Here is a 144,179-nt window from a genome sequence, read left to right as displayed (position 1 = left end):
CTTGGGTTCAGGCTGATGGGACTTGTGCTTGTACGAGCTGAAATAGCATTTCCTACATGATCTTTATGCTCCGTATCAGTTCTTGGATGTAAGAAATTAGCATGGATCTTACGAATGCGGCTATGGAGGAGAGTCCTACGCATTTCAAAGGTTGAGAAGGGGAGAGCTATTTCACTATTAGCCATGGCTGTTCTGGATTTGGTACAAATTGGGCTACGGTGGAAGGTTGAGATATTTGCTCAGGGTACACCTCACTTGAATGAGTGCAATGGTTTCGCAAATTTAGGGACGTTTTTTTTTTCAGAGCTATCCTCTTGGGTTGGGTTGGGCTTCCACCTCAGCCAAGAATCTATGAAGTCTTCGGAGAAGAGGACCCCACGCCAACATCTCTCTCACTCACCCTATCTGTCAATGGCCCCCATGGAATGGCAGCTGCAATGCTGCATTTGTAGACAAAGACTGACAGTAGTTCCATTTTCAGATTTGGACATCTACAAGGGTTCATATAAAAATCTTGGTCAGGTAAAAAGCATGTTAGGTGGTCATTAACTTGAGGTGGGCTAACGGTCCACTTGGCACCATTTTGTTCGACAAAATAAGTTCCATGATACTTTAGAGAGTGAAAAATGAAACTAGGGATGATGACATCACTTACAGTTTTAATTTTTTCGGTTAGGTCTGCTGGTTGCTTCTGGGATTTACAATGTTTCACATGTCAAATAAAGATAACTTTTATTGAAATAAATTACAAACAGGGATTCTTGAAGAGTTTGGATGATCAGTAAGGATTTGATTGATTAAGTTTTGGATCTACCGATTATGTCCATTGGTTGTTCTACTGACACATGAAAGGTCCTGTCTATTTGAGTTTATAATGGTCTTTGAATTGTCTAAGGATGATTTCATTGAAGCTCAGTTAAAGTATGAAAATCAATTTAATCTCATTTTGAGTGGATTGTCTACAAAGCCTCACCTAGCTTCTAACGGCAGGAATTTCCTGGGGTCAGGTGAGATCCAGGTAAGCCACTGACTTGGACGGGGATTTGTAAACTCAGATGAAGTATTATCCGTACTTGTATTCAACCCATGGCAAGCATGATGCAGAAGAATTTAACTGGATGACAAGCTGCTATCCATGGAATTTAACGGGACCACACCACAGGAAACAAAAGTGGTGATTGAATGCCCACCATTAAAGACTTCTTGAGACCCAATGGAATGTTTATTGGCTATCTAACCTGTTGATAAAGTCCCAAATACCGGGATGAAGGGATCAAACAAATATCATCTTGATCTAGAACCTTAGTGGGCCACATGAACTTTTCAATGGTCAATCGCCACTGTTTCCTGCGGATCTGATTCATTTTTGGGATCATGCCATAGAATAAGCTGTCAAAACAAATGAACGGTGTGGATGGTGGGGCCCCCAGTCAGGTATACATGACCTCTTTGGTGGCAAGGGGCGGCGATTAGGTGAGGCAGGGAGCTGTTAACCTGAGTAACATCGTATTGGAAGTGGCCCACCTTGATGAATGTACTGTATATCCACCACTAACATCTGTTTTTTCCAACTCATTTTAGGACGTCGTACTAAAATCTAAGCAGATCCAAATCCCTGGTGGACCACACAACTGGAAAAGTGGCGAATGACCATTTAAAACTTTTTATAGGCAACAAAAGTTTTGGATAAATCTGATGTTCGTATGTTCCCTTCATCCAGGTCAGGTTGACCTTATCAAAAGGTTGGATGGCAAATAAACATGATAGATCTGCTTCCGATGGGCCTCAGGAAGTTTTAAACGGTGGGCGATCAATAACCACTATTTCCTGTGGTGTGTGTGATCCACATGAGATTTAGATATTCTTAATTTTTACAATCACCTCCTAAAAAGGGATGAAAAACGGATGTATGGAGTAGATATATAACATATTATCAAGGTGGCCCCATGGTAACGGTAGCACCTTAGTAACACCTAATCCGCTCCCGATTGCGTACTGACAGCGTCGGTAGAGAGGTGGCCAGGGACAGTGCTATGTGAGCCCCGAATGTTGTATGTATGTTCTATCCAAGCCGTCTATCTATTTTTTCAGATTATTATAGAGCATTATCCAAAAAATGAGGGATATATGGAACCATACTACAAAAAAATAAATAATGAAGATTGAATGCCCACCCTTAAAATCTCCCTAGGGTTCACTATAATGTTTATTTATCATCTAACCTGTTGATTAGATCACAAAAACTTGGATGAAGAGAAAACACAAATATAAGCTTAATCTAAAACTTTTGTGGCCCTTAATAAGTTTTTAACGGTGAGTGTTCAATCACCACTCTTTCCTGTGGTGTGGTCCATATGAGATTTCGATCTGACTCATTTTTTAGGTCATATAATAAAATAGTCTCAAAAAAAAAAGATGGATGGCGTGGATAGGACACATACATCATGATGTGTCCCAGTGAGCACTGTCTGTAGCCACCTCGCTACTGCCGCTGTCATTACGCAATCGGCGTCGGGTAAGACACAGGTGGATGTATGTGTTGTATATCCATGCCATTTATCGGTTTTGATAGCTCATTTTAAGTTTTTGGATACACATTATTTTCAGTGGAATGTCCTAAAATAAGCTCTCAAAACAGTTGAACTGAATTTCTCACAAAGATTTCGGTCCTTATCAGCAACGGATTGGCTACTCCCCTTGCCATTGCCGGTGGTCAGTGCTCTGTGAGCGCTAATGTATGTGTTTCTTACATTCCATTCATTCATTTTTAAAGATGAGTTTATGACTTAATACAAGCCCAAAAATGAGAGGGATATAAATCTCAGGTGGACCACACCACACGAAAATAATAGTGATTGGATATCCACCATTAAAATTCTCCTAAGGCTCCCTGTACTGTTTATTTGACATCCAATATGTTGATTAGGTAATAAAAACCCAGATGAAGGTTAAAAACAAATATCAACTTGATCCAAAACTTTTATGGCCCCAAAAAGTTTTTAACGATCATTCAATACTGTTTTCTTTAATGTGGTCCAATTGAGATTGGGATATACTTCATTTTTGGTCTTATATCATAAAATGATCTATAAAAATAGATGGACGGCATGGATGAAACATGTACATCATGGTGGGGCCCACATAGCACCGACCACCAGCCATTGGCTGGTGGCAGGGGGAGTAGCCAATCCGTTTCTCTTAGCAATGTGAATTTGTTTGTTGATTTTGGACCGTTGGAGAATTTTAATCCAACCGTCAGTTTACTGACGTCAATTCGGACTGTTAAATGATTCTTTCGGTGATTTTTTGAGCTGTGACGCATCAACTCTCAGCCGCCCCATTCGAACGGTTTGATTACGAAAAGCATATGCAAATATCAACATCTGCATTCACATGGCTTCACTCTACATTTTTTTTTTTTTGGAAGTTTCATCTTCACATTCCGTTTAATCCCAATCATTTTAAGGCAACGCTTCCTCAACGCCTGGCCCATCTGATGAGGCCCCTATGAATGGCTCAGATCCTGCTTTCATCTGCCACATTGACTTGCTTACATATTCGTATTATATTCCTTACTAATCATGCTAGTTTCTTTCTTCGTTCTCATCAGTTTCGTCGCATAGACGATGGTGCACGTCATTTGTTCGATGTTTGGCCTCCACGAGATGTAGCACTCTGCAGTGTTAAGTTGAAGCAGCAGTGGAAAAGGTACGCCAAAACTTGTGACTTCGATGAAAAGAGTAGATGAAGAGTGAAGACTGGGAGCGCATGACAAGTGCTTGGTCAAATGTCTAGAAGAAGAAGAAAAAGGAAAAAAAAGGGAGACTAGGCTGGTAATATCCAATTTCTCTAGCTTGCATACAAAATAACTTGGAAACCTCATTTTTCCCCTCCTCATCCTGTTTCTCACTTTGGCCAACCATAGTGACAGATCTTTATCTCAGCAATTTCTCGCGAGATTTTCAAAATTTGAGGTTTTTCGCAGATATTATCTGGAAAATCTCGCCAAAAAAAATGAAAATATTTATTGTAAATTAATGAATGAATTTATAATTTAAATTTATATATTTACTTAACAAATTCCTTTAAATGTTTTACTGTTTCTTTCTGTTAATATTAGGATGTTGTCAGGATAAAACACGATATTTTAAAATCTGCTGATATTTTTGAAAGTCCTGGGGCAATATTATTTTAGTGTATTTCCTGAGCTATGCAAAATCTTGGTGACACTTGTCTGACCGCTGCCAATGGGTTTTCAGTTCAGGCAAGTAGGGCCCATGGTTAAGCCATCCATGCCATTGGTCTTTTATATCCGATCGTGGATCGATCATGCCCCTGATTATCTCCCATGATGGAAGATCCTAGCTGCCAAGCTTGGGCCTTCTTTCATTTGAATGTGGACCATTGTCTTTTCAATCTTCATTTTGTAGGCCACAATGTAGAAAGGTTAGGATTGTCCTATCTAGGAGATTTTCCTACCCAGCAGAGCAATGATTTGGGTGTTAAACCATCGGCCGGCCACAAAATTTTTGGATCAAACTGATATTTTTGTTTTCCCTTCATCCAGGTCAGTCCGTATGACTATAATAAACAGGTTGGATGGAAAATAAAATTTACCACCAGAGTTGGGAAGTTTTTAATATTGGGCGTCCAATCACCTCTTATTTCCTGTGGTGTGGTCCACCTGATATTTGGATCTGACTCATTTTGGGCTCATGCCCTAAAATAATGATCCAAAATGGATGAACTGCGTGGATAAAATAATTCGTTATAATGGGCCCACAGAGCACCGCCACTTAAAACCTGACCAGTCTACCATACCCCATCAACTCTCCCAAGCATCCCTTATCCTGACCCACGTTGGAACTTTTACACTTATAAATCGAGTTACATTCTCCCGCTGGAATACAGAGAAGGAAACTAACACATTTTCCATGGATTGGGTATTGCTTTTGTGGTTGCGGGCTTTGGTTTTTGTTCAGTACTATAGTCATGGGTGTCTTGGGTGCTTGGACACAGAGACGATTTCTCTCTGAGAGCCAGCTTAAAGCTTCCATCAATTACTCTAATGGGTCTTATCTTCCTAAATAGGAGAATGAGACTGGCTGCTGTAGCTGGGAAAGAATCACGTGCAACAACAATGCGACTAGACTGAGTGACTAAAATTTCTCTCAAATCCCTTAGGGAATCCGAGTTGGTCATGAAGGTATCTCCAGATCTTACTATTTTTACATTCCTCCTTGATGATTGAAAACAGGGCTGCTTTCAGATGGTGCAGTAAATTGAATTGCAAACGCAGCTTGGCATGAAGGTATCTCTATTTCATACTATTTGATTTATGCTTTGATGGGCTGAAATGAAGGATGATATCAGAAAGCCAAGTTAATTGAGTTGCAAAAAGTGTCATTTTTTTACTGACAATGAAGAGGTAATGATTGAACTTGCAGCTAAGTAGCATCAACACGAATGCTTACAGTGCATCCAAACACACTCGAGAGGGATTTCTGACTTCTAAATTCTACTCTGTCATATTCAAGTAGTACTTGAGTAAACAACTCAATTCACTCAAGCATAGCTATATGTTTCAAGGATTTTTTGCTCTTAGGTCCTAACATCAAGGATAACCTGATTGATAGAGTAGAGGTTCCATATAAAGCTTGGAAAGCTCCACGTGAATGCAGATTGCCCTCCTAATTCGAAGTGATGTGAATACCCTATTTCCTACTTCCTATGACACCGCCCATGTGCAACAAAACTGTGGACCCACTGCGGCATCTCAATAACATCCACTCCGCCATTCTGGAGTAAGGGTAGAAATGCCCACCATTGATCAAATGTTACACTATGTATCATTATGGGCTCAGTTGGACAATTAAATGATAAAGATCATTGGATTCGATCATCTAATTCATATGAGGCCATGTGCACGGTGAGACTCACATCCATGATCAGATAGTAAGTAGAGATCAATGGACTGGATCATTAAACCATAGACCCTAGGCGTGTACAGTCGGCCATATATACATGCACTATCAGCCCATGCGTTTGTAAATTAGGATGATTGAAATAAAATCGCATGGAATGCGTATGCAGTGCCTCGAATTCACAGATGGATCTCTATTTCTGTGTTTAAAAAAAAAAAAAAAAAAACACTATTTAGATGATCCTAGCGTATCCATGGTACAAATGAGCCATCTCTTTCTTCGGTTTGGTCATGGGTTACTTATGGTTTTAAAGCATCAACTTCATCCTTGGGTGGGGAATTGGATTGAATCATCTAATTGGTGCAATTTTTTTTACATGGTCTACCAGAAAACTGGATAAAGGCTACGGATAAAAGCCGCAGCTGAATTCATATGGCTACGGTTATAGTCCGTAGCATGACCGTAGCTATTGGTGCTGTAGCCATAGGTCTTAAAGTTACCATAGAATTAACAGCTACGGATTAAATTCGTAGCCATAGTTTCCGTAGCTCTTAAGTATATACAGATACGGATTATATCTGTAGCTGAAAGTGGAGCAAGAATTGTAACAATAGGCTGAAATTAGCAACAGCTACGATTTTCGGATAAAGGGCTACGGTTAATAGCCGTAGCTAATGCCTATTTTTTTAAAATATTAAAAATATATAATAATGGCATCTCTTACCATTGTAGTACATGCCCTGATAGATCGACTCATTTTACTTCATAGCCAAATCATTCAATCATTCATTCATCCATTCAATCATTCATTCATTTATTCAATCAAATACAACATTCATTTTAATCCATTCACAAAAGTACAATGATAACATAATAGATATATGTCTATATAAAGTTCTCATTGACAGTAAGATCTAATGCCTTCTCGCAGCCAAATAGTTTGTCAACAATCACAAGCGAGAACTCCATGGATGTGCCTCTACTGGTTATCAATTTGCTATCAACTAACACCCAATTCTCAACTTTGTTTTAATCCAAAAGCTTACTGCACATGGCTGAAAATCAATTTCATCATACAAAAAATGTAGTCATATGAAAAGTTATGCTCCGAAATTGAAGAACTAAATTATAAAGAAAGACGACGAGGAGATGACATAAAGAAAAAAAAAGAAAAAAGACAATACTCGGGAGCATATGCTGATCTTCTCATTTCTGAACAAGTAAAATCTGCAATAGCCAAAGACAAAATAAACATTCAGCTATTCAAAATACCAACTAATATAGGTATAGCAATACTAACTAAATTTGTGAAAACAGAATAGATCAACCATTTCAGCTAAATTAAGATTTCACTCAACCTATGATTTGTCAGTTCACTTGATGGATAAAAGTTCAACAGAATATATAAAGAAGACAGTCCCCAAGGAAACTTTGTAAAGAGTGTGAGAGAGCAGCAAAAGTATTAGGGAGATGGGTAAAATAAAATTAAAATAATCAAGTATTTTTGATATTTGAAAAATCTATTTGCTGTTTTTGAATATAAAATTAAAATAATCAAGTATTTTTTATATTTGAAAATCTATTTGCTATTTTTGAATTGCAGTAGATCTTTTCATATTGACAGTCCATTTTATGATGAGGTCTAGTCCATCGAAATTTTGGAATGAACCCTCATAAAAATGGTCCACCAATCAACATATCTTACAAAGAATATCTTACAAAGAAAAGCCAGGGAACATTTGAGAACACTTGAGAACATTTGTGCCACAGTCTTTATTTAAAATGCAGTTTGACTCCCATCCTACCAAGCAAGGCTAAATAAATTTGACAGTAGTATACCTTAATTGATATCACAAAATGACCTCCATTTTTCAAAAAATATGAGGCATTCAAAGCTAAGATCCTCACCTGTAATTGCAAACTGTCATCTAACCACCTCACGGACCATGCATTGCTTTCATGCTGCAAAACCAAACTTCATCAACATACAGCAAGTGTGCAACAGTTGTGCTAAAATGAAAAATGCAAAATGTCAAAGGCAATTCATATGTCAGCAATATATACCTTCAGGTTGCTCAGCATTTTCACAGTAGTAGGATTAAAATATAGCTGCATAGAAGGAAATTTAGGTAATTAGATAGCAGGCAAAAAAGAAAAAGAAATATGTAAGGAAGCAGGACTAGGAGCCAAAGTCCAATGCACAGTATACTCAGGTAGGTAGCGATGTTTTTCTTTCACTCTGACTGGGAATTAGAGGGCCAGGTGGTTCTAAATTTACTTGATTGGGAACTAGAGAGCCAGGTTGGTAAGTTTGTTAGCTGCATGATGACGAACATTAACTCTAGCCAAATCTTCATCTATAAATATTCTCTCATTTCCAATAGTTCCTCCAAACACGATACCCACTGGCTTTGGATATGCTTCATATCTCCCCATAGGATGCAAGCGGCTATATACAAAATTCTTGTCCTTCCCTGTACAGTGACAGAATAGATGCTCAATTGAGCTACAGAATGCCAGTACAGGTAGAAAGAATTTTTTCTATGTACCAGAAGGTGGAAATACGTAGAAAATCAGAGCTTCCATAGTAACCTTCAATGTTAGACCAGAATTTGTTTAATCCCTTCCCATGAAGAGAAGACCTGAAAAAAAATTCAGTCAAGTATACGTTAAAAAATAGAACTCAGTCAAGCATGATAATCACAGAATGGTTATAGATTCAATAGAGAACTAATGATTAATTATTAATCTAATATGCCAGCAAAGACTAAACAATCGTTATGGCTAAATCCATTAAACTAATTTTATTTAACCATCTATCTTCGACCTCTTATTCAATGGCAAGGATTTTCAAATCGACCTGATTTTTTTATACAGACACCTCCATGGTGGGCCCATGTGATGAGTAGCTAGCATCTTGCACAAATAAGGGGAGAGGAGATCAAAACCACCGGAACCCTCTTCAGTAAGGATTTATTTGGGAGATGGCAAAGGACTAAAATGCAATTCAGGGCAAGCCTGCAAGTACCACACCCAAACTCCATATTTACAAAAACCTTGTGTTCCTCAACAACTCAACTGAGAAACTAAAATTTGAATTCAACATTTTTTCTTTCTTTTTTTCTCAATATTCATGTAGATTAGATATGGAAACAGCTGAGCTGAGAAGGTTCAAGATGGTTCAAGATGATCTATCATAACTTATACAAAGTAGGATCTATCAAATAGATGGTTCAAGATGATAATTGGACTTATTTTGTTTATCTGCTCAATCTTGACTGTCCATTTTCCATGTTACTGATCAGTTGCTTGGGATCATTCCTATTGCATGATTTTTTCACATGGTTAGTTGTATGAAAGAATGGTCGGTTCAAATTGATGATTGGTCCTCCCATGTGTCCATTAAAAGCTTTGGGGGCATTGTTCACATCCCCATTAAGGATTAGTGTGCACTTTATCGGGAAAGAAAAAGAGTGCTATCTTTTCACGGGATGATACCAACATGCTATTTACCCTTTCAATAAGCTATCTTTTTCGGTCCAAGTAAAATGCATCTAGGACCCTTTATTGTCTCTAAACACCCTTCTTCTCTGGAATGCCTCAAGTGAATCATAAAATTTCATGAATAAGCTATAGATACCCAACCTGGGGTTCTTTCCTTGTCAATATAAATAATATGCAAACTATATTTAAAGCAACAAAACCATGATGCTCCGATGGTCGAGAACACAAACTACACAATAATGCTATAGTTTTCATGCCAGAATTTTCAGATTATCTGCCACTGGCTCCCATCATTTTTGGTCCACTTGAAGAGTGAAGCATTTTTATTTTATTTTTTTGTAGGAATATCAAAATTCATTAAATTAGATTTCATAATAGCACTTGCATGTTCAAGAAAATGCAGATAATTCAAACTAACACATTTCTTTCAAACACAACTGATCAACCTGGAGGTTTAACAATGAAACTCAGGACCCGATTAACAAAATTGCCCAAGTTACTCAGCAACTCACTGTTTAGTTTAGCCTGCAAGTCTGCCCATGTAAACAATGTGTCTAAAACCTGATTCACACATAAGCAATAAGCATTTTCCATCATTCTAGCACAAACAACAATGTCAACAAACAAGTAAAAGGCAAACCAAACTGTATAGTTCAGTGATAGAACTTTCAGAAATCCAATTGAATGGTGGAGTGACACTGCTGGATAGGTTAGATGCCATTTATTCCTAACAGTGGACGCCACTGCCACACATCTCAAACAGAGTCAAATGATCAAAATTTGAAATAATTCCTCGTTAGGGAAGTTAGATTGTCCATTCCATCAGGTAACACACCTTGTTCAAATTTTCATGTAATAATTCCTCGTTAGGGAAGTTAGATTGTCTACCAATGATGGTATTAACCAGTCCTTCCAAGTTAGGTTGAAATATTTATTACCTTGTAAACAGGGCCAAATCAACCTTGTCCAAGCTTATTTGCCTCCGAAAAGTTATTGGTGGCAAGTTGTATGGTTGCCAAATCAATCCACGGCAATTCATGACTGTCTACTTGACTTTCTCCATCCATCTGTGCAAGTGTGCTATTTGGAGGGCCCATATCATCCAACAAAGCTCCTTGCCAATGTCCCTGCATTGCTGGAAACAACAACAACTATCATTGCAAGGTTGATTATGAAAAGATTGTTCTTCTATTATAAGAACTAGGAAATGTGATCCTTTGGTACCAGTATTCCTAGTATTCCTATAATTAAATCTTTTTAGTAAAAAGAAAAAAAAAAAATCTTTTTAATAATCTTCGATACCATCAGGGATGAGAAATCACAATGGTACTTTACATGTATGTGAAATCAATGGCTATTCATTTTTAGCAATGAGATTCAAACTGAGCCATCCATTTGGTCCATTATAGATTGAGATCTGCAAACAAAAATAACCATTGATGCCTTTTTAAGCCCCCATTAAATTAAAGCTTGTTATGCATGTTTTTTTTCGCAATTTTTTTTTAAAAAAAATATACAATATATGAATTTTAACACCTCTTGAAGTTTTACTAAAAAAATCCCAACATTTTTCCTTCTCTAATGTTTTTCTTTTTAATATCAACGATATTGATACATGTAAAGATACTAATACTATGAAAACTAGCAAGTTGCAATATTTAAGTGCCCAACATTTGCCACATGCATAAATATGTGCATGTGTTATAAATGCTACATATGCCACCATTCACATTAAGCTCCACACATGCACTACAGTTTATCTTTACTCATGCTAGAGGGGATTGGTGCTTAACATAGTGAACATAATAGTCAGTTCAGGAGAGCATGACTTGGGTAGCCTGTCCAAGACATGCAAACACAACTTTGCTTGCATCCAAACAGCCCCAAGAGTATTTCTGACTTTAGGGCCCACTTGAGGAGTGTGCTACTCTGGTTTTGGACTCAGGGCATTTATAGCAAGGTCCATTTGATGGACAAGCTCAAATGTTCCATGTATGCCATCCATATCATTTCTTTTGTGTGGGTGAGATGGGTTTCATGGCTAGAATGGACTAGTATCCATTCCACCATTTGTTTGGAGCAGCCTAGAAGAAGCCTCCACAATTTTATTTTATTTTTTATTATTTTATTTTTGTTTTTGAGGAAGGTAAGTAAATTTATACAAATTAGAGGGAAATGGCATTTCCAAAATACAAGAAAGGTTGTGAAGACCTACCAACCACCAAGGCAATGATGACATGGTCAAAATGGAAAAAACCACATGGGTCAAAGATCATCACCAAGGTGCGTGAAAAACTTCTTTTCTGGACAATAGTTTCTAGGTCATTTCATATGGATGATAAGATCTGATAGGTTAGATCATTTCCTCATGATCTTTCTATTGTGGGTGCTTCTAGATGATTGGTCGGTCAGGAAGGGCAAACTCTAGGTTTGAGTATCTCATGGTACTTAATTGAGATTTTAAACAGAAGCAGAAACCAATCTCTTAAGGATTAGTAAAATCCGAGATACTAATGTTGAGGATACCATCCCATACAAAGTCGTGAACACAAAATCTAGAGATTCTGTACATTTCAACTCCAAAACTCATTCGAATTACTCACATAAGCCCAAAAACATCATCTTTTAATGCTGTAAACATTCGTGTAATTTCAACATTTTCAGTAAGAATGTAAAGGATTCCAACAGAAAATGGAAATGAATATTTTCTAAGAAAGGAATTATGGGTATTCCTGAAATCATTAATTGGAAAGAAGGGATTGCTAAATAGCCACAGGCACATTGAGAGCCACTTGGGTGGAATTTCCATTAGATCCACCATCCATCACGTAAGTTGCTCATGTACACCTTGGAACCCAAAAATCAAGACCATCCAGAACTCAAGTCGGCCACACCCTAGGAAAAATTAGGGATGAGGGATGCCCACCATTAGTTTTTGGGTAGGGCCCACCATCATGTTTGTGCCATCCAATTCATTCATCTATGTGTCTCACAGGGATGAAATAATTACCCAAAAATCATTGTGTTCCAAAACTCAGGTGGACCATACTGCATGATTTTAGAGGATTTAATTGTGGAGTGGCCCACCTGAATGTTGAATCAGCCTGATTTTTAGGATCAAGGCCAAACAAGGGGTAATGCACCTGATGAACAAGGTGCATTTTTCGCAAGTCTATTTCCCTGTAGGTACCTAGGTAGGCAAGAGTTTTCTCTTGCTAAGAGAGTGGAGCTTCAGATCTATATGCTCTCTTAAACTCTGCTAATCCACACCTATAAATCAAAAATGAATTCAACTATATTTCCAAGGGAGGGAAAATCTTAAGCTTTCATGAGCTCTGTGCATTTTCCACTCGAATCAGACACCCTAATTCAATTTTTTATTGGAAAAAGGTCAAAATTTCACCCCAATTTTCTAAAAATAATCTATCAAAATTCCCCCAAATTAAAATATTTACAATCAATGCCTAATTCTCAGTCATAATCAAAGCCCCTACAACGAAGTTCATCACTTCTGCCACCAGCATTTCCAAAGGGGAGTTCATATCAGAGAAAAGGGTGTGTAAATATCAGTTTTATCATATAATCCTTTCAAACAAGCAGAATTTCTTTACATAAAGAAAGTTCAAATCTTTCAACTTTCAGCAAATAAAAAACAATAGAGAAGAATCGCATACCAGGACTTGAAATCTTCCAATTCATGATCGGACTCGCGGCCGTTGATGACACGGAGCATGCCTCCTCTGCATCCCTCCCATCCATAGACTTCTGCTGCTGCTGCCGCTGATCATCCAAGAACCTTTGGCTCATCGAGTAGTAGAGCTAGAGCGCCAGCAAGGTATTGTAAAGCTCCGAGATCTCTTCATAGTTGAAAACAAACCCTAGATCCAAACACCCCTTCAGTTCGTCAAGATCTCCATCAGTCAGGCTCTTCATCCTCAACATCATCCCCTGCTGTTGCTGCTGATGTTGACGAATCGGATCGTTCTTCTCGTCCGTCGCTACGTACCCTTCCAGAAGGACCTGGTTCTTCTTCTTCTTCTTCTTCAACCATGTATCATCGTGTAGGATTTGGGGCTGTTTTCAGAGGGAAATTCTAGTGTTTGGTAGGTATTTAATCAGTCTTCCATACCTTAAATGGACGCAGATTATGGCGTGAGAGAGGGAAGTCTTCGTGAGATCGAGAGAGAGGGGATGGTTGGGGAGAGAAGAGGGGTTCGTGAGAGGGGAGATCGAGAGAGAGAAAAGGGGCGCATGAGATCAAGAGAGAGAGAGAGAGGGATGCAGAATGGGGTTTTATTCCCAGGAGTGGAGGGAGATGAAAAGTTTCACGAGAGGAGGGAAAAGAAAAAGGGCAGCGCGGGATGAGTTTCTGCAATTTTACCTGCTACGATTTAGCTACGGTCTTAAACCATAGCTAAAATCCATCTGGACCGTAGCCATTGTCCCGTCCTTCACACCATGTCCACTTCCGCACGAGTTTGACGGTTCTGGACGAATTGTCCTCTAAAGGGCTTTGTGGGATTCATCGTGATACATTTCATATATCCACTCCGTCCATTAATTTTGTATTATAGGGAATGACCCCAAAATCTAGGCAAATTAAAGGTCTAGTTGAACCACACCATCGACCAATGGTAGGTATTTAATCTCTACTGTTTCCTACCGTGTGGTCCACTTGAGCCTTCGATCTACTTACTTTTTTGGGCTCTTACCAAAAAATGCTATTTCAAAATGGATAGACGTATTAGATGGAGCACACACATTTTAATGGGCCTCGTAGAGTCCCTTATAGAGTTGTCCCAGGTTGTAAGTACGTGTGGTGGTGTTAGCTTTCAGCTACGGTGTGATCATTTTTAGCTACGGTTTTAAACCGTAGCTATTTAGCTACGGTTTATGTCCGTAGCTAAAAACAGCATAGTCCGTAGCCTTTGCTCATTTTTTTGGTAGTGGAAGGTCTATTTACAAATTGATTGAATCATCTAATTGGTGCAATTTTTTTGCATGGTCATCCATGAAAGATGTGATTGATGTACTGGATGGCTTAGATTGATTAATTGCACTTACCAGGTGTCTCGATGCAGCTAAGAGCCATAATTCATACTACACGAGCTTTGTAACTCTGACACAGGGATGAACGTGATGAGGATAACTACTTCGAATCCACGGAGCTTCTCTGGACTCCTCACAGAGACTTCTCGAATCCACGAGGAAAGAAAGCCGAAAATAGAAATAAATTCTAATAAATTCGAAATTGATTAATTGCTCAATAAAAATGAGTTCACAACCCTTTAAATAGGGGTACCAAGCAATGGGAAAGAAATCAGAATCAAACTACAACTCAAACTCCTAGAATCCGCGACTTACTATAAATAGTAAACTTACTATTTATAGACGGTCATGATGTCTACTAGTGTGCGAGGTTTTCGGCCAAAAATAGTAAGTGTCCTATTTGGCTTCACCAAACCGTTCTCCTAATTATTCTAAGCTCTTTTCATGTTGGGCGCAACTCCTAAAGCCCGACGGATGAAGAGTTATAATCAAACTAAAACTTACTATTTATAGTAAAAATGAAATTAAAATAAGGAAACGACCGTCGATCCAGGGGTTTTTCACAATTTCGGGCTGCATAACCTTGCGTAGCGGGGTTGGTTGGCTTCAGTAGCTCGTTCTACCCCAAAATCATATATTTTACGTCAAGTAACTCATTCCGGATTGCAAAATACTCTCGATTTAAGGTTCGATGGTCTGGATCACTTCTGTCGTCGACCGGGCCTTTTCTGATCCATCTTGGCCATGTAACTGTCTGCGACCCGCTCTACATCAGTCTCCTCCACTTCAAAAGAACTCGTCCTCGAGTTCTCGTCATGTTCTGGTTCATGATACTTGGTTAGGTCCGCGACATTAAAAGTCTGTGAGATTGCCATATCATCTGGAAGATCAACAACATAAACGTTGTCATTGATCTTTCAGATGATTGGTACCGGTCCAATCTTCTTATTTTTCAACTTGTTGTACGTCCCGATCAGAAATCTCTCTTTGCGCAGATGGACCATAACGCGGTCACCCACCTCGAACACTTTTTGTCGCCAATGCTTGTTCCTTGTACTTCTCGTTTGAGGCATGTAGCTTGGTCTGTACTTCTGCATGGATGCCCATGATCTTGTCTGACATGTTCTGCTGCAATGCTCGTACCTGGGTGCTTGGGCAAAGGGACCAAGTCAAGTGTGTGGCGAGACACTCGTCCGTAGATAATTTGGAACGGTGATCTCCCTGTCGAGCAGTTCACCATGTTGTTGAATGCAAACTCTGCTTGAGATAAGGTCAAATTCCACTGCTTCGGTTTTTCTCCTGAAATACAGTGAAGGAGGTTTCCCAATGTGCGATTCACAACTTTGGTCTGCCCATCAGTCTGTGGGTGGTAAGCACTGCTGAATTGAAGTCGTGTATCGAATCGATTCCATAAAGTCTCCCAAAAGTGGCTAATGAACTTCGTGTCACGATCGGAAGTAATGGTCTTGGGGACCCCGTGTAGCCGTACGACTTCCCTGAAAAATAAATTCGCCACGTGTGTTGCATCGAGGGTCTTCTTGCATGGGATAAAGTGCACCATCTTGGAGAAACGATCTACCACCACGAACACCGAATTCATGCCATGTTGTGTTCGTGGGAGACCAAGCACGAAGTCCATTGATAAATTCTCCAAAGGACCATCAGGAATAGGTAACGGGGTGTAAAGGCCCGTATTCTGAGATTGCCCCTTGGAGGTCTGACAAACATGACAACCTTGTACGGCTTTTCCCACATCACGTACTAACTACGGCCAGTGATACCGCTCTTCCACAAGAGCTCGCATCTTATCTCGCCCCAGGTGTTTACCAAGGCCACCTCCATGTAGCTCCTGAATAATCTGCTCCCTCAGAGAACTTTGGGGGATGCACAATCGATTCCCTTTAAAGAGAAAATCGTCCTGTATATGAAGGTCACTGGGGTGACCTTCTTGACACTTCATCCAAGAATCTTTGAAGTCCTCATCCTTGGCATGCAGCTCCTTGAGACAGTCGAAGCCGACTACCTCGTTGCTCATTGTAACTAATAGTGATGCACGACGGCTAAGTGCATCAGCCACCTTGTTCTGCTGCCCTGACTTGTGCTTCAGAATGAACGTGAATTCCTGTAAAAACGCAACCCATCTAGCATGCACACGATTCACGTTAGTCTGACTATTAATAAACTTTAATGCTTGATGGTCAGTGTACAAAACAAACTCTCTTTGAATCAAATAATGACGCTAATGTCGCAGTGCCTGAACAACTGTGTACAACTCAAGCTCATAAGTCGACCACTTCTTTCGGGCTTCGCTGAGCTTCTCGCTGTAAAAGGCTACCGGCCTGCCTTCCTATGATAATACTCCTCCAATTCCGATGTATGAAGCGTCACACTCAACCTCAAACAATTTGTCGAAATTAGGAAGCACCAATACCGGTGTTGTAGACGAACGATGCTTGATCTCATGAAAGCTCTTATCAGCTTTATCGGTCCACTGAAACGGTCCTTTTTTCATGCAATCTGTTATAGGCGCGACTATGGTGCTAAAATCTCGCACAAATCGATGATAGAAAGTCGCTAACCCATGAAAACTCCTCACCTCATGATTGTTTGTCGGGATCGGCCATTCCCTAATAATTCGCACCTTTTCATCGTCCACACGAATGCCTGTGGACGTTACAACAAGGCTGTCAGTTAAAAAACTACACTTCTTCAAGTTGAGATATAACTTGTTAATTTGTAGGACCTATAGCACTTGCCTGAGATGTTTCCTGTGCTCCACCTCATCCTGGCTATATATCAATATGTTATCAAAATATACTACCACAAATCGGCCAGTGAATGGTTTTAGAACTTGATTCATCAAACACATAAAAGTACTTGGTGCGTTCGATAGGCCGAAGGGCATGACCAACCACTCATGCAACCCTTCCTTGGTCTTGAATGCCGTCTTCCACTCATCACCGGATAGTATATGAATCTGATGGTACCCGCTCCTTAGATCTAGTTTAGAAAACACCTTGGCCCCTTCTAACATATCGAGCATGTCGTCCAACCGTGGTATTGGGAACCGATATTTGATGGTAATTTTGTTAATTGCTCGGCTGTCGACACACATGCGCCAGCTTCCATCTTTTTTTGGCGTTAATAATGCTGGTACGGCACATGGGCTCATGCTCTCTCTCAAGAGACCCGTACGGATCAATTCCTCCACTTGTCCCTGAAGTATCTCACACTCCTTCGGACTCATCCGATAATGAAGGCGATTGGACAGGCTAGCCCCAGGGTCGAGGTCTATGTGATGTTGGATGTCCCTCATGGGGGACAATCCATCAGGTAAATCCTCAGGCCAGACTTCTTTGAATTCGTTTAGGAACAATCTTAAACTTGGAGGGATGTTTGAGGGTTCCTCTTCCTCGCCCTTCACTACTACGACGTATACCTCGCCGGTTTCCTTGGATTCCTCCAAAAAATCCTGAATGGTCAAGAGAGAACTCCCCTCCACTTTAGAGGCTTCAGGGTGGTTCTCTAGTGCCATAGGGGCAAGGATTATTTTTCGACTATCCTTGACGAATACGTAAACATTATCTCGTCCCCTATGGGTCACATCACGGTCCGACTGCCAGGGTTGACCGAGTAACATATGACAAGCTTCCATATCGACCACGTCATAAAGTATTTGATCCTTATAATTTTTACCAATTGAAAACGAGATAGTGCATTGTTCAGTTACCTTGGTCTCATTCACCTTTTTTTCCAGCCGATTGAGTACGGGGAATGATGTTTCATTGTTGGTAGCCGCAACTTGTCCACCATCACTCTCGAGACGATATTCTCGCTACTACCACTGTCTATGCTCACGTCACAGACCTTTCGGTTGACGGTGCACCGAGTACGAAATATATTGTGTCGTTGTGGATGTAATTCCTTTCGTGGGGCATACAGTAATCGCCTCACAACTAGAAATTCGCCATGATCTTCGCCCGTCATTTCATCGCCACCTGCTATTTCTTCAGTGATTTGTTCATGTTCATCAAAGCGATAATCTTCTTCTACGGACTCATCTTCAGTGCCCCCTTCGTTTATAATCAAGTGTGCTGCGGGACTTTAAGGACAAGTGTTTGATAAGTTGCCTGGTTGGCCACAGCGGTAACAATTGTTCGACCTTGGCCGGGCATAAGGATTTGGAATCCTACTCGGACCCACTGTTGTGGGTGCTGCACGTTGAGGTCTGGATGAGCCGCTCCCCGTATCACGGTTTGCTGTTGTAGGAAGTTGAGGTACTGGGTCTTTTCCTCGTGGCAGCACTGGATCTTGCGTGGGACCCGTCATGGGGGGTCGAGTTGAAGGATATGGACGAGCAGGAGCTCTTGCAAGTTGTGTTTCTGCCCTGCCTGCCAATTGAATTGCTTCATCCACAGTCCCGACTGGGTACATCTGAACTCGGTCCTGAATTATCGGTTGCAACCTACCTATAAATCGTGCCACCTTCTGTGACTCAGATTCAGACAGATCGTTTCGTGTAGCCAGCCATTGAAATTCTTCAGTGTAATCTGTGACTGTTCGATTTCCTTGTTTGCAATTTTGATATTGCTGGAATAATATCTGCTCATAATCACTGGGGAAAAATCAAGATTGAAGAAGACGTCTCATCCATCGCCATGATGAGATGGGCGCCTTGTTCTGGCAGGCTCGTGAGAGTTGTAATTGTTCCCACCATGCAGAAGCACCAGATTTTAATTTAAATGCTACCAATTTTACCTTTTTATGATCTGGTACATCCATGTAATCAAAATATCTCTCTACTTCGGCTAGCCAATCGAGAAAATCTTCTATACGTAATAAACCATTAAAACTAGGAAGTTCAGCCTTACCTCGATAGTCTCTTTCAGCACGATCTAGATGATCACCTCCATGGATTGGTCGTCGAGCAAAACCCTCATTAAGGTCCTTGGTGCTAGAACTTGAATCATCTGGTATAGCCCTACGGTTTGTCATTGGTAGTGCTCTACGAAAATCGAGGTTGTGTCGTACAGCCACCATGGGTGGTGGAGTACCGCCTAGGGCTCGGGGCGGAAGTAGCGCATCCGCAAGACAGTCGAGAGTTGCCTGCAGCCCTTGCATGGTTAACTGACTCTCCCGGTGGAAAGCTTCCATTCTTTTCGAAAGATAACGAATCCTTGGATCACTGTCCACAGGATTTTGATTCATACCTTCATTGTTTGCCATCGGCCCAAGGGGAATCCTCGCTCTGATACCAATTGATGAAGGGATGAACGCAATGAGGATAACTACTCCGAATCCACGGAGCTTCTCTGGACTCCTCACAGAGACTTCTCGAATCCACGAGGAAAGAAAGCCGAAAATAGAAATAAATTCTAATAAATTCGAAATTGATTAATTGCTCAATAAAAATGAGTTCACAACCCTTTAAATAAGGGTACCAAGCAATGGGAAAGAAATCAAAATCAAACTACAACTCAAACTCCTAGAATCCGTGACTTACTATAAATAGTAAACTTACTATTTATAGACGGTCATGATGTCTACTAGTGCGCGAGGTTTTCGGCCAAAAATAGTAAGTGTCCTATTTGGCTTCACCAAACCATTCTCCTAATTATTCTAAGCTCTTTTCACATTGGGCGCAACTCCTAAAGCCCGACGGATGAAGAGTTATAATCAAACTAAAACTTACTATTTATAGTAAAAATGAAATTAAAACAGGGAAACGACCATCGATCCAGGGGTTTTTTGCAATTTCGGGCTATGTAACCCGGCGTAGCGAGGTTGGTTGGCTTCAGTAGCTCGTTCTACCCCAAAATCATATATTTTACGTCAGGTAACTCATTCCGGATTGCAAGATACGCCCGATTTAAGGTTCGATGGTCTGGATCACTTCTGTCGTCGACTGGGCCTTTTCTGATCTATCTTGGCCATGTAACTTTCCGCGACCCGCTTTACATCAAACTCTTCGTACATTGAAAGCACAGTATCATTTTTCTGTACTCAACGATTTTTATTTTTATTATTTTATTATTTTATTTCTTTTTGAAAGGTGGGAGCACACCACCTGAATTTTGTAGTGATAGGATTAATTACATTGTTCATTTCTGCAGCTTGGTGCAACCTTGAGAATCTTGAATAACTAGATCTTCAAGTCATGGAAAACTAAATCCACACCTTGGGTTCCTAAATTCCATTGAAAGTCCTCTTTTTATCAAGCTGCAACATCAACAAGCTCAGTGGAACCATTCCTAGCTTCCTTTCCACCCGATATGACTTGATAGCATTGGACCTTTCCCACAACAACATGAAAGGAAAATTCCCATCTTGGTTGTTAGAGAAAAATGAAAGACTAAAAACACTACCTAAGAAGCAATTCCTTAGTCGGCCCATTCCATCTGCCACCTCACCCTAAAATCCTGGTTGTATCTTTGTTCAATGTCTCCGACAACCACATCTATGGACAACTTCCTGAAAATATCAGTTTCCTCCTTCCACATTTAGAATACCTAAACATGTCCTCAAACGCTCTTCATGGGACTATTCCTCCCTCGATGGGCAACATAAGACAATTGGTTTTACTTTTTTTTCTTTTAGATTTGTTGAGAATCAATTTTTCAGGAGAAATACAAGAGCCATTGGCCATGGGTTGCGTCTCATTGACTGGTTTGAAGCTATCAAATAATAGATTACAATGCCCAGAGTTTCAAGCTCATTCGAGCTTGGCATGGTTACAGTATATGTATTTTGATGGCAATAGATTCACATGGAAGATCTCAGCTGGCATATTCAAAAGCCCATATCTACGGATTTTGGTTATTGGTAAAAACAACATATTCAATCTTAAACAAATTGAGAGCTCGGACCTTTCTTACTATAGATTGAGCGGGCCAAATTCCTCCTCAGCTAATTGAGCTCTACACCTTATCTACTTTCGTGGTGGCACACAATAACTTAACCGGTGGGACACCAGACATGAAGGGGCCGGCAATTTGGCACATTTGGAGAAACCAGCTACAAAGGCAATCCTCTACAATAGACATGAAGGGGCAAATGAGCTCATCTCGTTATGTATTAGGTCCCTGACGTACAGAGGGATGTGATGACTCAATCACCATCTTCCACAGGGAATATCTACTCCAACTCCACGGAGCTCTCTAGACTCCTCACAGAGTTTCCTCGAATCTAGTGGATAAAAGTAGAAATAATTTCTAATAAATTTGAAATAAATTTATTGATGATAGAAAATGAAATTAGAATCCTTTAAATAATGGGCTCAAACATAGGATTGAGTTTTTGACTCAAACACCCTAAATACATGATGTCATGACCAAGATTTCAGATAATTATCGTATACTTTGGACTCGAAATCCATGTCATGACTTGTACACTAAGTATACTTAAACTATTAGATATACTTATAAAAATTTGCCTAGATAGTAGTTATACCATAGATCTAAATTCCACTCATACTTAATTACATCTTATTAATACAAAATCAACCATTTATTCCAATCATCAGTTGTGAACATAGTTAAGGACCCTCTGATTTGGGGTCTTATGCAATTAAATAAGTTTTGTCCAACAACTTCAAAGAAATAATTAATAATCCAAGAACATCAAATAAAATTAAAGTGATAACCATAGTTGGTCCAGGGCAATAACTTCTTCCTTTATTAAGTATGATTACGTGTCCCTTAGATTCTTTTCTGGTTTGACTGCGTACTCTTGTTTTTGAGCCACCAGCTCACCCTCAAACATATCTGTACGGTTTTACATCAATACAGGTTAAGCTGGCTATGCCTAATGCGAAGTTACGACATGATTCTTTACATCAAATTAGAATAGAAAAACAACAATCATATGTAATATAAATTCAGAAAGAAAATGCAAAATATTATGCAATGCATGAATGCATCAAGTTGGAATTCATCCACTTGCTTGAGTTGGAAATGAACCCAAATCCATCCCTTGGCAGGCTTCTACCATTTAGTAGGCATAGGCAAGGCCCACATCTACTCCATGAGTAGACTTCCACAGATATAGTAGGCTTCTGGTAACGATTCTACTATGTATACCATCCAAGGAGGTCTCTTAGGAATTCAGCACATGTTGTGCATGTAAATAAAAAATCCACAAGCATATTAAGTAGTCGTGAATCATGCATTGTATAGTTCATTCCAATTTTTATATTTGCATCAACATAGTTCAATACTATCCAATAATATCAGTATATCATTCAATTCATGTCCAAATATTACTAATTCAGTATATAAGTTGCATCAATACAGTAACTTATATAATTGAGTATAGTAACACATTAATCAAACCATATCATTATTACTATATTAAAACAAAAATCATACGTTCTTCCAAATCAAATAAGAGTACATGGCAACTATATCATGGTAAGTATACAACATATTAAAAAAATTAATCTATTTTAACTTAATGGAGGAGAAATACATCGACATCACTCACCTTGATGCGGTAGAGATGATTCTGTAAACCAATGGCTAATTTGAATCAGAATTTTCTAAAATCACATAAATGAAAATTATTTTTAATCTTATTAGTTCACATAGTGGGGCCTATTTGTAATTCATCTAATTCCATTTAAGATGGCTCATTTAAATGAATTCTTAAATTAGCAAATAATATTTCAAACATTAAGGTGTTATTAGAATTAGCCCCCTGAAATTTCTACAAATTAGGGTTGTTTTCAGTAATTGTCCTGAAAGTTGATTTTTTCCGAAAGTTCATACGACATTCTGTAATATTCTGAAATATTATACCACAACCCCCTGACTTTGTGAAAAATCTATTTTAACCCTAACATTTCAAATTTTTATGCAGTTTGTGATGATTTACATGAATTTTGTGGGATTTATTTACTTTGGTAATTTCATATTCGAATTACCTTTGGTAGAAGAATCAATGCCAACCATCAATTGTTACTTGATCAATTTCAAGCAACAACCGGTGAACATCTTGCTCCGACCATCCATATCTTAATTAATTATATTTCTTAATGATCGTATTGATTAGTCAATGCGGCTTACTAGATGGTTAGATCGATCATCAAATCTAGATGTCATCATCATTTAATACCTGGATTTTGATAGTCGGTGCAAATCGAGTTAAATCTCAACAAACCAATAGTTTCACAAAAGAAATCAACGTATGATTTATTGCCTACTATTTCCTCATATCGATGTGACTCATCCAATTGTTCGATTGGTTTGAAATTTTGGATTTTAATTTATTTTATTCTTAAGAATATGATGAACGGTGAGGATTTAATCAAACGGTTCAAATTATGTCATATAATTTCCTTTGCCAAGTTGTAGCTTGCGTAGAGAATTATTCTTTTAGAATTAATTCAATTTCCTTAGATTAAGGAAGAACATTTATAAATTTATGATCGGTATGGTCCATTGAGGTGTCCAATAGGTCTGATTCTAAAAATTATTATATAATTAAGACTCAGAAAACCCATGAAATATACAAATCATATTGATTGTGTCCATCATGGAAAAATTTCACATTCTGCACATCAACCCTAAAGTCATGAGCATCAGTGTACCTTTCCACATTGATGAATTAGATGTACATAATGGATATTTGATTGATTAAATCCATCCAATGTGTAAATCAATATTGAATTAAACTATTGCAAAAGAAAAAAAAAAAAGAAAAAAAAAAAGAAAAATCATTATACTAACCTGAATAGACGAATTTGAAAAACCTTTCTCCTACTTTCTCTTTCATTTTTTTCTATGAGTTTCTTTATTTGATTCTTTGAGTGTTGTTAGTACTCTCGCTCTCACATGCTCCATTTTTAAGAGAGATGGTTTATTGGGAGATTACGAGATGTGATGAAGAGTTTGGATAAAGAAAGATAAGAGGAGGGATAAGATGAGATCGACGTATCTCTTCCACTTAAAATTATATTCAAAATTTTTAAACTTAAATTTTATTTTTAAAAAGTAAAAGCATTACACGTGACTTACTATTTATAAATGGTCTTCATTCCTACTAGACTTCATAGGTTTCATCCACAACTAGTAAGTGTCCAATTTGCCCAACCTGCATTATTCTCCTAACTTTTCTTACTCCTTTTCATGTTGGGCACGACTCCTACAACTCAAAGGATCAAAAGCTATACTCGAACTAAAACTTACTATTTATACTAAAAACGAAATTAAATGGGATTTTTGACAGTTGATCTAGTGGAAACTCGCAAATCCGACATGGCAATGCAGCACAGTTAGGTTAGTTAGATGAAATAGCTTCTCCTACCCCAAAATCATATATGATATGTCAAAAAACTCATCCTAGTTAGCAAGATACGATTGTTTTAAGGTATGACGGTCTAGATCATTTCCGCCTCCGAACGGGCCTTCTTTAGTGCATCTTTGCCACGAAAGTGTCCACAACACACTCTACATCAGTCCGGCTCCATGGCTCAGTGGTAGATATACTCTATTTCAACACCGAGACGAGGGATTGGGTGATCATGCATGTGGTGTAGGTGGGTGTGTCAGTGTGTGGGGGTGTGGGTGGGTGTGTTTTAAAAAAAAAAAAAAAAAAACAAAGATCTTAATTTTTCTTGCATAATTACTATTATTTAAAATGAAATCAACTTATTTTTAAGGCTTAAGACTTTCATCTTTATCTGTAAAAAGGCACGTCCTATCCATTTTAGCGTGAAGACTACACCGGTCGGAAATTTTGGTAATGTGGTTCAGGCGATTCGGAGGACTTGAAGCACAATGTCCCATACACAGAGGTGTGGCTTTATTTGAAGATAGCACCTGGCCGAAGAGTTTGTGAAACTACTACGTCTTTTCAGTTTGTATATATGTGCAAACCCATGTCCGGTGATCCTTACCATTGATATAATGGCCCCAAGGTGGTAAAAGGGCACGTCCAATGTACCTAACACGAGAGAATGTCCTACAACATGACACCTTGTCATACGTGACTACATGAAAGGTGCACGTGCACGGCCATGTCAGATAATCGTCATCATTGATATAATGGGCCCCAAGGTGCTAAGAAGGCACGTCCAACGTACCTAACATCAAAGGTGCACGTGGAAAAGGCAAAGGAAACAATGGTCATTGAATGCCCACCATTACAAGCTTCCTAGGGTCCATGATTTTATTTTATTTTTAACAGCTTGATCCAAAGAGTGTGACCCACAAAAGCTTTTTAATGGAAAACAAATTTTGGCTTGATCCAAAACAGTATGGCCCACTTTTTAATGGTTAACAACCACTGTTTCGTCTGACGTGGTAAATCATTTACCAGTACTAAATGATTTACAAGTAAATTAGAGCCTCTAAATACAAATATTAAATGATTTGCTATTAAATCTTTACTATTTCACGTGCATCTGTTCGTTTACCTCGCCTTATGGAATGGCTGACCTGTGAAATATCCATTCCATCCTCCTCACGAGGCATGCTGTCAAAATGATATGTTCCAATTATCAGTACTTTTCACTCATCAGGTGGGCCACAAATGCATGAGTAAAATAGCTGGTCTGGAGAAAATAAGGATAGTGATTTTTAAAAGCACAGAGATTTTGTGGACACGAGTTGCCCATGCGCCCACCCCACTGAACCCAACCCACAATAAGTTCCTGTTGTTGGAAGCTTATGTGGGGGCTTACAGAGATTCTCGTCCACCCTTCAACTTCTAGATATATCCCAGCATGGTAGGAATCCAAAAATTATGCAGATCCAAAACATACGCGTGCTGCATGAAATGAAATAGTGGGAATGAAAACGTCAACTACTGTTGAAACTTTCCTTCACCCAACCGTGATGTTTATATTCTATCCAAACCATTCATTAGGTTACCAATAGATAAACTATATGCATAAATATCATCCTGACCCAAAACTTCTGTGGGCTTTAGAAAGTTTCCAATGGTGGGCGTTGAATCCCCAATCTTTTCTGTGGCATGGCTCACCTGCGTTTTGGATCTATCTGATTTTTGGACTTCTATTCTACTGTAAGCTTTATAAACTGATTGAGGGAGTGGATTGCTCACTGGAGTCTTTGTTGGCCCACATAACTTCCAACCAAGAGAGTTTTTTGTAGGCGGGGCACAGGCAAATAGCGTCCAGGCTTGCTAATCCAACACCGGTTTAGATTAGAGCTGTCAATGGGCTGAGATTGAGGTAGGTCTCTGCCGGAATTTTGAATTGTTTTGGGCCGGGCTGTCAGGCCAGCCTTCTCAAAATTCTAATTTTTAAAGCACGACCCGGCCTATTGACACCCTAGTTTAGATGCCTTCCACCCCACATGCCAAGCAATGGGTTAGGTTAGGGCGGGGACAAGCTTTGTCCAAATTCGGCCTGCTTTTTTTGAACCAAAGTCGAAATTCAGCACCGGCCAGTGACGGGCCAAAACAGTTCAACCCAAGCCTGGCCTACACCCAACCCAAGCCCAAGCTCAAAATTAAACCTCATAAAAAAAAAAAAAAAAAAAAAAAAAAATCTCAAACATGGACATAGGTGATAGCAGTTTGTTTGAGGGTGTGGTGGATTTTTTCCTTGGTAGAGGAGGTTAATAACGATGTCTCTCTTAGCTAGAAAGAGTGCGAAGAAAGTGCCTTTAGTGGAAAAAGCTTAATGGTGCCCATAGAGGGAGGAGAGAAAGAGTGACAAAGAAAGCACCTTCAATGGACCGTACCATGTTGGTTATGTAAAATCCACCTTGACCACTAGGTACATCACCGCATGGTAGAACCAAACCAAGGCCCAAAAATAAGTCTCATCCATGATTCTGGGAGACCATATAATTAGAAATAGCATACGGGGTAATGTTCACCCTCTAAACTGTTTCCTTTGACGTGGCTCTCCTGTTTTACATGTGGGGTTCTTGTTTTGGATCACAGACTTACTTTTTTTTATGGCATATAATGGTTGGAGTGTATATCATATAATCATCATGATGAACCATGAAAAAATATCTCTCAACTATTTCCGTTGTTGTGGCCCACTTTAATCACAAGAGAGCCTGAGTTTTTGGTCCTAGTCCTAACTTGTGATTAGGCATCTAATGGTAGGAGCAAATTTCACATTCATATCATGGTGAGACACCTAAAAAATTGAGAGTGAAGTATTAATGATAAAAAAAAAATTATAGGAATCCTATCCTTGATTTTTTATGGGGCCCACCATGATGTGTAAGTGAGATGCACTGTGGGCATTAGATGTGTTATCTCAGAATAGGCGTTGGGCAAATAAAATCAGGCTGACTTGTAATTAAGGTGGGGTACACCAACTGACACATTTAAGAGATAGACGTACATCCTTGATTTTTACAAGGCTTACCATGATGTTTATATAAAATCCACTCCATCCAATATTTGATGCCAACACAGCATAGAACCTACACCCAAAACCCAAAAAATCACACCGATATGTGATTCATATATGCCATACCAAGGGAAATAGTTTGTAAGGTGAAAGTTGTCCTCTATATTGTTTCTAATTGTGTGGTCTACCTAAATAACAGATATGTTTGATTTTTGGATCCTGAGCCTAATATATGGTGAAACGCCTGGTGATTGAGGAGGAAGAACATACCCATAGTTTCTTTTATAACGAAACTGCCATTGCAAGTAAGTAATAGTCCAGCCGGACAGATTCCAGCTGGGCTGTAGAGCCTGAATTTTAAGCTTACGCCCAGCCTCGAGGCCTGGTACCCATCACAAGTCCAGCCTGAGGCGCTCCAGGCCCAAAAGCCGGATGGACCAGCCTGTCCCATTGACAGTTCTACTTCTCCTACATTTAGCCAAAAATAATAATAATAATAAAGAATAAAAGGATACGTGCTGTCTCATTTTTTAATGAAGAAGAGCATTTACTAGGTTTATAAAAAAGAAAGCACACCGCCTAAAATTGCTCAACGAAGAAAAGCTTTTCCTAAATCTACCAAACAGAATATGCAATCCTTTTTCAAAGTTATTTAATCAAATTATCAAGTTAGTGAAAAAAAATGAAAGAATGTAGGCATCAATCTTTTATTTAGTGTCCATAATTTGCAGGCAGCTGAACAGATGGCTAGGATTTCTCAATCGGAAACGGATGGGCTACTCCCACTGGCTGGTGGTCGGTGCTCTGTGAGCCCCGCAATGATGTATGTGTTTCATCCATTCCATTCATACATTTTTACATATCATTCTAGGGTTTGATCTCAAAAATGAGAGGGGATATATCTCTCAGGTGAATCACACCACAGGAAAACAATAGTGATTGGATATCCACCATTAAAATCCTCCCAAGGCCCACTGTGCTGTTTTTTTGACATCAAATCCGTTGTTTAGGTCATACAGACCCAGATGAAGGGAAAAACAAAGATCAGCTTGATCCAAAACATTTATGGCCCCAAAAAAGTTATTAATAGTCAACTTTCATTCAACACTGTTTCCTGTAATGTGGTCCACTTGAGATTGGGATATATCTAATTTTTGGTCTCATACCATAAAATGATCTAGAAAAATAGATGGACAGCATGGATGAAAGACATACTTCATGATGGGGCCCACAGAGCACCGACCGTCAGCCATTGCCTGGTGGCAGGGGGAGTAGCCAATCCGTTTCCATCTCAATGATCAGCATCTACCGTATTTTCTTGAAAAAAAAAAAGAAAAAACAATCATCGTGGCTTTCAAGTTAGGAAACCTCCAGTCTTGGTCAATGGAGTTACTATAGGACAACCCTTCAATCTGTAGTTTGATCTAGACTGTTGATCAAATGATCCTCGCCATGAATGGCACATACAACATCCCTTTGTACCAAACCTTCAGCTTGTGAACCGAAACAATCATCCCATGTCCCAAAGCGGTGCACATGTGAGGGATACATGCCAAAGTCCAGAAACGTAGAGAAAACGGATTGCCTACTGGTCGCAAGAGATACCCCTCCTGATCACCCAACTCTGTAAAAGAGTTGAACATATGAGAAGGAGCAGCCTCCACTAATTTAAAACTATTTTTAAAATATTGTATTAATTACAGAATTTCCACCTTTTATAAATATTACTAACATTTTCAATTAAATGACACAACTACGGTTTCCACAATTCAGCTGAACCTCCACCATGTATCTGTTTTTCTCTGTAATAAGTCGTCCAACTAGGGTGACAACTCTATGTGATAAATACTATACACTACACAAGTTGGTCACTTGAAAAAATATATATATATATTTTTTCATATTAATTGCTTTTATTTATACATTGAAAGGCGCAAATAATATCCTGCTATGGAAAAATCATAGCCAGGGTATTGTAGCTGCCCATCCATTGGGGCTTCTTTAGAATTTGCCAGTGTAGAGAAAACAAGTCGTTGGCATAACTGCAGCCATCCAACTTGTAGAATTTCATCAAAGTCCATTGAGCATAAGGTCAGCGTCATCCAATGAAGCCCTTATTTACCTAAGGGCTTTCATGGATGGGGCCGCCAAATTGACTGCATTAATTCACCAAGCCGTGTGTAAGGTGGTGAAAGGAATGGATAACGCCTGCATGAAAACAAGTAATGGCCATCTCTTTCAAGAAATAAATGCTTGAGCATCTTCCATCGAATAAGCTTCTACCAAAGTCCATTGACGATAAGGGTGGAATCATTCACTGGTAAGGGATATTCATGGGTCAACCATATTAATTGCATCGATCAACCAAGTCATGTCTTAGATGGCTCATGGCATCTAGACAACCAGCAACCATCTCTTTCATGAGATAATAAAGAAAGAAACTTTGATTCTCTGGCAGAGCCTGAAGCATCTTCAGGATATGCAGGCACTTGTAAATTGCTTAGAAATTGCATGGCTAACATATAAGTCATACAAATTAAGCCTCTAAATTGTATGTTCTAGTTTAGATGTAACATGAACCTAAATAACATATTTATTTGATTATCTAACTATAAGAGTTCAAAATGAAATATTAAATGATCATATTTTGGTAATTAATCTTTTAATTACAATTACTTTAAGTAATGATGCAACTTTCTGTTATCTGAAATACAGAAAATTTTATCTTTAATTTCTCTATTTTCTCACCACTAGCCCATCTTTGAGTCACTGCAGTGGACCAAGAGTGCAATTAGTGCCAATTATAACATTTATGGCATGATTGTGGGCTGCATCCATTGCAAACCACAGCACCAGGATTTGATAAATAGGTGGGGCTAAACATGTCCTAGGCCTCTATGATCTTGTTTGTGTTCCTGGCCTTAAAAAAACATGTTCTCGTCTCATCTCAACAGGGAAGTATCATCTAAAAACAGGTATTCTCTACAATTTATTTTTTGAAGCTTTAAAACATTTGCCATCTAGCAATACATTAATCTGCTCCTATCTTTCTCAGCATAGAGAGAGAGAGAGAGAGAGAGAGAGAGAGAGAGAGAGAGAGAGAGAGAGAGAGAGAATGTTGTGTAGTTTCGCTGATAGATCAGACTGATCCAAAACTTTTATGGGTCTCAAAAAGTTTTTAATGGTCTACCTTCATTCAACACTGTTTCCTATAATGTGGTCCACTTAAGATTGGGATATTCCTCATTTTTCTTCTCATACTATAAAATGATCTAGAAAAATAGATGGACAGCATGGATGAAACACATACATTATGGTAGGGCCCACGGAGCACCGACCATCAGCCATTGGCTGGTGGGAGGGGAGTAGCCTATCCGTTTCCTTCTCAATCGGCATCACCGTATTTTCTGTGTATGTGTGTGTGTGTGTGTGTATGTATGTATGTTTTATATATATATATATATATATATATATATATATATATATATATATATATATATATATATATATATATATATATATATAAAATAATAATAAATAAATCATCGTGGCTTTCAAGTTAGGAACCTCCAGTCTAGCTACAAAGTCCTGGTCAATGGAGTTACTATTTGACAACCCTTCAATCTGTAGCTTGTTGATATAGACTGTTGATCAAATAATCCTCACCATGAATGTTATATTCAAACATCCCTTTGTACCAAAGATTCAAACCGAAACAATCTTCCCATTTGCTAATGCAGTGCACATGTGAGGGATACATGCCACGTAGTCACAGAGTTCAGAAACGTAGAGAACACGGCCGGATTGCCTGCCGGTCGCAAGAGATACCCCCCGTGACCCAACTCTGTGGGGCCCACCGTGATGAATGTGTTTTAGCAAGGCCATCAATCAGTCTGCCAAATCACTTTCGGGCATGAGCCAAAAACTGAGCAGATCCAAAGCTCAAGTGGACCACACTCCAGGAAATAGATGGTGCGGTGACCTGTTTGCCACTGACGCAGGGGAGGACGTGAGGTCGAGCACCATCTTCCTCAAGAGGATAACTATTCCGAATCCACGGAACTTCTCTGGACTCCTCACAGAGACTTTTCGAATCCACGAGAAAAGAAAGCAGAAAATAGAAATAAATTCTAATAAATTCGAAATTGATTAATGACTGAATAAAAACAAGTTCACAACCCTTTAAATAGGGGTACCAAGCAATGGGAAAGAAATCAGAATCAAACTACAACTAAAACTCTTAGAATCCGCGACTTACTATAAATAGTAAACTTACTATTTATAGACGGTTGTGATGTCTACTAGTGACAAGGTTTTCGGCCAAAAAATAGTAAGTGTCCTATTTGGCTTCACCAAACCGTTTTCCTAATTATTCTAAGCTCTTTTCACGTTGGGCGCAACTTCTAAAGCCCGATGGATGAAGAGTTATAATCAAACTAAAACTTACTATTTATAGTAAAAATGAAATTAAAATAGGGAAACGATCGTCGATCCAGGGGTTTTTCACAATTCCGGGCTACATAACCTGGCGTAGCCATGTTGGCTGGCTAAAGTAGCTCGTTCTACCCCAAAATCATATATTTTAGGTCAGGTAACTCATTGCGGATTGCGAGATACGCCCGATCTAAGGTCCGACGGTCCGGATCACTTTTGTCGTCAACCGGGCCTTTTCTGATCCATCTTGGCCATGAAACTGTTCGCGACCCGCTCTACATCAGCCACCTATCAAGGTGACCTTTTTTATTATTATTATTTTTTATTTTTTAATCACTAACGTGCGTTAGATAATTTCCACTTTCAATATGAATCACATCTTAAGTTACAGCCTTTCCTTTAATTAAAAATAAATAATAAAAAATGAGGTATATCCAAAAGCTTAAATGGACCACACCACAGGAAACAACAGTGACCCATTTTACCACCAGTCAACCCTGACTGAACTATGTTGGGACCATTGTGACATGTGTTTTATCCATGCCGTCCATCCATTTTGCCAACTCATTCTAGGGCCATCAGCCTAAGTTAAGTGATCATGATAGCTGTAAAAGAGTTGAACATATGAGAAGTACCAGCCTCTACTAATTTATAACTATTTTTAAATTACTGTATTAATACAAAATTTCCACCTCTTATAAATATAACTAACATTTTCAATTAAATGACACAGCTACAGTTTCCACGATGTCAAGGATCAAATTATGATTCTCAATCGATACATAGCATGGAATTGAGTTACTTTTCCGGTTTTGGAACTACGAATCTGTTATTATTCTCAATCTATGTCTTCATAGAATTGAGTTGCGTTTCCGGTTTCGGAGCTATGAATCTGTTATTTTCTCTGTAATAAGTCATCCAACTAGGGTGACAACTCTATGTCATAAATACCATATACTGCACAAGTTGGGCACTTGAAAAAATATATTTTTTTTTCATATTAATAGCTTTTATTTATACATTGAAAGGCACAATTAATATCCTGCTATGGAAAAATCATATAGCCAAGGTACTGTAGCCGCCCGTCCATTGGGCTTCTTCAGAACTTGCCAGTTTAGAGAAAACAAGTCGTTGGCATTATTGCAGTCATCCAACCTGTAGAATTTCATCAAAGTCTTGAGCATAAGGTCAGCATCATCCAATGAAGCCCCTATGTACCTAAGGGCTTTCATGGATGGGGCCACCAAATTGACTGCATTAATTCACCAAGCCGTGTGTAAGGTGGTGAAAGGAATGGATAACGCCTGCATGAAAACAAGTAATGGCCTTCTCTTTCAAGAAATAAATGCTTGAGTATCTTCCATTGAATAAGCTTCCACCAAAGTCCATTGATGATGGAATCATTCACTGGTAAGGGATATTTTCCACCATATTAACAGCATCGATCAACCAAGTCATGTCTTTAGATGGCTCATGGCATCTAGACAACCAGCAACCATCGCTTTCATGAGATAATAAAGAAAGAAACTTTGATACTCTGGCAGAGCGCGAAGCATCTTCACGATTTGCAGACACTTCTAAATTACTTAGAAATTGCATGGCTAACATATAAGTCATCCAAATTAAGCCTCTAAATTGTATATTATAGTTTAGATGTAACATGAACCTAAATAACATATTTATTTGATTATCTAACTATAAGAGTTCAAAATGAAATATTAAATGATCATATTTTGGTAATTAATCTTTTAATTACAATTACTTTAAGTAATGATGCAACTTTCTGTTATCTGAAATGCAGAAAATTTTATCTTTTCTCTATTTTCTCACCACTAGCCCATCTTTCAGTCACTGCATTGGACCTAGAGAGCAATTAGTGCCAATTATCACATTTATAGCATGATTGTGGGCCACATCCATTGCAAACCACAGCACCAGGATTTGATAAATAGGTGGGACTAAACATGTCCTAGGCCTCTATGATCTTGTTTGTGTTCCTGGCCTACAAAAAACATGTTATCGCCTCATCTCAACAGGGAATTATTATCTAAACACAGGTATTCTCTACTATTCATTTTTTGTAGCTTCAAAACATTTGCCATCTAGCAATACATTAATCTGCTCCTACCTTTCTCAGCACAGAGAGAGAGAGAGAGAGAGAGAGAGAGAGAGAGAGAGAGAGAGAGAGAGAGAGAGAGAGAAAGAGAGTATGTTGTGTAGTTTCGCTGCTAGATTCACATGATTGCTGGTCCTGCCATCCTACAATTCGTAATCGAACACAATTTATAATTATAAAACATTAACCTTTTAAAGGCAATTTGCATAAGAGAGACTACAGAGTCTAGTGAAAGGATGTGAGAGATAAAGGTCCATCTTTGCATGGGTCCCACTATGAACAGTTTTGGTCCAGGCCACACCATGTGAACGTAGTGGTTCTGAGAACAATTTTACATTGTTCATATGGTTGTGGACCATCATATGATTTTTTAATCAGGCTTATTTTCCATATTACCTGATGAAATGGAGTTGATTTCACATATACAAAATGGTAGGCCTCACAGAGCTTGAGTGTTTCACACCCTGCCTAAAAGAGGGCTAATAGACGACTCTAGACTATTGTTTGGTCACAATATTGCCCACCAACTCTTCTGCTGTGTCTCATCATTCGTGACCCTCTACCAAATTAGGCTAGTGACTTGCGCTTTGAACAAATTGGTACATGGATGGGTAACCAGAATGAATTTGATGTGGCATAGAAGGGATAACGGACACCATATATAAAGCCAGCTGGGTCTTAGGTTTTCAAGTACTCCACAATGAAACCCCGGCCCCTTCTTTATACTTTAGATTTATGAGCTTTCTAATTAAGAAAGCCTTGTTCCTAAAGTTTTTTCTTTCATACAAAGCTAATTTTTACCATAGGGCATTAGCAGAAGATTCATTCGACACATAGTAAAAAATGTTATCGTCCAATCATTGCCGAATATGGCCAATTGTTTTCCTATATAACTTATTCTATTACATAGATGTGCCAGAACATAAAAATATGAAAATATTAGCATTTGAATTAAAATTCGGTGTTTTTGCATGGTGGGATCAATTACAACTCTCATGTGTCCGACAGAATGAGACGTTAATTCGATCATGGTCACAGATGAGATGCCTTCTTCGATCACGATTCCTTCTTACTGATTATGAGTAGGTATTGTTTCAGCAATACCCAAATTGCCGATAGGGGAGTCAAACTGTCATGGATTACACCAAAGTATTTCAACGGTTGGCAACGGAGAATGACCTGTTGAGGACCCAATTGCAAAAGGTTGTTAGTGTATAGGTGGGTTACAATCGATAATTCAGGATTGAGTTCAGATGCACCCAGTCAATAACGTGGATAAAGTGGTTCAGTTTGCAGGTAGGGCGGAAACATAGCTTATAAGAGTCCCTACTCACCCCTATCATTCAACTCGGCTCCCCATGATGAGTCCAACGCAGGATTCAACACTGGCATGAGGAAATGAACCAATAGGAGGGTGTCATCAACCTTCTACAACCACAAACCGTGACACAAGGAGCAGTCCATCTAGGCCTCAATGTGCGACACCCACAACAGTGGGTCAGAGTAAGATTCCAAATTCTTATGGTCAACCAAGGCCTAACACTTGATATTGTTGTGGCCAATCGAGCCACTTATCGAACACATGTCCTTAATGCCCCTTAGCCCACTTAACAATTAATGAATAAGGTACTAAAGGTGATACAGTAGAACAAGGCCTTGAATTTAATGGAGATTAACAAGCCACTGAGGAAGGAGCTGGTGATAAAGAATGGTTGGGCGATGATCACGACGAATTCTTGGTTGTGAGGTAATTATTCTACACTCCATAGAAGGAGTTACACCCACATTAGGATAATATGTTTGGTACTGGTGTATCGTTAACGAGAAGCTTTACGTGTAATCATATCCAGCGGCAGTAGTGAAAATATCATCTCAAGAGTGATGGTGGATAAGTTACAGCTACCTACGATAAAGCATCATTTCCCTTACTCGATTGGCTGGATAAAAAAAGGTGAACAAGACCAAAGTAACCAAACAATGCAGTCTCATTTTCAATTGGTAAAAATTATAAGGATCATGTAATTTGTGAAGTGGTCCATGTGGATGCATGTCATATGTTACTCGGTCGACCATGGCAATCAGACCGTGATGCGACCCACAGAGGACGAGACAATGTATACATTTTCATCAATGATGGTCGAATGATGATGTAAGGCCCATATCCTAGTCCGTACAGTTCCATAGACTCTCGCGATCCTCCCCGTCAAATTTCGGCAACTTGCGATCTGTAGACAGCATTTGCGTGCAATCCTAAGTCACATTCTGTAAATCTGAGTCGGCTTGATTCGAAACTTGTACCCTTCCAACCGCAGTTCCAATGTCGTGTCTCACGCGCCGATACGATATCCAGGCCAGGAGTTGTGGGCTTACGTATATTGCGAAGAAACACCACGCGTTGCGAATTCTAAAAAATCCCTATAACCCATCACATCAATCAATCAATCATTAGTTAAGTACACATCTCATCACTCCACCCATCATGCCCATCCTCTTACACAAGCCATCCCCAAAGTCAACCCTTTCTTACAACACCCATCTCTCTCATCCCATCTTTCTTACAACACCATCCCTCTCTCCCATACATCACTCCATCCCATCCCATTCTCCACCAAATCCCAAGCAACCATGAGAGAAAAATTCTAAGGAGAGAAAGAAGCCAAGAGAGGCCCACCTCCCTACCACCCAATCTCATCATCCAACCCTCTAAAATCAATCCCAACCGTTGAATCTCATCTCTTGGAGCTCTAAAACTTATTGACGGAAGAAGAAGTCCAAGATCTAAGGTGGGTGCTTGTCTAGGATTAGATTTATATTTTTATTGCATGGATTTGATGATTTGAGGGCCCACATTCTGTGGGACCCAAGTGATGTAAGCATGTGTTGTATTGCCCATAGTGGCGGGCCCCTCCCATAACCTCTCTCTCTCTCTCTCTCTCTCTCTCTCTCTCTCTCTCTCCCTTCCCTATTTCATGGCCCACCTTAATGTATGCATTTTATTCATGCCATCCACCCACATGGACCCTACTTGGCGTACGTCCCTCATCCAGGCCGTCTGTCCGTTCGCTGGACATCCAGTGTCCCTGGATGGAGTGAAAACACAAATATCAGCTTGATCCATAACGTGGGGCCCACCTTAAAGATGTGTTGTATCCAGCACGTGAGACCCACTACTATAGAAAGTCGGTAAGTTATGTGGGTTACATCCAAACCGTCCATTCACAGTCCACCTTGATGGATTGGTTGGAGTACCTCGCACCAGCAGCTGAAGTTGCTTTAAACATCAGCAAGCTCTGGTGGGCCACCATGTGGACCCACCTTGATTTAAGTATTTTAATCTCCACTATCCATTTGGACGGTGGGACCCACTCCTGAGATATGTGATATATCCCTAACTGTCCATCTGCATGGACTCCACCACATTGCATTTGTTAATCCAAGTCGTCCAATTGCTGGACCGGCCCAGCTAATAGCTGAGGCATTGACGTCAGCAAGTTCTATGTGGGCCCTGATCATGGGGGTATGTGTTAGATCTCAACCGTCCATGGGACGATGGGACCCACATGACGTCAGCATGTGGGTCTGACCATGAGGTATGTTAATATCCAACCGTCCATCTAAGCTAACGTGGATCCCACCCAATGTATGTTAATCCAGACCGTCCTTTGGATGGACGTCTAACCATTTGGAAGTTGGACGATTTTTTTATATATATATATATATATATATATATATATATATATATATATATATATATATATATATATATATATATATATATACATACATACATACATACATACATATATATATATATATATATATATATATATATATATATATATATATATATATATATATATATATGTATGTATGTATGTGGTGGGCCCCATGTGGGACCCACCTATCTGGGATGCGGATTGGCCGGAGTACCCACACCAGCTAAATAGCTGATGTGGTGACGTCAGCAAGTTCCATGGGACCCACCTTGATTATATTTTATATCTGCACCGTCCGTCTGGACGGTGCTGTGCGGCATACACCATGATGAATGTGTACGTGGGACCCACCGCTGATGTATATGTTATATCCACACCGTCTATTATGTGGGCCATGCTGCAAACCACTGGAGAGTTGAACATCCACCATTGAAATCCTTTTGGAAGCACAGAAGTTCCGGATCTACATGATATTCATTTTTCCTCTTAATCCAGGTCTTTGTGACCGTATGAACAGATTGGATGGAAAATAAACGTTATGGTGGCCCTGTGAGGATTAAACAATGGAAATCATTATCTCCACTACTATTTGTGATATGGTCCAGATGATCTTTCGATATGATTCATTTTCTTTTGAGTAACGCTCTAAATTGATCTCTAAAATAGATGAATGGTGTAGATGGTGCAGCCCACTTGATGTACATGAGGCTCATTGGTGTGGCCCATGTGATGTAGCCCGACTTGATATATATGAGTCCTAGATATGAGGTCCATTGTGATATGTTGGAGGCCCATTGTTGCGGCCCATGTGTTGCACCACATTTGATGTATATGAGGCCCATGTATTGCGGCCCATTTCATGTATATGAGGCCCATATATACTACGGCTTGTTTGATGTAGATGAGGTCCATGTATTGAGAGGCCAATTGTGATGTATTTGAGGCCCAGATATCAGGCTCAATGTGATGTATATATGGCCCATATGATGAGGTCCATTATGATGTATATGAGGCCTTCGTGTGTGAGGCCCAATGGGATGTGTATTAGGTCCTTATGTGAGGCCATGGACCCACTATATGTTAGGCTCCATGTGGGCCACTCATTGGGAGTAATGTTGGTTAAATGTCTACATTGATGGGCAATGATAGTCAAATGTTCACATTGTGACCTTCCCTAAGGCAATTATTAGGCCTATTCTCATCATTCTCTAAGTGGGTTGACCCTAATCATTGGCCCTCATTGATGTTAGCATGATCCACCTATTCATATGGGGTTAACCCATAACGTTAGGCCACCATTGGTTGCTCGTAGGATTATTTCCTTTTAATATTGAAGTCCATTTAAGACTTATTTGGGCCCCTTAGGGCATCTTGCAGGCCATATGATAGTATGTCAAAAAAAGCCCGTTCCGAATCCCGTGGAATATATGTAGGCCACCTAGGCCTAACCTTGATATGAGGAGAGTACAACATCACCGTAGACGGAGGGATCCGTGCTATCCGATTTGGTATATTCACTGTCGAGGATCGATCCTCATATTATAGATTAGATCTACTGTCATTTTATGGACCCCACCATATATATAGGCCGATCATCGATTATGACTATGTTGGTATACGCACTAAGTATGTGTTAGCATAACATTGTGATTTTATGAGGCCCATTGTGATTGTATGAGGCCCATCATGACCATGTGAGGCCTATTGCGATTGTATGAGGCCCATCGTGACTATGTAAGGCCCATTGTGATGGTATGAGGCCTATTGTGAATGTATGATGCCTATTACGATGTGTGAGGACCATTGTGTTGTGATGGTATGAGGCCCATTGTGATTGAGAGGCCCATTGTGATATATATGCGGCCTGTATTTGAGGCCCATTATGATGTATATATGGCCCATGTAATGAGGCCCAACATGATGTATTCGAGGCCCATGGGATGTGGCCCAATGCGATGTATATGAGGCCCAATGTGATCTATATGAGGTCCATGACTGTGGCCTAATGTGATGTATATGAGGCCCAAGTATGAGGCTCAATGTGATCTATATGAGGCCCATGACTGTGGCCCAATGCGATGTATATGAGGTCCTTGTATGAGACCCATTATGACTGGACGAGGCCCATTGCGATGTGAGAGGCCCATTGTGATTGTGTAAGATCATTATTATGTTCGATAATTATGTATAGCATCATGTTACATGCCCATACGCATCATCTACATATTTGATATGAGATACGGTTGACCATTGCATATGTCATTGGGCAGGTTGTTTATGAGACTCCCTGATAGGCGAAATTACCTCACATGAGCGTGTGGTGCACGTAGGTTTGATGCATGACTGGATGGTATGACTCATACATCTCGTATTTTGTGATATGACCACCATACGCCCTAGCGACATTAGGATCGTAGCCTCCACGGACATATCGTGGATGACCAGATGGGACACCAAAAATCTTTTTCTACATAAGGTGCCATAGATATCCCTGTGTGAAAGTCCATAAACCCTCTTGGTACCAGAGGACGCCCCAACGTCTACACCGAGTTGATATATAGAGCATATGAGGGTCGTATACAAGTACGCCGCATCTCCCACTATGTCGTGGTCGGTTGGGAGGGGATGTGGCCTTACCCACCCGAGGGAGTAGGCAATGCTAGGCTAAGTCTGATTAGCTCAGAAATGGGTCCGCTATCGACGAGCTGGGTCGATATTGGTAGGCGGATAGTGAGGTCTCTTTCACTTACCCAGTTGTGCACTTAATGGAGTGACATGTGGCGTCGAGTGTACTAGAACCTGGTGATGATCCTAGAGATGTACGGTACTGATATGTAGACTTATTGAGCAGGAGTTGCATACTCAGCATTATACTCATTCATTCATTCATTCACTATCCACTTGGGCTAGTGATGTGCAACTGATTGTGGTGTACCTTCGCAATGGCTAGGATTTCGGTTGGGGCACGCGACTAACCTTAGATCAGGAGTTTACCACATTGAGTCTATCTATCCAAATTTAGGTATGAGACTAGTTTGGATAGAAGTCCCTTGTGATGGACCCCATAGCTTGTAATACTACGTATTATCATCCATCCCAACTCCACACTCCAGCTTGGTTATTTCATTCGCACCACAAATTGCATTACATCCGTGGCATATGGCATTTTAGGTTGCATATTTCTGCATTTATATGGCCTAGATGTGGTTGACGGTACTCGTGGACTCGTCAGGATTTGCATATTACATTGCTTCCTCAGTATATGATATTGACTTATTATGTTTTTGCATCACATAGCCTGGATAAGGCTGATGGTATTTATGGACAGCATGTTTCCGCATTACTCTGATATTGTATACTCCGATATTGTATGACTCTTGGACTTGCTAGTATTTTCGACATTTTATGATTTATGGATTTGTATTGTATACTTGGCTCTTACCTTACGCACACACTTACACCACCCTTTAAGCTTTCTATAAGCTTATATACGATAGATGCGTGCAGGTGGCGTTAGGTCACAACAGCGTTGAGCTTGGAGCATGCAGCTGTTCTTCTGGAGCTTTGATTTTTGATATAATTATTTTCCATTTCAGCACTGTATTCAACTGTTTATATTAGTGGATATATGATGATGATGTTGCCTTTGTGATTTGGGTAAACTTGTGGTTATGCTTCTTACGAGATAAATGCACATTGAAAAATCCTCCTTGTAGGATCCCAGGATTGGAATCTGGCGTATGGGCGCTGGAAGCTGAGAATGGGGTACTACGAATGCTGTCGGCATCGGATTCGGTGATCGAGAATTTTATGAGTCTTGTTTCCGAGTTTGGGGCATGAAAGATGATCCTTGCCCTTATGGCACCCAACACTACGTGAAAAATGAAAAAAAAAAGGACGGATTTCGAGACGGTTCTAGACCGTCTCTAAAATTGCTTAGTTTAAAGACGCTTTAGAAACGGCCGTAAACCGTCTCTAAAATTTTAGACGGCCCCTGACCGTCCTTAATATTGTCTTAAAAATTTGAACATTTAAGACGGTCGTTGACCGTCTTATATGCGGTCATCTGAGACGATCATTAGCCATCTACATTAGAGACGGTCATTGACCGTCTTTTACTTGTAATCTGAGACTGTCAAAGTCCGTCTCTATTAGAGACGGTCCTTAGCCGTCTTATAGCGCTGCCAAAGACCGTCACTATTAGAAACGGTCCTAAACCGTCTTATAGCCATGTCAAAGAACCACCCTGAAGTTTTTAACGTAGAAGGGATCTTTATCCTGACCATTCCGAATTTCTTAGAGGAATCTAAGAAAATCGGCGAGGTGTATGCTATAGTGGTAAAGGGCGAGGAATCAGAGCCCTAAAACAATTTCTCAAGTTTAAGGCCATTATTGAACGAATTCAAGAAAACCTGGCGTGAAAAGTTACCTAATGGATTGCCTTCCATGTGGGATATCCAACATCACATAAACCTCGTCCCTGGGGCTAGCTTGCCCAAACCCTCCTTACTATCGAATGAGTCCAAAAGAGTGTGAGATACTTCAGGGGCAGATTGATGATTGATCTGTAAGGGTCCTTTAAGAGAATATAAGCCCATGTGCCGTGCTAGCATTGTTAACGTCTAAGAAAGATGGGAGCTGGCATATGTGTGTTGACAGCCAAACAATTAACAAAATTACCATCAAATATCGGTTCTTAATACTGTAATTGGGCTCGATATGCTAAAAAGAGCCAACATGTTCTCTAAGTTAGATCTAAGGAGTGGATACCATTAGATTCATATATGGCTCAGTAATTAGTGGAAAACGACGTTCAAGACCAAGGGTTTATATATATATATATATATATATATATATATATATATATATATATATACATACAGAAACGCTCACCTGCGAACCAGTTCGTACGTATTACGAACGAACTTTTTCGAGAACCCATCATACGTGATGTGGATCCAAAATCTGAACCGTTCATGTGAAGCAGCACCTCGTGAAACCCACCATACCCAAGTTCTACTTTGATCTAAAACTTTGATGGACCATGGAAAATGAAAATAGTTTCCTCCCTTGATTTGCATTTCTCTTTGCTATGGCCCACCATAGTTTTAGATCGGGGTGAAAATTTGTCACATACGGTTTCATGGGATTCCGCATCACATGGACAGTTCAGATTAGTCACCCATGGCACGTGTGCAAAGGTGCGCACGTGCGTAGGTGCGCAGGGGAGCATGACTATATATATATATATATATATATATATATATATATATATATATATATATATATATATATATATATATATATATATATAAACCTCTGCATAAGTAAAAGGAGTTGTATGAGTGGCTAGTCATACCCTTTGGTTTACCGAACACACCAAGCACTTTATGCATTTGATAAATCAAGTGTTGAAGTCGTTCAGTGGTCGGTTTGTGGTAGCATGTTTTGCTGACATCTTGATATATAGCCAGGATGAGACGGAGCACATAAACCATCTTAGGCAAATGCTACAAGTCTCATAAATTAATAAGTTGTACCTCAACTTGAAGAAGTGCAGTTTTTAACAGACAACTTGTTATTCTTAGTATTTGTTGTTACGTCCGTGATTATGGCCTTGCCAATCTTCTCCCAAGTGACAAAGTAATACCAACCCAGATGGAAAGGGTTGGACTTCACTTGGTACAGATGAAGAAACCCATTCACGGTCAGCTCAGAATGGTCAAGCTCAAACTAGAGAATGAATGTTCCCACCAGCGCTCTCCAAATGTTAGGGATTAGTTGCCCAAGAGCCAACCACAATACGTGAGAACTCTCCTCACTATCGTCTGCAGAGGGAGCTTCAACCCACATTGGAGGGTGATCTGGTAGATGGCCACCTCGCCCTCCTGAGGTTCATTTGAGAGCTCGCCTGGTGTGGGAGCTAGGAGTATCATGGAGTCAAGAACATGATACCTCGACTTGATCCGCACCAAGTTGGCCTCCGTCAGCGAGGACTCTACTGACCCTTTCTCCTCTTCCTCTGATGAAGACCCACTGATATCTTCACTTACTAGGGCAACCCCCACTACATCTTCTGACCACTTGGCCGAGGACCGGTCTGCCATCCACGACTCATGGGATGCCCGAAAATCTCTGTCGCTCATCACCACCAACGGTGATGGTGGGTTCGACATAGGGCGAAGTTCATCTGTCCTACCATCACGCCGAGACGCCCCTCCCCACTGGTCAACCGATCCAGACATACTCTTTAGGCAGGGAAACCATCGGAAACTGAAATCACAGAGAAAAAGAAAGAAATAAAGGAGGGGAGGGGGGAAGAAGAATGAGCGCAAGGCTCACCGAGGAAAGTTTGAATCCTTGCAAGAAATCGTCTACGCTGGAGAAGGAAGACGAGTGCAGCAAAAAAGGGGCAAAAGAAGCAGAAGGAAAAATAGCCCTGAACGATGCTATCCATTTTAATAGCAGGCCCACCCATACAAGTGTTTAACGCTCGCATTCAATGTAAAGCTGAAAAATGGCCCCTCGATATTCCCGCTCAAACACGTGGAACGCAACCGCTCACTTCATAGTTCCATGATTGAGGACAAGCCACATGTTGATACCCCATACGTCGAGCATTGAAAAGGCGTTCTGGCAACGCACGTGACCTCGGGCCACAACACGCCATCTCAAACGCAACATATCATGATTACGGATATGCCTCGATCGCTGAGCACGCTGCCTTACTCGACATTAATAACAAGCTGACTCAACGTCATAGGCACGTGACGGTCCGACTTGACCGTGACTAACCTACTTATGAAGCCCACTACGTGACCTCGAAAGTAGGGAGGCTTACTGTTGTGAGGAAAATTGACCGACCAAAAGGATAAGGTCAGGTCTGGACTCTGTGTACCCCGCCAGGTCCGATAATGACAGGTACGACTAAAAATTCAACCTCTGGCCCTAGACTGAATAGGAAATGAGGCCGAACTCAACCTCTCGTCAGTAGGTCGGATGACTAGAGATGAAATCGAGCCCGGTCTCTCGACAGCAAGTCAGAAGACCCACTGATTAGCCCCTTGTCAAAGGAGTCAAGTCGGCACAACCCCAAGTTAGTGTGACACTTCTTCTGTTTGTTCCGACCATACTCCAACAACATCTACTCCATATCCCAGCCGAAGATCTAGGAAATCGACAAATATACGGTCCGCTTAAGATCCTAGCTGAGAATATCAAGATATCCCCATGACATGTGCGGGATCTGAATCCTACTACAACACACCCCTGCTAAACAGAGAGATCTCCCTCTGTGCTACCACCTCTCCTTACCTATAAATATGAGCCCCTCTAATGATGAAATGTATGCACAATCTCTAGCCTAAAACCTATTACTCGAATAAACCCAGATTTCATACCTGACTCAGGCATCGTTTACCCAGGTATCCTTTATTTGTCCCTTGTACAGGTAGGGGAAGTTGCAAGAAAGTCTAACCATATCTATGCATCAATGAGAATGTCACGTAGTTCTGTTGCAAGATTCATATAATTGTTGATTCGGCCATTTTACAATCCATGATTGAACGCAATTTATAATTATAAATCATTAACCTTTTAAAAAGTTCTGACAAGACTCTCGAGTGAAATGAGAGGATATGAAACATAAAATGAATCCACCATGAACATGGTTTGGTCTAAAAAATAGGTTGCTGGGGCTTAACACGTGGATCACACTTGTAAAGGTAAAATGAAAGGTGAGTTGGCCGATTAACCTAACAAAAAGCATCCAGCGGGACGGAAGCGGATTGGCACATCAGTGATCTTGCTGGTGTGTTGATGTCAGCATGTTCGGTGGGTCTCATCACAAGGCATGTGTTATGTCCAAACTGCCGATACATTTGGTGAGCTCCTCGCAAGGCTAGCCTAAAAATAACACTGACCTAAAAATTAACTGGACCACACTGCAAAGTGGGGGATTAAACGTCTATCATTGAAACCCTTTTGGGGGTCACAGAAGTTTTGGATCAATATCATATCTGTTTTTCCTCCTCATCCTGGTCTTTTTGATCTTATGAACAGATTGGATGGAAAATAAATGTTATGATAGGCCCTACAAATGTTTTAATGGTGAAAATCATTATCCCCGCTGCTATTTGTGTTGTGGTCCGGTTGAGATTTTGATATGATTTATTTTTTTGGCTCATGCTCTAAAATGATCTCGAAAAATGGATGAACAATGGGGATATAATAAATACACCGTTTTTGGGCCCATGTAACTTTGATCTCCTCTGAACCGTACCATGTCAGCAAGCTGGATGGAAACTAAACAATAAGGAGGATGCTAAAAAGGTTTCAAGGGTGGATATCGTTAGCACGGTTTATTCCTGATCCGATTGAGACCTGGACACACCGTATTTTTGGTTAGTAGTCTCAAATTAAATTATATGGAAAAATGGATGGACGGTGTGGATTAAAATGGGAGTAGTACCTAATCCGCACACTTCTAAAAGGCTGGTGGGGCATCCCGTCATTGACGTTGACTTCAGTTGCCATGCCAAGTAGTACCCCATTTTATATAGGAGCGGATTAGCCGTTACCCGGGCAATACTAAAGTAGGTGTTATCCTAACCGTGTGGGCCCAACTTGATGTATTTATTGTATATCTACGGCATGCATCTAATGTTTCATCTCATTTTAAGATGTCATCCCAAACTTAAAAAGATGCAAATCTCAGGTGGACCATACCACTAGAAACCGTGATGAATGACGATTGAAAACTTTTTGGGGCTATAAAAAGTTTTGGATCAAGTTAATCTTTGTAAAAGTTTTGGATTAAGTTAATTTTTGTATTTTCCCTTCATTTAGATTTTCTTGACATCATCAACAGGTTATATCGCAAATTAACATTTGGAAAACTTTATGATAGGCACTTTGATATTTTTAATAGTGGAGAACTAAATCGCCACTGATTCCTGCTGTGTGGTCCACCTGATATTCCTATGTGCATAATTTTTTGGACGGCCCCACAGTAAGGGTGTTACCCGGGTAACACCTAATCTGCTGCCGTGCATAAAACCGTAACGGATTGGCTACTCACCCTGCCACTGGCCAATGGCTACCGGTCGGTACTCCATCAGCTTTAACATGATGGATGGGTCCGTCCATCCATTTTTTAAGATAATTCTATGGCATGAACCAAAAACTGAGCTAGATCAAAATCTCAAGTGGGCCACACTGTTTTTAAATTTTATTTTATTTTATTTTTTATTTTTTAAAGGAAAAGGAAGGGCGAGGCCACCAAATATATTCAAAGGAGAAAATTGTACATCCATTCAGGGCGGCCGGACAAAAATAAACGGGCCACACAGTGTTGATTGAACTGTTACCATTAAAAATTTCTTGGAGCTACGAAAGTTTTGGATAAAGCTAATATTTGTTTTTTTTTTGCCTCATCCAGGCTTGTATGACCTCATCGATAGGTTGGATGTCAAATAAACATTCTAGTGGGCCCTAGGATGTTTTTAATGGTAGACATTCAATCGCTACTGTTTTCCCATGGTGTGGTCCACCTGAGATTTTGATCTCCCTGATTTATTAGATAGAATATTAAAATGATGTGTAAAAATGGATGGTTGGTGTGGATTAAACACATAGATCATAATGGGCCCATAGTGCACTGACCACCAGCCAAACCGCATACAGTCCTTGATGTTGACTCCATATGTCGTGGGGGACTGCCTAAAACACCCAAGTCTGCGGGGCCCATTAGGTTGAATTTGTGAAATCCTCTGTCTATCACGTTCTATCCCCAGTTAAACCCCAGGCCAAAATTATTTATTAGATCCACTACTCGGCTGGGTCATATATACCATGGAACAATGGGAATGCCATGCCATGCCAGCCATAGGGTTGTGTGTGGGCCACCCTGGTGTGTATTTTTCACCAAACCTGTTAATCAGGTGTGATTTACCATGATGAATAGAAGATACAAAACTCATCAGGCCAGTACACCATGTTAACTTATTGGTCTGAGTTTTTAATCAGGCTTATTTTAATTATACCTGGTTGATGGAATGGATTTCACATATACAAAGTGGTCGGTCCTCCTGTGGTTGGTTCACTTCAAATATCTCCCACGTGGAAATACTTCAGTATTTGAAATCATTGAGCAATTTTCCTTTTAACATGTGAGAACACATCAACTGCATTTGATTGATTAAAAAAATGGAGCATCTCCTGACCATATACGTTGAACAATTGATTGAAAGTATAGCGCCTTGTAATTTTTAAGATTTTGGGTGACGCCTTGTCGTCAAGTCATGGCTCGACTCGCCAAACTATGGCCCACGTATAAGAAATCATCTACACCATGAAATTCTTTGCGAACGACAAGGGATGGCCGTCATCTTTGAAATTGAAGGAACTTTTTTCATGGACAAATGCCTGCAATTGGTGACAGGTGACTCTCTCCCGACCGATTCCCCATCTCATACCAGCATGTCCTCCAGCGCAACTTGGCTGTGACCCGTGACCAGCCATGTTGGAGAGACCCTGACTGTTGGGGCCCACCTTGATTTATGCACGGTATGTCCACACCGCTCATCTGTTTTTCCAGCTCATTTTAGGTCATGTTCCATTTTCACCCCTAACAGAACTCACATTAAAAAAAAAATAAAAAAAAAATAAAAAGTAGGCCCTCAGTAGATTCCCTTTTTTAGACCTGCAGAACGTGAAAGATACCCAGCAACTCGGGCTTTTTTTCGTGATTTTTCCATATGGCGGCCTTCATTTTTGGCTATGGACCGAAAACCTGAAACCTCCTGCTTTAAAATTATTTCCCACAACCCACAAAAAAAGTCTCTCTTACCCCTGTTGAACAGATATTACAGTCCGATTCTTTTCATGCTTGTACCTTTGCCAAATGACAGCACTACCCTCACTTTCTTCCCAATTCCAGCAGGTTTAATTCCATAAATATCTCTGCCTACAAACGCATGAGGATATTAGGTTCGACAATACTGTGGCTTATCCATGCCGTCCATCCCTTTTATTATATCATTTTTGGGCTCATGCCCTAAAAATTGAAGCATATCTAGGTCACGCCAAAGGAAACAGTAGGCATGATGATACCCACAGTTGAAATCTTCACGGAGCCCCCATGCATATCTTCCCGTTCCTTACTAGAGACAGGCATGGCGGGACGCAATCCGCTTCCATCGTATAGGCGAGGCAACCAATGCCTGGCAATAGCCACAGTAAAGAATGAAGGGAGTGGAGTTAGGTGCTCGGTGGAGTGTACTTAGTCTACACATGCACTTATCAAGCTGTATACATATAATGGTTGTTGGATAATCCAACCCGTCCAAATCCTTGATTTAATCATGGATGGACAATAATAGAAAATTTCACTCACAATGACTTCTGTCTCTTGTTTCTAGATTTTCGCTAGTGGGAGCCAAAGGTCATGCATGCCATCTTTATACACATTTTGTACAATTCGATCTATACTAATGATATCGTGGTTGCTGAGATCCGCTGTTGATGGAAAATAATGAGGCAAATCCAAGGCTCAACTGTGCCACATGACAGGAAACAGTGGGGATTGAACATCCACGGTTGAAAATTTCATGGGGCATTAGATGCTTGTGAGAAATTCACCTGGTCCATAGGTTTTGATAGCTCAATTTATGCCATGGGCAAAAAATGAGGCCAACATGAAGGACAACACACAAGGGAACGGTGAGATTAAACACTCATCGTTAAAACATTTTGGGCCATCATAGGGCTCATTTTGAGCGTTGGATCTCTTTCATTTTTTGGCCCATCAAGCTAGCAAAACAAATGGACGGTGGATTTCTCACAACCTCAAGGTAGGCCCCGCACAATCAAGGTCAGGTCGCCAGGTCAACCAAGCGTCAGGAAAGTTTTCGAGAGGTGTTTTGGAGCATTTTAAGTCCAGATAGAGAGGGTTACTCGGCATTAGGTGGGGCCACTGTGATATTTGTGAAAAATTCACTCCATCCATTGGATCTTCGATAACATTCAGGACATGCACCCAAAAATGAGGCCGATGCAAAGCTCAAGTGGCCAAACGAACAGAAATAGTGAGAATTGAATTCCTACTGTTGAAACATTTGTGGGGTCACAGATTGTTTGCGACAAATCTACCCTGTCCATTTGTATTTCCAGATTGTTTTAAGACATTGGCAGAAAATGGCGCAGATCCAAAGCTTAAGTGGCCCATATGATAGGAAACATGGGATTGAATACCAACTGTTGAAACATATTGGGCCATTAAGGGGTCACTTTGAACTATGGATGTGGCTCATTTTTTTTGTGCTAGAAAAGCATATGGACGGGGTTGATTTCTAACCAACATCAAGGTGGGCCCCATGTATGGTCGAGGTTAGATTAACATGACAATCCGCGTCGATCAATCTTGTGTCGAGGAAATTCAAGTCAAGAGTGAGATTTGGTTGACCGTGAGGCCCAAAAGTATGTTTCTAATAAATCCATTCCGTTCACCAGATTTTTAGTCTCATTTTAGGGCATGGGCCCAAAAAATAAGGCTTATTCAATGGTCAAGTGAGACAACCAATCTGAAAGAGTTGGGATTGAAGGGACTATTGAAACATTTATGAGGTCATGGAATGTTTATGAAAAATCCACCCTGTCCATCTGTTTTTTTCAGCTCATTTTATAGCATAGGCTCAACAAAGAAACCAATACCAATATCCAGTGGGCCACGCAATAGGATAGAGTGGGATTAAACTCTTACCATTGAAAGATATTAGGTCTATCTTAGAGCACACGTTGAGCTATGGATCTGTCTTATTTTTGGGCACATGTCATAAAATGATATGGAGAAACAGATGAACGGGGTGGATTTGTCACGAACATCAAGAGGGGATTCACGTGTGGTTAGAGTTAGGTTGGCACGAGATCGTGCATTTACGAGGGGAGATTGCCGAGTGCGGCAATGGGGAAAGCGGATTGCGTCCTACCCCCGCCAGGACGGTAATCCGTCCCGACAGGGCTATGTGGAGTCCACCATGCTGTAATTGTTTTATCCATGCCGTTAATCGTTTTTCTCATATCATTTTAAGTAATCAACCAAAAAATGATTCAGGTACAGGGATTTAAATGGACCACAAAGTGGGGATTTAACTTCTACCATTAAAAACTTCTTGGGAGCTGGAGAAGTTTCGGATCAAGCTGATATTTGTTTTTTCACTTCATCCATGTCTACATGACCTTATTAATAGGTTGGATGGTAAAAATAATTAAATATGTTTTTTTGTTTTTTTTTTTTGGGTTCATGTCACATCTAAATTATCATACAAAATTTAGACAGATTAATTTGTATTAGTTATGTTAACCGTGGAATTTCTAATCAATCTCTAAGTGCCTGCTAAACATGCTTCACATTCTGCAAGAGTATTGAAGTTTTTCCCTTCATTATCTTATGAAAGAGATGATTGAGGTTTGTCTTGGCCACCTAATACACGTCTTGGTTGGCCGACTCAGTCAATCTGGTGGACCCATGAAGACCCTTATTTACAAAACGCCTGCCACTGGATGATGCTAACCTTATCGTCAATGGACTTTAGTGGAAGGCCAGTTGATGGAAGATGCTCAAGCTTTTATTTCATAAAAGGGATAGACGCTTTTATACGTTCCATTAGCCACCTTGCACACGGCTAACTAAATTGATGCAGTCAAATCGATGCGCCCATCCAAGAAAGCCCTTAGCTGCATGAGGGATGCCATTGCTTGATGCTGACTTTATGTTTAATGGACTTTGATGAAGTTAGACATGTTGGATTGCTATAAATATACCAATGATTATATGGGCCAGCCAAAACTTAAGTGGGCCACACCACATGGAATAGCAGGACGGGATGCATACAATTGAAATTTTCTTGAAACCCACCAAAGGCTCGTATAAAGCAGATATTTAGTTTTTCCCTCCATCATTCATGTAATCACCTTACAAATAGTGAACCCACCATTTGATAACTTCCTAGGCTCATTATTATCTTAATTTCCATCCAACCTGTTGATAAGTTCGCATAGACCTGGATGAAAGGAAACCACAAATATCAGCTTGATCCAAATTTTTTGTGGCCCATGAAAGGTTTTAATAGTTATTCACCATTGTTTCCTGTAGAGTGTTTTATCTTAGATTTTTATCTTTAATTTTTGGGCTCATGCTATAGATGAGTTGGCAAAATGGATAGACAGTAGATATACAATAAATACATCCAGGTGGGCACCACATTGCTGGTTCGGATCCAGCCAAGCCAAGCCGTGCCCTTACAGGTTTAACTTCACCCGGATTGAGGTTATCTTTGTCTGAAATTCTTAAATTTGTTGCTTGCAATTGCACGCGGGAATGACGCTAGAATGGTTTGATCTGTAGATTTGTTAGTGCTTACTGGTACTATGCTTTATACATTTGGAATAGATATTTAAATCTAAACCACTGAACTTATTATTCAGACAGGACTGAACTAATTATTATTCATACTGACGTTGCTCATGATTTCGAAGTTGAGTTTGCTTGAATTTTTTTATTTTTATTTTTATTTTTGTACTACACGATATGATGGAAGATCTTGATATGGTTATGGTTCAAAGTGGTCTTTTGGGATCCAATGACGACATTAGAGGGGCACTTCACCGATGGATTCGATACCTGGTACACATCACTTTGGACACACAGGGGCTGATGTTGTATGGTAATGTCAAAATAAACAATTTCAATTGAAGAAGTATTTAATGGTCAATCACCACTGTTTCCTGTGGTTGGTCCCCATGAGATTTAGATCTACTTAGTTTTAAGGATAATACCCTAAAATGAGTTGTCAAAATAGATGGATGGCATGGATGTATGCCACTTATATCAAAGTAGGCCCGACAGTCAGGTCAGTAGATCCTCGTTTTGTAGACCTGGAGAGCGTGGAAGATACTCAGCAACTCTGGGCATTTTTTTAAACCGCGGGTGTTAGTTGATACTCCGGCTGCATAGGAGGCTTGATACGCAGGCACTTCCAAATGGTATATGTGCAATACATTTACTCAACTTAAGCCGTCCAAACTGTGTAATCCATTATTCTTTCCTACTTATAATCTAACAGCTGGATTGGTTGCACAAATTTATCCTCTGATTCGTCTACACTTGAACTGAAATATGATCAGTCAAGTAAATTATCCACTAATCTGATAGTTAGATAATTAGATAAGTATGTTTTGTTATTTATGTATTTTTATTTTTATTTTCTGTGGCTCATATTGCATCTAAATTATAATACAAAATTTAGACAGATTAATTTGTATTAGTTATATGTTAACAGTGGAATTTCTTAGTAATTTATAAGTGCCTGCTAATCATGCTTCACATTCGCAAAGAGTATTGAAGTTATTCCCTTCATTATCTTATGAAAGAGATGATTGAAGTTTGTCATGGCCACCTAATACAGATCTTGGATAGTCGACGCAGTCAATCTGGTGGACACATGAAGACCCTTAGTTACAAAAGGCCAACCACTACATGATGCTAACCTTATAGTCAATGTACTATAGTGGAAGCCCAGTGGAAGGGAGATGCTCAAGCTTTTATTTCATGAACGAGATAACCACTATTATCCGAGCCCTTCCACTCCCCACCTTACATGAAACCCTTTATGTCCAATGGACTTTGACGAAGTCTGAAATGTTCGATTGCTATAAATACACCAATGATTCGTTTTCCAAAATCTAGAGAAACCCAGTGGACCGATGGCTGCAGGTTTTTTACAATGATCTCTCTGTAGTTGGAAAGAAATTGTGTTCTTGCAATATATAAATGAAAGCAATTAGTAAAGAATACATATATATATATATATATATATGTATGGGAAAAGGTCCTATGCGCTCGACCTCACTATAAGGTACCGTGAGGTAGAGCTGTGTGGGCCCCACCGTGATGCGTGTCGACCATTAACACCATGCATTTGATGGTTCCCCTCTAAATTATGGGATATCCCAAAAATCAGCCATATACGAAACTCAGGTGGGCCATACCATCTAAAATCATGTGAAGACACCGTTAAAACATATAAAAGCACTTGGTGGGGCCCACTTGAGTTTTTTATGCTGCTGAAACTTGGTCTGAACCCTCATACAAGTGGGACACACATAATGGATGGTCTGGATTTGCAGAACACATCTCGGTGGGCCCCAAAAATGATTATGAATGTTTTAATGGTGCACGGCCCATCCCCACTTCTGTATGTGGTGTGGCCCACAAAAGTCACGGATTGACTTGATTTTTGAGACCTAGGCCCACGATGGAATGGTGCATCTGACTGATGGGGTAGATGTTCAAAACGCATCACGGTGGGGCCCACACAGCTTGATCTCATGGGACGGACCTGTGAGGTCGAGCGCATAGTACCTTTTCATATATATATATATATATATATATATATATTCAAGTGCCGCATAGTGGTATCAATCTACTTTTTAAAAGAACAAGAAAAAAAAAAAGAAAAAAAAAGAAAGAAAGAAAAAGAAAAGAAAAGTGGGAGCTCATTATTGGTGCCAACTTGGATGACTTGTAATCGAGCAAATAATAGATATATTCATAATTCCAAAACTGGAAAACTTAACTACATTCTTTGATAAAGTTAAATTAATAACCAAAACCTTATCCACAAGGAACAACATCATGGAAATTCTATTGTGTTTATTTTAATGAAGATGATAGGAATATATAGGAGATGTGAGAGACCTGTTAGATATTTATAAATCCAACCCTATACATATTTGCAATAGGTAAAACTTTATCTTATAAGACCACCCAAATTGTGCGTCTTATTATGGATGGATTGTGCTTTATAATAATACAAGTCAAGTTGGAGCACCATGCTATTGGAGTTTCTTTAGAAACAAAGAAGAATTTAAGTGTTTTTTTTTTAGTTTTTTGAAAAACAACCAAAAAGACTTATTTCTTTCCAATGGGCACGCCAACCAAAAATACAAAAGAGACCCACTCCGTGTCTGATGTAGAGAGGGTGGCAAACACTTTAATGGCAAAGATGGAGAGGGCCAGATTGGAGGTGGAAACAATCTAGACCGTCAAAACCTTAAAATAGTCATAACGCGAACGGGATGAGTTTCTCAACATATCATATATGATTTTGGGGCAGGAGAAGCTACTTTAGCCAACCAACTCTGCCGTGTACAGTTTCACATGCTATATTTGTGAGATTCCATAGGATTGTTGGTCGAAAGTCTAATTTATTTTCATTTTTACTATAAATAGTAAGTTTTACTTCGAGTATAACTTTTGATCCTTTGAGTTGTAGAAGTCAGCATGAAAAGGGGTTAGATAGACCTCACCATAGTTTAACTTCCATTGTTATAATCTCACCATAAATACGTCCTTAGAAAATCAATGGACCTTTTATTAGCCCATGTGAGAATCAACAAACTCTTATGGATGTTCCCGGTCATACCAAATTTTAATGGCCATGTGGTAGCCTTATAAAGTGAACCAAAGCTATACAATTATATTTGTGACCCTCACATGTCTGCATGACTATAGATTGATCGAGTAATTTGAAAGTCTAATGAGCAAAGAGAAAAATGCGGTCCAACAGTCTGAGGTACAAAAGGCAATCGATGTGAGTAAAGCTTTGGCGACAAAAGAAGAATGGTTGAAAAAAAGAAATGTAATAAAAAGAAGGATTTTGAAAAGTGTTTTTGACTACTACAACTGTTGCATTAATGGAAGAAGGATATGGATGAATAACCTGCAACAGAACTCTTTAAATAGCATATGAATCTAATAGAGAAAAAACAACACAATATCCAAACACAATATAATAATTAAAAAAAAACAATCTATCTATCAAATTAATTTTATTCCAGCTTATCCTTATAGTAGCAATAATTCTTAAGTATAATCTTTAGTTGTAATCCAAATTTATGGTCATAAGTTGGATTTATCCTTTATTCAATATCACACAGTTCTTTTAAGAGACGCATTTTTGCAATTTCTCCTAATAACCGATTGTAAGTTTTTTCTTTTGTTTGAATACAATGGTATTCTGAAAGTCCTTTCTTGTAGAAGGCATAAAGCAGCCCATCTTTAAAGGAAGTACCCCACCCTCCAATTATTGCCTAATTATTATAAAATTTTGTAAGTGGCTAAGTAAGCGATCGATATTCTCAGAATCTGCTCATATACATTCAATTTAGACGTATATGCTCATTTTGACGATTGGGGTCGAAGTTGATCGAATTGCATCGAGCCACTTTATCGAATCTGGCATGGCCGCACACATTACAATGGCAAAGCAAATCGAATAGCCGACATTTTTGCCATGCCTAGTGGGACTTACAACTACTAAGTTGTCATAAATATTTATTGTGCACGTGTTGTGCAAAATTAAAATGCCAACATTTTTTGCACGCATGGTGAGACAGGACAAACAACTTAGCTGTCATAATTTTTTTGCACTAATTTTGAAAAAAGAATGATTTTAGCACATAAGTATACTTATCTGTGTAGTAATTTCTCAAAATCATGAGCCAAAGGTTTGGTCGCAATGCTTTAACATCCACTACTAATGTTATTATTGCAAGTGAGCCTCCTACTCATGATGAGGAGTTATAAATTCAACAGGTGCCCGAGCAAGGAAATCCATCACCTAGTCTGGTGCTCGTTCCATCAAATTTAGATAGACAATCGACATCTCGAATTGAACTACTTGACGTTATGTCAACCAAGATGATTGATATGCAACGAAGGATTCAGGACATCATAGAATTGTCGCGAGTTCAGGCTAAACACTTGAGAGCTCAAACTGAAAACTTTAATAGGTGGATGGTCGGTCAGACTGAGAGCATGAATCGGTTTACAGATTTATTTACTAAATGATCACCTATTACAGTTCAGAAATAGGTCGATACTAGTTTTGTTGGGAATTTAGCACCTGTACCACCAGTTCAGCTAGTGCCACGAACGATTCCCTTAAGGCGAAATACACTACCTATTTCTATCCCCGGTTTAGTCCAGGATATGTGAAATTCACTAATATCGGAAGATTTTAAACGTCTTGAATGTGTTCCTGTCCAATATGTACCAAATTCATCACCACTGGTAGATTTTAGGCATCCTGAACGTAAGAATAAGAACTTAATTCTAGAAGCCAAGAATTAATTGATATATTTGCGTTGAAACTAACCTTTTAATGAATAAGAATATCAAGTTGGTCCAAAAGTATTCCAGTTGTTTCGCAACAACATTGGGAATGTAATCAAATTGCTTAACTAGTTCAGGAAGTAACAGGTTAAGTTCTTGGACGAACTATTACTCTCGTTTATCATAGGCCATATCCTAATTGGATCGACCGATAATATCCATTATTGAGAAATTATTAATTTGATTTTACAATGTTTGTACTGGTGATACAAGTTAAGCGACTATAGAAAACTTGGTTAATTTATCATATATACAATGTTGAGAATCAGCCAATAACGAGTATTATAAATTACAACTATTTGGTCATTTATTATCAGGGTCTCTTTCACCTAGTATCTAATCTGCTACCAAATTCCATACAAAATTAGTAAGAGATATAAAAAAAAAAATTATATGCTCAATTTTTTTAAAAGGACAATGAAAATTCTATAGCCGATCTTACTCATTTTCGATAGTTGCTAAGAGAATCTGTTAAAAATTATATTACTCGGTTTAAGAGAGCAAAACTCTATATGCAAGCGGTAGTCATGATCAAAATCATGATCGAAGAAGAATTTTTCTAGTTAGCTCAAGATAGACATGAATTCAAGCTTCGAAAGAAATTTATCAGAACAAATTTCATAGATCTTTATGATTTGAATAAGAATGTGCTCGGTATAAGACACTGATTCATGAGTCAATGCGATAAGATAATTCATCAATAGTGACATATTATTACAACCCTAGTTATGATGTTGCAGTGACTAAAGTGGTGGATAAACTATCATTCATACACTTGACTTTAGTTAAAGCAGAGGCAATGATATTTTCTAATTAAAAAGTTCGAAGAACGTACATTATTAATATTTTTTGCACTGATGAAATCTTAAATATTATGTTAACCAGTAAATTTATTAAGATTCTTGTTAACAAAAAATTTTGACAGATGAAGAATTGATAAAGATTAATTACTATGAATAGCATAGAACTCGATCATATTCCACTTACAAATGTGTTGTTTTTCAGTAATATTATTCAAGACAATATCGACAAAGGATTGCTAATTTTTTCTGCAAAAGAAAAAGAAGCAATGTTAATCATTACTAATCCATTTCTGTCCAATATCGAGATCCCTATGCCTACCATTAATCCTTAACGGTTGCTTTAACCATGACAATAGATTAACCTCGGTACTATATGGTTCAAGCTAAGGAGCTAAAGGATGGCATGAGTAATACGAGGCTTAAGCCTACAGTTGATCAGAATGAAGAATATTCAGAGGTAATAATGTTAAATTATCAGCACGTGTATGACAAATGTACGAGGCTGACTTGATCAAATAAGAGATTTTATCAACCTAAACATCAGACGAGACAATTGGTCAATCAAAACTATGAGGAAGGAAATACCTTTTACCTACAAAAACCTAAACATGTCGACGATCACTCTTCCCTCGTCCAAGTATAAAAGATGGTTAAACCTCGGCCTATCCAACAAGGAGTGTCGAAAAGGCTCAGTCACATGAAAATTTCAAAAGTACTAAAAGGGATGAATCGTACTGAGAAACGACGTTTACAAAGGCAGTAAAGATAAAATAATTAACCGATGTGTGAGACAAATCTCAAATGTACCCACAAACCTAGTCGAGCTTGACAAGAAAAAGAACAGATATTGGCCAATATAGCCAAGCTTCATGTGGGGTTTAACTCGATCGATAATCAGTACAATAAAAGAATAATACATATGAGGGGATCGACCAAATACTTAAGCGATGAAGAGTTCTCGGATGATCTTCTGATTAAAGAATTTTTTGCTAAAATAAGAACTTTATGACCAACTTCTTTTAAACTAAAAGAATGAATCAAGAATGAAGTTGTAAATAACTTGAATTTGGATATACCTAGGAAGAAATGTCCAAATTTGGTTATACTATTTGGCTCATTTCCACCGATCACATTAGATTATAATATTGCTGATATTACCATTAAGTTTTTAAGATAAACCATCTGAACCAAGCACGATGAAAGGAGATGTGGAAGAGTTAGGCTCTCTAATAATCATACAACATGGATCCTTTGATTTCGAGGAGGAAGTCAAAAAGATGTCGATCGTGACGATCGAAAACAAGTCCCCTTTTAAAAAAATAATTATTGAAAGGTCGACTTTCATGATGACCCAATATTTAAAACCATTATATATTTTCATTCACCTGGAAGGGTGTCCAACAACTTGGGTTCTAGTAAAAAATGTTGTTGTTAACATTCTTTGAGCTAACATAGTGGCTAAATTATGAAAGACAAAATGACCTTATCCCTATCAAGGTCATGATGAGTAATTTCGCTGGAGGAGAACGTAAACGCAAGGCATTTTACCGGTCAAATTAAAGGTGAGAACTAAGAAAGTGTTGGCCGTTTTCTTTGTGGTTGACAATTCATTAAATCACTATGCTTTACTTGGACAAGATTAGATTCATTTGTTCTCATGTATTCTATCATCACTATAGTAGTTTGTGATATTTTAGACTCAAGATAGAGTAGAATTGATTTTTACTGATAATAAATTGTTCTTATTGATGTGTAATGCAACCGAAGCTTATTCTTATATAAATGATATCGAACCAATATAGTTTACAAGATGAGATAAAAATGATAAACCAATTGGAATTGATGCCAAACTCAATCCTAATAATGTCATACATGATATTATTGTTATGCTTCAATTGAACGAACCTAAGACAATAGTTCCCTTTCGTGTGACTATAAGATGTACGATTGAAGAAATCCAATGATGGGTCAATCATCAGTTAAGGCTGAACTCATGGCTCGAGTACAACAGCTAAAGGAGAGTGTATGAGATCATGATAATGAATGTTATATTGATATGGCTGAGATAGCAATACGGGCTAACTAAATAGGTGAAGATGATATTGAAATAAAGGATTTGAAACCAACCCTAAAGAAATTAGAAGATTATCATGCTTAAGTCAAGATTCTTTAATAGAGAAAAATCTGGGGATGAAACAATACCCTAAGCTAATTTTTATCAATAGATTATTGGATTTCCAAATACAAGCTGAACTTATTAACTTAAAGAGTTTGGTGATTGCTTTGCTTAGGACTATCATGAATTGTTTGGATTAGACAAAAATCTAGTTAAACACATGTTACCTATGAAATAAGATTATCGATCACATAAACAACTGCCTAGACAGATGAAGATCGAAGTGACTCAAAAGATAAATGAAGAAATCAAGAGATTTTTAAAAGTAGGTTTCGTTAAACCTATCAAATATGACAAATAAATTTCGAACATAATGTTTGTTATTAAAAAAAAAAAAAAAAAAAACTGTAAGCTTAAGTGTATATTGATTTTTAAAATTTAAATCGAGCTATACCAAAGCACAAGTTCTATGCATATGTCTAATCAACTGATCAATCAATCTGTTAGATATTGAATGGTATCCTTTATGGACAACTATTCCGATATAATAAAATAAACATCATAGTAGGAGATGTCCCAAAAACTGCCTTTAGATCTCCTGGTCCTTTTAGTACATTTTATTGTGTTGTAATTCCATTTGGACTAAAAAATGCTCGATCTACTCATGAAAGAGAATGCCATTTTTCATGATATGATCGGTTGATTCATAAAAATCAATATCAATGATGTGGTGATTAAATTAGTTAATTTGATTGAACATCTTACTCACTTACGAAAGTCATTTGAAAGAATGATGATTTATAAATTGAAAATGAACTCTCTTAAATATGTTTTCAGGGTATCGACCGGTAATTTTATGATACAATTGAGAGAAATCGAAACATATCGGCATAAGGTGCAAGATATAATGGAAGCTCAACCGCTAAGAACCAAAATTGAGTTACAAAAGTTTTTTGGCAAGGTTAATTTTATGCAATGATTTATTTTCAATCGTGCTGAAAAAGCTAATGTATTTTCTTCATTCTTAAAGCTAAAATAAGAAGATAAATTCATATGGGAGTTAGAATATCAGTTGGCTTTTAATATCATTAAAAATTATTTATATAGGCTGCTAGTGTTAATGTCGTTGGTAAATGGTCAACCACTTAATTAAGTTGTATATCCCAACTTTTGTAAAATTGGTCGGAGCTTTATTAATACAAGACAACGATGACCAAAAAGAGCACGGTCTATTATCTTAGTCGAACATTGTTAGATACCAAGAGATAGTATTCTGTTATAGAAAAGTTATGTTTATTATTATACTTCGCGATTACAAAATTAAATCATTATTTGTTGGCCGAGACAATTAATGTAATTATAGTAACTGATTTAATAAAGTATTTATTAATTCAATTAATTCTAAATAGCCAAATTGACAAATGGATTCATGTATTATCTAAGTTCAATTTAGTGTATGTAACATAAAGGACTTTGAAAGAACATGCCATAGTATATATCCTACCTAATTATCCTTCAATATGGAAAACCGATTTTCTTTTATAGGCCTTAAACTTATATGTGATTTATCGATCATCTTGGAAACTGATATTTAACGGTTCAAAGACTAATAAAAGATTAGGTGTAGGGATTGTTTTGATCGATCTAGTTGATATAAAATAAAAATTTACATTCCGACTTGAGTTCGATTGCACTAATAATCAAACCGAATACGAAGCCTGGATAATTGGTCTAGAAATGTTGACCGATTTAGGAGCAAAAAATGTTTTGTTATGGGCGATTCCTTATTAGTGATAAACCCATTAATCGGTTCGTATAATTGTAGGAGTACGACTATACACTCGTATCATCTTTTCGCGACACGGTTGCTAAGTAGATATGATGAGGTCAAGTTAAAACATATAACTCAAGGGAGCAATATAAATGCAAATGAAATAATATGGTAGCATTAGGCCTTCAAATCACCCAAGGATTTGAAGAGAGAATGACAACCGTTTGGAGGAAGCCACCCTTAGTTTTTAAGAGGAAAATAACTCACAAGATTTGCCAGGTCAAAGTGAGCGATAACAATTGGAGAGCTCTAATCATAGAATATCTTTGGTCTTCTCAGACGAAAGTTGATCGAGACATTAGATGAATGATTGTAAACTATGTGTTGATTGATGATGAGCTGTATCAAAAATCGACTAATGAAGTATTGTTGTGATGTTCAAATAAAAATGAGTTTATGTTGGCTATGGGTGAAGTGCATGAAGGAATGTATGGAGCACATTACGTTGGAAAAAAAATGAAGCTCGGACTTTGATGCTATAGATATTTTTTGCTGAACATGTTTGCTGATTGTAACCAATATGCTAATTAAAGGATGTAAAGCATGTCAAAAACGTTGACCGATACAACATGTGCTTATGATTGAATTGCATCATATTGTCAAACCTTTGAAATTTTGAAGATGTGTTATTGATTTGATAGGAAAAATTTATCCTCCATCATCTAAGGGGCATAACTTTATTATTGTGACGACTGATTTCTTTATCAAATGTGTAGGAGAAAAACCCATATTAAAAAAAAATCATTAAGAAATTATTGAGTTCATTGATACTCTTATATTTTATTTGTTTGAAATTCTTGAATCAATTACTTTGGACCAAGAAGCATCATTTTCTTCCAAGCATGTCCAGGTGATGACTAATCAGTATAAAATCAAGTTGATGCATTCAACACCTTATTATGATCAGGGCAATGCTAATGCCAATGTTAGGAATAAGGTCATCAAGAATATAAACTTACTATGTTATTCAATATTTTATGCTAGCAATGGCATATTAAGTTTTTAGAAGCTCTTTGGGCTTATTGTAACTCATTTCAAAGCACATGGATGAGTCCATTCAGATCAGTTTATGGGCATAATGTTTTGTTATCATTGGAAGTGATTGTGCCATCATTATGGGTAGCCTATCAGGCTAACTTAACCACAACCAAGTTTACAAAGGCTATGTTGGTTGAGCTTGAGGACTTAGAAGAAATTTGGGTAAGGGCCTTAAATTCCATCATGACAAATAAGGCCAGAGTTAATTGAGTATACAACAATAAGATGAAAAGAAAGTTTTTGGTGAAGGCAATATGGTTTGAAAAGTGATATTCTCTCGGGAGTAAGGATGTCAAAAAATTCAATAAATGGTAGATTTTTAAAAGCATGTTGTCTTAATATCTAAAAGATATGAAAATATCAGGCTAAACGATGGTTAAACTAATCATAAAGGATATATAAAGACCTAAATCAGTTGAACAATAAAAATAAGCATAAATATAATTATTCTATTATAAGGCCGAGGATAAGTGAAATGTGTTTGATAGGCTGATTACATCTTTTTTTAAAAAAACTAAAGAAAATGTCTAGGCTTCAGTGTGAATTAGGCATAAACAACCTTCATCTCATCAAATTCTTTAGCAGCACGTTCTCTGTTGAGTTCATTTATTTGCCTTTGAGCCTTTCAAGACTCTCCGCTTTTCAAAACTCAGTGGAGAGAATGTAGGACTTGGTCGATGTGGCGCCGATCAAGTGGGCTTTGTACTCAGCTTCTCTCTTTTGTTCGTTGCTCTCACACGACCGAGTCTGATAAATGATGATATGAAAATTGACGATGTTTTTAAGAGTTTAGGAGTATTGTAGGTACCGTCCAGGGTAGGTTCTCTTAGTTTGCTGGAGATCGTTATTGATTTCTCCGCGCCGAACTTGTAGATTTCTCAACATCATTGGAGTGTGCTCTTACATATAAATGTCTTGATGTTTTATTTTAGTCTTCTAATTATGTCTACACTCGGTCAGAGATTTCTCTTCTTCCTTCAATAATCTCAGTTTACCCTCAAAGGTAGAGATTTAAGCCTTCAGATCCATTAAGGTTGCGTCTTACTCCTTCAAGTCCCTGTATACAACACTAATTTGTTTACTGATAGTTACGATTTCAGTCATTCTAATGTAGACCATTGAATGCTCAGATTGAAGTTTGTCAACTGCAATTACTTATCTTAATGCCCATGGATCAAGTTAAAAAATTCAGGGATTACAGGTAGTTTGGTCGACAGGAACTTATCCTATTGAGTTAGAGTTTGGTATTAAAGAATAAGAAAGTTAAGTTTCACGATTGATCCTGACGTGATGATATCAGCAACATTAGAGTGAATAAGAGCTCATAATTACTCATACAACTACTAAATCTTTGATGAATGTGTAGGGGATTCAGTTATAAGGATGTCAGATTGAAAGACTTAATCAATGAAAGAAAAAATATCTTCTATAGGAAGCAACTCCGCAGAGAAAGGAGATAAGGAATGAGAAATATCAGCCGAAGGGGCTAAAGAAGAAAGAAGGTCTACCGTTGTAGCTCGATAAGAAGAAACTTTAGTTAGTTGAGATGTTTCCTCTTCTTATACTTTTGCTTTGTCCAAAGAAATTATCATGTGTTCATCGATCAGGGCAATGACTATTTGATCGGGGTAATTGCATGTGGTGTTCCCATGAGCTATGCACGAAAGCTTGGCGAAGCTAAGGAATGATGGCTATGTCCTAGATTGGGGTGGTTAGGACCAATTAAAAATTATACATTTTAATACACGATTTCTTAACTTAAACTAATATAAAAATTAAAATACGACAATTAACTTTGAGGCTTCCAAGCCAATAGATGGTCCAATCACATAGACCACCAAAGATATGGCAAGTAAGCAACTAGTCTATAAGTATGATTGGGTACATGTATGTGTGAGATGTGCTACATATCAACTCCTACCATTCATATAATCATGCATATATATATATATATGTATGTATGTATATATAAAATTAAACATTCATCGCATAAGTATAATAAAAAAAAATTGCTCTAATACAATTCTAAACACAAGCATGTATAGTGGTTTGGTTTCCCTACTCTACTTCTAACGGACGCATTATCTCTTAGATTGTACCAGTATTCACTATCTTAAAGGTTTTAAATCAGTTTTACTTTTAAACTTTACAATCATACACAAAGACCGGCTCCATCGGAGATTTATATGGTTTTCTATAGGCTAGCCATGAACATCGGTCCTGCCCAAGAAACTACACATACACACTTGTTTAGTGGCTTACACAAGAGCTTAATTTAGGTTCTACATAAGAATCTAACGAGTTTGGCAATCAAACTCTTGCATAAAGCACGTATGTTCTCCTCCCTTGTGGCCAATACGTTGATTGCTACGTATTTCGGACTCTGTGAATAAAGGGCCACCACAAGAAAGTTGTACTAAATAAGACTTAATAGGACCATTTGAAGATAAATTTAGACCAATAAAAAAATCAGTGCCTTTAAATCAATTCAAAAAATCAAAGACAATGATCATCATTAATTCATGTTTACGGTAAAATGACTTGCTTGTTTAAGTAAGAGAGTATAAATGGTTAAATTGTTAGATTATCTGAGTATGTTGGCCCTAGAGAGTGGAAAAACAGGTTCGATCATTATGTAATGACGAAGTCAAAATAAACTCTAACCTTTCCCATTTCAAAGGAACAGGAAGCCAAGGAATTTCCAAGGTTCATTAAAACAGCAAGTTGAGTCCCATAATACACATACATAGACACGTTCTAACGTCAAAAGGAAACGAGACATTTGAGCTTTCTATCTAGTTAGAAATAAAAATTAAATCTCCTTTTTCAATACTTAAGCAATTCTACTTATTATGTCATCCATAATATAGAAAGTGAACTTTTAGGCATCCATTGGTTTTCATAATCCATGGCACACTCGAGCTCTGTGAATGTATGATTTTTAGTTGAAAGGATTTGACAGTTGCATATCCCACCATCTAGAAAATCAAATCTCACTAAGTGTTCTATATTTGTATTTTTGCCTGTGTATGGAGAGACCTTTCACATGTATTTAGAATAAGCTAAATGCACATTGTTAAGTTCTCGTTGGGTGGTAGAATAATAGGTTTGCTGTATCTACTGGGGCTTTGACCTGGCTTTAGGAGTCATGTTCCAATAATTCAAATCCAAACAGTCTCACATTATATAGTAGATAAGCAAGAAAAACATCTCAATTTAGACTATTTCAACTCTATGGAATGTAGCTCTTTTGCTTGATTGCCATACCCTTGTATAATCAAAGGTTAAAAAGATTCAATGTGAGATATGTTTCAGCCATCCCCCATCTAAGAGAATCCCAATCACATTGCTGGTTTAGGTTATTAAAAAGAACCAAATTCCAGTGGCTAAAGAAGGTACTCAGATGGGTCAAACAATGCTAACCTCTGATTCGTTGACACTTGTTTTCAGAAATAAGACCATATATATATATATATATATATATATATATATATATATATATATATATATATATATATATATATATAATTTTTCAAATAGCCCGGTTAACAAAAAAAAAAAACTTTTGGTTGACCATTCATCTAAACTGGCAAGCATATCATGTACAGTTTATTTTCAATTATATATTTCCATGCGACTGAAGCCGCTTCTGAGTTTTTTTTACATACCTGTGTATCATCCATCATGCTATTCTAGAGTATCAGAGCATCACTCATTTTCCTGCTATGTTCCAGGTGAACAATGGACCTGGACAGTGTGTGTATGACATGAACGGTTCAAAAGTCTTCGTCACATCTGAAGGATAAGTGTTTATCTACCGTCAATGCTGCCACTGTGTAGTGGCACCGTACCATGTTTCACGCCAACATCACACTTACGATTGGACATGATGATCAGTTCTGTGAAAACCGTACGCTCAGTTAGGAAGGTTGTCCAGTTCAAAGAATAAGGGTGATCTACTCACCAGGTGGGCCCCACTTGTACGTTAAGATAGACTGTTGGTTGCCTATTTACTTCTGATGTCGTGGTCCACCTGATGAGAGAACTCTTAACTTTGTGCCGGTTGATCATCATGATGGTTCCTGCTGTTTTAAAGGGTCAGGATTAAAATAATTAAAATGGGGAATGACATGAAACTCATGCAACGCATGACGCTTAATAAGCTAATTATACCTGTGGCATGTATTAGCTCGATCTGAACCGTGTGTAACTCACTGCCCTTCAGTCGCTCAGAACGGCTTATGTGTTACCCGGATAACACCTCAGTGGTTGTTACCCTTACCGTGGGGCCCACTTTCGTGATGTTTTGTATATCCACGCCATCCATCCGTTTCAACGGCTCATTTTAGGTAAGAAGATCCAAATCTCAGGTGGACCACACCACAGGAAACAGTGAGTGCCTCACCATTAAAAGTTCCAAAGGACCATCCAACCTGTTGATAATGTCAAGAAGGCCTGGCTGAATGGAAAATTATAAAGATCAGCTTGATCGGAGGCTTTTGTGGCCCACAAAAAGTTTGTAATGGTTATTTGTTACAGTTTTTAGTGGTGTAGTATATTTAAGATATGTACATTCAACAAATACATAAAGAAAGACAGATAACCTTTATTATCTTCCATCACTGTCACGCGACGTGTAACCACCAGGGCAGTTGAGCCATGGATTAGCCGCGCCACTCTCCTCTCACCGAAATTATCAACAGCGTCTTCCAAACGGACACGGATTGCATGTTAACAATGCTGGGCAGTGCTTTGTGGGATCCACATGATGTATGTGTTCTATCTCAGCTGTCCATCCAATTTGCCAGCTCATTTTAGGGCATGAGCCCAAAAAATAGGAATATCCAAATCTTAGGTGGACCACACCACAGGGATAATTGGTGATTAAACGCCTGCAATTAAAAACTTCTTGTGGGCCTCAAAATTTTGGATGAAGCTGATATTTGTGTTTTCTCTTCATTAATCGACCATTTGGATGCAAAATAAGCATTACAGTGGCCGCTAAGGAAGTTTCTAATGGTGGGCGTTCAATCACCTCTGTTTTCCTATGGTGTGGTTCACTTGAGATTTGGATCTACCCTGTTTTTACGCTCATGCAATGAAATAATAATCCAAAATGGATAGACGGCATGGATAAAATAAACATTATATGGGCCACCGTCACTTGGAACCCAACCCAATCTGCCACACACATCACCTCTCCCACGCGTCCCTCGACCCTGACCAACCTTAGAACTTCTACACTTATAAATTGAAAAACATTGTCCTGCTGGAATACAGCGGAGAAAACTAATACAATTTCCATGGATTGGGCATTGGTTTTGTGGTTGTGGGCTTTGCTTTATGTTCAGTACTGTCGTCGTGGGTGTCTTGGGTGCTTGGATAAGGAGAGGACTTCTCTCTTGGAGATCAAAGCCTCCATCAATTATCCGAATGGGTCTTCTCTTCCTACATGGAAGGATGGGACTGACTGCTGTAATTGGGATGGAATCAAGTGCAACAATGCAACAGGCCGAGTGACTGAAATTTCTCTCGGTTGGGCAAGGGAATACAAGTTGGGAGAATGGTATCTGAATGCCGACTTACTTCTATCCTTTGGAGAACTGCAGAGCCTCGATTTGTCCTCGAATTACCTGCGTGGTTGGGTTGATCATGAAGGTACCTTTATCTCCTACAATCTTAACATTCTTCCTTGATGATTTAAAACAGGGCTGCCTTCAGATGTCCTAATAAATTGAATTGCAAATGTGTCAAGGTATGTAGTGATTTCTCGTTTCTCAATTGTAATTCTGTCAATTTCAATTTGGACCTAAAAAAACAGGGCTTCAATGACAACGAGGATGACTAGGAGAAAAAAAAAAAACCAGAGTTGTTGGAATTGAGGCCTTCTCCTACATAAATACAGGGGAAACATTTTTAACAGTTGCAATTTAATTCACTCCAGCATCACCATCTGTTTCATGCTGAACAAAAGATCCAACGCAGTGTGTTGGAAATAAAGGCCCCTGGTGTTTCGTCTTTGGCATGATGCATTTGAGGAAATTTATTTATTTTTGTAATGAAAGATTAAGAATGGTTGGGATTTCTCCCATTCTAAGCAGGATCTAAATACAGGACGTCACCCATATGGGAATTTTCCCATTCTAAGATCACCTTGACCTCAGTTTTGACTCCTTCAATGAAAGCATTTTTCTCTATTTGGGTTCACTGTCATCCCTCAGGACTCTTGATCTAAGCTACAATAATATTATTGAAGGACACTTCCCCTCTGAAGGTAAGTTGATCAATTGTAAAGAAACTGAGATTGATAACATCAGTTTAAAACAATATTTTGAAATGGAGTCAGTGGCTATGCCTCAGTCACACTTCCAAACATGCAATCTGGAGGTTTCGGATTTGAAATATAAGAGGCTGAATTGCTCACTATCCCTTCCATATAAAAGCATATAGATCTTACTGATAGGAGTCCTTCACATGCATATAAAAATGGTATTTGAAATTTCACATTTTGAGATGCTTGTTGATTCTTGCCATCAGTAGTAGCAGATAATAATATTACATCTTCTGCCATATTATAAGCTCAACTGTGGCGAAAAACAAATGTAGGTTTCAGTGCTTTCTTCCTCTTCTTCTTCTTCTTATTTGTTTAAGGGCCTGAGGTCGATCAAAAGAAGCCACCTTTAGCTTTAACCTAAAGTGATTGAAGAGAGGGAAAGGAGGTGAGAGGACTCAGATTCTGTAGCGATCCTCCAGTGCCAACCATTCATGCAGTCCATCCATTTTTCCAGGTCATCTTAGATCATCATCACAGAAGTGAGGCAAATCCAAAGCTCAAGTGGAGCACACCACAGGAAACAGTGGAGATTGAATTCCTACTGTTGAAAACTTCCTGTGAGCTACAGAAGTTTTGGATAAAGCAGATTTTTTTGTTTTGCCTTCATCCAGGTTTATGTGACCTTATGAACAGGTGGGATGGAAAATAAACATGGCGGCTGGACACTAGGAAGGTGTCCACGGTATGTGTCACTATCCCCACTACTTCATGTGGTGTGGCCCACATAAGCTTTGGATCTATCTCATTTTTGGGTCTCATACCTTAAAATGAGCTTGCAACATGAATAGACTGCGTGGATAAGATATATACATCACGGTGGAACCCACAGAGGTTTTCCAGTACCAACCAGTATCCTAGCTGGAGGGGTCACTACAGAATTTGAAATTCAATTTGATAGTGCATCCAAACGTACTGGACAGGCTGACTTTTAAATTGTAATTCTGTCCATTTCAAGTTGGGCTTGATAAAAACCAGTAATTGATATAAGGCTTCAATGATGACAGTGAAAAGAAGAAAAAGAGAGAGTTCTTGGGATTTGAGGCCATCTACCACAAATATAGGAAAACATTGTTTTTACCTTTGTATCTCAATTCACTATAGCATTGCCATCCGTTTCATGCTGAACACAAGATCTAAGGGAAGGGAGAGTGTTGGAAACAAAAGGCCCTCTTAAGTGTTTCCTCTTGGGCATGGTATGTTTTTGAGTAAATATTTTTATTTTATTTTTAATGAAAAATTAATAATGGTTGGGATCATTCCCCTGTTCTAAGCAGGTCCTAAACACAGGACGTCACCCATATGCAGGTTTCAAAAGATAGTCGAGATTGAGCAATCTAGAGCACTTTAATCTGAGTTGTAACCACTTCAATAGAAGCATTCTACCATATTTAGATGCCATTTCATCCCTTAAGAGTTCGTATCTAAACACCAATTCTTTTAGAGTTCCAGACACAAGTTTTGAAATATTGTCCAGAATGGGTAACTACGTGCATCTAGATCTGGACCCTGGGCTGCCATGATTGATTTGCTAGCCCTCCAGGCGTCTTTCTAGTTCTTCTCTATGGAATGGACTGCTTTGCCGAGGATTGCTTTCCTGGTGCTATGTTGCTTTGATTGTTGACCGAGCAGTTGTCAGACGATAACCCAACCATGTGTTGGTGGCATTTTAGCCTCATGTCGGGGTTTATTGAACCGTGTAGTTCCCTCCTTGAGTTATCTTTTCATTAAAAGTATAACAGACGAGGGATTCGTGTAGATTGATTCCAGCCAGGTTTAACAATTTTCGAACTTTTTGAGTCTTGGTTGACCATTGGTGCTTTTCCTTTATCCTTGGTTTTAGTTAACTGGTCTTTGATGATTATTCCCTTTGAAATGAACCTTTCCTTGAGGCCTATGGGTGAGCCCTTTTCTCGTGCCCAGTTTGGCTATTATGGATGATGTCGGACTATCAGTACCCTTGGTAATGACTGACTGTATCTCAACCTGCAGCGCATGTGGTCAACCGATCAGGTGTACCATTTCCACATGCTTTTCCTGAGGTCATTATCATCTCAATTTGGACATGTTGTCATTGGTCACCCCAAGAAGGGGATGTCAATTAATTTATGATGTAGGGATGAACGTGATGAGATCAATCACCGTCTTCCTCAGGGGGTGATTTAATGAAATCTCCTAAAGCCCAACGGATGAAAAATTACAATCAAACCAAAACTTACTAAAAATAGTAAAAACGGAAATAAACAAGAAATTCGACCGTCGATCTGATGGAATCTCGCAAATTCAGCATGGGCAACCGGGCATATCTGGGTTAGTTGGATAAATTAGCTCTTCCTACCTCAAAATCATATATGCTACGTTGAGTAACTCATTCCGGATTGCGAGATATGTCTGTTTTAGGGTTCTGACGGTCTTGATGACTTTGGCCTCTAAACAGGCCTTCTTTGATCCATCTTTGACATGAAAGTGTCCGCGACCCACTCTACATCAGTTCCCATCAGGTGCTTTTTTGAGAAATTCAAGAGGTCTTTGTTCATGTTCTCATGCACTATATTCCTAAACATGTTACAATTCTCAGTAGAATGAGTCTTAGTTCCATTATACTTGCCATATATCTCTTATTTGAATTCCTTAGCTGATGGAATCTTTTAGCGGTTTGGAAGCGTGATGAACTTGGATTCCAATAGAATGTTTAACATCTCCTAGGCAATAGAGATATCAAAAGCATATTACCTTGGAGTTTCAGAGGAACCTTTCCTTGAGTTTATATAGGGTGAGGCCTTTTACTCGACCTTTTTCATGGCATAGCATGCACTCACACAATTGTGTGCCAACTATCTTGGCCATGGCCACCTCGTAATAGTTGTCGTGATCTTCATCCGACCATGTGATTACAACCAACTAATAGTTCGGGTCATGATAAGATGTGTCCTTGGATGTGCTCATTTATTGTTTTTCCTTTTGGAAGATGTGCTTGTACTAGATTGCCCTAGTTAACAACTCAAATAGATGTTTAATGTATATGCCTTCAGATTGCTTTTGAAGCTCGAAACCCATGCCTTATAAGGTGAACCCAAAAACTCGACCTTTAGGAGAATCACTGGACAACGCTTTTTGGTACTGTTGAACCGAGAGACGAAATGATTGATCATCTCGTCAAATAGTTTTCACGGAGTAAACAAGTCGGTTATGGATACCTCAAGCTTAGTTCAGTGGAACTTTATGTGAATCCTCTCTTCCATATCATTCCAGGATTGGATTGAGATAACATAGAGTTTTATGTGCCATGTGAAAGTGGATGCTGTTAAAGAATTCCTGAACAACATGAGTTTAAAAAATCATTAAGAGATGACTTACCATGTTGCATGGTGAAGCAACTAATGTGCTTAATCGTAGAGGTCTCACCTTCTCCAGATTAAAGTATGAACTTAGGGAACTTGAAATCTCTGGAAAACTCATAATATTGATCAACCCACTCAAAGTATGGTTTCCTATAAATCGGCGGAGCAATTCTTCGGTTGTTAGATTGGACCCCATGTTCCTGAATGAGTCCTATAACATCATCCCTACCAACCAGCTATTGCAGGCTTGATAGTTCTACTCAACCGAGGTGTCACTTAGATTGCTTAGGGTATGTCTATTACACCACGTGATCGACAACCAGTGGGGGAGGGGTAGCAAGAGGTTTCCCCCCAAGCACCTTTACTTGGCAATAGTTGTTCTGGATAAGAGAACCAGTCGGAGATTGCCCCCATGTGTCTTTGTCCTATGATACCCTTGACAGACGCTTTGGGTCAGTCGGAGGTTATCTTCTTTAGTATTTGGCCCCCTGAAAACCGCTTTGAACAACTGGACCAATTAAAGGTTGCTCCCCCTATGTTATTAACATGGGTTGGGAATTGCCCCTAATGAACATAATGATTCTATTGTTGAGGTATTTTAGCTGATTGTAAGATTGAACATCTTGGTCGCTCCTTATCGCCACCACTTATGCAAATATAGGTTGGCTTCGAGGTTCGGTCTGACTTGCTCTTGTATGTAGCTTAGTCGGTCATTTTGCCTCTCATTCAATTGGATGACTGGGGGGCTTATTGCGTAATATTACTAATAGGAAGTCTCTGGAGGAAACCTTCAACCAATCTCTCGAAGATCTTTAGTTGTACATTGATTCCTTTGGAAATCTGCTACATATGTCCTTCTATTATGAGGAAATGTATGAAAAAGTCATCAAAGATAGTTGAGAAGATGATCTTGTATCAACTTGACTATGGGCTTGAACTGCAAGCCCAAGTATTATTGCTCTTCTACAATGCCATTAATAGAACTACATTATTTTAAATTTAGGAGGCATCATATTTATTGATAAATACTAAAGGTAGCTTATCAGGATCCACCGCGCTTGCCCAGAATTTTGTTTGTGTAATTCAATCAAACACAAGGCTACACATGTGAGCAAGGGCATTTACTTGATTAACATCTGCGATTAGAAAGTGTGAGCATGCTAGAGTCATACTTGACTTAATGCTTGATTGAACGTTGGTGTCCCCAATGCTTTGATGCACCGATTAAGACCAAATTTGTGGATCCAAACACTTTCACAACCACCCGCTGTAATAGCGATTAGGCGATTTGCATAAGGGTAGAGGTTAGTCCTTCTTGATTGAATAATTTTACCTTACATTCAAGACTTTTCTTTCACCATTAATTACAACCAACATATTTTTTAAAGGAACAAGGATGGACAAATAAAAGAAAAGAATGCTAAAACAATGTTACTTTTATTAATTTGTGAATGATGCTCATTACAATCGACAGAGTGTCAAAATAAATTAAAGAATAAAGTAAAACAAGAGATAAAAATATGATTTTTTGTATGATCGGATGATCTAAGCAGATAGTGAGCGGAATGTGAACTAGGTGTTTAATCTTCTAAGTAAGAACTCAATTGATAGAAATCTGACAATGGATGGTCGCGAACATTTAATCTGCTCTTGGTCATAAAAATTATGATAGAAAGATAAAAAATAAAGATTATGTAGATGTATTGTGTTTGGCGAGGGCCTCGAGCTCTTCATCGCGTTCTCCTTTTATAGCTTTTGGATGCGGCAAAACTCTCATCGAGTTTACTTGTTAGTCTAAGATCCTTAACAGCCATGACCTTCTGATGTTCTTTTCCCACATGAGATATTCATAAATCAAAAACTCATTTTCAGATCTCCACTTTTACGTGGCTGTGTATATTCGAGGATTTGTTTAGGATACTATTATATCTAAATCTGACTTAATAGAGCCATCTCCACTCATGACCTATTGTTCCCTTGAATATTCATGGAATTCGGGAAATTGGATCCACCAGAACCTGATCGAGTCTCATTCTTTTGACTCTAATATCATCATATATTGGTCGTCATATATTCACAATCTTTGTAATCACCACTAGAGCTCTGAACGTCTTTAGGAAGATCTCCCATTTTAAAAGGATTGTGAGAGACGACCTTAGTGAGTGTATCCAAATATATGAAAGGATCCTTACCTCCGTGGGTCTTTTATAAATGTGTTAGGTATGCTTTCTTTGTCATGTGCCACACGAATTAGGGTTACATGTCATTTGTTGCTTCATTTATCTTAAAAGCATGCATGCACAAAGTTTTGTGCCACCTCATTTATGATAGCAAACGTATCGTGAAGGGTAAGGGTAAAAGATATCTTTAGGCATGAGTATGATTCTGTCAATATTAAGTGTGTGGTGACATTATGTGGTTAAGTCTTATTGATCCATGTAGGTGTGCCAAAAACAACTGTAAACAATGGCTAGCATAACTTGCTAAGTGGCTTTCACCTGGACATCACAGCGGACCTCACAGAGCTTTGTGTTCCACAAGTTAGGTATCACATGGATTACACGAGATAAGTGTCACATGGATTGCACATAACTGCCCTGCATGGTAAATCTTGCTTTGTATGGTGGGATTGCAGGAATCCAGTAACCCAAGCTCTACGTAGCCCATCATAATGTTTGTGTTATATCCACTTCGTCAATCAGTTTCACTAGTTTATTTTAGGACATGAGCCTAAACACGATGGAGATCTAAAACTCAAGTAAGCCACACCTTAACACATTAAGAATTAAATAGTGAGGATAGAAATGCCAACAATATTGAAGCCTTCCTATGGCTCACCTTGATCTTTTTATGCCATCTAACGAGTTCATAAGATGACTCCCACGAGATGTAGGAAAAATAAAATATTATGCTCATGCAAAACTTCTATTGCCCACAAAAAAGTTTCAACGTTGGGCGTTTTCATCCGCATTGCTTCTTAAGGCATAATCCACCTGAATTTTGAATCGTCCTCATATTTGGGCTTATTTCCTTTAGTGAGCTACCAAAAAAGAAAGACGGTTGGATATGAACATGGCAATGGGCCTCACTTTGGGTAACATGGATTGCTCTAACCCTACGAAGACTAAGGAGGTGATTGACATGACTACAAATACTAGCTTATTGACTTATTTAAATACGCTTTTGGATGGTTTGGTAAATGTGTAATTATAAAATTTATTTATCTAGAAATTAGAAAATAAGTCCTACCATAAGCTAGGGATGGTTCACTTTTTCTTTTTTTTTTTTTAAAGATCTTATTGAGCTTAAGTGGGTAAAGGTTGGGGCTTTATCAAAATTTAAAAATACTAAAACTACCTTCACATATTTTATTTTTTTGTTATCTTCCTCTCACTCTCTGGTTTGTCGCTTCTCATCTCCCTCTCTCTTTCTCACTGAGGTAGCCCACAAGATGGACCCATATTGAAGGTAGGGCCCCACATGATGAATGGTACACACATCAAGGTAGGCCCACATGATGGAAAGCTAACATCAAAGGTGGGACCCACATGATGGATGGCCTTTCGCATGATGGACGATCTACACTGGGTGTAACCCACTTGATGGAAGGTCCACATGAAAGGTGGAACCCACATGATGGACAGTCCACATGAAAGGTGGAATACACGTGATGGATGGTGGCATTGAAGATGGGCCCACATGATGCAATTTAAGTTGACATCAAAGGAGGGCCCACATGATGAATAGCCCGTATTGAAGGTGGGGCTTCACATGATTAATGGTCCACATTAAGGTGGACCCAGATAAAGGATGGAGTAAGCCTCACATGATGGATAGCTCGCATCAAAGCGTGGCCCCATATGGTGAAAGACGCATATCCAAAGTAGCCCACCATAATTGATGATCAACATAGGAGTACCCCCACATAATGGATAGTGGACATCAAAAGTGGGCCTCACATGAGGGATAACCCACATTAAAAATGGTCCCTATATAATGAATGGCCCACATCAAACTGTGGAATCGCATGATGGACTACCTATATCAAGTGGGACCCACCTAATCGATGATCCAAATCAAAGTGGGCCCCGTATAGTGGATATTTCACATCAAAAGTCATCCCTGATGATGAATGGTCTGCAAGATGGACAACCCCCTTTGAAGGCGGGGCCCACATGATGGACACATCAAATGTGAGCTCCATGTGATGGGTAGTGGACATTCAAGTGACCTACATGAGGGAAAATTAACATTGATGGTGAGCTCCACATGATGGATGACCTAAATCAAGGTCCATAGCTCCCCACATAATGGATGACCTAAATCAAGGTGGGTCCTCATATAATGGATGGTGCAAATCAAAGGACGGCCCCTAATGATGAATGGTCTACATCCAAAGTAGGTCTCGCATAATACATGGCCCACTTCAAATGTTTGATCCACATGGACTATCCACATAAAAGGTGCGCTCCACGTGACATACAATCCGCATGCATTGGCCAACATGATGGATGGCCAACATCTAAGGTGAAAGGAATGAAGGAGTATGCTCATTCGAAATAGAGTTATTGCAATTTTTTAAAATCATAGCAACTATCCTTTAAATAATTTTTTTTTTTTTTTAATGCTTTACCAAATATGATTATTTCAAATAAAAGCTCTTTTCAAGTATGAAAAAGTAATTTTACCAAATGAACTTATTTTACAATAAGAGCTAGTATAAAGAAATTAATTAGAATAGCTCTTATTAAATTAGATACATGTCAACCATGCCCTGAGAAATAAGTGGCATCCAAGTGGAATCATGATGCAAGGATGTACGTGATGAGGTCGATCACTGTCTTGCTCAAGGAGATAATTACACTGAATCCAGAGAGCTTATCTGGATTCCTCAAATCCACGAGGAAAAATAGAAAGAATAGAAATAAATTCTAAAAAAATTCGAAAATAGATTAATTGATGATAAAAGCGAATTTTCAATCATTCAAACAGTGATACCAAACTTGGGAGGAATTTTCAGAATCAAACTCCAACTCAAACTCCCTAAAAAAATGTGATATTTACTAGACTTCATGGTTTTCTGCCAAAAAGAGTAAGTGTCTAATTTGGCCTAACCACGTTATTCTCCCAATTTTTTCTAAGTGCATTTCATGTTGAGCATGTCTCCTAAAGCTCAAGGGATCAATTGTTATGATTGAACTAAAACTTACTATAAATAGTAAAAATGAAATTAAAATGGACTTTTGACCATCGATCTGATGGAATCTCACAAATTTGGCATGGCAACCCAGCGTTGCAGGGTTGGTTGGCTAAAGTATCTTCTCCTACCCAAAATTATATATGGTACATCGAATAACTTGTTCCTGTTTGGGAAATATGTCTGTTTTAAGGTTCTGACTGTCCTAATCACTTATGCCTCCGTTCGGGCTTTTTTTGGTCCATCTTGGACATGAAAGTGTCCACAACCGCTCTACATCAAATCATGAATAACACTGTTTCACACAATGCAAGAAACAACAAGCTCTGAGTGGCCCACAATGTTTTACATGTAAAATCCTTACCATCCATCAGGTGAAGCCACTTATTTTCTCAGTCCATTTCAAATTTTCCTGTACAGAACTCCTACATTTCTCTACGTAAAATTTCTCCTAAAATCTCCAAGTTGATGTGGTGTTGCCCATCTGGGTTTTGAATCATGAAGAATTTCACATCTTCTTTTTCATCTTACTGAGTTGCACCTAATTAATGTGTTTGACTAAAGATACATACCATGGTACCCTCATATACAAACTTATCATTGTCATCCGATCCCCATTGTTCCATTGTTTTTGGCCCGAATCATAGCAGCACGAGGATAACTTGATTGAGGGGGTAGATGTTCTATATAAATAAAACATGGTAGACAGCACAAAGATCTGCAACTATGTCTGCTCTTTCAACCATTTTATTTTATTTATACTTTGATGGGTCTTAACTATCTTTTCTTGTTGAAATGAAGGCTGCCATTGGAAGCCAAGTGAATTAAGTTGCAAAAATTTATGTATGCAAAAATGGAGTTCAAATTTAATAATTGAAATTTAATTTGATAGTGCATCCAAACACACTCAACAGTGCCATTTTGAATCCAGGTGGAGATGGCAAGGTATGTTTGCAACACTAAGATTCCATTTGGAGCACTTATTATTGAACTGCAATTATTGGTCAAATGAGTTGGAAATGGCCAAAATTGAAAATCCGTTGGCTTTCTTAACCAATGAGTCCTGAATTGTAATTCTGACAATTTAAAGGTGGACTTGAGAGAACAAGCAAACAATTTAAAAAAAAATAAAATTAATTAAGTTGATTATGATTGGCTTTCTTAACCAATGAGTCCTGAATTGTAATTCTGACAATTTCAAGGTGGACTTGAGAAAACAAGACAACAATTTAATTGAGTCGATGATGATGATGATTGGAAAAACCAAAAACAGAGTTGTTGGATTTGAGGCCTTTTCTCACATAAATACAGGGAAACATTTTTAACCTCTACAATTCAATCTGTTTCATGCTGAGCACAAGGTCTAAAGCAACATATTGGAAATAAAGGCCCCTTGTAAGTGTTTATCCTTGGCATTCGAGGAAATAATTTTATTTTATTTTTCATGAATGATAAAGAATGGTTGGGATTTTCCCCTATTCTAAGCAGAGGCCCTAAATGCAGGACGTCATCTATATGCAGGTTTCAATAGATGGTCGAGATTGAGCAAGCTAGAGCACCTTGACCTGAGCCATAACTCATTCAATGAAACCATCTTACCGTATTTGGGCGCACTCTCATCCCTCAAGAGCCTTGATCTAGAAACGAACGATCTGGAAGGATGCTTCCTGTCAAAAGGTAAGTTGATTAGCTATAAAGAAATTAAGCCAAGATTAATAATATTAGTTTAGATAATATTTTGAACTTTATTTAGTGGTCATGCGTCACTTGCTTCTCCAAATTCCTACTCTAATGTTTTTTTTTTTTTTTTTTTATTTTTATCTTGATAGAATTGGCCAACTTGAGCAAACTGGAGGTTTTGGATTTGAGATATAATCGACTCAATGGTTCCCTATTTCTGCAAGGTAAGAGCACTTGGATCTTTTCTAATAAATGCTAGAGTTGAGTGTCTTTCGCATGCACCTCAAAATGGCATTTGAAAATTCACATTCTGATATGCTTTTCATGACATTATTCTTGCCACCACTAGTAGGAAAATATATTACATCTTTGTGTGATAATAATCTTTTAACTTTGAAAATGATGATTGTACCTTTCTACGGAGGATTTTGATGATATTTTACCCTCCTAGCGATGAGTTTTGCTCTCGTTATCCTTAATGAAGAGGTATTAAAGCAGGACACGAGGTGCGTGCAACCTTCTTACGTGTTCCTTTGTAACCCGAAACTCTATGGGACCCACCACATGTCCATATGGAATCCACTCCCTGGGATGTGAGCCCAAATGTGAGACAGATCCAAAACTATGGTGGGCCATGCCACAAGAAATGCTGGGGGATTTAACACGTTGGCGCCATAGAAGTTTTGGATCGGAATGATATTTTTGTTTTTCCTGCATCCTAATGGGAGTTACCTTATGAACGGGTTGGATGGAATATAAGGATCAGCATGAGGCTCAGGAAGGTTTCAATGGTCAGTGTTTCCATTCCCTTTTTTTTTTTTAAATTTTGCGGTGTGGCTCACTTGAATTTTGGATCTGCCACATTTTTGGAATCACATCTTAACCTGACTTTGCGAAACTGATGGGCGGAGTGGATGCTAGATGGACAACATGGTGGGCCGTACAGAGGTTTAGGCTGCATGGTGACGCAGGGATGAACGTAATGAGGTCGATCACCGTCTTCCTCAGGAGGATAACTACTCCGAATCCACGGAGCTTCTCTGGACTCCTCATAGACACTTCTCGAATCCACGAGAAAAGAAAGCAGAAAATAGAAATAAATTCTAATAAATTCGAAATTGATTTAATTCCTTAGTTAAAGGAGTTCACAACCCTTTAAATAGGGATACCAAACAATAAGAAAGAAATCAGAAGCAAACTAAAATTAAAACTCCTAGAAATTCACAACTTTACTATAAATAGTAAATTTACTTTTTATAGTAAGTTTCGTATGTAGCTTAACCATGTTATTCTCCTAATTATTCTAAGCACTTTTCATGTTGGACACAACTCCTAAAGCCCAACAGATGAAGAATTATAATCAAACTAAAACTTACTATTTATAGTAAAAATGGAACTAAACATGGAATTTCACTGTCAATAGAATCTAACAAATTCTAGCCGGGTCGGTTGGCTAAAGTAGCTCATCCTACCCCAAAATCATATATGGTACGTCGAGTAACTCATTCCAGTTTGCGAGATATGCCTGTTTTATGGTTCTGACGGTCTTGATGATTTCTGTCTCTGATTGGGCCTTTTCTGATCCATCTTAGACATGAAAGTGTCTGTGGCCCACTTTACATCACACAAGCTCTGTGTAACAGGGATTGGCAACCACTCATCTCTGTCAAAGCAGGGCAGCAGGGAAGTCGGATTGCGTCCTACCCCCACATAGGAGCTCTGTGGGGGCCACCGTGATATAAATGTCTTATCCACACCGGCCATACCTACTAACAGATCATTTTATGGCATGAACCAAAAAAATGAAACAATTACTGATCTTCGGTGGAACACACCAAAGGAAGCAGTGTTGATAATGACACCCACCATTGAAACCTCTCTAAGGGCCACTGTGATGTTTTTTAACCATCCAACCTGCTCATAAGGTCATGTAGACCTGGATGAAGTGAAAACAAAATTATCAGCTTGATCCAAAACTTCTGCAACTGCCAATAAGTTTTTAATGGTGGCCTTCAATCCCCACTTTGTGGCCCACTTTAGCCTTGATTATGACTCATTTTTGGGTTTATATTGTATGATTATCTTTAAATATGGATGGACGGCGTGGATAAGATGTTTGCATCACATTGGCCCCCACAGAGCTCTGCCCGGGTGGATTACTGTCCTGGCTGGGGTAGGACGCAATCCGCGTCCAGCCAGCTGTGCCCTCGCTGGCGTGCTCGGATCCCCTTGCTGGTGGTTGGTGTTCTATGGGACCCACCATGATGTATGTGTTTCATCCATTCTGTTCATCCATTTTTACAGATCATTTTAGAGCTTGTTCCAAAACATGAGAGGGACATAAATCTCAGATTGACCACACCACAAAAAAATAATATTGATTGGATATCCACAATTAAAATTCTCCTAAGGCCCACTGTACTGTTTATTTGACATCTAATATGTTTATTATGTCATACAGGCCCAGATGAAGGGAAAAAACAAAAATCAGCTTGATCCAAAATTTTTATGGCCCCCAAAAGGTTTTTAGTGGTCTACGCTCATTCAACACTGTTTCCTGTAATGTGGTCCACTTGAGATTTGGATATACCTCATTTTTGGTCGCATACAATAAAATGATCTGGAAAAATATATGGACACCATGTATGAAACATATACATCATGGTGGGGCCCACAGGCCACCGACCACTAGCCATTAGCTGTGGCAGGGGAGTGGCTAGTCCATTTCCATAACGGAAAACCTTTATCAGAGATTCAGAGGGGAGGCGAAATTCCTGTGAAAGCTTTAGCAGGAAGTTCCTGCTCAAGGATACAGGGGTGGGGCTCACTGTGATATTTGTGAGAAATCCAACTTGTACATCCGTTTTTCGATCTCATTTTAGGATATTTGAGGAAAAATAAGGTGGATCCAAAACTTAAATGGGCCACAAGAGATGAAAAAATGGAGATTTAGTTTTCACCGTTGAAATATTTATATGGCCACAAAAGTTTTGTATCGGTCTAAGTTTTCAGTGTTTTCACTTCATCACAGTAAAAATGACCTTATAAACGGTTTGGATGACATATAAACATCAAGGCAGAGCCTAGGAAGGTATCAACGGTGGGAATTTCTTTCCCTACTGTTTCGTCTTGTATGGCCTGGGAAAACATCAAGTGCGGATTCCTTTCCCCACTGTTTCATCTTGTATGGCCTAATTGAGTTTTAGGTCCTCTTACTTTTTTGTCACATTTCTTAAAATGAGCTCTAAAAATGGATGAACGGATTGGATTTCTCGTGAACATCACAGTGAACCCCACCTTGCATTCCAGCACAAGAACTTACTGCAAAAGCCTTTACCTGAAAATCCTAGTCCTATTAGAGGGAGTGTAGGGGGGCGCGGATTTCCTTTAGCAGAAAGTTCCTACGCTGGTACGCTTGGTCGGGCCCACTGTAATGTTTTAGAGAAATCCATCCCATTCATCTATTTTGCTAGCTTATTTTAGGACATGTGACTAATATGAGGCGGATCCAAAACTCAAATGGGCCACACTAAAGAAACATAGGGGAAACAAATGACTACCATTGAAACATTATTGAGGTCTACCTTGATGTTTCTGTTCCATCTAAACCATTCATGAGGTCATTACCACTTGTATGAAGTGGAACGCAAAAGTCCTAACCTAATACAAAACTTTTGTGGCCATACAAATATTTCAATGGTGGTCATTTTTTGAGTTTTGGACCTGCCTCATTTTTTGTTCAATGTCTTAAAATGATATTAAAAAACTGATAGACAGGATGGATGTTTCTCACAAACATCAGGGTGGGCCATCTAGAATCCCATCCCTGGTACTTTCGTTCCTGCTAAAGCCTTAAAGGAAATCCGCCTCTTACACCCAAGCTCTTTGGCGTTCATTGTAACATGTGTTATATTGTTCACACCCCAAGTGCAGGGTTGTGATGTAGTAATAAACTCGGTAAGACCGAGGTTGAATCCACAGGGACTGAAACCTGTACATTATCTGAAAATAACCAGATTTAGAACTAGGCTAAGATGAAATCTAAACCAATTGTGATTTGAGGAATAATGGTGAAATATTAATTTAAACTTAAAGAATTCAGAGAAAGTGAATTAGGGATTTAGAGGATCCACTTGTAGAGATCAGGGAGATCTTATGCCTGCTTCATGGATATTATACTGAACTTACTTGATATAGTTTTCAAGAGATGAAAGGTATAAGAATTAGGTATGATTCCATCACAAATCCATGCCTAAGAGACAAGGTAAACAATAGAACTTAGACTAATCCATAACCAACCAAAAGATGTATGAGTGTTAGGAAGGATCTCATCATCCAACCATGTCTATGAGACGATGGCGAACAACAGGGTTTCCGAACATCAAAATAAAAGGAAAGGAATTATTCAAGCCATCACAGATCTACTGTAATTTAAATCACAACAAACCATTAATGACTAAAAGAATTTCTTAAATTAAAACAGAGTCAATCAGTTCAGTTCAAATCAAACCTGTAGAAGCTCCCATTACGCCACAAGCTTCACCTCTTAGCCTTAGCTAAGGGATTTAGCCTAACATAATCATAGGAAAAAGAAGAAAAATAAAGAAAAAATACATAAAAATTCCAAACACTTCTCTCTACACCTCTCTCTCTCTCTCTCTCTCTCTCTGACGTCCCCTATTCAAGCACACTCTTTTCTCTACGTTTGGAACTCTTTTTATAGCTTTTGGAGTGGTGGAAATCGGATTTGAGAAGCTATCGCACGCGCAGCGAAAGCCTTTTCGCAGCCGAGTTCGGGGCTTCATAACTCTCGCCTTCCTTGCATTATTTCTATAAAATCAGCGTCTCTTGGAAGTATTTTGGCTGGCCTACACGATGGACGGTTCAGATCTGGCATATGATCAAAGATAGTGGGCCACAACTGCCTGAAAAATCCGATTTCGCGGACGTGCATAGCCTTTGGCACGTCCGGCGCTGTCATGATCGGTGGGCCCCACAGAGGTATTTTCGGAGAAATCCACCCCGTCCATTAGATTCAGGACGAAATTTCAGTCAAGAATGGGTGGTTTTGAATGTCTATTGACGCGGCCCAGAGAAGAAATCACCCCAAAAATCATTTTGAACGTCGCAGGACCGCCTGTTTGTGGCCTCTGTATCGCGCACGTATGCTTGCATGGGTCTAAAAATTTAACAAGGTTTTGTAGTAGTCGAGGCCCTCTACACGATGAACGGCTTGGATCGTGCACTGGGACAATGTGTGGGGCCCACTAGCGTCCGTAAAACAGATAGCGTCCGTCCGTTACACGGCTAAAACGGCAATTGCCATGTTTGGGAAGAAGATGCTTAATTCGGTGCAGTTCGCGTCCGTGAACATGTTATGCACATACGTGGTACATATGGGGCCCTTTATGATCTTCAATCAAAATCCAATCCATTCATTCAATTAGTCCCCCTATTTAAGGCGTTGAGACTAGATTTTAGGCAGCTCCAGATATCAGGCGGGCCCAGAATCAACGGTTTATGGGCTGACCTGTCAGTTGGGGCACTTTCATAGTGATCCGAGGGTTGAAATTTGATATGTACGGTTAATTTATGGCACTCAGGCCATATATAAAGTTTTGAGCCAATTAGATGGCGAGAACTATGTGATCTTGCATATTTCACCAATTTCGAGCCTCTTTAACGTGAATGGCCTGATTTCCTCGGATCCCTGGTGTGTAATTCCATCGATCTTGGTCCTCTGGAGTCCGTCCCTTGCCTTGGGTGTCATCAGAGCGTTAAATCCATGGTTTAAGTACCCTTTTTCAGTTCATGCTTGTAAATACACTCTGCATCACAAACACGATTAAATCAGGCTATTAAACGGTATCATGCTTGTAAATCCATGCAATAACTGGGTCTGATATGCAATATTGACCCTCAACATATATCCACTTCATCCATACATTTCACTGGTTCATTTTAGGACATGGATATCTAAAATTCAAGTAGTTCACACCTCACGAAATAGCGGGAAAGGAAATGCCAACCAATGAAACCTTCTTGGGCTCACCATAGTCTTTACATACCATCAACCTATTCATAAGGAGATTCCGATCAGGATGTGAATACAGTCTGTCAGTCTGATCCAGAACTTCTATGACACCTAAAAAAAATAAGGCTTCAACAGTGTGTATTTCTATCTCCATTATATCATGAGGAGTGGCTTACCTGAGCTTTAATTTGGATGACATATGGTTGTCGTCATCCCCATTGTTCCCCATTGTTCCCCGTGGTATGGCCCGCCAAAGTTGTGTATCTGCAAATTTTTTGCCCTGAGGTCCCAACATTAAGGATAACCTGATAGAGTAGAGATTCCATATAAAACTTGAAAAGCCCCACAGGATTTTAGATTGCCCTTCGAATTTGAAGCCATGTGAATCTCCTGTTTCCTGTGGGTCCACTGTGACATCTCAATAACATCCACTACGATCATTCTGCTTTGCTTTTTCATATTCATATGGTATGATCCACCTTGAGATTTGGATCTGCTTAATTTTTGGGTTCATGGCTTAAAAGGAGTTGGCAAAATGGATGGACCACACCAATATATAATGCATATATACATTATAATGGACCACACCAATATACAATGCATACATCATGTGGTGTGGCCCTTATCAATAGGTTGGATGGAACATTAAAATTCCTATGACCCCAATGAAGCTTTTACTGATAGGGATTCAATAACAACTGTTTCCTGTGACGTGGTCTGCATAAGATTTACATTTAATTCATTTGGGTATTATGCCCTAAAATAAACTGTCAGAATAGATGGACGGTGTGGATGTAAGGCACATACATCACAGTGGTCCCAAAGGTAGGATTCCACCAACATGGATCCACCAAAACCGCGCCGGGGATTGCGGATTGCGTACTGACGCGGCCAGTATGCCATGCTGTCCATCCATTTTTCAAGATCAGTTTAAGGCCTTATCTTACAAATGAGGGAGATCAAAGTCTCTAAGTAGACCATAGCATGGGAAACAGTGATGATTGAACGAACAAGTTTTATCATTTTAAAGAATATAGTCCATGAACCGTTTGTAACCCTAATGATATATGATGGCAACCGATTGGATCCCTAACGGTGCTTGAAGTCAGCTGACTACTTGCATATTCTACTAATAAATTAATTACGTTTCTGGCTTTTGTAGCTTTGTGCAATCTTGAGAATCTCCAAGAACTGGATCTTCAAGGAAATGAATTGGAAGGGAGCCTTCCTCCATGTCTCAGCAACTTGTCATCCCTCCAACTACTTGATCTCTCCCATAATAAACTCAGTGGGATCTCCTCATCTCTCATCTCAAGCCTCACAATGCTCAGATTCCTTTCTCTATCTAACAACCGCTTTGAAGGGTCTCTCTCATTTAGCTCATTTGCTAACCTTTCCAAACTTGAGGTTGTGGAACTTTCAGTACCGCATGATAGCTATCCTGTGGCCGATGCTACAACTTATCCCATTCAGTTAGAGGTTGAAACTGAATCCACACATTGGGTTCCTAAATTCCAGCTAAAAGTCCTCCAATTATCAAACTGCAACATCAACAAGCTGACTGGTACCATTCCCACCTTCCTTTCCAGCCAGCATAACCTGATATCATTAGACCTTTCCCACAACAACATGAAGGGAAAGTTCCCATCTTGGTTGTTAGAGAATAATGAAAGACTACGAGTTCTAGACCTGGGAAGCAATTCTTTAGTCAGCCCATTCCATCTGCCAACTCATTCTAGCAACCTGGATTTATCATTGCTGGACGTCTCCAACAACCACATCTACGGACAACTTCCCGAAAATATCGGCTCCCTCCTTCCAAATATAGAATACTTAAACATGTCGACAAACGCTCTTCACGGTACCATTCCTTCATCGATGGGCAACATGACGCAACTGTCTTCTTTAGATTTGTCAATAAACAAATTTTCAGGAGGAATACCAGAGGAATTGCCCATGGGTTGCATCTCATTGGAAATTTTGAAGCTATCAAACAATAGATTACAAGGCCTAGTGTTTCCCACTCATTCGAACTTGAAATCGTTACAGTTTCTGTATCTGGATGGTAATAGATTCACAGGGAAGATCTCAGCTGGTTTATTCAAAAGTCAGCATCTACAGATTTTGGATGTTGGTAAAAACAATCTATCGTATCGTCTTCCTGCACAGATTGGAAACTTTACTCAATTGAAGTTGCTTTCCATGTCAGAAAATCATTTCAAAGATTCTATTCCAGTTGAGTATTGCAACCTCTACAGTCTTTCCCTTTTGGACCTTTCCCAAAATAGAATTTTTGGGTCCATACCTTCATGCTTCAACCTGTCTTTGAGATTCTTACATTTGCAAGGAAATGAGCTTACTGGATTGATGCCAAATGCTTCATCGAAAATCTCCTCCCTTGTTACAATGGACGTCAGGCAGAACAACATATCTGGTAATATTCCAAATTGGATTGGTGCTTTTCCTAATTTAAGGGTTCTTCTCCTCGGAGGAAATAATTTCCAAGGTCACATTCCGCTGCACTTGTGTCAACTGAAGAACATCAGCATACTGGATCTTTCACACAATAATCTCTCTGGACCAATACCGCCGTGCTTTGGTAATATGACATTTGGGAGGGCAGAAGAAATTGACTTTTCAAATTTTGTTGTCTCTCCAGGAGTTATCCATTTATCTTCAGGAAACGATTTGCCCGGATATCGTATTGCTGTTTCGATGCCTATTAATGTTGCTAATGTCTCACCAGAGAAGGAAGAAGTGGAGTTTATAACAAAGTGGAGGTCTGAAACTTACAAAGGCGACATTCTTTACTTTATGGCTGGTGTAGATCTGTCATGGAACCAGTTAACAGGTGAAATCCCACCTGAAATTGGACATCTAACCGCTATTCATGCATTGAACTTGTCCCACAATCAATTAACCGGACCAGTTCCAGAAACCTTCTCAAACCTAAAACAGATTGAGAGCTTGGACCTTTCTTACAACAGATTGAGTGGGAAGATTCCTCCTCAACTTACTGAGCTCAACTTCTTATCTACATTCACAGTGGCCCACAATAACTTATCTGGCAGGACACCGGACAGGAAGGCGCAGTTTGGCACCTTTGGAGAAACCAGCTATGAAGGTAATCCCCATCTCTGTGGACCACCACTGAAGAGTTGCTTCTCCACTTCTCCGCTACCACCTCCAATGCCAAAAGAGGAGGAAGACAGTTATGACATTATCTTCTACGCATGCTTTTGCACATCGTGCACCATCTCGTTCTTGGTTTTCATAGCTCTTCTCTACATCAACCGCTACTGGCGAGGTCTATATTTCTATATGGTTGATGCATGTATCTATTCATGCTACTATTTTGCTTTAAACAGCTATTATTTGGCTTTGGACAACCTTTGCAAAGTTTTCCCCAGGCTACCTGCATAACCTTCAAGCCAGATCAGTTTCTCCCAATAAATGTAATTGTAAGACTCTACAATAATCATGTTTATGCAAGATGGTGCTTTTATTTGAAACCATGTTTTCCCTTCCTACTGCGTTATGATGTGAAAGTGAATTGAATTCTGAGCGTATGGAATAATGAAGAAGATTGATAAAGCCTAATAAATCTCAAATTGTTGTTATGTTTCTTTCAAGTCTTACTAGAGAGGCACAATTTGGAGTCCAATTCCTATGAATACTAATCAAATTTTGATTTTCTTATTTCTACTCATCGTATTTGTACTTCAGATTGAAATACCAGCCTAAGCACGGGTCTTTTGCTTGAGTATTAGGTCCTGTTTGGTAGACCCATAAGAATGAGTTTATCTTATTTTATTTAACAAGAATTATATATATTAGAAATCTAGGCAACTAATACATAACCAATGTTATGTATTAGAGATACATAATTACTATTAACTAAAATGTGATCAACTTATTTTGAGGCTTCCCCCAAACTAGCCTTAGAGTTTCATATTTATTGGTAAAACAGGCACGTTTTTCCTACCCAAACATGAAGAGTATGCTGGACAGAACTTTGGTAATCTGGCTTACACAGTTTCGCACACCTGATGCACAAGACAATGTCCTATGGGAGATACCATGATGTATCCACAAAGTCCATCCATTTTTCTAGATCATTTTAGGTATGAGCTTAGAAATGAGTCAAATCCAAATCTCAGGTGGGCCACGCCATCAAACACAGTGTGATTCAATGTCCACCACTAAAAACTTTATAGTGCCCACCTTAATGCCCATGATAAATTTTTTTTCCCATCCAATATGTTGATTACGTCACGTAGACATGGATGAAGCCAAAGAACAAATATCGGCTTTATCGAAAACTTTTATACCCCACAAAAGTATTTCATGGTAGGCCTACATCGCCATTATTTTGTGGTGTGGTACATTTGAGATTTTGGTCTACCTTATTTTTGGGTTCTTGCTATAAAATGATATGTAAAAATGCATAGATGATGTAGAGTCCACAGACCACCAATACAGTTGAAGGTACAACTTTGGTGTCTTTACCCCATGCGGGAACGCCGTGAGAAGGTGTGTAGGGGGAAATGATGTGGGGCCGCAGATATTCCCGTCACAAATCCACTCTGTTCATCCATTTTTCAAGATCACGATAGAATAAGTAGAGGAGGAGTCTAAAGACAAGGCAGATCGAAAATTCATGTAGCTAGGCTACATCTCATGGAGCGATGGGAATGTAAATGTCCGCTGTCGAAACCTTCAGAGAGTGGAGCATGATTTTTATTGCCTATCCAAACGTTTTGGTAGGGTTATTACCACTCAGATAAATTGTAGGCACAAATATCAACCTCATACCATACTTTGTGATGGCCACAAAGTTTCATTGCTGACCAATAATTTCTGCTTTTTCGTGGGGCGTGGTCCACATAAAATTTGGATCTCACTGATTTTTAGATTCTTGATCTTTTATTGTCTTGAAAACTTGATGGACAGAGTGGATTTGTTATGGAAATTTTTATGGACCCTACACAGCTTCAAACTAGAGGAACTCAAGGAGCACAGGTAACTTCCATCTGTTTTTGAAGGGAGTTAAAGTTTGGTGATAGGTATTTCTACATTACGTGCCGCGCTTTTTTATCATTGCTAGCAACCGACCACTTGAGTGGCACTTCTGTGGTCTCACCCTGATGCATGTGCTATATCCATGACATCAATTCATTTTGCAAGATCATTTTTAGGTATGAACCCAGATCCAAAGCTCAAGTGGATCATGCCATAGAAATCAACGGGACAGTGATTTCCACCATTGAAACCTTGCATGGGCCTACTGTGATGTTTATTTGTCGTAAAGACGTGCATGAAGGGAAAATATAAATATAAGAATCATTATTGATCCCTAGTGGGGGTGGCTAGCTAACAGTGGAGTGTATGTACTGACATGGGTGTGTACTAACAAGCTAACCCGAACCCAATATATCAGGGTGAAAATTCACCCCCCGAGGTTTGATGGGATTCCGCATCTTATGGACCGTTCGGATTCGACACCCATGACATGTGTGTAATGGTGCGCATGTGCACCTATATATATATATATATATATATATATATATATATATATATATATATATATATATATATATATATATATATATATAGGCATGCTCACCTATGCACATGCGCACCTTTACACACGTGTCATGGGTGTCGAATCCGAACGGTCCATAAGATGCGGAATCCCATCAAACCTCTGGGGGTGAATTTTCACCCTGAGCTATGATTCTGGTGGACCATGAAAAAGAGAAATTCAAATCAAGGGAAGAAACTATTTGCATTTTTCATGGCCCACCAAAGTTTTGTTTCAAAGTAAAAATTGGTACCAAGAGGTGGACCATTCAAATTTTCGAGACTCATTAGATGTAAGGAGTTCGAACTGGTTAGGAGGTGAGCGTTCCGCTATATGAGGCATGCACACCTACACACCTATGCACATGTGCACCTTTGCACACATGTCATGGGTATCAAATCTGAATGGTCCATAAGATGCGGAATCCCATCAAACCTCAGGGAGTGAATTTTCACCCTGATCTAAGATTCTGGTGGACCATAGCAAAGAGAAATTCAAATCAAGGGAAGAAACTGTTTGCATTTTTCGTGGCCCACCAAAGTTTTGTTTCAAGGTAAACATTGGTAATAAAAGGTTTCAAGAGGTTTTGCTTCATGTGGACTGTTCAGATTTTCGAGACTCATTAGATATGAGGAGTTCTCAAAAAAGTTCGTATGTAGTCCGTTGCGAACTGGTGCCTCTCTCTCTCTCATATATATCTAAGCATCATCCAAAGCTTTTTCAGCTTTTTGGTGGTGCAGTCCACTTGAGCCCCGGATATCCTTCAAGCCGTAAAATGAGTTGGCAAAATGGATGGATGGCGCTGATGGTTAGCATCTAGCTAACTAGTGTCAAAGCAGTGTGGGCCCATCATGATGTATGTGTTCTATCTATGTTGTCCTTCCATTTTTCTAGCTTATTTTAGAGCATAAGCCTGAAAATGATGTAGATACAAAGCTCAAGTGGATCACACCATATGAAAAAACGTGGAGGATTGGACTCCTACAGTTGAAATCTTCTCGGAGTTATAGAAGTTTTGAATAAGTTAATGTTTGTGCTTTCCCTTTATCAAGGTTTATATGACTTAATCAGCTAGTAGGATGGCAAATAAACATTACAGTTGGCCCAAGGAAGATTTTAACTGTGGGAGTTCAATCACCACTGTTGGCAGCTGGTACGGTCCACTTGAGATTTATATCTGTTTCATTGCTGCGCTCATGCTCTTAAAATAAACTGCCAAAATGGATGGTCTGTATGGATAAAACACATATATCATGGTGGGCCCATAAAGCTTTGACACTGGCTACCTTTTAAAAAAAATTTTTTAAAAAAAAGGAAAATGAGATTGTATTGATTGGAATGGGGCGAAATTACAGCCTAGAAACTTTTGGTGGGAAACAGAGAAAAAGGATCTGTCCCGCTTATCATTTGCTATACAGAAAACCCAATGACCCAGCGGAACAAGAAAACAAAAAACAAAAACCAAAAAACCAACGGGACCTGAAATCAGAAAGGAAGGAAAGACTAGTGCTGAGGCCTAGGAGCTTGTTCTCTGATGGAGCCAAGGCCCGCCTTTTCAAGAAGAGATAGGCCTCTAGTGATATGGGGAAAGGAGGAAATGGTAGCAAAGACATTGTTAGTCTGCGTCTTGCTGCCGAGCTTCACCAAACTATCAGCAGGGCCATTAGCTTCCCGGAGAACATGCGCTAAACGTAAAGAAGCTCTACCCAAGAGGGAAGAAATTGTTCATTTGGAGACAACGCACTACCCAGGCTGAGTCCGACTTAACAATGATATTGTGAAGGCCCCTGTTCAAGCAAAGAAGAATGCCATCGTGGACAACTCTCACTTCAGCAAAATTGTTTGAGGCGTTGCCGTACTTGTTAGTGAACGCGAGAAGCACATTACCGAGGGGGTCTCGAACAATAGCACCACCACCTGCAGGTCCGAGATTGGACAAGGCCAATCCATTGACGTTTAACTTAAGAAAACCCTTTGTCGGTCTCATCCATTTGACAACCGAAACAATACGAGTAGTTCCGGGTGAACAGGGAGGATTGGCTGCCGCAACCCTAGGCTGAGAAGAAGAAGGCATAGCAGAAGATAAGGTCAGGAAGATAGTGGAAAGCCACTATTTCACCTTTGAGAGCAGCACAAATGCAGTAATCCATTTATTGTCAGATCTCGCCTCACTTCTCGCTTTCCAAAATTTCCATAAGATGAAAACTGGGGCTAGCCGAAAACAATTGCGGTTGATGGAATGAACGAGGCAGGGGCTTAATCCACCACCAATGAAGGCAATCCTGGATGTAGGAGTGACTGAAAACCTATAACCCGAACATAGCTGCAGCGTGGCGCCAAATGCACGAGGCGAGTGCACCTTCCAGGAAGAGGTGGTATGGGGATTCTGCATAAGGACCAAAGGTGTGCTCTTCAGGACAACAGGAACATTTGGAAGCCATGTGAACCCCCTTCTGTTGGATGAGAACATCGATGGGGAGGGACCGGTATAAAATTTTCCACGTTAGGAGGGAAATCTTTGGGGGAATCACCAAGTTCCAAACAAAATTCGAACAAGGGAGCACAGCTCCCCGCTCACGGATGTCGTTCCAAGTAGAAGAAACAGAAAACCTCCCTGCCGGGTCAGGAGGCCAAATAAGTTTATCATTGCCGTCAGAAGTGCAGAATCCTCCTTGGACAATAATCTCACGTAGCCAGTTAGGGAGAGGGACAGGGATGATATGTTTCAGCCCACTAAAGTAAAAAAAATCTGCAATACATCTATCAGTCAACGATGCAGGAATGTCTAAGGAGTGAGATAACGTCAATGGGCCTAACCCAGACCAGTTGCTCTACCACATACTATTGGAACCACTACCAATGAGCAGTTGCACATGCTCATCTAAAATAGGGAATAGGCGAAGCAGTGCTTTCCAAAAGGTGGAGGATTGACCTGTGCCACTGGTAGAGAGAACTGTTGGCGTGCCCTGCCAATACTTTGAATGCATGAAACAACCCAATAAGCTCCCTTGCCAGTCGATTTTAATGCCCCATGCCAGCTTCATATGGAGACAGCGCATGACCTCTTTCAGTCTTTTGATGCCGAGACCACCCTCCGACTTCGGCCTGGCGAGAAAGGCCCACTTCTTCCAATGAAGCATGTGTTTTCCATCTTTACAACCCCAAAAGAAATTAGCAAACATCATCTCAATATCATTCAAGACTTTCTTTGGGATTGGCGTAGCAGCTAGAGTATGGATAGGAATCCCACTTAGCACATAAGAAATCAATACTAGCCAACCTGCTTGAGAAAGGATTCAGGCTTTCTAACCACCGATTCTCGCGGCCAGCTTCTCGATAAGAGGGGAGAAAGCGTTGCATCTAATACTGCCCTTGAGCATCAGGACACTCAGGTAGTAGAGGTTGCTAGATGATCTCCCAATCCCCAGGATTTGAGCGATATTTCTGATTCTGGAAGGTGCAAGTTTAGCCGAACAGAAGAAGAGACTCTTGCTAAGTTGATCTTTTGGCCAGAGATGGACTGGTAGAGCGAGAAGAATGCCTTGATCTGGAGAAGCGAATTTTTAGTCTCATTGAGAAAAAGAATCGTATCATCTGCATAGAGCAAATGAGTCATCTGCTTACAACCTCTTTTAACTTTGAACGGGGTACAAAGACCACTGACAGAGAGATAAGAGAGACCCCCATTGAGGACTTCTGCTGAAATAATGAAGAGAGACTGGGGGAGAGGAGATCTCCTTGGCGAAGACCGCGGGAAGATTTGAAGAAGCCGCAACTGGTCCCATTTACCAGAACCGAGAACCAATTGTTGCACTAGCAGGCCTCAACAAGTTGGACCCAATTTGAGGCAAAACCGATCCTAAGGACTACCTGCTTCAAAAAATTCCAATCCACCCGATCGTAGGCTTTTTCCATGTCAAGCTTCACAACAATATTGCCCCCACGAACATTTCTGTCAATGTCCCGAAACACCTCTTGGTAGAGGGCAATGTTCTCGGCGATAAAGCGGCCTCTGACTAAGGCCCCTTGCTCTAAGGAAATCATCTTAGGAAGGAGGACCACCAGTCTACCAGCTATTATATTCGCAAAGATTTTATAAACGACGTTACACAAGCTGATTGGTCTGTAGTCAGAGAAGGATTTGGCCCCCAATTTTTTTGGAACTAAACAGACTTGGGTAGTAGTGAAAGCCCTAGGCAGGGCGGCCCCATTGAAAAATTCATCAGCTGCCGCATGAACATCTCCCCCAATGATGGACCAACACCCAACGAAGAAGGTCGCAGATAGACCGTCTGGGCCGGGAGCCCCGTCTTTGGGCATCGTAAGGACCACGTCTCTGACCTCTTCAAAGGAGGGGCGGCGAAGAAGCATCTCATTGTCGTCCACAGAGATCAGGGACGGGATGCGGGAGAACAAATCGTTAGTCGAGGGAGAAGAGAGGGATGGTACATCCGCGATAAGCAAGACTCCATAAATTTTACGGCCTCCCGCTGAATGGAGGGCTGGTCATAGATACTTCTACCATCATCCAACTGAATCTCATAAATCCCCAATTTGCGTTTCTTCTCAGCCGTGGAAAGATGAAAAAATCTTGTGTTCCTATTGCTTCCTTGAGCTAGGAAACCCCTGATTTCTGCTTCCAGAAAATTTCTTTAGCTAGCTCCATGTTGGATAGCTTAAGCTTGGCTACCTGCATGGTGTTCGGTTCACCAGCCAAATTGCGTCCGTTTCTCAAAATGAGTTGGCAGTAACCAATCCGAATGGAGAGAAGACAAGCTGAATGTTTTGACGTGCATGCGAAACTTCTGTCGGCCTCCTCATGATATATGTAGTAGATCCACACTGTCTATCCATTTTCTCAAATCATTTTATGGCATGAGCTCAAAAACTAAGCAGATACAAATTTCAAGTGGACCATGCCATAGGAAATAGTAGAAGTTAGATGCCTACCATTGAAAAATTCTTAGAGATAAAGAAGGCTTGGATCAAGCTGATATTTCTATTTCCTTTCATCTAGATCTGTGCAACCTTATGAACAGGTTAGATGGCATGCATAAATGTCACGGTGGACCCTAAAAAGGTTTCAACCATAGTTGATAAATCCCTACTTCTTTTTATGTTGTGGTTCATTTAAGCTTTGCATCTGGTTCTTTTTGACTCATGCCCTAAAATAATTAGACAAGATGAATGGATGGTGTGGATTGAACTCATACATAATGGTGGGCCCAAAGAAATTCCATACGTCAATCGGTTTCGGAGAGAAAATGGGGAAATCCGCATGTATTTGAGAACTGGAGACAAATGGATGTTCTCAGCTCATTTGAGGGCATGGCACTCAAACTTATTTCTACGCCAAAGGAAACACTGGTCAATGACCATGAAAAAACTTGTTGTGGGCCATGAAAGTTTTAGATCAAGCTGATATTTGTGTTTTCCCTTCATCCAAATCTGTGTGAAATGTTTGGATGGCAAATAAACATTACCGAATGGCCCACAAGATTCCGGATTCCCCTCAAAATCAAAGGGATGTGAATCTCCTATTTACTGAATCTTATGACACCACTTGTGCAACAAAACTGGGCCCCACCATGACATCTCAGTGGCATCCACTCCTCCGATATCTGTTCTGCTAGTTGATCTTAGGACATGAGGGCAAAAATGAGGTAGATCAAAAACTCAAGTGGATTACAACAGGGGAAACAATAAAGAAAAAAATGCCCACCATTAATCAAATGGTATACTGTGCATCACTATGCGCTCACTTGCATGATTAAATGGTAAAGATTAATGGACTAGATCATTAAACCATGGCCCCTTATTTGGAATTAGATGATTAAGGTAAATGCTCTTAATTAGTAAACCATGGATCCACTTACAGTATACAGTGGCATTAATTGTAAAGAAATTAAACTAAAATTGAGAGCATTAGTTTAGACAATATTTTGAACTTGATTAAGTGGTCATGCCTCACTTGTCTAAACTTGCAATCTTGACGTTTTGGATTTGAAATATAAGAGACAGAAGGGCTCCCTACCCTTCCAATGTAAGAGCCCTTAGATATTGCTCATATATGCACACACATATATACAGAGTTTAGTCTTTCACACTTATGTCAAAATGGCATTTGAAAATTAGCATTTTGAGATGCTCGTTTATTCTTGACACCAGCAGTAGGAGATTAATTGACTCAGTAGTTCAAACTTATCCTTTGATCCTTTTGCTTTTAATCTTTAAATATCGACAGGGAACTTAAGCAAACTGAAGGTTCTGGATTTGAGCTATAATCGACTCAATGGTTTCCAAAGCCCCCAAGGTAAGAGCACTGATTGATGCGTGCACGCATTCACGGAGTTATCTTTCATTTGCATGTCAAAATGCAGAGTTGTCATTCGTATGCATGTCAAAATGCCATTTGAAAATTTACATGTTGAAATGCTTGTTGATTCTTGTGATATTATAAGCTTTTAAAGGTTTTCATGACATGACAACCTTACGTGCAGAAACAATAATAATAATAATAATAATTATAATAATTAAAATCAAAAATCAGAGGTTCTTAGGTCCTTACTCATGCTTTGGCGGTGGGTCATGAATTTGAGTATCCATGATGGTATAAAAAAGTTATTGTGGTGTGAGAGAGTGGGTGTGTGTGTTGTGTGTATTAGTAATAATAATAATAATAATAGTAATAGTAATAGTAATAATAACCTCCGGTGCTTTCCCTTTGAAGTTTCCGTTTTTGTTTTTCATTTTTTACGGTTTTTGTTGTATGATTAACTACCAATCTTTTGGTAAGATTCCAAATAAAAACCTAATCCTTAGTTAATTTTGAATAAAGGTCTACCCTTCCAATATACGTGAAAAAGTCTCAATTAGACTTTTTGACTTTAACCCAAGACAAGTGACGGGAAAGATGGGATGGAGTAGTGAGAATGGGGGTGTACATCGAGTCCAACCGAGCTGACTCAGCTTGGCCACTGGCTGACCTCAGCTTGAACTCAACTCAGCTCGGTTCGGTCAGCAGCTCAGGCCAGTTCGAGCCAAGACCGAGTCGAGTTCGCCTGTGCAGCATTTCTGCAAACACCTGGACTACACCTTCAAAATCACAATAGCAAAGGTTTTCTAGTATTTTATCAAACACCTCCTAAGCAACATAAAAATCTAGAAAAAAAAAGAAAAGAAAAGGGTATTTTGTTTCATATACATACCTTCCTTACCACCATCCACACTTCGTTGAGTTATTTCATCAAACACTTTGTGAGCAACATAAATATCAAAGTAACTGAGTCACCGAACTGGTTCGATCTGAGTTCAATTCAAGCTGGGTTTGATCTAAGTCGAGTCAAGCTGGGGCCAGCTCGAACTCATTTTCAAGCTCAAAAAATCAGCTCGACTCATCCCGAACTCAGCTTCGAACCGAGTCGAATCGATCTTTTTTGCGTCGAGTCGAGCAAGCTAACCGAGCTAGATCGGTTGGTGTACACCTCTAAGTGAGAAGGCTTTTGGAAATTACGATTTTGCCCTTGAACTGTTAGAGAGGCATTAAATCTAGAGGAGTTGCATGTAACCCTTGTTACATGGAGGGAAGCAGGCCATTATAGGGGAGTTTGGCGCACGGTATTAGAGGGGATTAGGTGGGATGGAATTGCATTTGGTCCATGCCAATTCCACTCAATGTTTGGGAAGAATGGAAAAGCTTGGAATTAGATTAGATGGAATTCCATTGGTCCCGTACTAATTCCACTCAATGTTAGCAAGTTGTGTAGGTCCCACCATGATGTGTGGGTTATATCCACACCGTCCACCCATTTTTCGAGATCATTTTAGAGCATGGGCCTAAAAATCTGGTAGATCTAAAGCTCGAGTGGACCCCCACCATAGAAAGCAATAGGGATTCAATACCTACCGTTGAAAACTTCTTTGGGGCCACATAAGTTTTTGATCTGTCTCATTTTTAGGCCCATGCCATAAAATAAGGTTACAAAATTGATGAACAGTTTGGATATAACACGTGGTATTCTCAATAGTTTCAAATGACGGTGGATATATCCATACAATGTACTACCATATTACAAAGATAGCATGGAATTACGTTTATCCCATGGTAACATGGGACAATCCCTGCCCTATGTAATAATTACATTTTTTTAATCCCATCCCACCTAATCCTTCCTAATAACATGTGCCAAACACCCCCTTGGTGTATTGAGTAAACTCTGTGAAGTTCACCATAATTTATGTACTTTATCCATTCCCTTCGTCCATTTTACCAAAAAATTTTAGGCCATGAGCCTAAAGGTGAAGGATATCCAAAGCTAAATGGACCACACCACAGGATATAGTGTGAATTGAACATCTACCATGGAAAAATTATTAGAGACCACGTAAGTTTTGGATCAATCTTATATTTGTGTTTTCCTTTCATCCTTGTCTGTATGATTTTATGAACAAGTTGGATGACAAGTAGACATCAGTACTGTAGGAATAGCAAGTTTTCAACAGTGGAAATCATTCTTCTCACCGTTTCCTATTATATGATCCACTTGATCTTAATATATGCTTCATAAAATGTATGTGGTTTATCAGGCTCACTTGAATTTTGATCTTCCACACATTTTCAATCACATCATCACATGACATCATTAAACTGTTGGAAGGAGTGGATGTCAGATGGACATTATGGTGGGCCTCGCTGACCTTTGGGCTGCACCGCCACCGTGTTAAAATTTTCACACAACTCGCCTTCCGGTTGATTAGCGGTTTTTGGGTACTGAAATGACGTCACCAAGTTATGTGGGCCCACCATAATGTATATGTTGTATCCACACTATTCATCCATTTGGAGAGATCATTTAACGGTATCAACCTATCTGACAGTCAGATTCAAAGCTCAAGTGGCACTCACGGCAGAAAACAGTGGAACAGTGACAACAACACTTGAAACCTTCTTATGGTCCGCCATGATGTTTATTCCAAATCTAACCTTTTTATAAGATAAATAATAAATAAATAAACATGGATGAAAGGAAAATACAAATATCAGTTTCATCGAAAACTTCTGTAGCCCTTGATAAAATTTTAATGGTAGGCATTCAATCCCAACTCGTTTTTTTCTGGTGGGGTTCACTTTAGATGGGGATCTACCTAATTCTTTGGCTCATGCGTTAGAATGATCTCTCCAGATGAATGGACAGTGTGGATGTAACACAAACATCATAGCGAGACCCACATAACTTAGTGTGTGAGTAGCTAATCCGAATCCTGTTGAAGCTCAGCATCCTGGAAACTCGCTGCTTACATGGACAGGTCTTCCCTCCGTGGTACCGGCCGTGATTTGTGTTATATCCACTTCATCCAGCCATTTCACTCACTCACTTTAAAACATGAACCTAAACAAGATAAGATCCAAAACTTAAGTAGACAAAAATGTTATTTTTGATGTCTTAAATCGAGTCAAAAATAGAGTAAAATCGAGTCAAAAATAGAGTAAATTGATGACATCGATAGACTGTTCGATGCCACTTTTGATGACATCGAATAGTGCTCAATCCCATCGAGATTTTCTAGATTTCCAACAGTTGGTCGCTGGACTAACTAGGTGCTTTCTCAATGTCATCGATAAGTGTTCGATGACATTGAAGATCAAGATGGCTCGATGCAAATGGAGAAAATCAGATTTTCATGTTTTGTCTCTGAACAGTTTTAGTATTTGTTCAATGTCATCGATGTGGCTTCGATGCCATTGAATGATAAGTTTTGATGACATCGAAGAATGTTTCATGCCATCGAACAATTCAGCACAGATTTTCGCAAAGTTGCGATTTTGTGAGATTTATTTCCAATTTCGTTTGAGATTCTTCCATAGCTTCTATATATGGTTATATATAGAATTGGGATGGTATTCAAGGGTTTCTAATTCATCCAAAAGGTTTCAAGAGTGTAGCAAGGGTTAGATTTAAGGTTGTTCGAATTGAGTAAGCTCTCTTCTCTTGTAATTTCTGCTTTAATAGTGTTATCTGTCACTTTGTGCCATGGGTTTTTCCCGCAAGGGTTTTCATGTTAAAATTGATGTGTTCTTTTAATGCTTGCTTATTGTGATTGGATTACATCACTTGATTCATCTTTGTGTGCTTCCACGATCACTAACAAGTGGTATCAGAGATAACGTTAGGGCGCAGGCTTGAATCTAAAAGAGTGTAATAATGACAACTAATTCTAAGTATGATGTACCGAAATACTTCGGCATAAATAATTTTGAATTATGAAATGTTAAAATGATTAGCTTATTAGTTGAGCAAGGTTAAGAGAGGCTCTTACGAAGCGACGTGAGCCTACGGATGATGAAGAATGGAGGAAACTTGATAAGAAAGAAAACTTCTTAATCCATTTATGTTTAACGGATGAGGTCCTCTATAATGTGATGAAGGAGAAAACCGCAGCGGAGATGTGGGCGAAATTAGATGACATCTATGTGAAGAAGTCCCTTAAAAATTGCCTACACTTGAACCTGCATTTGTTCAACTTAAAGATGACATAGGGTGGAGATGTCAAGGACCACATCAGTAACTTTAGCAAGATGATTTGTAAATTGGTATATATGATTTGTTGTGAACTGGTATTTTGTCCGTGTGTAGACACCGTTATATCATCTCTTTAGGAAAAGACCATGAGAAAGAAAAATGGTAGCATATGGGCCTATATTGATGCATTGTTTACGAGGAGTCAAAATTATGACTGACACATAGGATCTCTTCGGTTGAGATTCAAATATAAGGGCAAGGGCAAGGGAAAGTTGAAGTACCAGAACTCTGAGTAGACAAGACACATGAAGAAGGATTGTACAAATCCTAAGTCAAAGAAAGAAAACTCGTAGGCTTCTTCCAATGAAGCCAACACTACCACGTCTAATGAAGAGATAAGTGGAGGTGATGTGTTGTCAATGTCTATGATCGGACACTTAAAAATAATTGTAGAGATGAGTAGATCCTTTACACAGGGGCTTCTTATCACGACTCCTCATCGGAGTTGGTTTGCCAGCTATAGGCAGTGCAATGGTGGACAAGTATTTATGAGTATGATAATGTCTATAACGTTATGGCTATTGGTACGGTACGCATCAAGATGTTTGATGGGATGGAGTGTATCTTGACTGAGGTGAGGCACGCTCCTAATGCGAAAAAGAGTTTGATTTCTCTCGGTGCACTAGAAGTAATAGGGTGCAAGTTCACTAGTTTTTATGGAGCTCTTAGGGCATGTTTGGTCCATGGAATTAAATGGTATTGAATTGTATTAGATGGGATTAACATCATTATTGCACAATGATTGCATGTCCTAAAATACTATGGTATTGTAGCCATCCAATCCCACGTTTGGGACAAAAAATTTGCTACGCAAAAACAATGAATTAAGCAAAATCATGTTTGGTGAACCATGGTATTGTAATCAATGGACCAAATTCACAATGGGTGTCATTCACTTGTACATATATAGATCTAGAATGTCACATGTAAACACTGTATATGAATGGACGACATGGATAAATGCATGCATTAATATGGGGCCAGCATGTGAAATGGATTTTAAAATCCACAGAAATTCTCCATGGAACCAAATGCAATTCCATGGGACTAAATGCAATTCCATCCACCTAATTCCAACCTTTCCTCTCCTCTCCAAATGATGGATGGAATTGCACGGTACAAAATGCAATTCTATCCTACCTAATTCCATCTAATACCCTAGGCCAAACACCCCTTAAAGTTTCAAAAGGGGCACTAATGGTTATGAGAGCGCAGAGGCACAATAATCTTTACAGGTTGATTAGGAGCACTTCGATAGGTGGAGCTATAGCAGCTGTAGCAGATTCCACGTCTGCACGTATGTGGCATGCTCATCTAGGGCACATGAGCGAGCAGGGCATAAAGGTACTTTCCGATCATTGTTTAATTCCAGATTTTAAAAATTTTGATTTAAACATATGCGAGCATTGTATATATAGTAAACAATCTAGGTTATCTTTTAAAACTAGAAAATATATATATATATATATATATAAGAGTGCTAGACTATGTGCACTCTAATGTATAGGGGTCGTCGCGTATGGTTTCCGTTGGAGGGTCATCATGGTTTGTCACATTCATCGACGACTACTCTTGAAAATTTTGGGTTTATTTCATAAAACATAAATCCAAGGCTTTCACCAAATTCAAATAATGGATGGCCATGGTGAAAAAACATACAGGGCAAAAAGTAAAAGTTTTAAGAACTGATAATGGTGGTGAATTTACTTCCAATGAATTTAATGAATATTGTAAAGATTAATAGATCATTAGGCACGACACGGTGCATCACACACTCGACTAAAAAGGTGTGGCTGAGCGGATGAATTGGACTCTCTTGGAGAGGGCTCGATAGATGATTAATAATGTCAGGTTGGGTAAGGAACTATGGATTGAGGCCGTTAACATGACTTGCTATTTGGTGAATTGGTCCCCTTTTACGACAATTGACTCTAAGATTCCAAAGAAAGTGTGGAGTGGTCATAAGGTTCACTATTCAGATTTGTACATATTTGGTTGTGAGGCTTACTTTCATATTCCGTCAGTTTAGAGAGATAAGCTAGACCATAAATCTATAATGTACATCTTTATTAGTTATGGTATTGGTGTGAAAGGTTATAGGTTATATGATAAGGTCACATGCAAGATCATCAATATCTACGACATCAGATTCGATGAAGGCTTCGTATTCCGTAGGAATGATCATGAGTAACAAAAGGAACCAGAAAGGTTGGTCGTAGACGTTCAGGTTGACATAGATGATACTCAGACAGAGACATATGCATAGATAAGGGTATAAGAGCAAGTGGAGCAGTCACCTGAGAGTAGGAATCCACCGCGAGATCACAAGTTATGGCAAGATATGTAGACGACTCTAATATCGCATATGTCATCATTACAGATGAAGGAGATCCATATACTATTCAGGATGCTCTTGATGAGCCTGATGCAGAGAAGTGAAAGGCGACAATGGACTATGAGATGGACTCTTTGTATAAGAACAACACATGGGAGCTGGTGGAGCTTCCAATGGGCTGAAAAGTGATCGGATGAAATTGGTTATTCAAAAGGAAATAAGACACATACAAAGCGATGTTGGTAGAGAAGGGTTACACTAAAAAAGAAGGAATCAACTTTATAAAGATATTCGTGCTAGTTGTAAAGTATTTATCATATTCGTGTTGGCACTGGTTGTCCAATACGATCTCGAGCTAGAACAGATGGACGTGAAGACTGCATTCCTGCATTGGGAATTGGAAAAGCAGATAGACATTATGCAATCGGAAAGCTACGAAGTTAAAGGGGCAGAGAACAAGTTTCACAAGGTAATGAGGTTATTGTACGACGTAAAATAGTTGTCTAGCCAGTGATATGAAAATTTTGATTCTTTCATATTGAGTCGGAAATTTACTAAGAGTGAATACGATCACTATGTTTATTATAAGACACTGAGTGATGACAAGTTCATCATCCTAGTATTGTATGTTGATGATATATTAATCGTCAGTCATGACATTTCTGAAATTGATGTACTGAAGACTCAATTATCAGAGACATTCGAAATAAAAGATCTAGGGGCTGAAAAGAGGGTTCTCGGCATAGATATTCATAAAGATAGAAGAAGAGTAGGCTTTGGTTATCATAGGTAAAATATGTTCAAAAGGTATTGATCAAGTATGGGATGGAAAAGTTAAAAGTCGTTTAGCCTTCCCCGTGCAACTGACTTTAAGCTTTCCTCAGAATAATGTCCTAAATCAAATGAGAAAAAGCAAGTTATGTCTTATGTGCTTTATTTGAATGTAGTGGGTAGTTTAATGTATATCATGGTCGGTACGATACCAGATATTTTATAGGTAGTCGATGTTGTGAGCATATGCATGTCAAATCCCGGCAAGCAACATTGGGAAGCAGTAAAATGAATACTTCGATACATTCGAGGTACAAAAGACTATATCTTATAACTTTTGAGAAGACATAGGCAAATTTAGTGGGGTATATGGATTCAAACTATGCAGATAATATGGATTCCAGAAAATCGACTTCATGTTAGTTGTTTGTATCAGCGGGTGGAGCAATTAGTTGGATGTCGAAGCTTTAGTCTGTGGTGGCTCTTTCCACGACTGAAGCAAAGTATATGACAATGACAGATGCATTTAAGGAAGATGTTTGGTTGAGAAGCATGACAAATCCAGGAGGTCGTGCCGATTAATTGTGGTAGCGAAAATGCTATTTATTTGGCTAAAAACTTGTTTATCACTCACTAAACACATTAATGTTCGTCACCATTTTATTCGAAAGGTGCTTAAGGAATGAGACGTAACGCTGAAGAAGATTCACACCAGCGTGAATCCGACGGACATGCTCACCAAGGTAGTTCCTATGGAGAAGTTCAAGTTCAACGCGACTTCTTTGAGCTTGGCGATGGCGTAAAAGAAGGATAGAGTGTGCACAAGAAGTGATAATGGATCTATGATGTAAGGTAGAGATAAGAGAAGAGGACATGAAGCTTCACATTTGATGGTTGAAGCCATGGTGGAGACTGTTGTTTTTAATGTCTTAAATCGAGTCAGAAACAATGTCTTTTGTTGACATCGATAGATTGTCCGATGCCACTTTCAATGACATCGAATAATGCTCAATCCTATTGAGATTTTTCAAATTTTCTCCATTTGGTTGCTGGACTAACTGGGAGCTTTGTCGATGCCATCGATGAGTGTTCGATGACATTGAAGATCAGTTCGACGCCATCAAAGATGGCTCAATGCAATCGGAGAAAATCAGATTTTTCATGTTTTGTTGCTAGACAGTTTTAGTGTTTGTTCAATGCCATCAATGTGACTTTGATGCCATCAAAGGATAAGTTTCGATGACATTAAAAAGTGTTTGATGCCAACGAACGATTCAATGCAGATTTTTGTAGAGTCGCGATTTTGTGGGATTTGTTTCTGATTTCCTTTGGGATTCTTTCATTGCCTCTATATACGGGTGTAAACAGAATTGAGATGGTAATCAAGGCTTTCTAATGCATCCAAAGGGTTTTAAGGGTGTAGCAAGTATTAGATTCAAGGTTGTTCGAATCGAGTAAGGCCTCTTCTCTTGTAATTTTTGCTTTCTTAGTGCTATCTATCGCTTTGTGCCATGGTTTTTTCTCGCAAGGGTTTTTCTACATTAAATTCAATGTGTTCTTTTAGTGCTTGCTTAGTGTGATTGGATTACATCACTTAATTCATCTTCGTGTGCTTCCGCGGTCGCCTAACAAAGAACTCCTAAAATGGTGGAGATAGAAATGCCAAGAAATGCCAACCATTAAAACCTTCTTGGTCGACTGTGGTCTTTTTATCCCATCAACCTGTTAATAAAGTGACTCTTATCAAGACTTTGGAAAAACATAAAATATTAGCCTGATTTAAAGCTCCAATGGTGCCTCAAAAAATCTTCAACGGTTACCATTTCCATCTCCATTGTTTCCTGTGGTGGGCCTACCTCAGTTTTGATTCTTCCTTATACTTGCGCTCATGTCCTCTAATTAGCAGTTGAAACGGTGGGCAGAGTAGATATAATGAAAACATCATGTGGCTGGTGTTATAAGGCAATCAGAAACTCGCGAACAAGTCGGTCCAACTGGAATCATTGATAACCCCTGTTTCACTCAGGGCAAGAAATAACAAGCTCTCTGTGCCCACCATGTTTTATATGTAAAATTATCTCCATCCATCAGGTGAAGACCTTTATTTTCACCGTACATAAAAAAATAATAATAAATAAATAAATAATCCCAAACAAAACTCTTTTAGGCCTATAAATTGGTTATTATAAGGTTTCTTCTAAAACTTCAAGTTCACATGTTGTTGCCGGCTTGAGTTTCAGAGAATTCTGTCTTCTATTCTTGGTAGTAAGTTACACCTATTAATGTATTTGATTAAAGATATATGTCATGATAGCCCACACATAGAAATACAGTTGTCGTCCCATCCCCATTGTTCAAGGTGGATGGCCCACCGAAGTTGTATATCTGGCTGATGTTTATGCCTTGAGGCCGTAACATCGAGTATAACCAGATAGAGTAGAGATTCCTTATAAAGCATGGAAAGCCTTTCGTACTGAAAGCCTTCAAGATTGCAGTATGCCCTCCGAATCTGAATAGATGTGAATCTATTCATTATAACTAGTGAATCAACTCCAATGAGGGATCATATGGTAAGACACCCCCGTATCTAAAATTTATTCTTTGTCGAAATACCTAAATTTTAATACGATCAGCATGTCATTACTACTCACTTCCTCACTAGATTCAGCAGTGTTGGCTTCACTGTGCACTCACTTGCATGATTAAATAGTTAAGATCAATGGACTAGATCATTTTGCTTAATAAGATAGTTAAGGTCAATGGTCTGAATTAGTAAACCGTGGGTCTACTTATTGTATACAATGGGATTAACTGTGAAGAAATTAAACCAAGATTGATAACATCAGTTTAGATAATATTTTGAACTTGAATGAATGGGCATGCCTCACATGTCCAAACTTGCAATATGGAGCTTTTGGATTTGAAATGTAAGAGACTCAATGATTCCCTGAGTCTCTTACATACAACGTTGAGTCTGTCACATTCATGTCAAAATAGCATTTGAAAATTCGCATTCTGAGATGCTTGCTTATTCGACACCAATAGTAGGAGATAATAATCGATGCAATATATAGTTCAAACTCCTGCTTTAATGCTTTTATTGTTTTAATTTTTAAATCTTACAGAATTGTTGAACTCAAGCAAACTGGAGGTTCTGAATTTGGAATATAATGTACTCAATGGTTCCCTATCTCTCCAAGGTAAGAGCACTGATTAGTGCATATGCATATTCACAGGGTTGTGTCTTTCATATGCATGTCAAAATGTCATTTGAAAATTTACATTTTGAAATGCTCGTTGATTTGTGCTCCATCATAAGCTTTCAAAGGTTCCCTGTGATATTATAACCTCAAGTGGGGTCCTTATTACTCATGCCTCTCTGGTAGACTCACAAGAGTTTCAACACGAGGTCATATGTTCAAGCATCCATTGCAGTGAAATCCCACTATCGTGTGAGTGTGTGTGAACTCTAAGGGCGTAATAAATTAATTAATTAATTAATAACCTTATGTGCAAAAAAAAGAAAAGAAAAATATTTTAAAAAAGAGAGAGAAAGAGAGAGAAGTAGAAGAAGAAACAAAGGTTCCGGTGAACTCTCCTTGAAGTTTTTGTTGCCGTGTGTGTGTGTGTGTGTGTGTGTGTGTGTGTGTGTGTGTGTGTGGGAAAAGGTACTGTGTGCTCGACCGCGTGTTACCTTCTTATGAGGTCGAGTGTTAGCACTATGCTAGCGGCGGTCGGATGGTGAAAGTTTCAAAAGAACAGTGAAATTTTATATGGAGAAAGGTAAGATTTTTTAGGAGAGTGGACAAACATAACCGGTGAAACTGGCTCTCTCTAGGAAATGGATTGGCTACTCCCCCTGACACTAGCCCGGTGGCTGGTGGTCGGTACTCTGTTGCGCCCACCATGATGTTCATCCATTTTTAAAGATCATTTTAGATATTTATTCCAAAAATGAGAGGTATATATATCTCAAGTGGACCACACCACATGAAAACAATAGTGATTGGATATCCATCATTAAAATCCTCCTAAGGCCCACTGTACTGTTTATTTGACATCCAATCTATTTATTAAGTCATACGGGCGCAAATGAAGGGGAAAAACAAAAAATCATCTTGATCTAAAACTTTTATGGCCCCCAAAATGTTTTTAATGGTTGACGCTCATTCAACACTGTTTCCTACAATGTGGTCCATCTTATATCGGGATATACCTCATTTTTGGTCTTATGCCGTAAAATGATCTTTAAAAATATATAGACAGCATGGATGAAACACATACATCATGATGGGGCCCACAAAGCACTGACCACCAGCCATTGACTAGGGTCAGGGGGAGTAGCCAATCTATTCCCCTCTCTCTCACCTATATTTCCTATGAAACCCTCCCGCAGGAAAGTCCTGCCTTAGAAACTTAGGTGGGGCCTACCGTGGGGTTTTTTAAGAAATCTATCTCGTCCATCCATTTTTCTCATATTATTTTAAGATACGATCTAAAAAATGAGTCAGGTCCAGGGATCAAGCCACCATAAGTTGGGGATTGAACGTCCACCATTAAATACTTCTTGGGAGATGGAGAAGTTTCGGATCAATTTGGTATTTGTGTTTTCACTTCATCCATGTCTACATAGCCTTTTGAATAGGTTGGATGGTAAAAAAACATCACGGTGGCCCTTAAAAAGGTTTTAACAGTGGGTGTCATTATCACTGCAGCTTCCTTTGGTGTGGTCCACTAGAGCTGTGGACCTACGTCATTTTTAAGATCATACCTTAAATTGATTTGAGACGCAATGAATGACAACACTTACATCATAATGAGCCCCACGTAGCCTTACCGGACGGATTACCATTTAGGCGGGGGTAGGACACAATCCGCGTCCTCTTTCTTCCACGTCGGTGCATGCGGAACGGGCAGAAACGAATTGACTACTCCCCCTACCACTAGCTCGGTGGTGGTGGTGGTGGTCGATGCTCTATGGGCTCCACCATGATATATGCTTTTCATCCATATCGTTCATGCATTTTTACATATTATGTTATGACTTTCTTCCAAAAATGAAAGGGATATAAATCTCAGGTGGACCACACCACAGGAAAACAATAGTGATTGGATATCCACCATTAAAATCCTCCTAAGGCAGACTGTACTGTTTATTTGACATCCAAACTGTTTATTAGGTCATACAGACATAGATGAAGTGAAAAAATAAATATCATCTTGATCCAAAACTTTTTTGGCTCCCAAAATTTTTTTAATGGTCAACATCCAATCAACACTATTTCCTGTAAAGTGGTCCACTTGAGATTAGGATATACCTTATTTTTGGTCTCATACCCGAAAATGATCTAAAAAAATAGATGGACGGCATGGATGAAACACATACATCACCGTGGGGCTCACTGAGCACCAACCACCCGCCATAGCTGGTGGCAGGGGAGTACCCAATCCGTTTCTATAATGGCTGCGTTTGACGGAAGCAGATTGCGGTAACCCACTACGTGGTACTAAGTAGAGGTGGGCAACTTAGGCCCCATCCGGTGGATCCGACCCGACCAGACCCGACTCGGTACCGTTCCGAACAGAACCGACGGTCTGATCGGGCCTGATCGATTCTGATGGTCCAGATTCGAAAGTATTTCAAATCAGGTTCGGATAGCACTGTATCCGAACAGATCCGGTCCGAATACCCGGACCGAATGGGTCTGAACCGACCCGATTTTGACATCGGGTATACAATAAATATCAGCTTTCCAAAACGTTTTTAATGGTCAACGTTTATTCAACATTGTTTCCTATAATGTGGTCCGCTTGAGATTTCGATATACCTCATTGTTTTTTCTAATAACATAAAATGATCTATAAAAATAGATGAAGGGCATGGATGAAACACATACATCATGGTGGGGTCCACAGAGCAGTGACGACCAGTGCCAAGGGAGTAGCCCGTCCGTTTCTAGTACAGCGCTACAGTTGTCACTGCAAGAAATATGGTTTTTACCGACGAAACTTTTACCGTAAAGATGACTTTTACCGACGAAATTTATTTTCGTAGGCAAAAGTAAACTTTTACAGACGAAATGAAATTTCGTAGGTAAAAGTCATCTTTACCTATGAAAATTTTCGTAGGTAAAGGGTCTTTTCACTTTTTCCTTTGCATGAGACACGATAACTGTACTTTTGCCTACGAAACATAATTTCGTAGGTAAAAGACATCTTTACCCATAAGAAGTTCATAGGTAAAGGGTGTTTTAAATTTTTAAAATACATTAAAAATCGAAAAGTTTACTTTTACCAATGAAATTTAATTTCGTAGGTCAAAGCTATCTTCACCTATGAATCTTTTTGTAGGCAAAGGGTGTTTTCAATTCAAAATAAACGAAAAGTTTATTTCTACCTAAGAAATACAATTTTGTAGGTAAAAGACATCTTTACCTACAAACAGGGTGTTTTGAATTTTTACAAAACTTAAAAATCAAAAAGATTACTTTTACCGACGAAATTTAATTTCATAGGTAAAAGCTATTTTCACCTACGAAACTTTTTGTAGGCAAAGGGTGTTTTCAATTCAAAATAAACGAAAAGTTTAGTTTCATCTATGTAAAAGACATCTTTACCTACGAAAATATTCGTAGGTAAAGGGTGTTTTGAATTTTAGTAATTGAAAAGATTACTTTTACCGAGGTAAAAGCTATTTTCATCTACGAAACTTTTTGTAGGTAAACAGTATTTTCAATTCAAAATAATCGAAAAGTTTAGTTTCACCTACGAAATATAATTTCGTAGGTAAAAGCTGTCTTTACCTACGAAAATGTTCATAGATAAAGGGTGTTTTGAATTTAATCTCGAAAGGTTTACTTTTACCGACTACATATAATTGCGTAGGTAAAAGTGATAATTACCTATGAAGATTTTCGTAGGTAAAGGTGTTTTCAATTTTTCAAAAAACCAAAAACCGAAAAATTTACTTTTACCTACCAATGATTTCGTAGGCAAAAAACGTCTATGAGGCTTTTACCTACCACTATTTTCATAGGTAAAAACATATTTGAGAGACTTTTACCTACAAAGTATTCCGTAGCTAAAATACGTGTAGGAGACTTTTACCTACACAATGGTGCATAGGTAAAAATATAATCTCTAACATAAATTTCAAATGTAGTTGCTCAAATGTAGTTGCAGCCTTTACCTACGAACAGTTTTGTAGGTAGACCTTTACCTACGAAAATGTTCGTAGGTAAAAAACGTGTATCACACTCTTCCCTACGAAATTGTTTGTAGGTAAAAATATAATCCCTACGAAAATGTGTGTAGGTAAAAAATGTGTATCAGACTTTTACCTACGAGATGGTTCGTAGGTGAAAATATAATATTTAAACCGTTTAAACCTTTGCATACGAAAAATGTTGTAGGTAAAAAATGGTTATGAGATTTTTACCTAGCTTTTTCATTTTTTAAATTTTCCGTCTCGAAATTCCTGTTATACACCTGTTACAATATAATTCATCATATTCTTCCTGATATACACCTGTTATATAATATATTTCATCATATTCACATTCACATCCATCTAAACCCAAACTATGTAAATCCATCCAAACGTAAACTACATTCACAAACATAAGCTACATCCATCCAAACACAAACAATCTTATCCACATGACATTCATCCATGCATAAATACATATAAGTTTAACATCATAAATAAAATATAAAAAATTATTCATAGCATTACAGAATTGAGAATAGGTTAAGGTTTAGGTTTAGGAAATCGGGTTCGGGTTCGGGATCGGGTTTAGGTTTGGATTATAGGTATAGGTTTTGGGATTTGAGAATAGGTTTAGGTTAAGGTTATGAGTCTAGGTTTAAGTTATAGGTTAAAGTTTAGGTTTAGGCTATAAGTATAAGTATAGGTTATAGGTTAAGGTTTAGGCTTAGGAAATCGGGTTCGGGTTTGGGATCGGGTTTAGGTTGGGGTTATAGGCATAGGTTTTGGGATTTGAGAATAGGTTTAGGTTAATGTTGTAAGTATAGGTTATAGGTTAAGGTTAAGGATTACGTTTCGGCTATAAGTATAGGTTTTGGAATTTGAGAATAGGTTTAGGTTAAGGTTATAAGTCTAGGTTTAGGTTATAAGTTAAGGTTTAGGTTTAGGTTATAGGTATAGGTTTAGGTTTAGAAAATTGGGTTCGAGATCAGGTTTAGGTTTGGGTTATAGGCTTAGGTTTTGGGATTTGACAATAGGTTTAGGTTAAGGTTGTAAATATAGGTTATAAGTTAAGGTTAAGGTTTAGGTTTCGGCTATAAGTATAGGTTTTGGGATTTGAGAATAGGTTTAGGTTAAGGTTATAAGTCTAGGTTTAGGTTATAGGTTAAGGTTTAGGTTTATGTTATAGGTATAGGTATAGGTTATAGGTTAAGGTTTAGGTTTAGGTTTAGGTTATAGGTATAGGTTTAGGTTTAGAAAATCGGGTTCGGGTTCGAGATCGGGTTTAGGTTTGGGTTATAGGTATAAGTATTGGGATTTGAGAATAGGTTTAGGTTAAGGTTATGAGTCTAGGTTTAGGTTATAGGTTAAGATTTAGGTTTAGGCTATAAGTATAAGTTTAGGTTATAGGTTAAGGTTTAGTTTTACGAAATCGGGTTCGGGTTCGGGATCGGGTTTAGGTTTGGGTTATAAGTATAGGTATAGGTTATGAGAATAGGTTTAGGTTAAGGTTATGAGTCTAGGTTTAGGTTATAGGTTTTGTTTTAGGTTTAGGCTATAGGTATAGGTTTTAGGTTATGGGTTTAGGGAATGGTTTAGGAAATTGGGTTCGGGTTTGAGATTGGGTTTAGGTTTAGGTTATAGGTATAGGTTTTGGGATTTGAGAATAGGTTTAGGTTAAGGTTGTAAGTATAGGTTATAGGTTAAGGTTAAGGTTTAGGTTTCGGCTATAAGTATAGGTTTTAGGATTTGAGAATAGGTTTAGGTAAGGTTATAAGTCTAGGTTTATGTTATAAGTTAAGGTTTATCTTTAGGTTATATGTATAGGTTTAGGTTATAGGTTAAGGTTTAGATTTAGGAAATCGGGTTCGGGTTCAGGATCGGCTTTAGGTTTGGGTTATAAGTATAGGTTTTGGTATTTGAGAATAGGTTTAGGTTAAGGTTATGAGTCTTGGTTTAGGTTATAGGTTAAGGTTTAGGTTTAAGCTATAGGTATAGGTTTAAGTTATAGGTTAAGGTTTAGGTTTAGGAAACCGGGTTCGGGTTCGGGATCGAGTTTAAGTTTGGGTTATAGGTATGGGTTTTGGAATTTGAGAATAGGTTTAGGTTATGGTTGTAAGTATAGGTTATAGGTTATAGATTAAGGTTAAGGTTCAGGTTTCGGCTATAAGTATAGGTTTAGGGATTTGAGATAGGTTTAGGTTAAGGTTATAAGTCTAGGTTTAGGTTATAGGTTTTGTTTTAGGTTTAGGCTATAGGTATAGGTTTAGGTTATAGGTTTAGGGAATGGTTTAGGAAATCGGGTTCGAGTTTGAGATTGGGTTGAGGTTTGGGTTATAGGTATAGGTTTTGGAATTTGAGAATAGGTTTAGGTTAAGGTTGTAAGTATAGGTTATCGGTTAAGGTTAAGGTTTAGGTTTCGGCTATACGTATAGGTTTTAGGATTTGAGGTTTAGGTTAAGGTTATAAATCTAAGTTTAGGTTATAGGTTAAGGTTTAGGTTTAGGTTATATGTATAGGTTTAGGTTATAGGTTAAGGTTTAGGTTTAGGAAATCGGGTTTGAGTTCGGGATCAGCTTTAGGTTTGGGTTATAGGTATAGGTTTTGGTATTTGAGAATAGGTTTAGGTTAAGGTTATGAGTCTTGGTTTAGGTTATAGGTTAAGGTTTAGGTTTAGGCTATAGGTATAGGTTAAGGTTTAGGTTTAAGAAACCGGGCTTAGGTTCGGGATCGAGTTTAAGTTTGGGTTATAGGTGTGGGTTTTGGGATTTGAGAATAGGTTTAGGTTAATGTTGTAAGTATAGGTTATAAGTTATAAGTTAAGGTTAAGGTTCAGGTTTCGGCTATATGTATAGGTTTAGGGATTTGAGAATAGGTTTAGGTTTAGGTTTAGGTTAAGGTTATAAGTCTAGGTTTAGGTTATAGGTTAAGGTTTAGGTTTAGGTTATACGTTAAGGTTTAGGTTTTAGAAATCGAGTTAGGGTTCGGGATCGGGTTTAAGTTTGGGTTATAGGTATAAGTTTTTGGATTTGAGAATAGGTTTAGGTTAAGGTTATGAGTCTAGGTTTAGGTTATATGTTAAGGTTTAGGTTTAGGCTATAGGTATAGGTTTAGGTTATAGGTTAAGGTTTAGGTTTAGGAAATCGGGTTCGGGTTCAGGATCGAGTTTAGGTTTGGGTTATAGGTATGGGTTTTAGGATTTGAGAATAGGTTTAGGTTAAGGTTGTTAGTATAGGATATAGGTTAAGCTTAAGGTTTAGGTTTCGGCTATAAGTATAGGTTTTGGGATTTGAGAATAGGTTTAGGTTAAGGTTATGAGTCTAGGTTTAGGTTATAGGTTAAGGTTTAGGTTTAGGCTATAGGTATAGGTTTAGGTTATAGGTTAAGGTTTAAGTTTAGGAAATCGGGTTCGGTTTCGGGATCGGGTTTAAGTTTGGGTTATAGGTATAGGTTTTGGGATTTGAGAATAGGTTTAGGTTAAGGTTGTAAGTATAGGTTATAGGTTAAGGTTAAGGTTTATGTTTCGGCTATAAGTATAGGTTTTGGGATTTGAGAATAGGTTTAGGTTAAGGTTATAATTCTAGGTTTAGGTTATAGGTTAAGGTGTAGGTTTAGGTTATAGGTTAAGGTTTAGGTTTAGGAAATCGGGTTAGGGTTCGGGATCGGGTTTACATTTGGGTTATAGGTATAGGTATTGGGATTTGAGAATAGGTTTAAGTTAAGGTTATGAGTCTAGGTTAAGGTTATAGGTTAAGGTTTAGGTTTAGGCTATAGGTATAGGTTTTGGGATTTGAGAATAGGTTTAGGTTAAGGTTATGAGTCTAGGTTTAGGTTATAGGTTAAGGTTTAGGTTTAGGCTATAGGTATAGATTTAGGTTATAGGTATAAATTCCAAGTGATCCCCTTCGCAGTGCCCACTTTTTGAAAGGATCAGATTTTCACGGCAAAAAAAGAAGTGTGCACGATTGGGCAGCTAAGATTCTTTTTAAGGGGCTATTTTATTCATGAGGCTTATGGTATCAACAGTTTGGATCACTGAACCTAATGTAATAGGTCTAAATAGTGTGACCCATCTGGGGAAAGCTAGGTTTTGCACGTGTGCCAAATTGCCACTCATGTGGATGGGCAAGGCTCGACAGTTACTGAGGAATAGATTTTGGAGATGCAAATTTCTCCAAGCAAATTACTTAAATACTCTTATATCATCTTATTGAAAGATCATTATATAAGTTTAACTATGTAAATTTATAGGAGAAATTTAAATTAAAAATAGGAGAAAATACTGTGGCAAATAATTTATAAACTAGTTAATGCATGACTTCTTACTTTATTGTGGTTGTATTTTGTTGGGTCACAATTTATGGATTCTGTTCATATTCGAAGCCATGTTAGTCTGCATTTATCATGGAAGCCATTACTTCCAAATCTCACAATTAAGGAGTATAGATTTATCCACACTACTTGGAACATTTTCAAATATGCTGCCAAAGGGTTTTTATGTAGAATCTAGGAACATGTGTTTATGATGCTTAAATCAATCCACTTGGATGTGTGGTAATGATGCAAATATCAGCCCACTAGAACATGTGTTTGTTTCTAATGCTTAAATCAGTCCACTTGTCCACTTGGAATATGACACCAATACACATATACTCCAATTGTACACGGGGCATAACATATAAACACAAATTAACCACAGACTGCTTAATAAAAAATTTAGTGTCATGCATGCATTGGATGTGCAAATATTGAATTCTGAATAACTAACTTAGCATTTGCGTTTGGCATGAGATATGTTTTCTAATACTCACTTGTGACGTAGTTCGAAATTGATTGTTTAATTTGACTAATATGGATTTGCTTTGTATCTAAATTTGAATTTACATTATTTTTCATTCGGCTATTGTTGATATAAAGAATGTATTTCTTGTAGCAGAATATTTTTAGGATAAATTATTCATATATCATTTTCTTATCATAAATTATTCATATTACAGTTTATAGTTGTGACTTGTAATTTATAGATTTGTGAGTTAGATAATTAGTTACTCGTTTGAGGATTTCTATGTGGCCATACATAGATATGGTGTGTTTTTGGTGGCATAGAAATCGCTCAAATTGTCCCATTTTGGACAGTTCAAGGTTAGATGGATAGTATGCTTTCATATAATCTATTTAAATGTTCATGCTTGATCTGCGGTTGTTCACACCCCAAGTATAGGGTTGTGATGTAGTAATAAACTCGGTAAGACCGAGGTCGAATCCACAGGGACTGACACCTGTACGTTATCTGAAACCAAGTAGAACTAGAACTAGACTAAGATGTGCTCTAACCAAATAGAATTTTAAGGAATAATTGTGAAATAATTGTCTAAAACTTAAGGAATTCAGAGAAGGGAAACTAGGGATTCAGAGGATCCACTTGTAGGGATCAGGGAGATCTTTTGCCTGCATCAGGAATCATGGAAATTAAATTGAATTTCCTCTGATATAACTTTAAAGGGATGAAAGGTATTTGAATCAGAATAGATTCCATTATCAAACCATGCCCAGGAGACAGAATAAATAACAGAATTAAACTAATCACCAACCAATCAGATGATTATGAATGTTAGGAAGGGTACCGACATCCAACCATGCCCAGGAGACGATGGCGAACATCAGGGCTTCCTGATATTATAATCAAAATAAGAGAAGAGGAATACTCAAAGCCATTGCAAGCCCATTGTAATTTCAGTCACAACATGCCATTAAAAACTAAAAATATTCCCATAAAATTAAATCAAAAATCTCTTCAATCTAATCAAAAGGCACAAGCAACATCTCTCCCATCAGGCTACAAGCTTCACCTCTTAGCCCTAGCTAAGAGGTTCAGCCGGACATGGATGGGCTAAAAAAAAAAAAAAAAAATTAAAATACAAATAAGAAGAAAAGAAAACAAGAAGAAAAGGAAACCTCTGCCTTTGCTGATGCCCACCTCAAGCTTCCCTGCCAAACTCCCACGTTGAAGCCTTCCTGTTGCCTGTCTCCTTCCAGATTCACCGTCCAGTACTTTATCCAGCCAACGTCCAGCAGCGGCAGCCCCCCGACTGCACTCTCTTCTTCACGTCCTCCTTCCTTTCAACCAAAGATGATCCCACGACCGTCCTCCCTTCTCTCCTTTTAAAGACCAAAAACTCCCTCCGGCGCTGTTGCAGAGTCCTACCCGAGATAGGTGGCAGAGACAGTCCGAGAAGGAGTGGGTGCGGAAGATTTTACGCAAGGCTCGTGCGTAGGGACGTTTTACAGCCAAGAAAACGGAAGAGAAGACTTCCACTTCCATCGCAATTTTTCCAAATAGATAATGTCCCTACGGACGGTTTTGGCCCTTCTACACAATAGACGGTCCGGATCGCTGTTTTGATCGGCAATGATGGTCCACCTGGATCGACCGCAGCTTCCTGTTGCGAACAGAGCATGCGCGGTCGGGCGCTGTGAAGGCGGCGAACCGCTGATTGACGCCGTGTGTAAAATCCACTCCGACCATTCGATTCGCGTCGAAAAACCAGTAGGATTCGGCTGGTTTTATGTTAGATTCGGTGTAGCCCATACGATCTTTGTTCCCACCGTCCATTCCTACGTTTTCATGAAATCTGCCTTTGTGTGTGTGCATGGACCAAAAAGGAAAGCTAGGCGACGATGTTGGTCACCTTGCAGAGCGTATGGACGGTTCTGATCGTCGAGAACTGTGATTGATGGGGCCCACTACGTGAAAACGGACGAACAGCGTCCGCCCGCTGTTTCCGCCTGCGAGAAGGATCGGGTCAGCGGCGCTAACCCGATCGCTTGATTCGGTGCACGCCCGGTGCACTTGCGTTCCTTGCACTTGCACTGCATGTTTGGGTCCCACAGAGATGTTTGTGAGAAATTCGCTCCGTCTATCCGTTTGGCCAGCTCATTTAAACAGTTAAGACCAAAAATGGAGAGTATCCAGATATCGGGTGGGCCCCACTTAAGGATTTAAGGGGCTGATCTATCTGTTTGGGCACTTCTACGGTGATCTAATGGGTGATTTTTGATTTGTACGGCTTATTTAAGGTCTTCAGGCCATATATGGAGTTTCGAGCCAATCAGATGGCGGGAACTATGTGATCTTGCATTTTTCACCAATTTCGGGCCTCTTTAACGTGAATGGCTTGATTTTCTCAGATCCCTGGTGTGTAATTCCATCGATCTTGGTCCCCTGGAGTCCGTCCCTTGCCTTGGGTGTCATCAGAGCGTCAAATCCATGGTTTAAGCACACTTTTTTCAGTTCATGCTTGTAAATACACTCTGCGTCACAAATACAATTAAATCAGGCTATTAAACGGTATCATGCTTGTAAATCCATGCAATAAATGGGTCTGATATGCAATATTTGACCCTCAACAGCGGTCTATCTCCTCGTTTCTCTCTAGATATGTTTCTTCCGTTTTGTATCCAATGCCAAATATCTTTACATTGTTTTAGATATTTGACATCGGAATTTAATGTAAGATCAACTTATCTGGAGAGGCATGAGGAGATGTTGCCAGATTTTCGGCGTGTACATTTAAATGGGAATATGAAAGTATTACAATCTATCCAACCTTAGATAAGTAACTAATTTAGGATTTAATTGTATTAGCTTAGAATTGATGGAGCAGACCCGGCGTGGACGTTTAAATGAGAATATGAGGCATGGGGATCTCCGAAAGGTGGGAACCGTTATTATAACCATAATGAAGTTGTCCATTTTCTATGGACAACATTGGAGGGGCCCGACCATTTGGATAGGTCGTGTCTTTATATTTGCTCAAAATTAATGGAGCAGACCCAGATGTGCGTCGGAGCTATCCGGATGAGCGGGTTCCCTGGAAGGTGAGAACCGCTATTATGACCATGATGAAGCTGTCCATTTCCTATGGACAACATTGGAAGGGCCTAGCCATTTGGACTCGATTTTCCGATCCCAAACCTGAACCCGATTTTCTAAACCTAAACTTTAACCTATAACCCATACTTATAACCTTAACCTAAACCTATTCTCAAATCCTAAAACCTTAACCTATAACCTAAACCTAGACCTTAACCTTAACTTATACCCTATACTTATAACCTATAACCTAAACCTAAACCTAAACCTTAACCTATAACCTAAACCTTGACTTATAACCTTAACCTAAACCTATTCTCAAATCCCAAAACTTATACTTATAACCTAACCTAGACCTTAACCTATAACTTATAACCTCTACTTATAACCTTAACCTAAACTTACAACCTTAACTTAAATTTAAACATTAACCTAAATTCAAATCCCTAAACCTTAACCTATAATCCAACCTAAACCTATACTTATAACTTAAACCTATTCTTAAATCCAAAAACCTATAACCTAAACCTAACTTTTCCCTAAACCTATAACCTACTTTTCCCTAAACCTATAACCTACACTTATAACCTAAACCTATACTTATAACCTAAACCTAAACCTTAACCTATAACCTATACTTACAACCTTAACCTAAACTTATAACCTTAACCTAAACTTATAACGTAAACCTTAACCTATAACCTAAACTTATAACCTAAATCTAAACTTATACTCAAATCCTAAACATATAACATATAACTTATAACCTATAACCTATAACCTAAACCTATAACCTAGCCTAATCTTAAAGCTATTTCCGTAAACTGACTTCGGTCTTTTCATTGTAGACATGGATAAGAGTTGGATGCAAGCTAAGAAAAGGTTTGGCCCAGAGTATAAACAAGGGGTTCAAGAGTTCATGGAATTTGTGCGAAATCGGGCAGATTCAAGGAATAGGATTAGGTGTCCATGTCGAAAATGCAAGAACATGATATATAAGACTTTAGACAAAGTAGAGGACGATTTGTTCATAGTTGGGATTGACCAGGGTTACACTTGGTGGATCTATCATGGTGAAGATATGACCTATAGAGTTGACCCAATTGTACCGGATGACGAAGATGAAGATGTTGACGAAATGCAAGATATCATAGGGGATGTATTCAGGGGAACAATTGCGGATACTGATTTTGCAGCGACAAGCAGTAGCCAAGATATTCTTCAATGGGTGATATCAAATCAGAAAAGTTTAGTATGTTATTGAGGGATGCGCAACGTCCACTTTATCCAGGGTATGAGAACTTCTCCAAGTTGAATTTTCTTACAAAGTTACTTCATTTGAAGACAAAAAATCGTTGAAGTAACAAATCGTTCGATATGTTGCCTGAGTTGTTGAAAGAAGCGTTACCGGACGATGAGACATTACCTAAGTCTCATTATGAGGCAAAATCCTTGATGCGAGACTTGGGCCTTGGTTATGAATGCATACATGCATGTATAAATGATTGTTTATTATATCGGAAAGAGCATAATAAGGCTAAAGAGTGTCATTTATGTGGAGAGTCTAGGTGGAAGCCTGACAAAGCTAGGGGTAAGAAAATCTCGCAAAAGGTGTTAAGGTACTTTCCATTGAAACCCAGACTGCAAAAATTGTTTGTCTCGTAAGACAGCTGAAGATATGAGGTGGCTTAAGGAGAAACGCGTTCATGATGATAGTACATTGAGACACCCTGTGGATTCTGAAGCCCAGTAAAATTTTGACAAGCAACATGACTGGTTTGCAAAGGATTCTCGCAATGTTCGACTGGGTCTTACAAGTGATGGTTTTAATCCATCTGGTAACATGAGTAGTTCGTACAGTATGTGGCCAGTGGTACTTATGCCCTACAATTTACCTCCTTGGTTGTGTATGAAGGAGTCATTTTTCATGATGTCATTGCTTATTCCTGGACCCAGGTCACCTGGAAATGACATTGATGTGTATTTGCGACCGTTAGTAGATGAGTTAAATGAGTTGTGGAGTCAAGGTATACAAACGTATGACACATTTGCAGGACAGACATTTCGATTGCATGCAGCGGTCTTGTGGACAATAAATGACTTTTCCGCGTATGAAAATTTTTCTGGGTGGAGCACGAAGGGCAAATTGGCTTGTCCTACATGTGGTATTGAGACTTGTTCATTGTCATTGAAGCATGGTAGAAAAACGTGTTATATGGGCCATCATCGCTTCCTTCCGAGCGATCATAGTTGGCGCAGGAAGACAATGATCTTTGATGGCAAACAAGATCATAGGCTACCCTCGAAAGAGCTATTTGGAGAAGATGTGATGCAATAACTGAGTAACATTAGAGAAGTTAAATTTGTTTAGGCATCACACTTGAAGAAGAGGAAACGTACAGTATTGGACTATAATTGGAGAAAAAAGAGCATCTTTTTTTAGTTGCCTTATTGGAGTGATCTGAAATTGTGACACAACTTGGATGTCATGCATATTGAGAAAAATATATGTGACAATGTCTTCGGAACATTGATGAACATAGAGAAGAAAACAAAAGACAGTTTCAAGGCTCGATTGGATCTACGAGAAATATGTTTAAGGAAAGAGTTGCACTTGCAGCCACATGAAAATTCGTATACTATACCAGCAGCCTACTACAGTTGACAAAACTAGAGAGAAAACGTTTATATGAATGATTGAGATCGGTGAAGTTTCCCGATGGGTATGCGTCAAACATATCTCGGCGCGTAAACGTTACGGACTGTAAGGTAAAAAGAATGAAAAGTCATGATTGTCACGTCCTTCTGCAACGCCTACTACCAGTTGCGATTCGTGGATTCCTGAGCAAGGATATCAGTGCGGCGCTAATTAAGTTGGGTATATTCTTTAAGGATTTGTGTTCGAAATCGTTGAATGTAGATGTTATTAAACGACTAGAGAGGGACATTGACATAATCCTTTGCAAACTTGAAAGAATATTTTCACCTGCGTTTTTCGATGTCATGGTACACCTAGCGATTCACTTACCACACGAGGCGAAACTTGTAGGCCCAGTACAATATCACTGGATGTATCCAATCGAAAGGTGGTAGAACCTATTAAAATTTATATTCATTGCATAAACTACATATATCCATGTTTTTATACGTATAACATAGTGGTTTTGTGTACAGATACCTTCACACACTCAAACGATTTGTGAGGAATAAGGCACGACCGGAAGGGTCGATAGCTGAAGCGTACATTGATAATGAGTGCCTTACATTTTGCTTCATGTATCTTCGTGACATAGAGACTAGATTCAACCGAGAAGATCGAAATGCTGATGAAGGGCAGGAGCATGAGCAAGGACGCATATCTATATTTGCACATAATGTTCATCCTTTAGGATCCCCGACGTTTCAGGATATTGACCATATTGATCTAGCAAAGGCGCGATGGTATGTGTTGCATAATCGTGAAGAAATAGAGTCATACTTAGAGTAAGTCTTCCCTCGATTATTGTTTTCTCTACATATGATGATCTTAATGTTTCTTGCTGATGACGTGCCATTTGTGTGTATAGCGAACACATAGACGAGATAAAGTCTAAATTTCTAAAAAATTATGATCGAATGCATCAGGATCAGTTTGCAGAATGGTTCGCCGAACGTGTAAGATTTCACATTGTATCTCACCATAGTTAGCATTTTCGTTGTATTACACATTATTTCAACCTATGAAAATCTCTAAACAATTATATTCTATACATGAATATAAATGAAGACGTTGCACACGAGCAACTCTGCGGATGCATCTGATGCATTATACTCATTAGCGTGTGGCCCTGACAGACGTGTATCTAGATATACAAGTTGTATTGTATATGGGATTCGGTTCTACACCGAAGAACGTGAGAAGTACAGGACCACACAAAATAGTAGGGTGGTTGTGAAGGGAACAAATGAGGAGGATGAAATTGACTTTTATGGCATTTTGAAAGAAATTATTGAGCTGAGTTATTGTATGAGAAAGCGGGTGTATTTATTTAGATGTGATAGGTGGGACATTTGAAATAAGAAGTTGAGAATACAGACTGACAACTACTTTACGAGTGTAAATTTATCTCGGAAGTGGTTTAAAGACGACCCATTTGTCCTCGCCAACCAAGCCGAGCAAATATTTTACCTCGCTGACACTAAGTTAGGCGGCTCTTGGCACGTGGTGTAGAAAATAAAGCCCAGGAACGTATTTGACGTTCCTGTACCAGAAGTTGAAGATAGCGAGGATGGGGGAAATGACACGTCTAGGGTTGAACAAGCATATCAAGAAGACATGCCATCTAGGGATACAGGGGCTGATTCAAGTGTTGATATTGATGTGGTGCAATTAGATAGAAATGATGTGCCACCTGATCATGTTGATGCCTCAATAATACGTGATATTGTTAGAGATGATAGCGGTTTCATTGATGACGACGTTGTGGACAATGATGAGGAAATATTGATCAACGATAGTGATGGTGAAGAAGAAATAGCCCTAGGCGATAGTGATACAAATGACGATTATTAAATGTACACATGACTTACATGTCATTTTTCAATTCGAATAATTTATGTATTCCATGTATACATGAAAATTACAAGTCATGATTAATTCTTTTTATTGACTTGTTTATAATCCATATTTACAGTTGAGTCAATTTCTGATCATGTCCTCCTTAAACCGGACCGTAGCAGAAGCACGCAACATACTTCATCAGCTGTTGCAAATGGACGTTTCGGTCCTATCTTCTTCTGTAGGGCCATAGAGATACTTGGTCTGGTCGATGAGTGTAAAGTGGAATATATCGACGACGACTTAGAGGAAAGATTATTGCATCTCAAAGAAATTCCGGGGCTCATGGAGATATATAACCGCGGGAAATGAGATATGGAAGATGCAACTTTGTCACTTGCACATCTGAATGGAGTTCTGAGAGACCAGATTTCTCCTATTGTAACTGGCATGTTAGCTGTAAATATGTCGAGTGCTTCACACGAAATGACATATGCTTCTGAAGCATACAATAGCTTACGCAGGGAGTACTTTGGATAGTTTGCTTCAAAGTTGTTTCGTATTACAACGAAATATGTGTATTTAATGTAGAATGACAATGTGTAATAGAATTTCCAATGGTTATAGATTAAAGTTTATAGTTTTATTATATTCTGCTTGCATTATAGTGTAATGGTCTAATCATATTTTAATCATCTCTCTAAACATAAGCACAAATGCATTATACCGTCAACACTACTTATATAATGTTTTAATATATTCCACTTGTATTGACATTGTTTAAATTTATAAGTTCGTAGCTCGCACATATTCAGTGATGGCACCAGGTGGGAGAGTACGTCGTTCGCGCACTGGATCTACCCCTTCTACTCGTGATGCGACGGAGCCAGCATCGCCGTCACATATTGCATCGCAGGTGTCTGATCCTTCAGACTCGCATACACCGGGCACTGTATGTAAGTCTAGACATATATTTCTTTTAATAATTTCTGTTTATGTTTAGACTTAAATATTTCTTTTACAACAGCGTCGTCGAGCAGCCGACGAGGACGTGGACCCACGCGTGGGTTGCTTTTAGAGCGACTTACGTGCGATGGTAGGGTGACGGTAGAGTTCCCACAGGATTGCATTAGACCTGTTGGGAACAATGCCAGACTGTTTACGTCGGAGGTCGATGTCTTATGCCGATCTCTGATCCCCCCACCATCCCCCGTTGGGGAGACGTGACAGATGATGTACGACAGCTCATCCGTCAGCGTCTTCAGGTAAATTTTAGTTTTTTAAAATTTATTTTATAAAAGTTCATTTTATGGTTAAGTTATTTTCTTAATAAGTTTATTGCCTTAATCTATTATTTACGAAACTGTAGGATAAATTTGACTTGGATTTGAGTGTTCCGCACATTTCCTATGCTATCGACGACATGATCCAGGAGCGGTTCAAGGAGTACCGCTCCATGTTACACAAGCGGTACAAGCGGTGCATGAGCCACGAGGAGGCCGCATTGTCCGCACCGCCGCACGTGACCGATGACGACTGGCGGATATTCTGCGATAGATTTTCATTTGATTCTTTTCAGGTAATATTTACATATTTACGATATCTTAAAGTAACAATTAAATTCACAATTAATAACAATGTATTATGAATAATGTGTTCAGAAGAGGAGCAAAATAAATTCTGACAACAAGGGAAAGTTAAAAGTGAACCACGTAACTGGTTCAAAGTCATTTGATAAAATTCGTCACAACATGGTACGAAATTACTGGTAATTATTAAGTTGATATATTCTTTCCATACATTTATATTAACTCTATTATCCTTTCGATTACGTAGTGAGATTCCTTCACTGGCCAGGAGCCCGGACCAATAGACCTCTACAGAGGGACTCATTGTCAACAGGCGACGGGATCTTGGGTACATCCTAGAGCCGGCGAGATTTGGGTAAAAATCCTTACATTGTAAAATTTAATTGCATTAAATTATAATAATGTCATTTTTTAGAGAAAATTCATATGTTTTCATTACAGGCGGTGATGGACACCTTACGCAATCAGTCTACTCCCAATAGTACTCAGCAGAGTGAGTCAGAGATCCTGAGTGAGGTGCTTGGCACCCGTTCTAGATATGTGCGTGGGCTTGGCCATGGTGCCAAGCTCATGGCACCCGCTAGAGCTGCCTCCACCCGATCCATTGTCGTTGGCGAGAGCGCCACCCGCCGAGCTGATATCGCAGAGAAAGAGGTTCAGCAGCTACGGGTCGTCGTCCATGACATCAGAGAGCAGCTGGAGAAGAAGAGTGAGCAGCTGGAGAGGCAGATGGAGGAGCAGGAGAGGAGGATGGAGGATCTGACGAGGCAGAGGGAGGAACAGGAGAGGAGGATGGAGGATCTAACGAGGCAGAGGGAGGAGTAGGAGAGGAGGATAGAGGAGCAGGTGTTCACACCCCAAGTGCAGGGTTGTGATGTAGTAATAAACTCGGTAAGACCGAGGTCAAATCCACAGGGACTGAAACCTGTACGTTATCTGAAAATAACCAGATCTAGAACTAGGCTAAGATGAAATCTAAACCAATTGTGATTTGAGGAATAATGGTGAAATATTAATCTAAACTTAAAGAATTCAAAGAAAGGGAACTAGGGATTCAGAGGATCCACTTGTAGAGATCAGGGAGATCTTATGTCTGCTTCATAGATATTATACTGAACTTACTTGATATAGTTTTCAAGAGATGAAAGGTATAAGAATTAGGTATGATTCCATCACAAATCCATGCCTAAGAGATAAGGTAAACAACAAAACTTAGACCAATCCATAACCAACTAAAAGATGTATGAGTGTTAGGAAGGATTCCATCATCCAACCATGTCTATGAGACGATGGCGAACAACAGGGTTTCCGAACATCAAAATAAAAGGAAAGGAAGTATTCAAGCCATCACAGATCTACTGTACTTTAAATCACAACAAACCATTAATGACTAAAAGAATTTCTTAAATCAAAATAGAGTCAATCAGTTCAGTTCAAATCAAACCTGTAGAAGCTCCCATCACACCACAAGCTTCACCTCTTAGCCCTAGCTAAGGGATTTAGCCTAACATAATCATAGGAAAAAGAAGAAAAATAAAGAAAAAATACATAAAAATTTCAAACACTTCTCTCTCCGCCTCTCTTTCTCTATCTGACGTCCCCTATTCAAGCACACCCTCTTCTCCACGTTTGGAACTCTTTTTATAGCTTTTGGAGTGGTGGAAATCGGATTTGGGAAGCTATCGCACGCGCAGCGAAAGCCTTTTCGCAGCCGAGTTCGGGGCTTCATAACTCTTGCGTTCCTTGCATTATTTCTGTAAAATCAGCGTCTCTTGGAGATATTTTGGCTGGCCTACATGATGGACGGTTCAGATCTGCCATATGATCAAAGATGGTGGGCCACAACTGCCTGAAAAATCCGATTTTGCGGACGTGCGTAGCCTTTCGCACGTCCAGCGCTGACGTGATCGGTGGGCCCCACAGAGGTGTTTTCGAGGAAATTCACCCCATCCATTAGATTGCCCTCGAAATTTCGGTCAGAAACGGATGGTTTTTCATGTCCATTGGCTTAGAATCAGAGAAGAAATCATTCAAACATCAATTTGAACGTTACAGAGCAGTCCACTTATGGCCTCTGTATCACACACATGTGCTTGCATGGGTCCAAAAGTTCAGCATGTGTTTGAAGATTTCATGGCCCTCTACAAGATGGACGGCTTAGATCATCCACTGGGACAATGTGTGGGGCCCACTAGCGTCTGAAAAATGGACACCGTCCGTCCGTTATATAGCGTGAAACGGCAATTGTCGTTTTAGGAAGAAGGTGCGGGTCAGCGCTACTGAACCGCCTTACTTGGTTTGGTGCGCAGCGGCACTTGTTTACCTCATGTACACACGCTGTATATATGGGGCCCACTGTAATGTATATGTAAGATCCGATCCATCCATTTGTTTCCTCATCTTATTTAAACTGCCAAGACCAAAGTTGAGACAGTTCCAGATATCAGGTGGGCCCGAAATCAACGGTTTATGGGCTGATCTGTCAGTTGGGGTACTATCATAGTGATCCGAGGGCTGAAATTTGATATGTACGGTTAATTTATGGCCCTCAGGCCATGTATAAAGTTTTGAGCCAATCAGATGGCGAGAACTATGTGATCTTGCATTTTTCACCATTTTCGGGCCTCTTTAACGTAAATGGCTTGATTTTCTCAGATCTCTGGTGTGTAATTCCATCGATCTTGGTCCCCTGGAGTCCGTCCCTAGCCTTGGGTGTCATCAGAGCGTTAAATCCATGGTTTAAGCACCCTTTTTCAGTTCATACTTGTAAATACACTCTGCATCACAAATACGATTAAATCAGGCTATTAAACAGTATCATGCTTGTAAATCCATGCAATAACTGGGTCTGATATGCAATATTTGACCCTCAATAGCAGGCGAGGGAGAGAGAGGAGCAGGAGATGAGGATGGAGGAGATGCGGGTGGAGCATGAGCGACGGATGACAAAGATGTTTCAAGCTCTTGCTGCACGCTTACCCACTGATACTCCACCACCTCCGCCTTCATCTTTGTAATTTTTTGTATTTTATTTATGATGTTAAACTTATATGTATTTATGTGTAAATGAATGTCATGTTAATGGATTTAGTTTATATTTGGATGGATTTACGTACTTTAGGTTTAAATGGATGTGAATGTGAATATGATGAAATATTTATATAATAGGTGTATATCAAGAATATTGCAACAGTGAATACTAGGAATTTTTTGGTCGGAGGATGAAAAAAAAAAAAAGGCACTTTTACCTACGACAATTTTCGTAGGTAAAAAGTATGATGCAGGTTTTTTACCTATATGAAACTTTTCATAGGTAAGAGTCTCAAAGTTTTTACCTACACAAATTTTCGTAGGCAAAAGTTTAGTAAATATTTTTAGCTACGAAACTATTCATAGGTAAAAGTTGTGAAAATATTTTTACCTACATAAATGTTTGTAGGTTTATGTTTTGTACAATGGTTTTACCTACCAAAACATTCGTAGGTAAAAGTTTCGTAAAAGTTTTTTCCGGCAAAAAAACTCACAGGCAAAGTTCTGTAAATATTTTTGCCTGCGAAAATATTCATAGGGAAAAGTTTTGTAAATATGTTTAGCTACAAAATAATTCGTAGGTAAAACTTTTGAAACAACTTTTACCTACGAAATAATTCGTAGGTAAAAGTTTTGTAACTATTATTACCTAGTAAAAATATTCGTAGGTAAAAGTTTTGTCATAATTTTTACCTACGAAGAAAATCTTTTAGCTACGAAATTAATTGTAGGTAAATGTTTCGTAAATCCTTTAGCTACGAAAATAATCGTAAGGAAAATGATTTGTCAGTATGTTTGCCTGCGAAAATAAACGTTGGTAAAAGCTTTTACCTACGAAATTAAATCGTTGACAAAAGTCTTATCTTTGCCAATGAAATTTTTTTTCGTGGGTAAAAGTCTTCTCCCTCGGTCTTTTAGCAATGAATTTACCGACAAAAATTTTCGTCGGCAAAATTTTTTGCCTACGCAAAAAAGGCTTGTACTGGCGCATGATGCGTTTACACCTTAGGCTTCGAGTTGTACGAATGGTCAAAGGAGATCAAAGTTATATAGGTCCCACAGTAATGTATTTATTATGTCTATACTATTCATATATTTTTATAGGTCATTATAAAGCATTATTAAAAAAATGAATAATATCTAAAGATCATATGGACCACACCACAAATAGCAACACAGAATGATTTTCACTGTTAAACCACTCGTGTGGTCCACTTGATAGTTAGATCTATCTTATTTTTCGTCTCAAGCCTTAAGACGAGCTTGCCAAATGAATGAACGGTTTGGATATAACACCTACCCGTGATCAGATCCATAGAAATCGCTAACGTGTATACACAATTTGAATTTGCCCATGCTTGCGTGAAAAGCAAGTAAAAGTTCCGTGAAGAGGAAGTAACTTTAAAAGTTAAATGAAAACATATGCATGGAAGTTGAATGTTCTTTCAGAGTCATGTGGGGCTCACCTTAATGTATATATTTCATCCAAGCCGTTTATACATTTTGAAGTATTATTTTAGTCGTTGAGCACAAAAAGGAGATATATTAAAGGTTAACTTAGCCACACCATATGAAATAATTTGATTTAATATATACTGTTCGAATCGTACCTAATCCGATCTGGCTGGTTTTTCTGATCGAGGTGGACTCAGTTCGGGTAATGTCAACTAGGCATCAGGTCTGTCCGAATCAAGTGACCCGGATCCAGTCTTAGATCGGATCGGGTTCGGGTCTAACTATTGGAAAATCGAATAGGATTGAGTTATACCTGATCCGATCCGATCAGGACCGATGCCCAGCTCTAGTACTAAGTAAACTCTCGTGAGGTCCACCATGATTTATGTATCTAATCTGCTCCGTCCATCCATTTTACCCTATAATTTTCGGCATGAGCCCAAAAATTAATCATATAGAATGTTCAAATGTACCACACCACATGCCCAAAAATTAATTATATAGAATGTTCAAATGTACCACACCACATGAAACAGTTGAATTGAACATCTATTGTTGAAAAATTCTTGGGGGCCACAGAAGTTTTGGATCAAGCTTATATTTGTTTTTTTTTTTTTTTTCATCCATATCTTTATGATCTTATGAATAGATTGGATGACAAATAAACATCACTGTGAGGCCCAGCAAGATTTCAATGGTTGAAATCATTATTCCAACTGTTTCCTGTGATATGATCAACTTGAGACTTGAATTTGGTTTAATTTTAGGCTCAACCCCTTAAATGATATGGAAAAATGGATGGACGGGGTGGATTTCTCAAAAAATCCCCCGGTAGGCTTTTTCACAAACTCTTTAATAACCAGGTTCATCGGCTTTGTTTCTCCACTCATCCTGTAATATCTCACCGATGGTTTGAAAATTTCAACATGGGACCGCTAGTGTGTTGCCAGCACTTGACCTCGTGGAAAGGTACTATGCGGTCGAGCACATAAGACCTTATCCATATATATATATATATATATATATATATATATATATATATATATATATATATATATATATATATATATAGGCATGCTCACCTATGCACTTGTGCCCGTGTGTACCTTTGCACACGTGTCATGGGTGTCGAATCCCAACAGAATCCCATGAAACCTTCGGGGGTGAATTTTCACCATAATCTAAGATTTTGGTGGGCCATGGCAACGAGAAATTCAAATTAAGGGAAGAAACTGTTTGCATTTTTCATGGCCCACCAAAGTTTTGGATCAAAGTAAAATTTTGTACCAGGGGTTTTCATGAGGTTCTGCTTCATGTGGACCGTTCAGATTTTCGAGACTCATCAGATATGATGAGTTCTCAAAAAAGTTGGTATGTAGACGTACGAACTGGTTTGCAGGTGAGCGTTTCCGTGTGTGTGTGTGTATATATATACACACACACACACTTCACGGAACCGAGAGCATAGATGGATCAATTGGACTGGCCAGGTGTCTCCATTCAGCTAGCCTGTTGTTGTAACTCTTGTGACTCTATACCACTGAAGCATTAGTACTTAGGCAGAATTGTGTGGTTAACATGTCTAAAATATGAATTTGTACTTCTATACCATTTACTTTTTTAGTTATACTCCATTGCAAGTAGTGGATGTGTTTTGCGATCTCACATTAGGTCATAAGCACAAAAAAGAGACCGATCTAAGGGCAGGTGGGCCTCGTCATAGGAAATGCTGATAACGGAATACCTACATGCATATTGAGGTCATCTAAGTTTGGATCGAACCGATTTTGTATCTCTTTTTTATCCATATCCATAAACATAGGGTAAATCATGGGAAGTTTACCCTATGGTGGGTAGGATGCTGCTTCCGTGCCATTGGTGTAAACGCAGGACCGGTTTGCCTTTGACTATGCGGGTAGAGAGGTGACTAATGGACGGTGCTTTATGAGCCCCACCATGATGGACACTGTTCATCTATTTTCCTAGAACATTTTAAGGCATGATATTAAAAGTAAGGCAGATTCAAATCTAAAGTACCACATCGTGAGAAAAGAGTGGTGATTGAATCCCAACCATTGAAAACATCCCATGGCCAACTGTAATATTTATTTGTCATCCAATCTGTCGGTGAGGTCACACAGGCCTGAATGAAGGGAAGAAAACAAATATCAGCTTCCTCAAACACTTTTACGGCCCCTACGAACTTTTTAATGATGGGCTCAATTACCACTTTTCATATGTTGCGGTCCACATGAGATTTGAATCTGCTTCATTTTTGGGCTCGTGCACTAAAATGATATGAAAAAATAGGTAGATGGCGTGGATAAAACACACGCATTATGGTTGATCCTACAGAGCACTGTCCAGTATGTACCGGCTACTAGCAACTCACATCGTCTGTAGGCAGTCCGGGTCCGTGAAAATATGAGAGGATGATCGCTTTGGGGAAGCAGATTTCCTGTAAAGTCTTTAGCAGGAAGTTCTGTGCAGTGATGTCAGGTGGGGGCCACCGTGATGTATGTCAGAAATTTACCCCGTCCATCCATTTTGTGAGATAAGTTTAGGTGGATTAAAAATGAGATGGATCCAAAACCCAAGTGGGCCACATGAGAGGAAACAGTGGGGATTTATTTTTTCTTTTTTCTTATTTTTTACACACGCACACACACCCACACACGCACGCCATAGTGGAAACAGTGGGGATTCAATGACCACCATTGAAACAATTGTACAGCCACAAATGTTTTGTATCACGCTATGTAATTTACGTTTTCGCGTCTTCCCAGTGAGAATGACCTTATAAACGGTGTGTATGGTATATAAACGTAAAGGTGGAGCCTAGGAAGGTTTCAACAGTAGACATTTCTTTTCCCAAAATTTCCTCTCGCGATGGCCACATTAGTCTTGGATTCGCCTCATTTTTTTGCTGGCATGTCCTAAAGCAAGTTCAAAAAACGGACGGGGTGGATTTCTCACATACATCATAGTGGGCCCCACTTAGCATCCTCTGTAGGAATTTGGCCGGAAATCTGCATTCCTGATGGCAGGATATGGCTTCGGTGGTGGATCCGGGGACCGTGGTGGGATCCTTGAATGTGGACCCTCGATCATGTATATGCCTTATGTCCACGCAGTCCAGCCGTTTTGAAAACTCATTTTTGGGAAAAATGAAATGGATCCAAATCTCAAGTGGACCATAGCATAGGAAGCAGTTGTAATCAACCATTAAAAGCTTCCTGTGGGCCACAAAAGTTTTGTATGAAGCTGATATTTGCGTGGTCTCTTCATCCAGTTTTTGGTGACATTATCAACAGGTTGGATGGAACATAAAAATTCCTGTGACCCCCATGAAGTTTTTACTGATAGGGATTCAATAACAACTGTTTCCTGTGACGTGGTCTGCATAAGATTTAGATTTTATTAATTTGGGTATTATGCCCTAAAATAAACTGTCAAAATAGATGGACAGTGTGGTTGTAAGGCACATACATCACAGTGGTCCCAAAGGTAGGATTCCACCAACATGGATATATACTCTGTCGCTGCCAGTAAGCCATTGGACAGTGCTCTACAGGCCCCTCCATGATATATACTCTTATCCATGCTGTCCATCCATTTTTCAAGATCAGGTCGTTAGCTCATAAATGAGGGAGAACAAAGTCTCTAAGTAGACCACACCATGGGAAACAGTGATTATTGAACGAACAAGTTTTATCATTTTAAAAAATATATATAGTCCATGAACCGTATGTAACCCTAATATGATGGCAACCGATTGGATCTCTAACGGTGCAAACTTCAAGCATTTTAGTTTAAATATTTTCAAAGTATGCCTTGAGTAGGAAATATCATAAAAGTTAGACGGTTACACAAGAAATTTCCTTTTTTAATCGAAAGGTAGCAGCTGAGTTAGCTGACCACTTGCATATTCTACTAATAAATTAATTACATTTCTTGCTTTTGTAGCTTTGTGCAATCTTGAGAATCTTCAAGAACTGGATCTTCACAGCAATGAATTGGAAGGGAGCCTTCCTCCATGTCTCAGCAACTTGTCATCCCTCCAACTACTTGATCTCTCCCATAATAAACTCAGTGGGATCTCCTCATCTCTCATCTCAAGCCTCACAATGCTTAGATTCCTTTCTCAATCTAGCAACCGCTTTGAAGGGTCTCTCTCATTTAGCTCATTTGCTAACCTTTCCAAACTTGAGGTTGTGGAACTTTCAGTCCTGAACGTACCTATTCGTATTATTCGTACGGCGTTACAACATATCCCAATCAGTTAGAGGTTGAAATGGAATCCACACATTGGGTTCCTAAATTCCAGTTGGAAGTCCTCCACTTATCAAACTGCAACATCAACAAGCTGACTGGTACCATTCCCACCTTCCTTTCCAGCCAACATAACCTGATATCATTAGACCTTTCCCACAACAACATGAAGGGAAAGTTCCCATCTTGGTTGTTAGAGAATAATGAAAGACTACAAATACTAGACCTAGGAAGCAACTCCTTAACTGGCCCATTCCATCTGTCACCTCATCCAAACAACCTGGATACATTGTTGTTGGACGTCTCCAACAACAACATCTACGGACAACTTCCTGAAAGTATTGGTTTCCTCCTTCCAAATTTACAATTCTTAAACATGTCTACAAACGCTCTTCATGGTACCATTCCTTCGTCGATGGGCAACATGACGCAACTGTATTCTTTAGATTTGTCGAGAAACAAATTTTCAGGAGGAATACCAGAGGAATTGCCCATGGGTTGTATCTCATTGAAAACTTTGAAGCTATCAAACAATATATTACAAGGCCTAGTGTTTCCCACTCATTCAAACTTGAAATCTTACGGAATCTGTATCTGGATGGTAATAGATTCACAGGGAGCTAGTTTATACAAAAGTCAGCATCTACAGATTTTGGATGTCGGTAAAAACAACCTATTGGATCGTCTTCCTGCACAGATTGGGAACTTGACTGAATTGCAGTTGCTTTCCATGTCAGAAAATCATTTTGAAGGTTCTATTCCAGTTGAGTATTGCAACCTCTACAGTCTTACCCTTTTGGACCTTTCCCAAAATAGAATTATTGGGTCTATACCTTCATGCTTCAGCCTGTCTTTGAGATTCTTACATTTGCAAGGAAATGAGCTTACTGGATTGATGCCAAATGCTTCATCAAAAATCTCCTCCCTTGTTACAATGGACGTCAGGCAGAACAATATATCTGGTAATATTCCAAATTGGATTGGTGCTTTTCCTAATTTAAGGGTTCTTCTCCTCGGAGGAAATAATTTCCAAGGTCACATTCCCCTGCACTTGTGTCAACTGAAGAACATCAGCATACTGGATCTTTCACACAATAATCTCTCTGGACCAATACCGTCGTGTTTTGTTAATATGACATTCGGGAGGGCTGCAATAATCAACTTTTCAACTTTTGTTGTCTCTAAAGGATATCTCATTGTCTATTCAGTCATGGATTTGCCTGGATATCGTATTGCTGTTGAGGTGCTTGTTATTGTTGCTTATGTCTCACCAGATGAGGAAGAAGTGGAGTTTATAACAAAGCAGGTCCGAAACTTACAAAGGCGACATTCTTTATTTTATGTCTGGTGTAGATCTGTCATGGAACCAGGTGAAATCCCACCTGAAATTGGACATCTAACTGCTATTCATACATTGAACTTGTCCCACAATCAATTAACTGGACCAGTTCCAGAAACCTTCTCAAACCTAAAACAGCTTGAGAGCTTGGACCTTTCTTACAACAGTTTGAGCGGGGAGATTCCTACTCAACTAATTGAGCTTAACTTCTTATCCACATTCACAGTGGCCCACAATAAATTATCTGGCAAGACCCCCGATAGGAAGGCACAGTTTGGCACCTTTGGAGAAACCAGCTATGAAGGCAATCCTCTGCTCTGTGGACCACCACTGAAGAGTTGCTTCTCCACTTCTTTGCTACCACCTTCAATCCCAACAGAACCAGATGACGACGGTTATGATATAATCTTCTATGCATGCTTTTTCGGGTCGTGTACCATGTCCTTCTTGGTTTTCATAGCTTTTCTCTACATCAACCACTATTGGCGAGGTCTATATTTCTATATGGTTGATGCATGTATCTATTCATGCCACTATTTTGCTTTAAACAACTACTATTTTGCTTTGGATAACCTTCGCAAGGTTTTCCCCTCGCTACCTGCATAACCTTCGAGCCAGTTCAGTTTCTATCTCCCTATATATCTAATTGTAAGACAATATAATAATCATGTTTATGCATGATGGTTCTTTTATTTGAAACCATGTTTTCCCTTCCTATTGCGTTACTATGTGAAAGTGAATTGAATTCCAGTGTATGGATTAATGAAGAAGATTGATACAGCCTAATGAGGAAATAAACCTCAAATTGTTGTTACGTTTATTTTAAGTCTCACTGGAGAGGGGCACAAATTGGAGTCCAATTCCTATGAATACTAATGAAATTCTGATTTTCTTATTTCTACTCATAGTAATTGCACTACACATTGAAATCCTAGCCTAAGGCATGGATCTTTTGCTTGAGTGTTAGGTCCTGTTTGGTAGACGCCTAAAAAATTGAGTTTTATCTCATTTTATTTAACAATAATTATATATGTTAGAAATCTAGGCCACTAATACATAACTAATGTTATGTATTAGAGATACATAATTAGTATTAACTTAAATGAGATCAACTTAATTTTTTCGAGGCATCCCCCAAACTGGCCTTAGAGTTTCATCTTTATTGGTAAAACAGGCACGTTTTTCCTACCCAAGCATGAAGAGTATACTAGACCTGAAAGCTTCTTCCCAAGGCAATCCCGGTGGATGGTTGAGCTTCCCCCAAAAATTCCTTGCTGACATGGAAGCTTCTTCACAAGGCAATCTCGGTGGACGGTCGCATCCAAAGGAAGGGGGTTCACCTTTGCTTAAGATGTAACTGTTGCCCTTTTCCCCTTAACCCAGACATATATCAAGTCCATTAACCATCTATTCTCCCTTAGCGGAACTGCCTCTTAAGTTTGGGAGCATTTTGGTACCATATTTAGCATTCGTCCTGTTCCTCGGTCCCCAGCCTTGGTCAAAGGTAACCAATGGTGGACGACCGCGTCCGCCTCTAAGTCCATTCTTCTCCTAAAAGGTCTCACACATGCATTTATCTTTTGGGAGCTTTGGCTGGCTAGGAATAGGGCGAGATTTGAAAACCAGGAAATGTGGACTTCCGAGGTCATCACTAAGGTGCTTAGCTGGATCAACCTAGTGGGTGCCTCCCTCCCAAGGCCCAAGTCCTTCAAGCTCCCTTTTCTTCTCATGCTGGGCATGCTAGGTATCAGCCCCCCGCCGCTCAAGCAGCCTACTTCTGTGATAGTGAGGGGGTCGAGGCCCAAGCCGGGATGGATCAAGGTAGACGTGGATGGTTCCTCGAGAGGTAATTCGGACCAATCTGGTAGGGGATGCATGGGAAGAAACCATCAGGGAGACTTTCTTTTCACCTTTGCCATCGGGTATAGAGCTAAATCTAATTTCAGGGTGGAGATGAGGGCTGTTCTAGATGGGATATCTCAGGCAGTTCATTTGGGTTTTTCAAGATTAGAGGTGGCCAACGATTCCAACTTGGTAGTGTCAGCCCTATCCGGCATTTCTGCGGATCCCTAGACCATGTGGTACTGGAGGAGGAGGATTGAAGCCTTGAGAAGAGGTTGGGAAGTGATGATCTCACACGTTCCTAAGGAGGCTAACGCTGTGGCTGATGGGCTGGCAAGATTGGCCAGCTTGAACCACTCAATTTCCTTATTCAACTCACTTGGATCCCTTCCATCCCCCTCCAGCGGACAGATCTTCCTCGATAAAGTGGGTTTGGGCTACGTCCGGGTTGCCTAGCTCTGTGTTCTCCTCTTTTCCTTCTGTACACGATAGGGGGCCAATCCGTTTTGTTGCTGGCCCTTCCGAATCTCTCTTTGTACAGCTTTGGGCCTTTCGCCATATGAATACAATCAGCCTATCTTTTGAAAAAAAATAAAATGAAGAGTATACTAGACAGAACATTGCTAACGTGGCCTACACAGTTACGCACACCTAATGCACAGGACAATGTCCCATTTTATCACGTGTGACTGTATCAGATATGCAAGTGGGCCTACCGAAGGTTATAGGCATTAGGATTTTACTTTTGTACATGACAATCATTTGGCTTATGCAATTTATTATTATTATTTTTTAATTAATATACTACTCCCCAAAAAACCGCTGGCAATACTTTTCCCAACACCAGACAAGTGCCGGTAAAGGGGCGTGTCGGCAAATCTTTTACCGGCGCTAACCAACTTTTACACCGGTAATTGTATACACTTTTCCGGTGCCCATTTTGACTTCACCGATGCTTTTGGTGGCTACTGGTATTTCCAGTAGAAGCGCTGGTGAAAGTATTCCAAAAGCATGGTTTCTTAACACTTTTTATCGCGGAAAAGTGCCAGTAAAAATCTTTCATAGGGCTGTATAGATTTGAGAAGCCCGATTGCAGCGCAGGCCAGTAAATTATTATTTTTATATATACTTCAAATTGAAACCTGTATTATTTTTTTCATATTTGAAACATAAAAAATGTTGCAATACAATTAAAAATGAATATTAAACAAAAATTATATTACTTCACAATTAAAAAAAATTATAATATTTACAACAATAAGCTGAAAATGGACTTGAATAAATAATAATAATAATAATAATAAATAAATAAATCCTCCATATCGTCCACTCCTAAGCACGAGTGACATGAAAAGGCTGAAGAAGTGCTTGTAGGCCTAAATTTAGGTGTGATTGATCAAAATCCTGCACACATGAGGAAAAAAAAAAAAGTTAAAAAGTAGCATTCCATGAAGATAGAATAAATGAATTAAAAAATATACCATTAATTGCAATGTTGAAACAATATAACAGAGCTATCAATTGCTAGATGGGCCATTCAATTTGATCAAGCAACCATCACAAATAAGCGAATGATAGTCAAAGTTTTTAGACAAAAGGATATGTTGCTTACATGCCAATATAAGGAATGCTAATTTTAGATGTCACATCTTCGAACAGAAGGCACAAACAAACCACATGTAGCAGCATGGAACATGTTTACAGGACCCTGGGCACTCATAGGGTAATCCAGACAGTTCATGTTCCTTGGCTTAAGGTTAGGCAGGTCCATTTATCATGCAGGCCATACATGCATGACAAAAATGACCGTTATAAAAATGATACCCAATGGTCTTTCAATGTTGTATGTCTCGCTCACCTGAGTGAGCCAGCCTGATTTTTAGCACATAACATGCACACTAGGAAGATCGATTGATAAGCGTCCTAGATGCCACACACGTCCCATGTTGTTGGAACATGTGGTGTCTGCATTTAGAGGTTAAAGATAAGGAACCTGAAATTAGCCTTCTTTTATTTTCTGAAATACCTTTGCTGGCATGATTACACCTTTGGAAGGTTTTGGAATGTCCTGGTGGGCGGGAGGATTAAGATAAGTAGCATTTCTGCATAATAAAATGCAGAATTTAAAGCAGGAACATGAAAATACAGCACAAATGCTCAAGATAGCCATTCATTCCATTACTGCAACAAGTGATAGACCACAAAACCAGCCTTTACATGAATACAAAGAGCAGAAATTATTCAAGGGCATAAATCATGTTACACTGACCTGGTATCTGTGTCCATTTGAAAAGGATGCATTCCTTGCATTGGTGAATGGTACTGCAATTGGTATAGTAAGATAATTGATGGAGCTAAAGGATGACTCTCATACAGTGAATCTAGCATCATTCTATTTCTAGCCCACTCTTCTTCCTGGGAAATAAATTGCAAAGGGAGAGAGATATGAGGAGTGATAGCTTACACAAATTCATCTCAATCACGGTCTCAAATGGTTGGGAAGATTTGTTTGGGAGAGAGTTATACTTTGTACTCAATGCCCTTGACCTACACACAAACATAGATCTATGCCTAATTGAGAAGGTAATGTCATCAATTAGTTGTAAAAACAAATCAAATCGTGACAGAATAAGGACATGCAAATATACAAAAATAAATAAATGTCTGATATATAACAGTCATGGACAAATTTCATCACCACCTGCACACGTATCACAGTTCAAAATGGGCTTCCAAAATATGCAGATTTCAGCATTATCTCACGCTTCAAAGGGGGGGAAAGCCTAGAAATTTCCTGCATGCAAATCAGTAAAATAAAACATGAATAAAATTCAGAAAGCTTTGGGAACAGAAAGGCATAGATCAAAATCAAGCATTGATTTTTTTTTTCTATTCTTTTTTTTCTTTTTTAAATTGAAAATTTGAAAATCAGATGTAAAAAACGAAGGGCGGTATGCTATAATTACAGGAAGAAGTTGAGTAGGGAGAGTAAATATACATGCTTCAAGCACTTACTGAAGCAGCCATTAGCTAGATGTTGAATCGTTTTTTCAACAGTGGAACATTTTACAAGGCAGACTTGAAAGTTGAAAATACAAGAGAACTAAACATTTCTAGTTCCACGATCACTCATTTCCAAATTGTCGCAACTTAATTACCACAATCAAAGCCAGTTGAACATCCAAACACGACCTAATCATGCATAGAAGCATATAGAAGTAACACATTTCCATAGAAACTAAGAACAGAAAGGGGGGGTGTGGGCGTGGTTGATTGAATGACAGGCCCAACATGACAACTCCCTGGTCACACTGTGCACATACCATATGCCATACCATATGCCAAGAATCAGGGTAGTACACTCATCAAATGAGTCCCACATATACATTCAATTTTGAGACTTCTTTTCTAACCACCCATTTTTCTCATACAAGTTCGACATGCCGGATCAGTAGACCAACATTTAATTTTGAACCATGGCAAGTTAAAATACTATACCTGATAAATGGCCCACATCTCAAACATGTGTTGTCTGATCGTTGATCAAATGGTAATTTTCACACCCTCACATGAGGAGTGCCTCATCAAATCACAACCTTTTTTAAAAAGGGAGAAAGAGGAAGAACTTTAATAAAGTAGCAGAGAATGATGGATGATATACAGGCACTTAGAAAATTAGAAATTGCATACAGGGCATAAAATTATTGAAATTAAAATTCCCAAATTACAGGTCCTAATTTAGATGTCTTGTGAACCAAAAATTACAGACTTATGTGATTATCTTAGTATCAGATAGGTGGACATGGATCAGACAGTTAGAAATGAAAAAATAAAAAATAAAAAATCCAACAACCTATTTCAAGAAACATGTGTCTACGAATCAGAGGTCATGATTTCTCAACCAATCTGATTTTGGGACTGACATCGAGACAGTGGGTCACACAATCCAATCCGGTTTTAATTTGAGTTCATGTATGTCTCGTGTACATTGTCTGATGAAAGCCCATCCTTGCACCTGATTTCTCCATTAGAACTAGGTACATGGTCTACGCACATAAATCAAGTATCCAAAAAAAAGAAAAAGAAAAACTAACTAACAAACTGATTAAGCAAAACTAATCATACTATTCTCAGAAAGTTGGTAGCTTTCATAAATCAAGTATGAAATGGACCAAAATTTCCAAGGTGGTAGCTTTTTAAAAAATCTTCCAGTAGATTAAGCTGAACCCAATGATGATGATGATGATGATCTGTTTTAGATCCATCAGTGGATTAAACTAAACCTGGTGATGATGATGAAATGGAAAGCCACAAGTTCTAATGAACACTGTTGGCAAAACAGAAGTAACAATGAATGCAGGAAAAAAAGCACACAAGAGTTTCTTGTGTGCAACTGTAATTCTATTGGATATTTGACCCACCACATGAAACAGTAACTCTGCCCCAACTTTTACATCAGGTACTAACTATGCCCCAACCAAAAGTCTGACCTAAAGAAAACTAATGTGAGAGAGTTAAAATAACAGAAGGAAAGGAAGATGAAATGGAAATATATGGAACAGCTCTAGAGATACCTGATACCAGCAACCTTTTGTTCCAACATACAATACCCATTCCTTCATCTACACACATGCAAACAAAAGAACATCAATAAAATAGCATCTCACATGCATGCTACTAAGCAGACCACTCACAACAACTTGGTAAAAGCTGTGAACTACCTAGCATAAATTAACTCAAGAAATTTAGCCAAATTTATACTTTTGCATCAACAAAAAATCCCTATGATGTCAAACAGCTTCAGTCAAGTTACAGGTCGTACTCCCTTCCTGTTGAAATGTCTTGAGATAGTAATCTCGGAAGCTACCTGCACATCAACTTTTAGATAAGAGGCCTTCATTGTGAAACTAATAAAACTTCTGAATGAGAGATTAGCATAGAGATAGTGAAAACAAGTGGACATACTGTGTCCAATGTCAATACCATTATCAAATTGCATAAACCTTGTAACTCATAAGATCATCACATGTTCTGATCAATCTGAACTGATCAATAGACTTGCCTATTCTCAATTCCCTAAAGCTATAACTTATAACCTAAACCTAAACCTATAACTTAAAACCTATACCTAAACCTAAAACCTAAATGAATTCTCAAATCCTTAAACATAAACCTACACCTAATCCTAATCTCAACTCCCTAACCTAAACCTAAACCTAAACTTGAAAACCCAAACCTAAATCCTATCCCAAACCCGAACCCGAACCCGATTTCCTAAACCTAAACCTTAGCCTATTCTCAATTCCCTAAAGCTATAACCTATGACCTAAACTTAAACCTAAACATCTAGTGGTGTGTCTAGCTTGAGCTTTTGATCTACCTCATTTTTGGGCTCATGTTTTGACATGATCTGAGCAATGGCTTCCAAGTGACCATCATCTTCCAAACGTAAATTGGGTTTCAATCAAGTGCATTCGAATCGCATGATTTGATTTTTCAACGATTGGACTGTTAACAACCACCAGGATGGATGTGCTTGTTTTTAACTAAACTGGGTCCAGCTCCATGGGTAAGTGGTAGACAGACTCTACTTCAACACTGAGATCATGGGATTGAGTGCCCATGTGGTGTGAGTGGATGTGTGTGGTGTGACTTGCGAGTGGGTGTGAGTGTGGTGTGGGTGTGGGTGTGTAAAAATAAATAATTTTACATGATACATGTAGTAGGAAATCATCTTCCTTTAAATCCCTCTCTTTGCACTAAAAGTGTTCATCTTGGATTGCGTCTTGGATCTTAATTTCTAAGGTGTGTATTCAGATGAAAAGTGAATTTGATTTTAGGAATGTGTTGTTCTATTAAGAATTCTAGCTGTGATTATGGTTCAGTTATCGAAGAAAGCATCAGATTTTATTCTTACAGGTAGTTTTTGAAGTTGGTATTTTACATACCCTCAACCATGAAACATACTTAAGGTTTTAGATTGGTCGAAAACCCTTTTATAGACTGGTAGGCCGTACATCTCCTTTGTGGACATTTAGACCCTGTATTGTGAACTAGTAGAGGCTACCTAAGGAGTGGTAG

At 39.0% G+C, this 144,179-nt stretch overlaps 4 protein-coding genes across 40 annotated transcripts; 2 read left to right on the top strand and 2 right to left on the bottom strand.

Moving 5' to 3' along the window:
- Positions 1–10,333: 10,333 nt before the first annotated feature.
- On the bottom strand, positions 10,334–13,700 carry LOC131220569 (uncharacterized). The gene is made up of 2 exons (XM_058215409.1): positions 13,103–13,700; positions 10,334–10,563 (listed from the first exon to the last, which is right to left on the bottom strand). Exons 1-2 carry the CDS (start codon positions 13,233–13,235, stop codon positions 10,385–10,387), a joined length of 312 nt encoding a protein of 103 aa, XP_058071392.1. The 5' UTR covers positions 13,236–13,700; the 3' UTR covers positions 10,334–10,384.
- A 54,585-nt stretch (positions 13,701–68,285) lies between these two features.
- LOC131221498 (receptor like protein 21-like) lies at positions 68,286–135,516 on the top strand. The gene is made up of 6 exons (XM_058216771.1): positions 68,286–68,759; positions 79,492–79,647; positions 79,800–79,874; positions 97,513–97,581; positions 108,080–108,154; positions 134,612–135,516. Exons 1-6 carry the CDS (start codon positions 68,405–68,407, stop codon positions 134,929–134,931), a joined length of 1,050 nt encoding a protein of 349 aa, XP_058072754.1. The 5' UTR covers positions 68,286–68,404; the 3' UTR covers positions 134,932–135,516.
- On the top strand, positions 125,586–127,001 carry LOC131221499 (uncharacterized). Of its 2 annotated transcripts, XR_009159345.1 has the most exons (5): positions 125,586–125,836; positions 125,941–126,150; positions 126,233–126,325; positions 126,408–126,515; positions 126,602–127,001. XR_009159345.1 is itself a non-coding variant. In XM_058216773.1 (4 exons), exons 1-4 carry the CDS (start codon positions 125,753–125,755, stop codon positions 126,408–126,410), a joined length of 390 nt encoding a protein of 129 aa, XP_058072756.1. In that variant the 5' UTR covers positions 125,586–125,752; the 3' UTR covers positions 126,411–126,592. The 2 variants fall into 2 exon arrangements, 1 of the variants encoding a protein (XP_058072756.1); XM_058216773.1 differs by lacking the exon at positions 126,602–127,001 and having other exon boundaries at positions 126,408–126,592.
- Positions 135,517–139,233: 3,717 nt separating the features above from the next.
- LOC131221494 (uncharacterized) lies at positions 139,234–143,161 on the bottom strand. Of its 36 annotated transcripts, none has more exons than XR_009159321.1 (7): positions 142,860–143,161; positions 142,673–142,720; positions 142,520–142,588; positions 140,800–140,892; positions 140,368–140,669; positions 139,957–140,200; positions 139,234–139,502 (listed from the first exon to the last, which is right to left on the bottom strand). XR_009159321.1 is itself a non-coding variant. In XM_058216767.1 (6 exons), the coding sequence occupies exons 3-6, from the start codon at positions 140,657–140,659 to the stop codon at positions 139,431–139,433; spliced, it is 330 nt and encodes a 109-aa protein (XP_058072750.1). In that variant the 5' UTR covers positions 140,660–140,669; positions 140,800–140,892; positions 142,673–143,161; the 3' UTR covers positions 139,234–139,430. The 36 variants fall into 36 exon arrangements, 4 of the variants coding, with proteins under 4 accessions (XP_058072750.1, XP_058072749.1, XP_058072751.1 ...); XR_009159338.1 differs by having other exon boundaries at positions 140,092–140,200; XR_009159315.1 differs by lacking the exon at positions 139,234–139,502 and adding an exon at positions 141,597–141,694 and having other exon boundaries at positions 139,510–140,200.
- Positions 143,162–144,179: the final 1,018 nt, after the last annotated feature.

Source organism: Magnolia sinica, chromosome 12, assembly GCF_029962835.1.
Source record: "Magnolia sinica isolate HGM2019 chromosome 12, MsV1, whole genome shotgun sequence".
Classification (NCBI taxonomy): domain Eukaryota; kingdom Viridiplantae; phylum Streptophyta; class Magnoliopsida; order Magnoliales; family Magnoliaceae; genus Magnolia; species Magnolia sinica.
Note: the sequence above shows the minus strand (reverse complement) of the source record. Positions and strands in the feature narration are given on the sequence as shown.

Coding starts and splice junctions, on each gene's coding strand:
- LOC131220569 (XM_058215409.1), bottom strand. CDS start 13,235: ATGAGCCAAAGGTTCTTGGATGATCAGCGGCAGCAGCAGCAGAAGTCT. Junction 10,564..13,102: donor TTGGAAGATTTCAAGTCCTG/GTATGCGATTCT, acceptor TGTTGTTTCCAG/CAATGCAGGGACATTGGCAA.
- LOC131221498 (XM_058216771.1), top strand. CDS start 68,405: ATGGATTGGGCATTGGTTTTGTGGTTGTGGGCTTTGCTTTATGTTCAG. Junction 79,875..97,512: donor TGGTTCCCTATTTCTGCAAG/GTAAGAGCACTT, acceptor AAATATCGACAG/GGAACTTAAGCAAACTGAAG. Junction 97,582..108,079: donor TGGTTTCCAAAGCCCCCAAG/GTAAGAGCACTG, acceptor TAAATCTTACAG/AATTGTTGAACTCAAGCAAA.
- LOC131221499 (XM_058216773.1), top strand. CDS start 125,753: ATGCCGATCTCTGATCCCCCCACCATCCCCCGTTGGGGAGACGTGACA. Junction 125,837..125,940: donor TCATCCGTCAGCGTCTTCAG/GTAAATTTTAGT, acceptor ACGAAACTGTAG/GATAAATTTGACTTGGATTT. Junction 126,151..126,232: donor TTTCATTTGATTCTTTTCAG/GTAATATTTACA, acceptor TAATGTGTTCAG/AAGAGGAGCAAAATAAATTC.
- LOC131221494 (XM_058216766.1), bottom strand. CDS start 142,701: ATGTTGGAACAAAAGGTTGCTGGTATCAG. Junction 140,453..140,562: donor CGTGATTGAGATGAATTTGT/GTAAGCTATCAC, acceptor GTCATCCTTTAG/CTCCATCAATTATCTTACTA. Junction 139,503..140,124: donor GTGTAATCATGCCAGCAAAG/GTATTTCAGAAA, acceptor TCATGTGTGCAG/GATTTTGATCAATCACACCT.